Source organism: Xiphophorus couchianus, chromosome 13 (genome assembly GCF_001444195.1).
Source record: "Xiphophorus couchianus chromosome 13, X_couchianus-1.0, whole genome shotgun sequence".
Classification (NCBI taxonomy): domain Eukaryota; kingdom Metazoa; phylum Chordata; class Actinopteri; order Cyprinodontiformes; family Poeciliidae; genus Xiphophorus; species Xiphophorus couchianus.
The window spans coordinates 14853795-14955108 of NC_040240.1; the positions used below are offsets into that span (position 1 = coordinate 14853795).

A 101314-nucleotide genomic window follows, 5' to 3' on the forward strand; every position below is an offset into this window, starting at 1 on the left:
ATGTGTCCAGCCCATAAAGTCACAAAACAAGAAAAAAAAACTGCAGAGAAGAAAGTGACACAGGTAGAACAAGTTGCAGCTGTTTATGGCTGATGTCCACATACATTTAAGCTAATGCAAACTAAATTATTTCTGCTTCTCAATTTTTTTAGACATTTTTTTAGAGATTTTTTAGATCTCTTCTGCAGATCTAAAAAGACTGTTCTAAAGAAAAAAACTATAACTTTTTACTGTGTAGCGTATCAGAACTATTAAAGGATTCTCTGACGCAAATTGCCTAGTACAGGTATGACTAACGAATACACTGTGCTTTTATTTTGAAGTAGAGATGACCAAAGGCAGTCCAAATGAATCAAGGCACATAAACGTAACCTTTCAGTTTTGTGCTGAATTAAACTTTATAATGTCCGCTAACTTCAGCCTAATTATCCAGTAATTTTGTCATTTAGTCTCGGAAAACTTCTACAGCAACTGATCTTTTTATTTTGCACAGTAGGGTCTGGTGATAAATATTTTATGCTACTTTTCAAATTTAAAATCAATCTCATATTGAACATTTAGAAAAAAAATCACTTTAAAGATTTCTGAGTTTTAGACTTAATTTCTTGAATTTAATAGGCAACAGAATTACACATATATTGATTATATTCAGTGATTTACAAGGAATTTTCATCTTTATAACTTATGCTTGCTGTATCATTTATTTATACTCCTCTTTCTTCCCTTACAAAAAATCCCATGAAAATCACGATGAATATGAGGTCACATGTCAATCTCATATAATTTTCTAAGACATAACTGCATACTAAAGTAAACTTGTAGCTATGAACCAAGACTTCTTAGACAAGTATATATGTACACAAAACAACAATTTATTTACTTCTGTTTGAAACTGTTGAGAACCAGAAACAACTTTTAACATCTGAGTATGACACCATACAGATTTGCCCCAAATTAGGCCCAGACAATAAACGTGTCGAAACCAGATGTGTAGAAACGGGTTTAATACCATCGGTGCCAGTCCAGAGAGGGAAAACAGAACCTCAGGTAAAACCTCAGCGACTGGTCCTTCACGTTGTTTCAGAAGAGACTGTAGCATTCAACTGTGAAACCTCTGAGTCTCATTAATGTCTTCATAGAAGGTTAGAACACACACACACACATTGGTGGCTTGTATAGTGTATAGGGGTCTTCTTAAATGTGCCAGTAACCACAGGTGCAGGTGCTGTGGGTGCTGATGCTCAGGTGGAGAGTTTTCCTTCTCCAGTGCTGAAGGTGATGAGGTCTCTGGCTGTTCTGATGTGTTGCCCCAATCATTCCTCATCTGAGCTTCACTGGACCACTGGCCTCGTACGAAATGTAAAAATTTATAAAACAAAGCTCTTATGATCGTGACTACATTTTATGTACCACACACACGCCCCCACGCACACACAGCAGAGTCCTACTTTTTTTTAGTTAACTATATACTTTACATTATTATCAAATATTTCTACTAACACATAAATATGTGTCGTCTTGTCTTAAAGTTGAAGTTTATGCCTCTGGCATAACTTAACATTTATTTAAGTTATGCCAGAGGCACATAACCTAAGGCACATGTGAGAAATATGTGATCACATGTGATCCCATGTTGAATAAACTAAGAATCACATGAACAAAATACTTTATCACATGTGGAAAATGGGAACCACATGTGGAACATGGGAATCACATGATCATATGTGATTTTCATGGGATTTTTTTGTAAGGGTTGGACCGTTTGTCGTAAACCAGATAGAGATTTAGATCATATCATGACACAAGCAGACCGCATTGATTCAAATTTCATTTTATCCTCCTTCTGATGCTCAGTTTGAACTTCAGAAAGTCGCCAATTCCAAGCCCAGATGTCTCACTCCATTGAATTGCTCCCAGATTGGAGCAATTCCAATTGCATACATACATTTACAGATTGGAGCAATTCCAATTGCTCCAATCTGTAAATGTATGTTTACAGACGAAGAAAAATCATCACGGAAAAAAAAAAAACTTGTTAATAAAGCAGTATACAGTAGCTGTCTGATGCTTTGAAGAGCCTCTGTCGTGTCTTGAGGTGACTTTGAATGTGGGTGCACTGCAGCTCTCTTGGATCTCCACTGGGATGGATAGCTGACAAGTGAAATGAGGCTAAGTCTGTCTCCCCACTGGTCTACTCTGTTTTCTATTTCCCTCTGTCCCCCCTCGGCCTCAGCTTGTTCTCTCAGCTGTGTGACAGATAATTGACACATTATCATACAACGACCTTGGGTCGCAGGCAAGCCCACGCCAATTAAAACCAGTGCCACTTCCTTCACAACTCTCTGTAAAGGAAATATGTGCACTCCACTGTGTGAATGAGCAAACCATGGAACCACACATAATGCAAGCACACATGTCGTGTATATAGCTGCTTGCTCAAGAGGAAAGCATGTGAAAACAAGCATTTACAATAAATCAAGTCAAGTCTTTAAAAGTCTTTGAAAGATTGTAGATGGAGAGGTCAGTTTACGTGCATTTGTCATTAACCTTGGACAGCAGTGGAAGGGTATCTAACTAACTTTATAAGTCACTCAATCACAAAGAGATAGAGTGAGGGGTCGCTGAAGATGGGGAAAGATGGAGCAAGATAGACGTGGAGTGACAGAGACAGAGGATGGCACACAGAGATGGATTGGAACAGGGTTAAGATTCGGATCGACGGTGAGAGAAGAGGGCAGAGTGGAAGAGATGGAAGAAATTAAGCAGAGAGCTGGGGAACAGTGGGTGAGTGGGAGTTCTTCAAATGACATGAGAACAATTTTCTGAGTTTGTGTTGCTTAGTTACTGGGAAAATATCTATGAGTAGAAAAGACTGAGGAAATAAAGGAAGAGAGGTGAACTGGAGGATAAGGAGAGAAAGAGGGCCTCCCCTTTTTGGAGGAAAGGAGCAAAGAAGAAGTGCAAATAGGTGGCTTTAAAAGGGTAGCCATCAATCTATCAATCTAGGTACAGTGCCAAATTTCCCTCTTTACTGCCAACTTTTCCAACTCCCTGTAGGGGATTAGAAGGCACTCAGAGGCCTGAAGGGATGCATTATCTGTTCTCCATTTCCTGGGTCTTTGTCTGAGATTTAGCTTCAAGGTCCCCAGTAAGTGGGACTTGTCCAGAAAACTTGTGAACAAACATATTTTGAGATGTTCCGAAGAAAAAAGACAGAAAAGAAACCTGATCTGATGCTTGTGTTTTCTAAAAACTCATTAAGAGCAACAGCTGAGTGCTACAACATAACCCATCAGCCAAACCATAGAGAGCAATGACATCTTTTGAGAGTTTTATCAGTTATCTTGTGAAGATTTTAAACCAACTTAAACATTTCTTGACGATCCTTTGATCAAAGAGGTTTGCTGAACAACAGGGCCCATTAAAACAGTGCTGGTCAGTCATTTCCTTTGATCACTGACCCACTTTTGCACATTTGGCCATACCCAACCTTGTTCTGTACCAAACGATGCCACTTGCAGTAGGAGGTTTTTACATTCTTGTATCAATTCATACGTGTGGTGGGAATATCCCTGCCTGCTATAAAAATCAGTCATTTAAGGTACAACGTAATAAAGCCTTATGTCTTTTCTTTTGGGTAACATTTAAATATCTCAGATAACCAACAAGATTTTAATATCACACAAACAGCCGGTGCAAATACAAGATGCTGTTTCATATAATGCCTTTTTTATATAAGGCGACAAACTAACCAAACCAACCTGGTGCTTTGTCAAAAAGGAATTACCCCTTAAATCCTCCTACATAAATGGTTCTACCAATCCTGGCGGCAAAACGACCACCAAACGTTTGCAATACCTGACGATTTACATCGCTGTGGAGGAATTTCTTCTTAGCAGAATAGTTTGAATTTAGATCCGCTGGAGGATTATAAAGCACAAACAGTCTGGTTAATATTAGGCAGCAGAATCTCAATTGGCTTTAAATTCAGACTTTCACAATACCACCACAAAATCTGCATTTTCGTTTTACTGTTTCGTAAAATCGCAGTGTTAAAATAGTTAATTTTCATAAAAATGTCCAGTTCTCGTGAACCCAGTCGTCTTTGATCACAACATTTCGTCTTGTGAGCTGGATGCACCGATACACACTGAGTCATAATGTTATGATTGCGTGATGCCTACTGGTATATGCCCACCATAGGAAAAAAAGGAGCATGCATTTCTTTAAATGTTTATGGGGTAATGGTAAGTAGCTATTTTATTTGTTAACAGGGGTTAATGACGATGGGTGTAGTAACGGTGTTTCACCAGCAGGTGGCGCATGGAGACTCTGAGCAGCAGTGTGCTCATTTTCATGCTGTTTTTCAGGTGAGAATAATCTTCAAGTTTATTTTAACAAAGTACTTTTTTATTATTTGGTACTGTTCGAAAAATGTTTAGGGAAATGCGTCAATGTGTGAAAGATATTGGAAGAGTTTTGTTGTGTTTCGGAGCCAGCAGCGGCTAGAGGAAGTAGCTAACATGCCGTGATGCTAGTTGGTTAGCGCACTGTAGCGGCAGATAATAGCGGGTTACGTAGGTGCAACCACTGAATTACTAACAGTAACCGCTTGTAAAGGAAGTTGTGATATATATAATCCATGGTATGAGAGTAATATACTGTTATCAGGCTCCATGGTTTATTTGTGTTCTAAACACAGTGGTGGAAGGTTAAACTGTGATTTAATGCATACACTTAATTAAAGTAGTTTGAATTCTAAGATAGTTATGCATGTTTACAATAACTGTAAGATACATGCCCATGAAATATGTCACTGTGTGTGATTAAATATGCACATAAAGTGCAGTGAATTAAAGGTACATGTTACCTGAGGGAATTGTGACAAAATATGATGATGTGGGATTATTTCTGGTTTAAGGAAAGCTAATGTTGATGTTTATGTCAATGATGTAATATGTCTAATATGTACAGTAAATTGCTGAACTATAAATTGGGCTGTATTGACAGTTAAATGAGCTGATATGTTCAATAAATAGAGAAATTGGAGTAACACAGGCTGCATCTCCCGTGTGCTCATTTACATGCTGTTACATCTACTGCTGACGGGTCCGGAACCCTGGTACCCGTTACAGTTGCAATGTCAATCTCAGCTCCTTCTTACCTGCCAAAGTACACTACACAGAGACAATCCACCTATCCATTCTTACACACTGTTTTACCCTCCCCCATGAACAAGAAGCAAGCATCCTGTAACTTGTTTACTTCGGGTGACAGCTCACTCTCAAACAGAATGGAGCAAAGCAATCCTTCAGACAGATGATGACGGACTCTTGGGCAGAGATTTTGAAGCTCTGACTCTCATCCCAGCAGCTCCCTCATACTTAACTGCAAACCCCTCCTGATGCATTTTGTAAGTCAAGGTCTGACAGGTTTTGAAAAAAAAAAAAGAAGCAATTCAGAGCACACAACCTTCCCCTTGAATGCAATAAAAAATCATCTCCATGAAGGACACACACTTGTACACAGAAAGACCCTCATCAAGATCAACAGTAACCATGCATTTAATTTGACAGAGTCTACTAATATCAATTAAAATGTTTCAGTTTTTCACCTGTTACAACCCCAAGCTTTAACATAGTTTATTGGGAATTTAGATCAACTCAATTATCATGAAGTGAAAGGAGAATGACTCATGGTTTAAATTTAAATATTTTTTTATAAGTACAGTATGCAATTCTCTGCAGTCCGATTGAGTGTAAGTAATTTTGTCAAGAGGAATTTACAAAGATTTCAGTCTCTAGATGTGCAATGCTGGTAGAACCATAAGCCAAAAGACAGGTGGTTCCGTAAAGTACTGACAAAACGCTTTTTAGCTTCTCATTGATCAAAGATTTTCTGCCAGTTTCTTTCCATGTCACAACTTTGTGTTCATGTGTCTCATAATATCAAGATAAAATAACTTGATGTCTGGAGGCATAACATATCAAACTGTGGAAGTAACAAGGGGGATGACTACTTTTCCAAGCCAATATATGATTAGAAAGTATAAAAATACAGAAAGGTGTGGGAGGGGTCACCACTATCTGTGACAGAGAAGATATGACACAAAAAAGAAGCATCTATAATGATTTTCAGTCTCAGCGGTAGTTCGGATCATTGGTTCCTGTGTATTTATGCAGTACTGCTGGGCCACAAAAGATGCATGAAGAAATAAAAGATTTTTATGGCGAATCGTTGCTGGAAAACTGTCTTTGTGTCTGATCTATGAGCTCTCGCATAATGTATTCCACACTCTGCAAACCTGTTGCCATTGTGCTGAATCTTCTGCTGAAGACAAATTAGCATTTAAATGAGGCGAGTTATTTTCCTTTTACGCCGGCTCTAAATTTTTTACGCAATTGGTTTGATTGAGATGAGAGGAGACAAACTGGTGGGCCTTTTTTTTTTTTTTAGTGTTATTGACCAAGAAGAAGGTTGAGTGAACAAGTCTGCTTCAGCAACAACCCCTGCTTCAAATTCTCTGAGTTACACCCATTCAAAGATGAGATATGCAGCTCAGTAGCCTATAACCAGAACGACCCATGTTTGGCATCAAGCAGCTTGACTGATGCGAGCTGTCTTGCCTAAAGGACCACTCCAGTGATTTTAAACCTTATCTCTACAGTGTGCGTGTCAAAGAGAGATACGTTAATGCACCTTTCTCTTGGCAGGACCACTGTATCTTGCAGGAAGGCTCTGTTCATCTCTCCGCATCCACCACAGGATGACATGGGATGCTAGGGAGAAAAGCATCTTTCTTCTGACAGTTTTGCTTCGTCCTGGGAAACAAGATGTCAACATGCAACTCTGACAATTAAGATAGGATAGGGCTTTAAAAGTGGGGAGCAGGCATTAAGTACTTCTTCAAAGCATTATTTGAAGTTTGCACATTAAAAGGAGTTGCTGTCATTTCTCTAACCTGTAAACGAGGAAACCTGTTCCTTCAATTATTTATGCAGTTGTCATGATATAGCACTGACCTCAAAGGCTTGTCTGGCTGAAGAAATAGTAAGCAAACATAAACCTATAGATTAACACTGCACTATTCTTGCACTCTATAGTTGTTCTGCTCTTTAAAAAATACTTAAATTGGTAAAAGATATTTTCCTGAAACATAAAACCCACTCTTTAAAATGTAGAAATATCACTTGAGCTTGCTAATTTCAGTACTATTGTTAAACTCAGAATACTTCATCCATATGGAGTATTTTATAAAAGCCGAGGCCATCTTCATTTTACAAATGATTTTTTTAGCTTTGGAATTGCAAAAGAATCTGCAGAAAAGAACAAGGTAAAGAACTATGAGAAAAATGAAGACAATTATGGAATATTTGCATATTTGTTCTGTTCTGGGAGAAGCAATGCGCATTTTAAGGCATTAAATATACAGTAACAATTAAACCATGGGCATAATAAAGGGTCCTTCACTTGGAAATTATTTGTAAATGTTGAAATCTCTGATTACGCAGCTTATCTGCTAAACACAGAGCTGTTTCCTGAGAGGAGCTGAGTTTGATCCCAAACAAATAATCAATCTTGGCTAAATCAGATCATTTTTCAACTTCAAATGAATATATGAAAAAATATTTAAGATGTGCAAGAGCTTTGAATCTTAGATTAAACATATAGCAACTTAAGTTGGTACATCTTCTTAATGCAAAAATGTCTTAAATTAGAAGTAAATATGTTCCTACATAGTTGTTCTACATGTCTTTATGATGTGATGGAATGGCAAACTGTTCAGGATTTATCCTCTCTCTTGCCTAATGACTACTGGACATAGACACCATCATCCATGCCACCCTTCACAAATAATCAGCCCTATGATGTTCTCTCTTTCTTTCAGTTGTTGTTGTAATCTTTTTGAAATGTAGCTATAATGCTGCTCCACTTTGAAGATAACCAGAATGGTAAACATGGAGTGATCATAAAATGTTTGATCAACGCTCCATTGCAGGTTTGGAGAACAATCTAAACAGTCATTCAAGCCTTGCTGTAGTGAGGTGTGTGTAAGGTGAAAACGCGCTTATATGAGAAATAAGAGTTCAACATACATTTCTTGTTAGCAGACTCTTATTACAGAGCTGTAATATGTCTCTGCAGTTCTGTATTTGGATAAAGTCAGCTTGTTCAAGCAGGAGGAGCAGCTTGACTGCAGAGAAAAAGTGTCATTGTTAATACCCCAAGGCTTGGGACTGAGAATGTGCGGACAGGGATACATTATCTCCATTTGGTAGGTCATTTAGAAAAAGAGCGCTGTGCAACCTTCTTCCTGCCCCTGACTGAAAGGCTGTCTTTTTCTCTCTCAAGATATCTCTGCTCTGCGCCCCGACTGTGAAACTCCATAAAGAGTGATGGATGTTGATGGAGACACACGGAGAGGTGATTATAGATCATGGAGTATCGAGGAAGGACTCAGACAGACAGATAGAAACTGAGAAGGAGTCGATTGTGGTCGCAGAATTGTAAATGACAGAATAGATTCCTTTTGCCCGTTGTATGTGGAACAGCTATGCCACAGTGTGGCGAAAAGCTGAAGTACCACTACTGAGAGTGATTTAAACATGTAAGACACCACAGTAAATATTGAATAATAAACATTAGTTATAAGCTTCACGTATGTAATTAATGTTGTACTTAAAGTGGCAATCTCAAACAGGAATAGCGGGATAGTTTGCTCCTCTGCTGGCCAAACAAAAACTGAGATTTGAGATTTACAACTGTAAGCAATCAGAGAAAATGAACATCGAAAAGGACAGTAAGCAAGGACATTAGCTTAACACAAATATTTTACCGCATCTGACCCTAAGAGACAAATCCCCTGCCTCACCTTTTGCCCCGAACTAAGACTGAGAAAGATTTAGAAGAATCTGCCTAAGGATTACTGTCTCTTCTCTGGCTAAAAAGGAACAAGAACTGCTGCAGTTTAGCTAATGTATGTAACTCCAATTTCCTTAGGAAAGAGAGCAGCTAAATCACAGGTATTTGGTTGATTCAAATCTTTAATTATGTCTGACAAGTAAATGGAAAGAGAATACATTTGGAGAAGGTTTTGCCCTTTTGCCTGTCATATTTCTTGAAAGGTGACACTTTTCTTTGCTTTTCACACATCTCTAATGCTCTTAGAGGTAAAGTTTCAACCAAAACTTACACATACAGTCTGTTCTATTCGCTCAGTTTTGCAAACGTGGTCGTGCTGCAAATGTTCATTTTCTTGCTTTCTTATTCTCAATAATGTCAGCAGGTCAAAACTGTTAAAAGAAAGATAGAAATAAGCACCTTGCTAAGTATTAGCACTGTCCTCTGCTCTATTATTCTAACTTCTTATTGTCAGGCTATGAGTGGGAAGTAATAATACAACCTGATGCAATACACTGATAATGTTTCATTCTTCACTGTCTGTCCTTGTTAATGTAATATTTTCAAGACAATTTTCCAGATAGCCTTTTTTTTAAAGGGTGAAATGAGTACTGTTGCCACACATCAAGAACATATTGATTTGAAATGAAAGTCGTGGTTTTTCTGTTTGGGACTTCTTCTCTTTGCTCTGGTTTCCTCCCACATGAATATTGGGCTAATTAGCCAGTCTACATTTTCTTAGTTGCCTCTGCTTTTTGATACAGTGTTGGGTTTTCAAACTTTATCATCAATAAACTTTTTGGCTTACAGTTAAACTCAAAGAAAGTTAATGTTTTTGTAAGAGATTACATTTAATCCATAGCCATGATTATCCAAAGTCCTGTCTTTATCTGCAGTATTTAGCCTACCTTTGGTAAATTATGACCTTTTACAGGCGTTTTGAAACCCAGAGACACACACTTCATCTTCAAAGGCAAACCTTTTGACAGACAGTGAAAGATGCTGCCTTTACTGTATGGGGAGCTGAGTTAGACACTTGGGGTCACACAGGTTTAGAGAAAACTAATGATTTGCGGCTGCAGATTTATGAAGTGATATTCAGTTGGGAAATTTGCCCACAGAGCACTTTCAGGATGATGGTACTCAAATCTACTGTAAGCCCCATGTACAATATCCTGATGGCTGAGTCACTGAGGTTTTATGGATTTCTCACAGAAATTATAGGCCCGAGTTGACACAGAAGACACTTCAGTTTAGTGGTAAACTGCAGGATGTCAAGGAGTGAGGCTGCAAGAAAAACGGCGAGAGACTCAAGGACATCAGTAAGACTGAGGTTAAGATGCCACTTGTTTATGTAAGTGTGTGTGTGTGTGTGTGTGTTTGAAAGTGCATGTTTTGACCAGCTATTTTGTTCTCAGCCATAAAATAATGAAAAGGTTTGCTCCTCTGTAGATTTTAATGCAGTATGAAAGATGATCTCTTTCATTTTCAACCAGAAAAAGAAAGCCCCTGGATATATTTCTTGCGCAATTGTGTCTGACGGGACTTCTTGTGGCACGTTGTGACCTTTTGACCTGTAACAGGCAGGAGAGTTTTACTAAACTCAAACTTATGAAGTCTTTACCAGCTTACAATATACCCAAATGTGGCCAGGAAATTATTTACATTGCATTTCAAATCAGATCTGCAACTAAGTGACATACTCAAAATTGCACAGAGGTTTAGAAACCGCTTGAATCTGATCGGCTTAAATTTTACGTATTTATCTGGTGCTGTTGCTCGGTGCAGCTACTTCGGCTACTTCTGTCCCTTGGTCATTTGTTTTTGACACAACAATGAAAACTCTTACAGTTGTGCTTTGTTAGAGCAACCTGTGCTGAAATCCCCCAAAACATGGAGATGCATAGAACAGACAAAGCTGACAGCGAAAGCCTATCGCCTTCTGCAGAAAAAATAAAAGTGATTACCTTGACATCCCTGTGATAGAAAGTAAAAAGAAAGAAGAAATTACTTTTATATGCAGTCTTTCATTTTCAACCAGAGAAAGGAACAGAAACAGCTTATAAGATGTCAGTATCACACATGAAACTCTATCAATGTTTGTTAAAAAGTCATCGGTACAGCTGTGGCCGAAGGTTTGGAGATAATATATAATTAATTTTTTTTTTTACAAACTATACTTCTCTGGTTTTGTTGGAGCTATTTTGTCTGTTAGGGAAGCCGATGGAACCATATAAGTATTTCACCTCTGCAGGCCCGGCCATACTCTTGGAGGATATTCTGACACTTTTATGCACGACTGTGTTTTTTGGTAAAATATTGAGGAGCCCACTCTTTTTGACAAGACAAAACCAAACAGATAAATGAAAGCATTGCTGGAATGAGTCATCACCCCAGTATTCTGTGTTTCCAGTGTCTCAAACAGTCTGAAGGTTCATCTCGGAAGATAATTTCTTGCACCAGTCCTCCGCTGTCCAATCCTGATATTTTATAGAGAATATCCAACTGTATGTCATAGTATTCTTTGAAAGGATTGTCATTTTTGTGGCCGTCCTTGACACTGAGGTCATCATCCAAACTTCTCCAAACTCTTCCTGCCACTCCTACAGAAGCTCTTCCTTCACGGCAACCGGATCCTTTAGCTGAATACTGAAACTTGAGTGGGTAGCTTCTGTGGTAAGCTGAAGCTTTGATCACAGAAACTGAACCTCTTTCATACTAATTCTTAAATATTCAATAAATGAAAGTCCACTTTGTTACAGTCTGATTAAAAAAACAGAGTGATATACTGTAAATTGCTTTGCTGTGTCTTTGTAAATAGTCTCCTATGAACAAACAATTACATAAAAAATGCCGGCAGGCCATTCTGTGTCAGGAATAAAAGTGCAAATCAAGATTTTGTGATTCATCTTCATTTAATTACAATAACATTAAAGTCATTCATATTTCATGTGATTCTCTGTAACAGCCGAGATTTAATTAAGTTCTAACATAGATGGTGATCTTAGTAATAGAAGCTTTGTTAAAGTTATTCAAAACACAAGAATTTTTCATTAATATTGTACCCTCTTAAAATGATGGTCAATGTAATTTTTTTTTCCAAAAGTGATTTTGGCAAAAAAAAAAAAAGTCACCACCTTTTAGATATAGGCAAAAAAAATTAACTTTTGGCAAAAAACGACTTAGACCGTTATTTTTGGAAGGTAGAGATACGTAAATGCCATCTATATATACATATATTGCATATTGCATGTCAATGTAAATTAGGAAAAAAATTAATGAAAATTTTCCACATCAACAACTAAACCCATCATATCTATAGTGTGTTGGACGGTTCAATATAACAATTACTGTAGACAAATACTAGTAAAATAATCAAAATTTTGTATTTTTAATGCCACCATTATAGATCAGTTAACACACACCAATTCATCATTAATTCGTCATTAAGTTTAGATAATTTTTTAACTAATATTAGAAAATTATATACAGATAAAATCACCCTCTGTTTGAATTTAAATTTTAAAAAAATGGGGATTCCAGCTGCACAGGTAAAACAGATAAAAACTGCTTTTTGGGTAAGTATGACACATTGATTTTACTTGTTATGAACGTGCACTATTCTTGTCAATTAAATACTAATAAGATTTTTAAAAAACTTTTAAAAGCAAAATGGGGTATAGTTTGTTTATCTAAGTGGTGTATAAAAATATCAAAACACACTGAATTATTATTTCCTTTTACCAGTGTGTCATGGTTATGTTTACACTTGAGTAACGTTTTGTAATAGTAATTATACTTTTATTTGACTAAATTATTTTAGTAGCCAATTCTTCCCATAATGTAGTGATTAAAATGGAGGTCACATATTAATATATCTTAATATATTAATGTATTTAGCCAACTTTTGTGGTATTTCAAAGTCTGTTATATTATCTTTTTTTTAACTTTTAATTTACTTTTTTATTTAATACGTTTACGCACCCTCTGTTTATCTACTATCTGGATCAGCAACTCTTAAATTTGTCTGATTTCTCTGACTAATACCAGCTAGCGACCTTTACAGTCCTAAGAGCCATATTTGCCTCCAGTGTAGCACATTAGGACTTGTTTAGAACCGTAAATATAACTTTTTTTAATTTACTTTTTACATAATTTTAAAGATCCACATTTTAGTTCTGACTTTTGGTTTCAGAATACAGATATATAAATAAGAATTATATCTTTGTGTGGAAATTAATAAAATAAAAATAAAGCACATAATTTCCTACTTATTTACAAAATAAAATAGAACTTCAAATAATATCACTGATATTTTTTGTGTCATTTGCTCATGAAAAATCAACTTAATATATGAAAAACTGCTTAAACCGGCATTTGGTATTTATATTTAGAAACATTAGTTGATTCTTTATCATTTTTAGCAAGAGTTAAGAGCCATTGTGGATCATCCAAAGAGCCATTTGTGGCCCCGGTGCCGTGGGTTGCAGACCCCTCCTCTAACCAGATTTTTTCATTGCAGCGGACATTCAAAGCCAGACAACATCCATAAACAACGATCTGCATGTTGCCCCGCTGTATTCTTGAGGTTTCGGTCCGTGTCATACCTACTTATTCTAAGCCAGCCGTGCTCGTATAGTGGTTAGTACTCTGCGTTGTGGCCGCAGCAACCCCGGTTCGAATCCGGGTCATGGCAACTTTTGGACTCACGCATAATGTCGATAATTAGATAAAGTAAGACTTAAAATAGAAAAACACCAGGAGAAGTCAGCAAACATGCATTAAATTATTTATTGAGAAAACTGTTTTGTTTGTTGTCTTAACAGCAACCTCAATGTGTTGAGCAGAGATCGCGATGATTTGGCTTAGGCCACAAATTGGACAAGGCCAATACTAATACCAATCAGGTCTGCAGAGGTGATATTCGGAGCTGATCATTTCTGCAAAACTTGTACAGGTCAGGGCCTCAAACATCGCCACACAAACCCAGAACAAAAACTATTTAGACTTTACCGTCCATTTGGCGATAACTCCTCCAATCCACAAGAAAAATAACAAAAAGTCAGTACATATGTGAATAGATTAAATACATAAATAGAGAGGAAAAAAACATTTAAAAAAAGGAACAGAAAGAAGCGGTCAGACTTATAAGATAATCTGTTATTATTTTTAATATAAATACTTCATTTTTATCAAATTCACTGATATAGCCCTTTATTCAATTAATGAAACGAAGCATACCTTGGTATTGTTCAGACTTTCCGTCTTACCCTAAATAAGGTAAGTAAACATACGTTAGGACACGTCAGAGCTACCGTTTTTAAATTAAAAAGCGTGCCGCCATGACGCGCCTGTACGTTAAGTCTCGCGTTACTTCCACTCCAAATCTCGTTTAAGCAAACGAACCAGGAAACGAATGGCGGAAATACAGATCTATCTCACGCTTTCAGTCGGGATTTTGTGATATTTTGTTTTTGGAAATAGTGAGCAGCGAAACAGGCAGTTGATGCCTCCAGTAAAAACCAGAGGAAGGCTTCAGAAACACAATGCGGTCGCTGTGATCCGTCCGGAGGAATCTGCAGTGAATGGACCGATGGACAGGCAGTGACTGAGAGTGTCCTGTCTTTAAATTTGACACCGGTAATGTTAATGATTTTCCTTTTACTTTCATTTTAAAGTCCAGTCCTTGCAGAAAAATGTAATTTAATTAATAATTCTCGCTTCCGTCGATTTACAGCACTGTTTGTATTGATTGTGAATATTTAAACATCACACATCAAAACATATGGACATCTACCAATAAGACTTGGAATCAAAATCTTAAGAGTGCCTTATTATGAATATCGGCCTAATTGTGGTTAATAACAGCTCAAATGGGTCAGCCACTTTATTCTGAGTATTTTATTGCTGTTGTCTGCAAATTTACCAGCTTCACCAGTAAATCACCAAACTGGAAAAGCAAGTTGTAGCAAATGGTCTTCAGATTTAGTTTTGGAAAATGTCTATTTTATTAAATAATTAGTACAGGTGCTGCTCAATAAATGACAATATAATTGAAAAGTTGCATTCTTTCTGTAATTCGACTGAAGAAGTGAAACTTATGCATGTCAAATATTTTATGGATTTATTTGATGATTATGGCTTGTAGATGAAAATTCAGCTTGTCATCAATTTAATTCTAATTCCTCTAGACCAATTACCAAAATAGGATATTTAATACAGAAATGTCAGCTTGCTGAAAAGTATGTACAGTACTATACTGCACACGGTGTGTCTGAAATCATTTTGTATGCATGGTGTGGCATGTAGGTGATCAGTTTGTGTCTCTGCTATGGTGTTGCAGAGCCTTTAGCTCATCGTTTATTATCAGCTCTTGTGTCTCATTTTCCTCTTGACAATACCTCATAGACTCTCTCTGGGGTTTAGATTAGGTGAGTTTTCTGGCCAATCAAGCATACTACTGAAACCATTCTCAACAAAGCAAATGCTGGTACTTTTTGGGAGTCTGAGCAGGTGCCAAGTTTTGCTCGAAAATGAAATCAGCATCTCCATAAAGTTTGGTCAACAGAGGAAAACATGAAGGGCTCTACAATTTCCCCAAAGTCAACGATTCAGCTGGCTTGAGAGTTAATGAAGCACATAGGATGAAGCACATAGGATAAAATGTCTCTCTAACTCATCAAAAACTGCGAAACTTTACACTTAGACCTCAAGCAGCTTGGATTCTGTGCCTCTCTGCTGCGACCAAATGAAATGCAAAACATACTGTAAGAGGGAAACAATTCTTCCATTTTCTTCTTTACTTATATAAGGAACTTATCTAGACAAAGTTATCTGATTCAAACATTAATCAGTTGTGACGGACTCCATTTCTTGTGAATTTCTTGTTAGCTATTTGTCAGGCTTTATTTCACAATTTTCTGAAATCGGTGGTTTTCCTCGATACTTGTGCACCTTTTCTACCACACTTTTTCTTTCCACTTAAGTTTTCATTAATATGCTTGAAAACTAGGTCATTCGGAAATGATCACTTGTGACTTACCCTGCGCATCACATTGTTCGTCATTGCACTGACAAAAGATACGTTTTTGGTATTAGAAAAATCCCTTTTCCATTTGCTGTAAGCAATAATTATCAATTGACTGAAATCTATTATAAATCCATTATACAATCACCAATTTATTTATTAGGTACACCTTGCTTCTACTGTATTCAATCTCTGGTTACCTTCAGAACTGCCTGCTTCTAGATGGCACACATTGCTCTGAGATTTTTGTCCCTATTGATATGGTAACATCACACATGTTATAATGGATTCCTCGGCTGCATAGTGCATACCCATGATGCAAATTTCCTGTTCCACCACATCCTAAAGGTGCTCTGTTGCACTGAGATCTGGTGACTGTGGTGGAGCACAATGAGTGAACTCATTGTCATGCTAAGAAAAACCAGTTGGCGATTATGGAGCTTTGTGACATGCTGTGTTATCCCCTCTGGAAGTAGCCATCAGAAGAAGAGTACTCTGTGGTCATAAAGGGATGGAAATGGTCAGCAATCATACCCAGGAGTAGGCTGAGACTTTTTTACAGTATTAAGTTATTAAGAAATCCAAAAATATTCCAATAAAATATCGCCCACAATGATGCGCAACCACCTGCAGTCTGAACTCCTGATCTATCATCTGAACTGTGCAACTGAAGTAGAATTTTTTTGTTTTGTTTTGATGAGTCCTTGTGAATAAGTGCCTCTGTTTTCAGTGTTTAGCTGAAAGTAGTGCAGCCTGGTGTGGTTTTGTGCTGTTGTGGTTCTGTCGCTTCGATGTTTAACATGTCTTCAGAGGTGATATTCCTTATACCTTGGTTATAACAAGTAGTTATTTTAAGTTGCCTTTGTTATTTTTTAATTGGCCCAAACTCCTCTAAGCTCTGACACATGCAATGCATTTCTATCCTCATAATGGCGGGTCACTGGATGTTTTTTCTTTCTTTTTGTTCAAAGTCGCTTCAACTCTCTCCTCTCCATCGGGATATTCAGTTTGAGCCTCAGCAAGTTGTCTTTACCCACTTAATGCACTAAGAAATGCACTTTGCTTTTGGTTCTGGCAAGTGTACCTGATAAAGTCCATATCAGATAAAGTCCTGATAAAGGTTTACCTATAACAGGTAAACCTTTTATGGATGCAAACTTGACTAAAAACCCACCTGTTTAGGATTGTATTTGAAACGTAATCAATTACAAATTTATTGATGGAACCCGACTTAATGTCGTGTTTTGATTGTTGATTCTATGTTGCATTGTGTTTCTGTGTTTGTAATGATGTAAAGCACTTTGAAATGTCTTGCTGCTGAAATGTGCTATACAAATAAAATCTGATTGATAAAATTATTGAGTTTCCACTTTTGATCAGAATTACTGAAAACATTACCTAATTGTATGATGAATTAAAGTAAAACTTTACTTTAATTCTCACGTTCCTCCATGTTTAACCGAATCTTTCATTTATAACTCTTACTATGCAGACGTATGGCCCGCTGCTCAGCGAGCTGAGGCAGTCGTCGATCATGTTTCTGAAAACCTCCTTCACCACGCTGATTGTCGGCGTGTTCGTGGTGTATGTGCTCCACACTTGCTGGGTGATGTATGGGATAGTGTACACCAAACCCTGCGACAGCCCTAAAGCAGACAACTGCATCACGCCCTTCCTGGCATTGAACCCAAAACTACAGGTCAGTTGCCGTTAACGATTCAAACATGGCGCCGTGGTTGGCTTCAGTGATGTGTAACATCTCTTTCTGCTTGTTAGTTGAGTATCTACACATCGGTGAAGCCAAACGCAGATGGAGGCCATACGCTGATTCACAGAGAGGAGGACTTCGATGTCAACAGCAAGTTTGAGAGGTAAGTATGCGTTAATCAAAAGGAACAGCTGTCCATGTTTGTGATTTGGACACAAACTGATGAATTCATTTATTTCACGTGCTTCCCTGTAGGATCGTCAACGTCTCACTCCCCAAGAAAACACGTAATAATGGAACATTGTATGCGTTAATATTCGTCCATCGAGCTGGTCTCAGTCCGTGGCAGGACCCACAACAGGTCCACCTGGTGGCTCAGCTCACCGCCTACATGGTCCCAAAGCCTCCTGAGATCTCTCTGATATCTGGAGAAGATCAAACACAGGTACGTGACTTTCTGCTGTTCCCTCGTCCTCTCTGAGACTGCTTGATGTGCTACTTAGGCTAAGCGAAAGCAGGAATGCATTGATGCCTTATGGGAAAGTTGCAGTAAATGGCAACATGGTTGTTAAAATGTAAGTTAGTCTGTAATTACATAAAGTGGGACTCTGTGTACTAATTGGCTTTGTTCAAGCAATTTAGGTCCTAATCCCAAACTTTTCTTTGACCCATCTAGTCATATTATAGACACAGGTACTCAGTGACTATTAGGGACTGTAGCCAAGTGGTGACATAAATATTAAGTTGTGTCTCATCAGCAGAGGTACAGTTAAAGAGGTCATAATTCTCTATAATCTTGGTTTTGGGGCACATCCATGTAGATATTAAATGAAATGGGCCAAGAATGTAGCCTTGAGGAACCCCAGATGGAATTTTTTATTTTTTCAAATTACAAGCCTTAATTTGAAAAAAATTACTGCCAAATTAGCACAGTATCAGAAAGTCCCTCTTCTTTCCCAGTCTTTTCATCCCTATATTATGATTGGCTATGTCATCTGAAGCACTGAAATCCAGTGATATCAAGACAAAAGGTTTTGACAAACGTCTTTCTCTGAACATGTACATGAAAGCATTAAATAGAATGTCTATCTAAAAAGGAGGAAATTCATCAGCCAACTACCTCTGTCTTTGTCCAACAGGGTCAAAAACAGGAAGATCAGAAGAAGAAACAGCGTGATGGTAGCTCTGGAGCAGGAACTAGAGCTAAAGGTGGAGCCACTGCTTCAACGGATCACCCAGTTTCTCACTGGCGCTCCCGTCTAACTCTCAACATCGTTGGTGACCACTTTCTGTTTGACAGAGAATACCTGCCAAGCGACGTTCACCGATACCTCAGAGTGTAAGAGAGAGACTAGTTATATTCACAACAATGGCAGCTAAGCATAAAGTGTCAAAAGATGGAGATGATGCTGTGCTAAATATATCTAAAAAAGTTCAATAATATTGTTTTAATAAAGTACTCACTTTTTTAAAACTCATTCATCAAGTCTTATCACTTAAATTTATAGAAGAAAAATATAGTCACAAAAAACATCACAGTTGGTACTTTGGTGCATATGCTCTGGGCTTTATGACAAAACAGAAATGTTCAACAATAATGTTGCAGGTTGGATTTAAGCAACAAAAAAAATATCATTGTTAATAGTTTTATTTGTTGTCGTTTTAGATTCCAGAACGGGAAGAAAATGGTGTATCTACCTCTGCTGTTTGTTGACGAGCTTAGCAATAGGGTCAAAGACCTCGTGGTGAGTTTCAACCTTTAAACAAACATCATGCAACATACTGCTACTTTAGGAGCAGTAGTATTAGAAAATCAAAATGATGGCTTTTTGAAAAAAAATGATTTTCATGTTTAAAAATGTAGGAGATCAACAGCACTTCCACAGAGCTCCCTCTCACCGTCCTCTATGACTCCATCTCTCTGGGCAGACTTCGTTTTTGGATCCACATGCAGGATGCTGTGTACTCTCTGCAGCAGTTCGGTAGGCTGAACTTTCTGTGACTTGCTCTCATAGATATCTACGTGATATCCATAATATCTAGCTAAAATGTCTCTTTCTTTTTTTAATGTAGGATTCACAGAAAAGGATGCTGATGAGATTAAAGGCATTTTTGTGGACACCAACCTGTATTTCCTGGCTCTCACCTTTTTCGTCGCAGCCTTCCATGTGAGTTTTAAAAACGCAAAGAAGGTCCATGGTCGCTCTGGAGGAGCTGCAGAGATAAACTGACTCCACAAATCTGAACTTTGTTGGAAAGTGGCAAAAAGAAAGCTACTGATTTATTTGTAGCTTGTGACAAGAAATGTTGGGTTGGGGAACACAGGAAACCTGTGGAAGAAGATGCTGTGAGACCAAAGCTGAACTTTGTGATAGTGGCAACGTAATGCTGTGGAGATGTTTTATTTTGACATGAACTTCATTTTAACTGGTCCAAGTTAATATGAAGATGGGTGGAGCTAAATAGAGAAAAACCCTGCAAAAAAAATACACTGGAGTATGCAAAAGACTGTTTTAAATTTGTCTGTCACTTTTTTTAGCTTCTGTTTGACTTCCTGGCCTTCAAAAACGACATCAGCTTTTGGAAGCAGAAGAAAAGCATGGTGGGAATGTCCAGCAAGGCAGGTAGGAGACTTCACACCACTCACCTTTACTCTCATTAGTACGGCACTGGAGAACCCGGCACAGAGAACAGCTGGAAATGTGTTAATCCAATGGAAACTAGAGGATGTTTTTGATAAATCTGTGGAGAAATGTGTAAAACAAGGTAATATACAAGCAAGGCATCATCTGTGGATGCTCTGGACTGATAAGCAGCCATATGTTGCATTTTGTTTGCCTTTACAATTTTAGAGGAATGGAAACTTTTATCCTTGTTGTTGAACACATTTTCTCAGGAGCCATGTGAAAAACAGTGTCTGCACATAAATGACACGTTGAGAATAATTCAATTCCTTGATATTTTGTTTTATAGGGGAACAAAATTTCTCCATTAGTCTTGTGAATAATATGATGTCTAGATTTATTGACTTCAAATCTGAATTTTAGGATTTGGTTGCAGTCTTTGACTGAACCATTTCTGCACCTCCTGATGTTTTCATTGTTCCTTATTTCAGTGCTGTGGAGATGCTTCAGCACCATAGTGATTTTTCTCTATTTGTTTGACGAGCAAACGAGCCTCCTTGTACTCATACCTGCTGGGATCGGCTCTGTAATTGAAGTAAGGACACACATACACACACAGACATTACTGCAAGCATCGATTGATAGAAGAAAAGTGGAAGAAAAAATAAAAATGGTTTAGGCCCAATGGCAGATATTTTTGCCTTCAAGTGAAAGGCAAAATAACAAAACTAAAAATCAGTGGGTGATATAAATGAAGTTCCCTCTCAACTTTAAGAGCACAGTTTTCATTTCTTTCTTAAAATCTATTTATTGTAATTTTTGCAGGTGTGGAAAGTAAAGAAGGCCTTTAAAATCCAGATTTTCTGGAAGGGAGGCAAACCAACATTCCTGGTAGGTGTGAAAGTAACTTCAACACAACATTCTTAACATCCAGAAAACCATCTATACGTTTTCTTCTCTTGAGAAAATCATCTAATGTTTTATTTATTTCAGTAATTTAATTCAAATGGTGGATTCATGCAATAGACGATTCATTGCATTGTTTTTTATGTTAATTTTGACAATTATGGCTTGCATTACACTTTTTGCTTTCCTTGGAACAGTTTGGGAAACTAGACGAATCAGAGCGGAGAACAGAAGAATATGATACTCTGGTAAGAAGCAGCAGATCTGCATTTGGATGGAAAAATACAATGTAATAGTAGCAGCTCATTAGCGGACATATTTATTTCTTGTTTTTCTTTTCTTTAGGCCATGAAGTATCTCTCATACCTCCTTTATCCTCTGTGCATCGGAGGAGCAGTGTACGCACTAATATTCCTGCGATACAAGAGGTAACAGTGTACAAACTCAAAAATGAAACATTATTTCTTTGAAGAAGTCATGTGATGCTGATTGCACATTGTTCTCCTTCAGCTGGTACTCATGGCTAATCAACAGCTTGGTGAATGGTAAGCTACTTTCTAAACAAAATATAAAAAAATACCCTTATTAAACAATTATTTTAATTTAATACCAATATTGACATGCATCATAATTATCATCTTAAATGTATTTCTTTTGGCTCTGGAAATTTTAGGTGTGTATGCCTTTGGTTTCCTCTTCATGCTTCCTCAGCTCTTTGTCAACTATAAGGTCAGTATTCTCAGTCAAGATTTTTTATATATCATCAATTCACAACAAATATTAGTCCAAGGGTTTTTTTTACAGAACTTATATCCTGTGATGTAGATTCCAGTTTGGTCCTAATTCTCTTCATATGCATCAAATCTATGCCACTACAGTCCAGTCATACAGTAAAATTCAGATCCTGTTACTTATAGAAAGGAGGCAGAAGACAAATACAAATTAATGGCACCAATAGCTCTGTTCAGAGAAGGAATGCAGCTAAACAAAGATGCATATGGAGTTTCTTTTATGTTTACATGTTTAAAAAAAAACACAGAAAATGGCTTGGACTAGAGCAGAGTTGGAACAGAGAAAGCTCAGACGTGGTTTACTTCAAAGACGAGAAGATTTGTTAGATTAGAGTTGCCTGATCTAGATCAATAAACATTTCTTGCATGTTTGTTTTTCAGCTCTTACCTCATAGATAAACTCTTATTTGACTTATTCATTTACTCAACAGCTGAAGTCTGTGGCTCATCTGCCTTGGAAGGCTTTCATGTATAAGGTACAGTCCTTTACTGATTAATATATTTAATAAAACATACATTTGTAAGGTAATCTAGTTTCTTCCTACAGTCCAAACACATTTGCTTAGTTAGTTGACAACATTAAAAATGAATGGATGGATGTGACATGTCTATGATGGATAATTTTTTCATTAAATGTAAATACGTTCAAAAAAAATGTTTTTCTTCTTAAAGGTTTGAGAATCATATGTGACTTTGACTGTTCCCAGGCATTCAACACCTTCATTGATGATGTGTTCGCCTTCATCATCACCATGCCAACATCCCACAGACTTGCCTGTTTCAGGGACGACGTGGTTTTTCTCATTTACCTTTACCAGAGATGGTAAACACACAAATACACCTTTTATTACCAACTCACATTCATATTCCTAATATGCTAATAATAATAATCATGAATATATTTTCCATGTCACTCTATTTTGACAGGCTCTACCCAGTGGACAGAACAAGAGTAAATGAATATGGCATTTCGTATGATGAGAAGCCCAAAGGGAAGGCTCACAAGGACTAAAATGAAAATATAGGTTTTAGCAGATTTCTACAAGCTGGTACCTTCGGGTGTCATCTTTTCGTCCATCATATCCACTGACACTTTGGCAAAGTTTGAAGGTTTAATCGCTTGCACGTCATTCCTCACTAGCAGCAACTGCTAAAAACTTGAACATCGGTAGATGACCGGTATATAGCCAGTGTTTGGTTTGTCCATTCTGGGCTACTGTAGGAACACGCCAGGGCATATTGATGGCCTTGGTGGAAGGGAAACCGGGTCATGAGTTAGTAGAAATGTTAAAGATAAAAAAAATACTTTTATTCTAATTAAAACATTGATCAACTTTAATTTGAATTTCTTTCAGTCGAACATCCTGAGTTACAGACACTTGAACTTGTACTAACTTCAAACGAGCTGCGTCTAATGTGCCAGTCTGTTATAAATGGACCAGAACTGTTATCGTTCTTTCAATTTTAAAACTGTGATTTTACATGAAATCAGCTAGCTAAATCTGTGGAGCGAACATCAAAATAGATGCGAAAACCTTGTGTGAGTTTGGAGAATGGCCTGCATCTAAACAAACACTGTGGTGTGACCCAGTACACTAATGGCTGCAAGAACTTTACTACCATATCACTATACTGGCTTATATTCCACCGCAAACTTGTATAATTCAACGCAACAAATAGCTTTTTTTATTATTATTTCAACAGGTTTGGTGTTTAGAAGTACACCCAGCAGATTTTGAGCCACTCAGTTAAAAGGTATCATTCATCAAGAACTATACTGTACTGTTTCGCAGTACTTTTAAATAGAGTATGCCTATTAAATAAATAATACAAAGAGAAGAAGGTAACATTCAGAAGCTAAGTGCAGAGATTTCATTGTCGCATTGACTTATATCTAATCTGAGACCATTGTAAAGGGAGACCTTTTTAAACTAGCTTTTTATTGCTAGAGTAAAATTATCTAAATAAAAACTGGAATAAAGACCAAAAACATTTTTAAAGTGAGCTTTCACGTCATTTTCAAAAACTTCATGGTAGTTGGGGTATCGTGAAATAATCTCAAGCCTCTGTAAATGTTGATTGGAAGGTAAAGGTAAAAATGCCACGGAAAATGTAGGATTTCTTGAGAGTTTCTGAATATTAAAAGGATTATTCTGTTTATTTTGAAGTGGGGTTCTGGTAAAAGGCAGGTAACTTTCCTGACATCTCTACTTAATCTAAATCCATATTAGCTGTTCCGGATTCTGAAGCCAACAGATAATACTGGAGGGGTCAAGACCAAACACGACTTCTAGCATCCTAAGCAGCTACAGTCTTAAAAAGCATTATTGTGGTTTATGCAGTGCGGTTTTATTAACCTTTAAAAAAAACCATCAGGTTTCCATTGACCGACTATTTACACAGAAACCAATTTCTGTCTAAACAGGAAATAGTGATTGGAGGCAGTGCGCCATCAATGATCTTCCTGTGTGAAACGTATTGAGAACTCAACATGTAACGTGCTTGAGGTTCATATTAGCTGTCTAATATTAACAAAAGCTTTTTAAAAAGCTAATATATTGTTGCGGTTTTAAATAAAGCAATTTTCTGTTAGTTACTATGACTGGAAACCTCAGTATGTGTTTTACAAGAAAAATAACTGGAGGGGCACGACCTTCTAACTCCATTTGCTATTTAGTGTAATGAAAACATGACAATAGTTCAGTTTTGTAATATGTAACAGTTTATTCATATAAACTGCTGTAAATTTTAAAACTGATTTTGGTTTAAGATAGTAAAAATCCACTTTGGTCTTGGTCCGTCTCTGACCATCTATCAGCTCCTGTCCTTGAGGCCAACTAATGTGGATTTACACTAAATAAAGCTAACTAGGGGGTTATTTACTGCAGGTACGAAAACTGCTTGGAACCTTTTAACTGGACCACACTTCAACAAAACCGAACTGTCCCTTTAAGGGTAATAAATTCAGTAACGTGTGAAGTTGCGTTTGTATGTTTTTGTTCTCCAATGGGTACGTTTTATTTTGCTGTAAAACATGATGGTACACTGACATTCATTCCCCTTTCACCATCTTTTTTTGTCTTTTCTTTTCTTTTTGTACATGACAGGGCCAAGAAAATATTTGTGCCAAATGTGCGAGTGATTCTTGAGCTGTTTGTTAGCATTGAATGTGCAGCATAAGTGATCCATGCAATGTTTTAGTGGACACTGACATTTTGGAGGGAAAACATTGGTGGTAAAGCTCAAGGAAAGTATTACAAAATCTGGACCTAAACCATCATAATTTTACTTCTTTACTTATACCTATTGTAAATGTTCCTTTAAAGTGTAAAGACTCTTTCAGGAATCAAGTTATTAATTTTTCAGATGTCATGAGATTTGTACGGGAAAAAGGTGAAAAGAACTGCGTTCCAAGCAAAATGCGGTTAGATCAACTTTTGAGGAATTTTGCCTTGAATTTGTTTGAAATCATTGTAATGTTTGTGTTTTTCATTGAAATGTAATAAAAGGCTGACATCATTTACTGTATGCATGTTTCTTACATTCATCCTATTGTTGCAAACTCTAAGTGCTATCTTGTCAAACCATTGAGATATCAGTTTTTTATGCAATTACCTTTTGTTAATACATGTTTACCTAAATGACTTTATTCAAACATTTTGACGCTTTCCTGGTTATTTTCTTCCTTTTCAACAGACAGATTTTAGAATATATTGTGTGCTGTGGATCAGTACTTTAGATCAATCCACAGGAGTGTGAAACTATTTTGTGCAGGAATACAATAGAAGCATAAAGTATAACAAAAGAAAAAATTTAAAAACTGTTTTTACTCCATTCAGGAAGAAAAATCTAAAATGTTTCTAAATAAAAAACAAAAATTCTCATTTATAATATTGCAACTTTAAATAGTCAAAAACCAACACAAATAGGCCAAATAAGTGATGTCAGTGGAAAGTAGTAAATGTTTCTGAAACTTTAATTAAAAACTGAAAAAAAATTAAGGATACATATTTGCTAAAACCCCGTCCTCTCAGAAGCTAAGCCTCTATCCCAAACTTTTTCACAGCCTCTAATAGATTTTCTTCCAGGATTTCCCTGTAATTAGCTCCATCTATCCAAAATGAAAATAAACATTTTGAGGCATTAACAACCATTAGTAGTGATAGTTCCGATTATAACCACTACAAAATGTGAGTAGAATAAATTACAAATTTGATTTTAAACACCTTAAACAGATTCATTAGTAAAAATGTAAAAGCTAGAAAATCATTTCGAGTCCGACAGGAACGCGGATTTTACGTTATGTGCGTGATTGCGTCACCGCCACGCAAATCAGACGTTTGGTACATAAATTGAAAGCCCGCCCCTCTGCCTTTCCTTTTCCGCTGTAGGAACGTTAACGTGCCTAAGGTGCTCGGTTCTTCATCAGAAGCTAAGGCCCGCAATCCGGCGACTAGCACCATCAAACTTAGGCATCCGAACTCACTACTTTGAAATCCAACATCTACAATGGCCTCCGTGTCCGAGCTCGCCTGCATTTACTCCGCTCTGATCCTCCACGACGATGAAGTCACCGTCACTGTAAGTCTCCCGGTCAGAGTACTCCCGACAGCCGGGGCGCTATCTGCTAGTGGCCCATTAGTAACAGTGTGGTGGTTGTTGGGTTACATAATTAATATCATATGCAATTTAAGTTGGTGTTGACTTAGCGGTTCTTCAATACAAGAGGCCGATAACTACATGATGAACGTGGACCTAGAGGCGTGTAAACAGCCGCTTGTGCCGGCCAATATGGCGGCATGCTTGTAGCTATGATTAGAATAGAAATAGCCGTTATTGTCCCTCAAAGGGGAAATTCAGGAAATATACAGTAGGTTATTTTCGAATAAAAAGTTTGTTTTGACAGATACTGCAGGCGGTTTTTATGTATTTCACAGAGCTGACAGAGTTGAAAGTCCCAAATGTGTCTGGTGAAATCAGAAAATGTGGTGAATTTGCTTTCTTGGTTTCAATAAATGGAGCTAATACCTCAGCTAAAAAGATTTTGAATACCTTCTGAGCTGCTGTCATAATATTATGGCTGTGGGATCGGATGCTGTGTGTAACTACATGTGCATGCTGGTGAACTGAAGACAGGCGATTTACATGGTATCAATAATTTATTAAGACATTAGATTAGATTCTTGGTTTATATTGAACAGTTTGAATAGTACTGACCCAAAGCAAATATCAATGGTGGTACTTGGCATAATTTTATTTTATTCCACCCTTACATTTTCATCATATTTTCTGTTATGACTGTCTTGATGAGTAGAATATTATTAGTTGATTGACTTGTGAAAGCACTTTAGGCTTGGGTTTGTTTCTGCTATTAAAAACAGCAACTGAGAACACTACCTTGAAATAGTCATTCTAGTTGTACTCTGTGCTAAAATGAAACTTTAAATTGTTAAAATTTTATTTGGATAGATAAGACAGTTCAGGTGTTAGATAAGGTATACTTTTACTGCCTGTTATGATTAAAAAATGGACTCCTCTTAAAGTAAATTGAACATAATTTTGTTAAACTAAAGGTTTCACTGGCTGTTGATTGCAGGGATGAAGTAAGAATGGCTGTCTAGTTACCTTCTGTTTAGGAATTTAGGACTAAATCAGGTCGTAGGTCGTCAAGTGGTTTTATGTTGTTGATGTGTACAACCCCACATAAAGCTTGCTCAATAATAAAAATGGAAAATGTTTCTATTTTCTGTGTTCAGGAGGACAAGCTGAATGCTCTAATCAAGGCTGCCGGAGTCACTGTGGAGCCGTTCTGGCCAAGTCTGTTTGCCAAGGTAAGATCGCGGCACATTAAAAAACATGATCAACTCTTTTGGTAAATGATGAAATACCATTGGGATTTTTGTAAGATCATAACTTTCAGCAAACGGCATTTTATAGTTTAGCTTTTCATCATGTAATTGACTTGTAATAGTGCTTAATTCAGCTAAATGTTTTTATCCTCTCTAAAACTTGGCCGAATTTATACGTCTCATGAACTTTTCGTTGATCGTTGATGTGGCGGAATTTAATCTGAAAAATTTACAATCAAATGCACTGCCTGCCAAAAAGTAGATAGTGCTGGTATTTATTTTAAGAAAAACTGCGGAGACTTTTGATTGACAGAGAGCTGAATAAATGAAGTAACTTTGAATTCTGTCATTGTAGGCTTTGTCCAGCATCGACATCGGAAGTCTGATCTGCAACGTTGGAGCCGGAGGAAGCGCCCCCGCTGGCGCGCCTGCCGCTGGACCTGCTCCAGCTGGTGGCGACGCCCCAGGTAAATGACCTTAACATTTACTTATATATTATGGATGTGGTCACATTCGTGTACTTTTCCACAATCTGAATGTGATTTAATTCCAAAATGGTGTCTCTCCAAGTGTTATAAGCTATACTTTTGCATATGACTGAAAGATCTTTTTCAGTGTAGATTCTGTAATGTCATATTTGTGTCTCTAAACGTTTAATGTTCATCTCTGCAGCTAAAGAAGAGGAGAAGAAAGAGGAGAAGAAGGAAGAGTCTGAGGAGTCAGACGACGACATGGGCTTTGGTCTCTTTGATTAAAATGGCTGTTTTTTAAGAAAACACAATAAAAGTATAAAAAATCTGTATATTGTCTGCTTGCTTTCTGTGTTGGTTATTTATTTATTGGGTTCATTATTTTCTGCATTTATGAGGCGATGCATTATTAAGGTTCTGTAAGTGCCATGGTAATAATTGAAACGGTAAATGGATCTTTAGTGAGATAGTAAAAAAAAAAAGATGTGGACAGTGACAAAACCTGACACTGAATAAAATGCTTTGCAATAAATTGGTTCAAGATTGTGGGCTTTAATATTTTTCTGTTTTTCAGTGTAATTTGACATGTCAATTGGATGAGTTATGAAATATCTTTCCAGTCTAAATTTTACATAAATGCATCTTTGTAGACTGTATGAGTATCATAGTTCATTCCTGACAAATAAAGGAGGTGACTCAGCCGTAAACACTCTACTATGTTCATTGCCACACACAGTAGAGCCACAACCTTATAAGTCGTGTAAATTCAAATATGTAGGTAGGAAAATGTGGAGTTTCGCTGCACACAATTCGAATTGAAACCATGCAAAAAAAAAATGCTGTAATTCCAGTCCGCCACCAGATGTCACTGTTTCCCCCTGGTTTCTGTTCCAAGTACGGCCCAAATTATGAACGAGAATGTTACGCATTTAGTCTTAGTATAGACCCACTTGACGCGACTTGTTTGAGTAATTAACTGTACAGACTGGTTATCAACAAGTTGTAATGTTAATGCAAAGCGAAGTTGTTAGGAACTGCTGAAGTCCAATGAAGACAAACCGCGATGATTAGATGAGACAGCGCCCCCATCTCTCCCTAGTGGCCAAAAAGTGTGTTACATCCGTAGCAATAAGAACTGCCATAGAGAATGAATGTAAAAAGTTAAGAGATTAAAGACTTGGAGGTCCACGGGTTACAATCGAGTAAGACACTTTGATTTTTGTAAATGTACCGATCAAAACAACAGAAACACCAGGCATGCTGTCATACAGCTCGACCATTATCTATTTTTCCCAATTTGAACAATACATATATGTACATATATATATATACATATATATAATACATATATATGTGCTGTAATTTCGATGTTATTAACCGAAAGTACACAGAACAAACAAAGAAACATTTTTACCCACCTTCATCTGTAAAACAAAAATCGTAGGGAGTCGGTGTCTCTGTTGTGACACATCGTGGGTTTCCGTAGTGTAGTGGTTATCACGTTCGCCTCACACGCGAAAGGTCCCCGGTTCGAAACCGGGCGGAAACATGTTTTTTTTTACGTCTCAATTTTATTTAGTTTCATTCGCGGTTCGTAAGCAGAATCTCTTGTTTTCGTTGTATTTAGTAGGCATAATTAGCAAATTAATAAACAGACGGTAAGCTAATCATTTGGGTTAGCTTTGAATCCAAATAAAAACAAATACAAGTTTGGTTGTTCGAAACTTTTTGAGACACCATCCAGAACTTACCTTCAGCCTTGGAGGTGCTTTGCTAATGTTGAATGTACCAGAACGTGCAAAAAATAAAAACACGTTCAGTGTCAAAACGATAATGGAGTTTTACAAAAATAATTTCAAGTAAATTTAAAGCATTGCATAAGCCCATGCAGATATTAAATGGAGAATGCACCTGCTTGGCAACGTCTCAATCAGGGCGCTGCATTTTATCTCTATTCTTCCGAACCAAAAAGCTCAAACTGAGTCAGTCATAGTTATTTGAATGACTTGTGTTCCTGTCTTCATCTACAAGTCTTCAAAGACTGATGAGAATCAATTGTGGAGTATGAAGCCGCCAGCATCAGGCTTCACTGTAGAGATGGTGTGTTTGATTACCAAAAATGTTAATTTTGTCCCAAAACATCTTCTTAGAATCTCTCACCTTTGGGTGAATTGTAGATGAAGGCATTTAAGAGTTGTTTGATCAGAAATAATGAAATACTTTCATTTAAACAAACATTCTTTTCTATAAGATTATCTGCATCAGCAATACAGTAATCTTACTTAGCCCACAAGAACCTTCACAGAAGAAGAAGGAATGATCACCTGGGTTTGTTTGGCTGCCATGGGACAAGGTAAGGCATTTCTTTTCCAAGAATAAAATATTGCCATCTGCCAAGGTACATCTTCTAACAACAATTTGTAGCCACCTTGGGGTTGTTAATTTCTGCTTTTTGGGACAAAGTAAATTTTGATCATTTCCTCAGAGGGTGCTGTGAAGTCTTTGGGTTACATCATTCAAAAAAGCACTTACCTTCTCCCAGCTGGCAGAGAAAAAAAAGTTACCATTTCAGTTTGATTAGAGCCTTATTTCATAAGAGTCAGCTGATCCACACAGGCAGTGACAATAGGGAATAATAATGACTTTTCTCTCAATAATTTATGACAAAGCTGAACTACCAAGAAAACTAAAGCATGTGATTACAAAATAGTTCGTATTCTGGTACAAAATAGAAGTAAGAAGGTTTTATTGTTAGCTCGAAAAACAGGTATGAATTGGCAAAGGGTTGACTTAAACCAAAGCTGACTTGGACATTTTGTAGTTGCTGAGTCCAACTCAAACTGAGTTACGACCGACTACAACGATCCAAAATGCAGTAGCAAATGTGCAACAAAGTGGTGTAATGGCCCAGTCAAAGCTCAGACCTGACCTCAATTGAAATGCTTTGACAAGCGTTAAATGTGGTTTCAATAAATTAAACAAATTGTGTTCTGATGGTTGAGATGCAGAATGAAGACCACTGGCAATGCTTCTTGATAATAATAATAATAATAGTGTTTTATTTGCTTAGTTTAGCAACTATACAAGTGTCTCCTTCCTGAGAAAACTGCTCAGCACAGGGGAGAGGGAAGAAATGAGGAAGGAGAAACTAGAGAACTGGAAAGGTAACAGAGAAATAAAGATGCAAAACAAGAGAAAGAGACAAAAACAACTCCTGTGTGGAGAAGGAGAGAAACGGTACAACCATGAGGGGATTTCCTTTTTACATCGTATTTTTAGTTACGCTCTCTAGCCAGTTATAATAATAATGATTCACGTTGAGAAAACCAGTTTTTCCAAAGCTGGAAACATTTCTGCTACATAAAAAAAAAAGGTAATCATTGGTTTAACGATGCATACTTCATGTTAGTGAGAGGACTGTAGATCATTTTAGTCTGTTTGAAATTCTTAACATCATCAAGGCTTGAAAATGACGCGGCCCTAGTCAGTCAAATCGCAAACATGTGGCTCAGGAAGTCCTAAAGTCTCTTCTCTGTCTGTCCCCTCCGCTCCTCCCTCAGTCTTCTCTCTCCATGTTTCCTTACAGTTTATAACTCAGATTTATGTTAAATATAAACCTTTTTTTGTATATTAATATTTATGTTAAGTTAAACAGTGTAAGGTAGCAGTTTTCGATTTTTTCCGCTAAGAAAAAACAACAAAACTGTTGCTATAAAAAAAGAAAAACAAACCATCTGTCATGCCACCTGAGATAAAGCGATCTTTAGAGGCGGGGGAAATGAGATGTTATGACTTTAGTGGGCAGCTCTACTGTAAATAATTACTCATACATTGTTCAAAGGGAAGACTGGAGAGCTAACGGACATACTGCAATGATCAAGGCAGATGACAACAACAATATAGTTACAAAAAGCACATTTAAAATATTACAAAACATCTTCATTGTCCTTTTCAACATGGCTTCAGTTCCACTTTTTTTGTGACGTCCTTCAAATCCTTTGTTTTTGTCTGTTTTCGTAAGTTTTCCGATCGACGATGGTGCTTCTCTGTGTCACGTCAGAACAATGTAGAAAATACTAAAGTGGACCAAAACGCGAGTGTTTCCAGAAAGAAGGGAAGCGGTGGATGTTTTTCAGAGGAGAAAATCAGGGCTGATTGTTTCAGTCATGTCTGCTGTCCACACATCTGTCCCTTGTTTTCATCTATCCTTCGCAGATATCCAACAAACAGTCCGTGTACGGATCCGCTGGCCTCCACAGCGCTCTTTGGGGTGCCTGGATCCAGGACTACTGTGGGCGGATCTGGCTGATCATCTTGAGTCGTGATTGGTCGATGACGTCCAGCAGGTTCTTGGCGTCGACCGCCAGAGCGTGAGCTGCCATTAGCATCTGTTTCTTGTAGTCCTTTTGTAAACTGTGCAGAACAAACACAACTTGTATAATTTGACTCCACGTAAAATAATAAAAAACATCTTGAATGAGTGAAACATTTGCACCGCGCTGGTCCTCACCTCGTCATGACGTATTGTTGTGCTAGCTTCATCTTTGATATTAACTCGGCCAAGTCAGAATTCAGCAGCTTTTGGGCCATTTCAATCTGTCGGAGTGCAAAGTGCACAGACGTAAGTAGCAGGAATGGCCTGCCTGCTCAAACAGTCTTAAAATATTAATCCAATTTGAGCTTGTAAACATTTGGTGACATAACCAGAAACTTTGATATATTTCATTGGGATTTTCAGTAGAAGTCCTACTGAAAGCGGAACTTTTGCTCAAATCTTTAGCAACCTTACTTGAATTTTCTTTATGAACTGCCTGTATTTTAGCTCTCACACCTTTACTTAATTCCTTAATCTGATTGAAATGTATTCAGATTATCAATCGTAATAAACTTCCCCCTCTCATCTGGGTAACAATTTAATTCCAATTGAGCTAAATCCTATCAGAATATTCTGAATAGCGAATAGTTTTATTCCGATCGGTTGTATATTCCAATTATTTATGCCCATGTAAATGTGGAAGGTTAGTCTTCTGACACATGTAGTGATTTGCATGAAGGCCAACAATTTAATTTTTTTGTCATCTAGAAGTTTTGGACTTGTGTTTTTTTTAAGGTTCAGGATTTAGTTTTATAACTTAAACCTTCTTTAAACCTCTCCACAACTTTCTCCCTGAAATTGTGTTGGTCGGTCTTCATGATGCTGTTTGGTCAATTAGGTTCTCTGACAAACATCAGAAACGTGTACAGAACAGCTGGAATTATACTGAAATTAAACGACACATATCTGGACTCATTTACTAATAAAGTGACTTCTGAAAGTGCTGGATTTCATTTAGGAGCGTCAATGTAAATAGGGCTGAATTCACATACATTCCACGCTTTTTTTAAATTTATGGAACATTTCCAAATATCTTGAAGTGTGTGACTGAATGATGAGAAAGTGTAGAAAAAGCTCAAACACTTTTCAAAAGAGAAGGTTTTTCTAGTTAAGCTCACTCATGAATGATCTGAATATGGTTACAGGTTCTAATGGTAACTTGTGGGCGGATACCTCTCTGTGTGTGCTGGCTGGCAGCACAGGAATCGTTTCATCCACCGTTGCCAGGAGAGTCCTCAGAGCCAGACCGACATCCTGCCAAAGCAAACATCCGCATTCGATGGATTTCGCTTTCGAACGTTTTATTTAAGCTAAACGGACCGTGTCGATAGCCGGTCATTACCTTGACCATGGGGACGTACTCCTCTGGCGCAGCAGGCTGGATCCTGTTGGACATTTCAATCACGGCTTTAACCAGCCCCGTCACATTCTCGTACACTTTGTCGTTCGAGCGGTCCAAGTTGGCAGTGGGGGGTGGGCTGATCTCCTGGGGCTGGAGCTGGAACAGTTGGCCGCACCGTGAGCACGGATTCATCAACACGTTAGCAAATAGATTAAGTTAGTTTTTCTTGCAAATAACTTTCTGAAATGGGATCCTCTAAGAAAGAGCTAAATGTTTAAAACACCCGCAGCTTTCGACTGATATTGTCAGAGTACATGACTGCAGTACAGGAGACTCAACACTGGGTGGCAGTGCGTGCACATGCGTAATATATCTTTAACATGCTCTACATGTGATGACTAGATGGAATTTCTACAGAGTGAAAAGTACATGAGGTGTTAATCCGGACCAGATGACACAACCTGCAATTAAATGATTTTTACACTTACATTCTAAATATTATATTAAAAAGACAGAAAATCTGCAAATCTCAAAAGTAGGAAGCACCAATAATCAGCCAATACTTGAGTTTTCAGTGAAGATAAGTCAATATCAAAGCCACTTGTCAGACATAAAAAGATACGCTTCTCTAAAATAGTTACATATTATCAAAAGAAAACAGATAATATTGTTAAAAATAAACTTTTTTTTTTTTATGGAAATACATTGATTCGATAAGTGACCAGGACTGAAAATGACAGATTTAGCATTTTTCCTTTCCCTTAGTCTAAAAAATTAAGACAAAAAGAGTGAAATTTGTGAAAGTGAGAAGGTGAAAAAGAAGGATTTCCTCCACCTATCACAAAAAGGTCTCTTCTTTGGAAACATACCTCAGAAATGGGAAACAATTTGAATCTTGGCTTCACGGAAACCAGCAATCCAATGCTAATGGTGCTAAGATGATTAGCATCTCAGCAGTAGGATAACATACTGCTTCAAAAGTTTGAATGAAAATAGGATTAAATGTTTTCTGTCCTGCTCTTTTAATTTGCCTCTGGTGTAGAAATCACTAACAGTAACACATGTTAAGAATGGAGGTGATGGTAACTATCAGCTAACTAACTCTAGAATGGTAACACACACACACACACACACACACACACACACACACACACACAGATCTGCTTACCCTCCACGGCTATGGGCAGTTATGAAGGTGTGTTCGAGTGCAGAAACGTTGGAAGGGATTGTAGAGTGAATTGTGCGAAAAACAAAATAAGCAAGTAGTTGTGTGATTCAATGGGTGAAAGGATGCGGAGGAACATGTGACAAGAAAAAAAAGATGAGAAATGAGCAGAAAAAGGTTTGAAGAGAAGGAAAAGAGTTAAGAGGGAAAAAGGAAACGACATTAGAGCCAAAGGTAAGCATGACAAGGCAAAGCATAATGTCAAGTATTTACACAAAAATCTTCAATTAATTCAGATGAAGAAAAAAAAATCAAATGGATATTATTTTTTCCTCAAACGTCCAATTATTTTGCGTTCATGCGTACCTTGACTCCGTCGTTGTAGCTGTCCACTGGGCTCAGATTGGCCAGGTTGGTGAGGGGAGCTCCAGGGCGGGGCGGCTTCTTGGGAGGGGCTACATGCTCTGCAGAAACACAGCCTCAGTCTTACTTATCACATTTACATGTTTCAAAATATCCCACAGCTTAAACTGCCCGTCTTAACAAAGAAAGCTGCATATTGTGCAGCACAAGTACTTATTTGTAAAGGATTGTGGTAACACTTTATTTGCACAAGACTGACATGACACTGTTATAAACACGACATCACACCTGCAATGAAGATGAAGGCGTTTTCATGAATGCTTATGGATTTTGTCAAGAAGTGTCATTTGGTAAATAATGACACTTTTAACACTTTCCATTAAAACTTGCATTAAAAGTCCATTAATAGTGTCATTATTTTCTGGATAATTTTGCACTTTAAGAGATACTCAGGCTTTTTTACATATTTGTATTTCATATTGGTTTATGATGAATTTCTCTTTACGGTCCAGCTTAAGTGATTCAGTTCATTCGTGCACCCATCCGTGGGTGCATGAACTTAATTTTTATACATTTGTCCAATTTTTGATTCCAGCATTCATTCAGTCTTTCAATTTTGCAAAAATAAATTCATCCATGCATGCAAGTGACATCCAGTCATTCTTTAAAGTCTCAAACCATCTAGTAATTCCATCACTCCTTTATTTACCCATTCTTTCATTCGTTCGTTTGTTAATTCACTAATGTACTCATGCAGGTATAGACTCATTTATCCATGCACATATTCACTGGTTCATTCATTTATTCATTCTACAACACATTCATGTCGTTCTTCATGCAACATTCATTAAATCATTCCAGATGAATTCATCCACACATTTCTTGACTTGATTTGACATAGAGGATTTTGAGGAAACGATAATTAACAATAATGTACTCGGATGAAAAAGGGATCATGATTTAAAGATGATTTTTATAATAAAGGGTATATAAAAAGTAATAATGATAGCGCAGCAGTTAGTGCTTTATATCCAACAGATTTTATTTTACACTAAATTTAGAGCAGGTTTGACTGTATGCTCATGAATCAGAATGTTTCAGACTGGAATGAATCATTTTATGTACCTGGTTTCCCGACAGGCTGGTAGATATGATGACTTCCTCCCTGTTCAGACACACACACACATCCCAGCACGCACGCACGCACGCACGCACGCACGCACGCACGCACGCACACACACACACACACACACAGAGCTTAGTGTTAGGAAACAGTTTCATGTTTCTAACAGAGCCAGCTTTAATTTAGGCAGCTTATTGCTTTTCAAGTGAAAGAAGACATTCGAAGGGCATATTCAGAGTTATCATAAACACGCCTTCCTTCTGGATTTAACGTTCCCATGGTGCTCTGTGGTTAGGCGGCTGGTATGTAGGCAGTGCCCTTCGCAGCACACAGACAAAAATACTTTCTCTGCTTGCCCTGCTGTCTGTTTTCTCTGTTTCCCATGAATGAAAACATTCCCTTTTGTTTCCTCACTTCTCTCTTTCTCCTGCAAATCCACATCACCCGTTTGAGCTGTTGCTCTATTAATAACAGTGCAGACTTTCGTAGCTTTCATGCAGAAAATGTTTTTGACTGACCGGTGCCTGCAGAGTGCCGTCTTCTCTGTCGATGCTGCCTCTGCTGTTCCTGGACTCTGGTTTCTGCAGAGAGAAACACTCAAACTGAGCATGCACTTACTAAAACAGCAGAAATAAAGTATCACTTTATGAATTTCAACAATAAAAAAAAAAGCAAGCACACTGCTTTTATGCTTTTTAATGGTGCACACATTTAGATATTCTGATCAGTCATCTTGAAACAAGAAACAATTCAAACCAAGCAGCATATCTCAACAGGTAGCTGCAACCCGAGCGCAATGTCAGAGTTATGAGATCCAGTAACGACGGCGGCTACAGCATCTCTTATTTCCAAAATAAAATCTGTGGTCAGAGAGACAGGCTCCTTCCTCTTCTCTCTGCCTCAGTACCGTTTTGGTGAAGCACGCCTTGAAGAGATGCATCCTGACAGAACACAGCGTGAGGAAGACGGGCGACCGAACGAAGAGGCCATCGAAAGAAGAGTCGGGATGGGAACAAAAAGTGTCAGAGAAAGAAGGATGAAGAAAAAAAAAATTTAAAACACAAGAGGGGTTGGAAGACAGAGAAAATAAATGAAGAGAGAAAGAAAAACTGAGTCAGAGGGGAAAGAAGAAACGGAGAAAGTTTTTTTGTTTTTTTTTCCGGAGAACGAAAAGTTCCACTGAAACGCAGAGACAAAATCCTGGAAAAGAAACGATCCAACTGCATCACTCTCTTTCTCTCTCCTTCAGATGTTCCTCCCTCCCTTTTTCCCTCCCACTCTTTCCATCCCCCTGAATCTCCCTCATTCCTCCCTCTGCGCTGCTGCTGCCAATCCCACTTCCTTCCTCCCTCCCTCTGTCCTCCTCTCGCACTTTACGTGTCTCTTTGCGTTTCTGCTTTTCACTCTTTGTTCTTCCATGTGTCACTTTCGCCAGACATTCTTTACTTTTACGTCAAACATCGTTATTCCATAAGATCAAAAATCCACAGCCAGCATCCCAATCCATATGAACAATTATAAAACAATCACTCCATAGACACACCTGGTAAATTGAGATAAATGCCTTAAAATAAACATTTTCCAGACTTAAGAAAAAAAATCCAATCTTTAATTTCAGTAAATCTATTCTGTTTGGGAAAAATAACCTACTTCGAGGAATATTTTTTCAACATTAGCATAAATATTACTGAAGGATTTTATAGTTTCTACTTTAATCAACTAACAGTAGTTGAAAAGCATCATTTATCAGCCCAGCCTCCCTTTTTAATTAGGCTAGAAATTTGATGCAACACACTTAGACTCTGTTCAAAATGGGAAAAACAAGAGAACATGCCCCTCAAATAAGGCAGCACATTCCTACACAGGCTCAGATCTACAGTCAGGACAAAGAAGTAAGGAAAGAAGAACTCAACGAATGAATCTAGGACAGAAAACAAGGATGCAAGAAACACATTGGGATCTTTATGCAATGTTTTTATTTGTTTTAGCATGAATTACACGGCATCGGTAAGCTAATCCCATTTGTTTCTAAATAAATCATGCAAATGGAATGAGGTCCAAATTAAATTTCAGACTGGCCCAGTGAAAATAATCCAAAGTTAATGTACGTTAAAAAAAAAAGAGTCTGCTCTCTGCTGTTGGGTTTGTGGTTTAGTTATGAGGAGGTTAATGGTCGGTGTTTTCTGGATACGTTAAGACTTGAGACAGACGGAAGACGAGCCTTCCTTCCAACATGTGAAGTATAAAAACATGCTTTCCCAAAGTTTTGACCTGCTCTGAGTGACACAATAGATTTGATCGAGACATGAAGAGCAGGTCAAATACATGTGAAGTTAGAGTGAAATATGAAAGACACAAGCCTTCTGTCATTCAGGTCCACATCTGGCTGAAAACCCAAAGGACAGCCAATCAAATCAAGAGAAGAAATGAGGAGAGTAGAAAAACAGAGCTGTTAAAAGATCGATTTTTGGCTGCTTTTCGGATGGTTTTACTGTCTGACAAGATAAATCAAACCTGCACAGCAGAGCCAGGTTAGCGATCTGAAAAAGATATTTTGGAGCTCTACTGGCAAAAACAGCCGGCACAAATCTCTGCACATAAAACGGAGCCTTATTTTTTTGGTTTTGTTTTGCTTCTCAATCTTTCTGCTCGATTCTTTTGGCAACAAATATCACATTTTGTGATCACAACAAGCTTTTACTTCGTATGTAATAGGCCAACACAAGTGTCTGCAACTTTTGGATGAATTTCTTCTCCAACACACGCGAGTCCAGAGGCTGAGTTTCCTCCTTGGCATGTTGGTCTGGTTTTCAGCCCTTCATTTGATCCAGGTGTCAAGGACCGGAGTCTGATCTAGAGACCGAAACTTTCCTTCCTCTACTTTGCAAACTAGCTCATAAGGTTGGATGGAGTCTGTGGGTATTTTCACAGATTGAGGGTTTTAACTAGACCATTCTATGATTGATATCCTTTGACATAAAGCATCCCATCATAGTTAGATGAGCAGGACTCTCTTTTGACATTGTTGCCACTTCATAAAGAACAGATTCTCGGAGAGGTGATATCAGCAGAACTTGGTTATTTTCAAAGTTTGGGATGTTGTTTTATAACCCAACTCATTCATCTGGTGTTTCACATTGTTTTCTATTTTATTTCTCAACATCCCACTACGTGTGTGAACAAACAAAGTCTGGGACAATTTCTAATCTGAATAGCAAATGTGAAAATCAAAGCTCATGTGACTTATTTCCTTGTCTGGGTAATATTTTGTATTCTTGCTAATTGGCAGTGAAAACAAACGGTTATGATCACATACCCTCACTTTGGTTGACATAAAATCTGCTTTTTGTGTGAGTTTCATTACCATGTGGCTCTCCTCCTGCTCCAGCCACCGCTGGTCTTCCTCCATCTCCTGCTGCTGCTTTATCAGCGTCTCCTCCATCAGAGCCTGGTTCACATCCAGTCTCTCCTGGAGAACAAAAAGACAAGCAAATCAAAAAAAAAAAAAGCAAAAAGATATGGTCAGCTTTTATTTCACAGGTAGCTACTGAAAAGAGAAGGAGGCTGAATCGCATCTAAAATGAAAAAAGAGCAGCGTATACTGCAGTGTTTCAAACTGACATTTAATATTCCAAGATAATTACATAAATAAGACATGAAAGGGAGATTTAAGTTATGGTAAAACTATCTTCAGATTCAAGCAACTTTTATAGAATCAAATTATATGTAAATGTTCAATTAACGCTAATGCTAAAAGCAATACTGTAATGCAGCACTTAGAACTATGCAAGACCAAGATATATGCATGTTTCAGCAAGTCAGATTTAAGACTTTTAAAACGGATTTAAATCTTTTTGCCCAGATTTAAAGCCAATTTAATGCCACCTTGAATAAAATTTAAGGCCAAAGAAACTCTAAATACAGGGGACAGCTGGGGAATCCTGCTACAATCCAGCCTAATTTAATTAGCCTAATTAATTTAAATTAAATTAATTTAATTTCCCTTTGGGATTAATAAAGTATTTTTGAATTAAATAGAATAACAAAAAATGTGAAATTTCTGGGGTCTTTTTGTGACTATTGGCAGCGGCTTTTGTGTTTCTCACACTGCTTACCGATCTCTACAGCCTTAACCCTCATAGTACCAACCTTATTTCTTATTTATTTTAAATTTTTGTACAAAATGTGCATAGCCTCGTTTGGGTTGGCAACAGAAGTGAAAACGAATGTCGTTCAACCAACTCAACATAAATTTGCACTTATCCACGATAGACACAAGCTAGCAATCTAGAAGGGTATGTTAGCAGCTGGTTAGAGGTAGCTTTAAGTGCCTCAAGTCACAGAAAGCAACACAGATGTCTCCGAGCAACTCCACCGTTTGCCTGACAGAAAAGTCCCGCATTTAATATAAAACAAAATAGTTTGTCAAGACAAAATGTAAGATCTGGGATCAACGTATTACATTTTAAAAAATTAATTGAAAACATTTGAAGGCCTTAATTTTTAGACACGTTAATTTAAGACTTTTAAAGGATACTTTGAAGACTGAAAAATAAAAAAAATAATGGCTTCTGTCGGTACTAATAGAGGACATAAGCAACTCAATTTTACCTCCACATTTGGGTTCCACAGTGGTGCATGTTCAGGTCTGAGCTGATTCCACGAGTCAGAAGGGGAATAGCTGCCTCCTACTCCTCCAACACCACCAGGCGACGGCTGGAGGCAGGAAGAGACAAGCAATGTTTCGTTTTATTGTGTGAATAATGCTTTCTTTTAGGCATAAAGAAACTCAGCATTAGCAGTCATCTGCCCACTGCTGGCTCAGAAGGAGCGGTTGCTGTTAAGTTAATGGCTGGATGAAATCGGCTGAGGTTTCTGCACGTTTTTGTTCTTCCATTTCTAAAAAAAAAAAAAAAAAAACTTTTTTTTTTGTTTTTTACAATAAATTAATGTTTTTAGGTGACTGGAAAACAAGCCGTTTCTAAAACTAGCCCGTTACCTAGCAACCCTAGCTGAGCTCCAGCGTATTTGTCCAGCTGGTTTTACTGCTGTATTCGCTGTGTAATGGCTGCTGGACAAGACAAGTGTTTTGTTGTTGACATACCATTCCCGAAACCACTTGCTGCATTCATGTTGGTTGTGCAGGAGGCTCTATTAATGCTTTTCAAAGACGTATGGTTGTGTAATTGTGCATTTCTTTGCAGCCGTTTTCACGTGGGAGTGTTAACGTTGGGTTTGGGGGGCGTGGCCAGCCACAACTTATTTGGATTTAAAGTGACAAGACACCCTAAAACAGCTCAATTTGTAAGGAGCTCAATATAGGCAGAACTGAGCAGACTAAAATCTTATTATTTAAGAACGATTTAATTGGAGCAAAAAATGTAATGAACAAGGTTTGTGTAGCCCAAAGACCTATCTTAATCTGTTTAAGGAATTATAATAAGTCGCCTTTAAAACAATTGAAGACTCTGGACTTGTATGTACGGTAACTAAGTATATACTCAGATTCTTTATAAAAATAAGATTGAGAGTTGTGTTTTTGCCATAGAGACAAAACGGTGGTTTTGATTTGTGTCTGCGAGGCCATGTGTGAGCAGCTTTTAGCACAACAGGAAATGCCTTCCGTCTGCTCCGTTCACGAGGAGAGGATTGAGAGAACACATTGCTCTCTTCTGTCTCTCTTTGTTTTGACCCATGCAGCACAGAGTCACACTGATCTGTGTCAATCCAGGGGTAACAGCCCCTCAGCCAGACACCTACACACCTCAACAGCATGCATGCAAACTGATGTGCTTTTTTTCTCAGAAACTGTTGCAGGTAAATAAATCCCTGCATTTATTTATGTGCCTTTGATAACTGTCTTATGCTTAAATTTGATAATATACATAAGTGATTTATGTAGTGAAGGTTCAGAAAAAGTATTAATACGATTAAAATATTTCATAAAGTTTATTTGTAGTTCCAAACATATTTAAAGTACTTTTTGATCACTTTCAGACTTGCCAACATTGATATTCATTTCTTGTACTGTGTGGACGTGAACTTTTAGGGCAGTAAATAGCTTTTTTCCTGGCTCAGGTGAGGTTGATGTGAGTTTATCTTTATGTCAAGAAAAGACAAAACGATTAAAACAAGTCACAATGTAAAAAACAAATGTTCAAATCTCATGTTACGCTATTAAAGTGTAGCAAAGAACAGCTTCTTAGGGTCACCAAATTTCCATAACAACTGTTTTTTGAGGGCTTCGCACACATTTTAAGTTGCAAAACACAACAGAAGATAAACAGTAATAATATAAGAGATTTGTGTCCAATTCAAGCAGTATTGCATTACTTATTAAAATCGTTCTTTTTAGTTTGATCCTGGTTTGGTTTACCTGGAAGGGGATGTGTTGGGAGGTGGAAAAGAAGCTTCCACTGATGCGAGGACTGGGATAGCCTGGTCGACTGGGCTAAAGACAGAAAGATACCAGTAGGCTGGAGTTTGTCATCATGTTCAAACGCCTCATAGAAACAGAATGTAGCAGCAGTAGAAAGAAGAAAAAGATAAATGTGTCAGTGAAGTCTTACTTTAGGTGGAGCTTCATCTGAACCTCCAGAGTCCCAGGAAACGGTGACCTGCCTCCTCATCTCCTCCCTCAGTCTCTCCTCTTGTATACTCTTCTCCTCCTCCAGTATAGCGCTGCAAAAATCATAAGAACAATAACAGCACAAATATTTATTTATTTGCTTTATTCCTACAGTTCAAACCAACTCAGCCTGCTTACATTTATTTATTAATGAATTACACAAAACATACGGCTCAAGAGTGGTTCCAGATAAATACTAAAAGACTCGATCAAAGGCTAAAACATAAAAACTGCCCTCACCTCTAGTACTGTGGCTGCATTTTCTGAATGACTCACACACATTTGCAATGATGCATTTTTGTAGTTGATAAAAATGTAAGTTGTTGTTTAATAAAATTGAAATCTAGAGACCTGCTTGCAAAAGCAGGCAACAGCAGCAAAAAGTCAATTTTAAGACAAAGGCTGAAATTAAAGAACAATTAATTAATCACACCCAGACATTTAATAGTACAGGGAAAGTTGTTTATAATCTGGGTAATCTATTGAGAGATTATTGATTCCAGGTATTTTTGGAAAAGTACGTAATGATACAAAACCTCCATCCTGAACGTTCCCTAAATAAATCTGACATGCATCTAATTTATGGTCAAGAATGAAAGTGGTCTGGGTCAGAATTGAAGAAAAAAATCAGCTCTAGGTCTCATGGGACAAAAAGGTCAGATTTGGGCCTCTTTTAACTACACTGTGAACCAAACATAAGGCAGAAAAGTAAGTAAAAATAATGTAAACACCACACCACAGGGAGGCGCCATTTCCATCTGAACTGAGAGTCCAGAAGAAGAGAAGACATTATAAAAGTATAAAAGTAACAACTTTAAATAAAACTGGACTAAAAGTGAAAGAACGCATCTCAAAATAAATTGTTTGCCTCCTGAGTTTGTGAGGAACTTGATGGCGTCACCATCCTTGGTTGTTTCATCCTTGATTGTTAGAAACAAACTAGAAAGAACCAAATTGGTTAACATGAGGCACCTGAAAACTAGACTTCATTGGTCCAACTTAAACCTGCTATACTGGAAAAAGAGCATTATTCCCTGTAAGCTTCACACAAAAAAAGACATGTCACCTGAGTTGTGTTTTGAGTTCAGTGAAGCGTGGCCTCTTGCTGGGGTCGTACGACCAACATTTGGTCATCAGGCTGTAGAGGGTTGGTGGACACTGGGGAGGCATGGCCAGCCGCTCCCCGTTCTCTATCCTGCCAATCACGTCGTTGTTCTTCACCCCCTGGAAGGGCTTGATGCCGTACATTAAGATCTCCCACATACACACTCCTGCAGGGGAAAACACAGAGAGGGGGAGCAGTTTTTAGCATGTAACCTCATCTAAAATGTGTTTTTAGAGGTGCAATCATAATTGGAAGACATCACTAATGCAAGTAAACTTTAAAAATACAGGAACTACTCAAAATGTTGCTCCTATGTTCTGTTACATTCATTGTATGAACACTGCTGTAGATTTAAAGAAAAACTGCTACTTAAATTACAAAAAGTGAATAAAAAGAATAAAGGAAGGTAGAAAAGGAAGTATTATGGGAAAGAAATAGGAAAGAGAAAGGCAAATCTTTGAGCAAAATTGTCAGAGTAATATCAGACAAACCCACCAAACATCCAAACGTCACTAGCAGAGGTGAATCTCCTGAAGTTGATAGATTCTGGTGCCATCCATTTAATAGGAAGTTTACCTTTAGAAGCTGAGACACAAACATTCGATCATTAATATACTCAGTACGGCGCGAAGGTTTCAGAACCCCACATATACAGAGAATCAATGATAACGTCGGTTAAAGGAGGAACTGCAGTTCCCTAACGTCACCACTAGATGGTAGAAAAGTACAGGCACAAACTGATCTCAGCTCTTCTGTGCTCAGTGGAGCAACTAAACTTTCGTGTAAAGCCTGTATAGAAAACATGTAATGTGCATGTGATGGTACAATGAAAACTCTGATGAATTTTCCCCTCATTATGGTTGGACATGCCATTACCTTTGTAGTAAGAGCTGTCCTCCATGTATCGAGACAGACCAAAGTCTCCGAGCATCACGCAGTCCACAGACGAGACCAACACATTACGTGCTGCAATATCTCTATAACACACAACATCTGTGTTTAGCTTTGAATCCTCAAATTAGAAACAGTACACTCTTTAATATGATGCTTCTGCAAGGGAATTTTAAGATTTATTATAAATGAGATTGTGATTATAATTTAAGATCTGACTGAATAAGTAACTTAAGTTTTTAACTTTTTTTTGACTGGTGACTTTTTGTTATTTTAGGAAAAATTTTACATCTTACAATAGAAAATGTTAGGTAGAGCACAAAATTGTTTATTAGTAAGAAACTTTTTTTGCATTCTCTTTAATTTTATAGTGAATCGGAGGAACACATCTATCAAGTAACTTCTATACAAAAGCAAACTTTGATGAACACAAATCTCCTAGGCTGGCTGAAACAACTCTAAATCTGGTTCTTATTGCTAAAAATAGCATTTTTTTTAATTTGCTTTTTTTAAAAAGAAATCAAACCCAAAAGAACTTTCAAACTAGATGCCAGTCTTTTAAATGAGTCAAGATGCAAAACCCTTTTTAATTATGGACCTTCCATGATTTAAAAAATATATATCTGACTTTGTTTTCTTAGTTTAATGTTGGGGAAAAAAACAAAGAAAAAATAAGCCCACTGTCGTTTTATGTGATATTAGTTCATCAAGAAGTAAAATACTTTTTTTTACCAAAATACATTTTGGCAAAAACTTCTGCATTATATGTTAATGCAGAAGTTGATGGCTATACCTGTGCACAAAGCGTTTGCTCTCCAGGTAGGCCAGCGCTGTACTGAGCTGGTAGGAAAACAGAATGAGGGTGGACAAGTCCAGGCTGTACTTCTTCACCTGAAGGAACGACCGCAGCTACACACAAACAAGCGCAGAGAGAAGCAGAAACGCACGTTTATGTAAACCTCCATCCTAACGGGTGAAGGAGGAAAATGTGACAAAGCGCTCTTAAACACGCAGCCTGCGTCGCACCTCTCCGAGCGTGCAGAGCTCCATGATGATCCACACCGGGTTCTCTGTGATCACGCCGATCAGTTTAACGATGTGAGGGTGGTCGAACTGACGCATCGTTACTGGAAAACAAAGAGAGTGAGCACTTCTGAAAGGAAACAGGGAGGAAACAAAGAAACACAAAGAGGTGTTACAGGCTTCTTGAAGGAACTTCTCTCTGACGCTGTCTGTGGTGCAGTTTTTGCAGGTTTTGATGGCAACAGGTAGAGGCGGCTTGTCCTGAGGAACGCACAAAACACCAGATAGCAAATTGAAATACATGAGCGTCACTTAACAATTGTGTAGGCATTGATGGATTATGAAATACAATGCCTGACTAATTGAGGTTGTGGGAAATATTTTATATTTGAGAAAAGAGAACCCAAACCACACAATGATTGCAAAGAGCACATAAAAAGTAGAAATCTGCTTGTAAAACACAGCAGATCCTTTAAAGTTGTAAATGCAAATTGAGGTGAAGAGGAAGAAATTGTTTTAGCTTTACTTGTACATCAAAAATAAAGATGACTTTTTTGGCATTCGATACACAAGATAGAAAGGTTTTTGATGTTAAGCATGTGTATAATGAGCAGGAAGGACACACGGACAGACCCCTTATCGTCTTGAATATGGTATTAATTTGTGGCTGAAAGACTTTAACCTTTCACTTTTCAGGTGGAATAATCGCACAATAAACAGCTGATGTTTAGGTTTGAATTTATTATGGATTGTATCTAATAAGGGCTGCACAAGTTTAGGAAATCTATATGAGGTATGTGAAGATATCTCTGTTCCTTGCCAAATTGGAGAAAGTGAAACACTTTTTGCATCCATAAACAAAATCCTAGCATAATTGGGAAAAACAAACAAAATGGGTCAAAGTTTCAAACATTTGGCTGTTGATCTGAAATGATGTTGAAGAACTCAGAGGTAGTCCTTCATCTTTATTATTCCACCTCGTGGAATCAGAAACAGACTCTTTCCGGCATCTTCTATTTGATACAATTCCTCCTTAGTGGTTCCTGGATCATCACTCTAACTAAATCACCTAAGCGGGAATAGTTGTGTTTAAAGGGTCAACTCGAACACAGCAGGATGTTCCAAATAGCCCAAAAAACTCAAACTAGTTTTGAATTGGCTAAAGAAGACAAACATTAAGCTTCAACAATGTAGACGTTTATATTTGCTTCTCCCTCTTCGAACTATTGTTCATTTAATTCAAAGAAAGAGCGACGTGTTTTTAAAGATATTAGTGTTTATTCACCCCATTTCCGTTTGTGTGTGTCCATTTCAACATACCGGGCAGTTGTAGACTCCTTGGTGAACGTCGCCAAACTGACCCTCTCCGATGCAGCGACCCAAATCTATCCTGTCTCTCTGGATCTCATAATCCCGTGCTGAGAGGGGAACATGAGAAAAGAGTAAAGAAAGTTGTTTTTTTTAAAAAAAAAAAAAAGGTCAGACCTGAATAACCATTAAAAGGCTATCACATTTAAAATGAACAACTTTCCCAGTACTATAAAATGATGAAACCTTTCTGTTGCCCTTGGAGGTAAAACGTACCCACTGGTTATAATCAACAAACGATTTGCCACGTCTCCTGACTCTTTCACCATAAATGCAAACTTTGTTCGCATCACAGACTGAGGAAATCTCAAACAAATGTTCTAAAACATGCAAATCAAACCACCTTCATCATCATTAGAAATTCCTCATGCAGAGTAGATAAATACCCTTGGAGTGCTCTGAAGTGAAAGCATTTTGAAAACAAACTCAAATGTAATTTCTCTCTGACTGATAAACAACTGTGCTGTATTTAGTCTGGTCTTTGTCTTTTTACAAAACCACTAAAATTCAAAGGAAACTCTAAGGTTTGAGACTGAAATCAGAATCCTCGACATTCGAACTAAAGTAGACATTTCAGTTCTGCTTCTGTAAAGGTCAAGCTATCAGGGGGATAGCAGAAAACTTAACAATCAGGATGTTGTGAGGCAAATATTTCACAATGCACTGGCTCAGAAACGTGCTGCTTTTGTATCTTTAAAGACAAAACAGCACAGCTTGAAAAATGCCAAAATACATTCCTTAAAAGATTTACAGCAATTAATCCATATTGCTACTCGAAATGAATATTGCTTCAAACATGAAAGAAGCCACAGAGAACTGACACAACCACAATCGTAAATAAAGATATTTGACCAAACAATGGAGCAATGAGAACCAAACCACCAAACAACACAAACACAGTGCAATTACATCACTTCTGAAGTCTGAAGAGACTTGATGTACTCAAATTGTGATTCTGAAGCAGGACCTGAGCTGTTTTTCATGGAGTGGCTCTTATTGAGAAATCTAGCGATTAAATTCGGTCAGATCGCCTCCAAAAACACAAGAAACAAACTCAGTTTAAAACGTCACCTGGTCAGTTCGCTCCTTCCCCAATCAATACCACCATGTTACCCAAAAAGCCCACTTTGTACCCACATACCAACCAGTTCATACCCACGGACTGGAACTTAGAGTGTCTGTACATTTTGATATATTACGGGAATACACTGTACTTTTCAGGAGTCAAACTCAATGCAATAACTGACCGAATCTATTTTAAACATCAGTGAAATGTTTCAAATGAAATTACAGGAAACACAGATGTTTGTTTTTTTTGCAACGAGCCATGTCTGCAATTCGTACTGAGTGAGAGAGCAAGACTCCAAGCAGGTAACAGGAAGGCTGGGCAAAGAACAGAATCCTGATGCATTTAGCATCATAGCAGTTTTAGAAAATCTCAGAGTTAAGGGAAGAATCTATTTTCTCTAGTAAATGCATATGTGACAGGTTTTTTCTAACACTAACCAAACCAACTATTAACATAAGATAATAAAGCCAATTAATTGGCAAACAAGATTCCCGCAGTTATTTCGCTACAAATTTTCAGATTTTTGCTGACTCAATTTTTTATATTGGTTTCTGCGTTTTTTTAAAAACTTAGACATTTTGAGTACAATGTATTATCTCTAAATCAGCTTGAATCGTAGTCAGAAGGGTTCACAAATGATTAAACATACTATTTTTTGACGCTTAGATCTTATATCCGCTTCATTTAAAAATCTACAGCTCTTTGACTGGCAAAAAGAAAAGGAAAGGGATACCCTAGACTAGACCTTAAAGCGTGAAGATGAATTTTGGCATCTTTATTAAATCCCTTAAAATACAATTTTTAATGCTTTCTTTGGCCGTTTGGAGCCAGTTAAAGAACCACAGTCCAGTTTAACTTGACATTTATAGTTTGGAAAAGATATCAGCTAAAGATTGGTATTAGCCCATCAAAATTTGACAAAAACCAGAGAAGAGACCAGTCTGTTGAGGAGCATAAAATATGACAGATTAAGGCCACTGACCAAACCAAGGTAGTTTTTAGCAACCTCCTACTGGTGGATGTTATTATAATCAGACAACCTAATTTCCAGTCTATTGAAAAATGTTTTTAAAGCAGGTACAAAATGTACCCAAAGTGGGTCTGAACGGACACATGGCTGGTGCACATCCCATACCTGATAACTTCAGGTAGGAAACATGCAAAACCCAAACTGGCGAAGGGCCGAAATGACCAGAACCCGCATAAAACATATAAAATACTATTTTCCAGGCTCCAACTGTGGAAAAAGAAATATTGAGAGTGATTCCCAGACAAATGCACTATTGCAGCATCAATAAATTTTAGTGGCTTCAGTACACGATATGAAAATCTGAAAAAGCAGCACACGTTTAACACCCATTTGGTTTAAATGTATGATGAAGCTAATAGGGCCTGGAAAAAGAAAACACTACAAACACATTTCATTGGGATATTATGAGAGAGGCGGGTAGTTTTACCTTCAACTACTCCATAGCTCACTGTGTTGGCGGTGGGGAAAAAAAAGAGGAAGAAAGGCAGATGAAGAGACAGGGGGGAGAGCCAGACTGCTACATAAAGGTTAAAAAAAGCTCAGAAAACACACACACTTCTTATATCCGACATTTGGTCAATGAACATACAAAATACAGCTGCAGACTGGTTAAAAAAGCTGGACAGCTTTACACATATTGTAACTTTAGCCATTTTAGCCGACGGTTTGACATGAGAACGTATACAATCTCAGGAACGGAGTTGGAAAATATGCTACATGTCTAGAGAAATGCTGATTAGAGGAAGTAACTGAAAAAGAAACTAAAGAAGAAGAAAAAAAACAAAACAAAGGAAGATAAATATAGCAAGACAGAAGAACGCAGTCTAGTTTTAAAGATACCCATGCAATTAAATACATAAGTACTTGTACTGGCCAAGACGTCCACTTTAAAAGATATTTGAGCCTAGAGCTCCAGCAGCAGTTACAAACAGAAGTACAGCCAAGCACACCAACGTATTGAGGGTTTTTATGGACATCTGAATGGATCTGTCACATGTCTCCAGGAACCACATCTGTAGTCTATGATTTGTAACCTCCAACTAATGTCTTTGCTGTTAATAGAAATCGGAAAAACCAGCCTAAATTCTACAGCGGCGCTCTGACCGAATGTGGTTTATAGCAACTTATTATGTAGTTGTGAGCGTGCTTCATGGAAACGACTCACACAGCATTCTGATTATTAGGCTGCAAAACGAAATGCAAGGATTTGACAGATGCGCAAATGTAGCATTAGTTTGAAGACGAAACATTTCTTCAGCTGACAGACATCAAGCAAAGAAGATGGAAAAAGAAAAAACTTACTTGAGGGCATGGTGTACGTATCCTCTTCATCAACTATCTCTGCATAGTCGTCTGTCTCTGCAAGGTTAGAAATAGAAGAATATAAGAATACTACAACTGGCACACATTACGACTCACAAAACCAAAGAAAGCATAAAAGTGAAGCAAGTCCGGCTTAAAGTAACACCCTCGTTTCTCCTCTCCGTCCCTAACGCCCTCCCTTTCTCTCTCACACACACAAACGCTTGGCAGATCGCGTCAGCTGAGCATGTGTTGTGAATATCTGTCTGTTTGAGAGCAGCTGGATAGCAGGGAGTTACTGAGGTGGAGCAGGAGGAGGAGGAGTAGAGCGAAAGCAGGAAAAAAAAGAAAGAAATGAGGAAGAAACTGGAGCGAGAGCTAAAACAGTTGGGGGAAAAAATGAAGTAGGATGAAATCAGTGACAAGTGAGGCAGATAAGACAAGATAGAAAGAGGAAGGCAGAGGATAAGAGCAGAGCCAGTAGAGAAAAGGGAGGCAAAAGATGGGCCAAGTCAGTCTAACCAGATGGTGGTGTTTAAAATAAAATCAGCGTGCAGACTCAGCTGTTGGAAACTAGAGTCGAACATCTGCTGTCCTGAACGTTGTCACAGTTCTGCTTGGGATTTATCAGGCTCGGTGGGAGTCGGACTAATTTATGTGAAATAAGCTCGCTGTGGCTGATTTCTGTCTGGAGGAATCTCAGAAGAGGAAAATGTGAAATAACAACTAGTGGTCTGTTAAATGAGGCAGGCCAGGCAGAACAAGCAACACAATGAGGAATGGCTCATTTAGATGCAACACAAACTTCAGTAGGCATGTTTCTAAGCCACAGCTGCTGCACGTTAGATCAGGGCTTTATATTAATGATTAATTTACTTTTGACATATTTAGAGGAACTCCTGGTAAAACAAAAAGGGTAAAAAGCCTTTGGTGCCTCTGATGAATAGGTTGGAGTTTATGCTGCTACTGCAACAAGGGCTTATGGACTCACCTGAGCGACACAGCGGTTTCTATTTTAAACCGCTGTTGTTGCTGCAGTTTAAATCTGACCCTTAATCAGCAATTAGTAACAAAAAAAAGAGTCTAAAGATGAAGTGAATTACAAAAACGATTCAACATACAAATTCTAGCCTCATAAGTTTGTGTAGCTATGTTCCAGTGGCATGGACCACTACATTTCTTTCACCGTTTGTTAGGACATAATTGATGAGTATAAACAAAGCATAAGAAAGTACAACTAGATAAATTATTTATGTCAAATAGACACGTAAGCAAATTGATATTTGTCTATTACCTCCATCTGCTCATTCAAAATCCGCCTCAGTTTTCTTGCTGTCTTTCTAAGATGTCTGAAAGTCGAGTTGGTGAGCAGGTGTGATGTGGAGGAGGAGCTTATTTATCTAAGCTCACTATAGACAATATAAACTGATGAAAGTTAAATTAAAGCAACTAGCTTGTAAAAAGATATATAAACAATATTTAACCATGTTTTAGCAATGCTTTTTATTTATCTCAGTTTTTCCAAACTTTTTTCTTTCTAATCTATTGTCAAGCCAAAGATTGGTACTTTATTGCATGGTTTTCAACCTGAACTATACACGCTGACTGCTGTTTAGTCAGTTACTCAGTTGGAGATGCATTCTAAGTAGAGATGAACATTTCTCTTCAGTCCGTTTCAGCTTGGAGGAGAGAAAATTAACATGTTTCTCATTCTAAGTGTGTATGATTTAGCCAGCTCCTTATAGCCAGGAATCCACCAACGTTAGAATCCAGCAAACCTCTCCCTCCTCTGGTCCTTATGTATGCGCAAGTGTAAATGTTCAAGACTGCAAATTTTGCTTTCTGTGTGGCTGTTTGAATGTCTGTTTCTTGAGAGAAAGGGAAACCGTAAGAGAGCAATTGTGGGTTTCTTTGGTTTAAAGCAGACATGTTTATACTCTGTAGTATTGCATTTTCAAAAAGAAAAAAAAATCAGATATTAGAACTGATTATGCTACACAACAAGAAAATTTGATTATGCAGTAGGTGATAACTTAACTTTGAATTCTATTGTCTTTTTTGTCCTTACTTTGCTTAAACCACAGTAAATTTACATAAAAGCACACACAGCTTTTGTTAAAGATGTAGGAATGTAAGCATCACGTCAAGCCGCACACCAAAATACACAAGCTACCCTTTCCCTGGAGGGTGCAGCCAGTGTGCAGCCGGGGCAGGATGAGAAAGAAAGAACAGCACAGAGATTGATAAACAACAGTGTAACTTTACCGTCCCCGCTAAGGTCTTCTGCGAGGTCCAGGAGAGCATGCAGGAAATGGGACAGAAGAGGAGAGGTGGCAGCAGGACGGAAGACAGAGAAGCCGAGAGAAGAGAAGACAAGACAAAAAAAACAGAGAGGTTAGAGCATGACAAGTCAAAGACTGTACAAGCAGCTAGTTAGAACTGTTTTCTGGAAAATGAGAGCAGACTTTCAGTAATGCACTGCGGTTAGTAAGAAACACTCTCTAAAGCAGGGCAAAGGTCAGGGGAAAGCAGGACAAATCAGATTCCATTCAATGCAATATAAATATGTGGACACGGACAGTGTGTATCTTTCAGTTTTAGCTAATTATTATTCATTAGAAATATACAGTCACAATGGGTTTTCAGTAGAGTCTCTGCTTTAGCTAAGCACATTTCTCCTTCTTCTGCACTGATAACAGTTTATAGGTCAAGTCTTGACTGCAGTGACCCACTGTTACTTTCTCAGGGCTTTGAGTTTCTCACAAATTGTTTTTGTTCACTTGCTTTTTTAGGTTTTGGCCACACTTTCTTGATGGGTGTCAAGAAGCACGGCGTCACTGAAAGAAACCTTTATAGGAAGTTTTCCATCAGTGCTGTGTGTAATTTCTCCAAAATCCATGCAGGGCACGCAGTAAACATGTGGCAGAACATTTAACAACATTTAACTTTACGGCCTAAACTCAAGATGGTACACAGAGCGTAAATCTGACACTAAACCTAAACACACCATGCCCACACTGAGACTTGATGTTGGCAGCATGATGGTGTTGGGATGCTTATCCTTAGCAGGGATCAGAACAGATAAAATGAGCAAAATACAGGAAGAAAACTGGGTTTAGATGCATTTCTGTGTTAAAATGGCCCAGTGAAAGTCCAGATCTTTATAGAATTAAGAAGCTGTGCCAAGACTTGAAAAATTCTGATTTCTTCTATCCTAATCTGACTAACCTTGAACAAATTTTTCCAAGGCAATAAGTCTCCAGAAAATAGGTTTCTATAAGAGAAATACCACAAAAGATCCATCTGGAGCCGTGAAAGGTGTTTCTAACCACATAATAAAATACACTGACGCTCGTAGTTGTAAAGTAGCAAAGAAGGAAAAAATTCAATGGGCATAAACACAAACATTTGCAGAGAAAGTAAAAAACTTTAACCTCCAAAAATAGGTTAATCTTCCTGTATAAACCGTTCTGAAAAAGGTTTGACAGCTGCTGGTCAGATTCACCCTGAGCTGTCCTGGTGGCAGCTGCCAAAGCTACTGAGTCACATGCCGTCCCATTCACGGTGTCATCCAACCAGCTCATGAATACAACAGATGGGGACAATTATGCTTTAATCACAGCGTCTTAAAACAAAACATTTTCACAAGTATTTACTGGTAATGCCTTGACAATAAACACATGATGCAATAAAACAAAGATTGTATTAATAAAAAATGAAAGCTGAATTACTGAACTCCAACGCAAAAATCAGATCAGATGCACAGAGAAAACAGCTGGTGACCAAAATCTGATAATATTCTTTTCAATGGACACTGGGCCTTAGTGGGCCAGAAACACAAAAATCCTGTGTTTCTGCATTACTGGCAGCAACATGCCAGTAACATATTACTGGCATGTTCCTGCATGCCAGTAACATATTAGATATGTTGGATAAACTTCCACTGCCTTCACTCACACTTGATGTATATTTTGGTACTGAGATGCTAAAGCTCACAGAATACGACCCTTAATTATGATCAAAAAGTCATCGCAACATTCATGAAACTACATGTTTTGCTGATATTGTGTGAATCCAGTAAAAAAGTTATTTAAAAGGAAAAATAATTTTTACAGTTTTTAATCCATGTCTTCAGGTTTTTCAGGCATCAATCCACATAAATTATTGTGAGTCAAAGAACTATCATTAATGTGATTTTTTATGTTGTGTTAAGTTTTCTTGTCAGTAATGCAACGGCTTTATGCAATAACGTAAACTGTTACACTGATTAAATTCTGCAACAGAGCAAGCAGGCAAAACTAACACTGCTTTTTACTGAAGAGCTTGTAAAAGTTGGCCAATTGGGATGCAGTGGCTCAAACAGTTAAAGGCAAACCATTTCAACATTACATCAGAAAGAGACAAAATGTTCAAGGTTTTCCTGCCAAAAAACATTTCAACTGCCGTCTCTTTCTGGAGCAGTAAGGGGCTATAAAATAGGCAAAGAAGCCTTAGACTTTACGTATTTTCCAGAAGTAATGAGGGATTCTTTCTTTATAGGCTCTTAGTGCCTATTTTGTTTCTTCTGAAAGAACCATGATGGTCAGAAATTTCACTCCGCCACATCACAATTTTATGCACATGCTTTTCTACTCTAATAAGAGCCAGCGATACCATTGGGCGGCGAGTCTGAACAGAAGACAAAGGGGAGGAGGAAACGCCGAGCCTTGGTTGGCTTGGGGGACGTCGATGTCGCTAGATCTTTAGCCAATCAGGTGAGGGAAGAGGACGATGGAGTGAGAGGAAAAAACAAGAGTGAATGGATCTGACGAAAACAAGTAAGGACAGAAACAAAAGGCAGCAGGACAAGAGAGGGCAGGAAAACAGAGAGGGTGAGGAAGTGTGGAAAAAGCAGATGTTGGAGGAAATGGAAAGAAGATATCTCAAATCAGCTTGTGCATGGCTTTGCATCTTACCAGAAACAGAGATCGCTCTCACTCCGCTCCGGACTGCCTCTAACTTTTTCTCATTGTTGGAAACTCTGAATTCAAACAGAAAAAACAGGAAAAAAAAAACAATTCAGTCAACATGTAAATAACTAAAAATGTTCCTAGTCCAAGAATAACTGCGAAAAATCCCAAGTGATTCTAAAGTGAGCTTATGTAAACAGATTAAACAGCCACAACATGTTCACGTTCCCTCATGTAGCTCGCTGAAAGCAGAAAAAGGAAATCATGACTGTATCTCGCTGTAGACTAATCCTTACGGTTTCTCTTCCGTGGTCTGCTGTTCTGTGTCAGCTGAGCTCCACTAAGGTCATAACGTCACTAATTGAAGAGAGAATGAGAAAGGATATGTAGCGAGCAAAGTGAAAGAAAGGAGGAGACTAAGAGTGTTTAAATACCCAAAGTGGAAAATATTTGGCTTCCTTCTTTATCTCCTTATTTGACCAAGGAAACAGAGTGAGGAGGATAGGTTTAGGTTGAAAAGTAAGCAAAACTGTTCATGTTTGAACTTCAGCAAGAAACAGAGAAATGTGCGGCAATGCTGCAAATAACAACCTGATCTCCAGAGAGTTGGATCTTTGATTGAAATCTAGATAAACACAAACTTCAAATACTGGAAAAAATTTTTTTTATTATTGTAAGTGAGAGTGAATGAGTTATTAAGCAACAAACATCGCCACAGAAAATAGAGAGAGAGGTTGAGTGTTTCTGAAATAAAGATGCATGCAGGCTTAAAACAGGAATATACTTAGTGCAGGGAATTGTTGTTTAATGTAATTTTTTTCTATTCAGACAAATCAGTATTTACCATGATTTTTTCTTTTAACTAGAACATTTTGTTTTACTTGGCATTATCTTCGTTTAGCCACTGGTGGAAAAGAAATGTATAATAGATTTGGCTGTTTCTAGAAATTAAGAACGCCTGTCTTCTGGGGAAACACCCTCAGACAAACAGATTATCAAACAGATTAAGCTTTAAATGCCCAAACATGTACAAAGATTTTCTGGTCCAATGTTTTTAAAGAAAACAACAATGAAACAGATTTTGATGTTGATAGTAGCTCATCTTCCAAGACAATTTATATTATCAAATGACTAATTACCAATGTTTCTGTAGAAAAATGAGCAAGCACTTCATGTCAGTTGTACTGATTTAAAACTATATGTTCAATCAGCATGGTAAACCCACAAGAATGTTGCTCTTATTACCAATGTGAGGTCTTAAAGCTTTGAGAGGAGCCACATGTGAACATGACGGATTCAGGGACTTACTTTGGGATGGAAGGCAGAGCTCTCTCTCCCTCTAGAGGATAAAAGCAGACACTGCGGTCAAAATAAACTCAGGGGACACAAATCAAATTTGTTATATTTAGCTGTACAAGTCAAAACACTCAAAAAATATATAATTGGATTATGTGAAAAATGTCTGAGTAATCTAATGTTTTACAATGAAAGAAAATCATCTGAAAAGCCACGACAATAATATCAAGGATTTACAATAACAAATTCTCAATGTGCTTTGGTAGTTTAAATGTAAAAAAAATTATTAATCATCTCCACAATATAACTGACCTTAGCATCAGGAAAGGAGTTATTTACATTTTATGTAGAAATGTTACTGTTATAATACTTATTAATAAAAATAGGACATTTATATTACTAAAATATTTAAAGTTAATTATTGCTGATACACAGGATGAGATTAAAATCTCATATTAGATTTTTTTTGGTATATATTCTGATCAATAAAAACTCCAAAATAAGTTTTAAATTCATATTTGTGAATGAAAAGAATGTAGAGCAGCTTGAAAAGTAGCCAAAAACTTTAATACAGGAAAATTAATACATTTCCTTTGATTTCCATGTGAAAAATTATTTTAAAAAACTACCCAATGTTACAGGAGGTCTGAAAGGTGTGTATCTAGTGCCGATTTGCTCCTTGTAGATTAATATTTCTAAGTGATCCTTTGCACCCACCTTTCTGTACTCTGACGATGAACGACTGCGTTTCCATGGAGACGAGCCGACAGTAACCATCAATCAAATCAGCCAAGTTTTCCGCCGTGGTGAGCGACGCTGTTGTAACTGTGAGAGGCTGTACGAGTAAACACACACACACAGAGATGATCTCACACAAAGATACACACACACGCGCACGATCAATTAATAGACAGAAAGGTTAACCCATGTGGTTTCCAGCTGCCTCCGACACCAGGGAAAACTATTCCCCGACAAACAGCACCGACAATGTGTTTGTAAATCCAGTGCTTCCAACGCCAATAAACCAATACTGACCCAAGTTAATCAAAGCATTGCTTACATGTTAGACATGGAGCGACATGCTTTTTCTGTTTCCACTGTATTTAACCTCGAGACATCAAAATTGTAGCGTCAACCACGAGAAGGAAAAGGCAAATGATGTACAACTCCAGCCACATGTGTGAAAATCCTCAGTAATACAATATTTTTCTTACTGAAGAACAAAACCTTCAGTTTGGGTATTTTAATCCAGCAAGGACAACAATCTGTGGCAAAGTTTATTTTTTAAATCATTGAGGAAAAATCACAGTCCCCCCTTTGGTCAACAGGACAGAATTTTAAAATTGGGAATTTAAGTTCTGTAGAAATTCTACTGAAATTCTATGGAATTTAAGTTCTACAGAACTCTTGTGAGACCATGATGCCATGCACTAAACCAAGGTTTTGTGTACAGGCCCACACTAATACAGATCCTCCATTGTACTTAACAGCTGGTGTGATTTGTTGATGTAGAGAAACCCAATCTTTTTATCCCAACAAGTAAAGTCCCACCAGAGATTAACAAACTCCATGTTTACATTTGTGATGGTAGGAAACAAAAGTTTTTTTTCCCTGGGCTGCCTCCAAAACAACTGACTGCAATGTAGATTCCCTCAACAGACTGTATCCTCATTCACTTTACAACTAAAGTAATTAGAGATTATTATAGGTACTAATAAATCTGCCAGAGGATTTGTTTCCAACTAAATAAAGAGAGAATTTTTATAAAAGTTTCAGAGTGAGATTGGGCATCTGCAATAAAAATACATTTATTTTAATGCTTCTTAAACTTCTTATAATAATGATCGCAGTCAGTGTACATTAAAGTATTAATTTTTTTAAACAGTTTGTTGTAAAAACCTAAATAGCAGTCGTTAATTAAATCTTTGTGGATTTTACACGACAAATTAACTTCAATATATATATATATATTGATATAAATATATATAAAAGAAGAGAAAAAAAGTCTGATATTTGCATATCAGGATTGGTGGAGAACAATATTTACACCCAGGGTAGATGACCTGAGTTACGTCCAGAAGGTCAAAATGTGTCAGACAGACACACAGACAGCAGTACCTCAGCAGCTCCGGCTACATTCAGCTGTAGCATGCCTTTCCTGTCTTTCTCCTCCATAGCTGAGTACTGGATGGACTGGACCTGGTTAAAGTTTGCTAAATGTGTTGGCTGGAGACAGAGAAGCACAAGAAAGAATAAAATGGTTCAGCAATATGTTACAATAATTGCGATTGATCGATTTTGCTGAAATCCACAATACCAAAAGCACCTCAGTTTCTTTTTCATATTTTGTGACATTACAACCGCAAACTCAAGTGACGGAACACAATAAGAGAGTGTATAATTATGAAATAGAGTCTTTTTTGGTAAGTGTGCATCTGATAGTTACCGTTGATCCCTTATCAGTGAGGTAACTGATGCCTTCTTCAGGCCCGATGGCTAACTCTACCTGAATCACCCAGCTGGACTGTAAGAGACGAGAGGGAAAAAAGACTAAATGCAGGACCGGATGCCACCAACAGGGGTCAATCTAGTGCTTCTGCAGCACACAGAGGGACACCAATTCTTGCTTCTGAGGAATAACTTGGTAGACACCTACCCCCAGGGCACATTTAAAGAACTCTTTGTCGTAGCGGTAAATCGGTGCGAGTATCTCCAGGAACTTGAGGATGCACTGCTCGTCGTTGAGATTGGCCACCTGCTTGAATGTTTGCTGGATTAGCTTCCGGAGGGTTTTAGCCTGGAGAGAAGCAGGAACAGTGAGTACATTTTATTTATTTTTTTAAAACTCTTATGTAGTTGGTGGATCAAAAAATAGATGAATTAAAAAAAAACTGTGCCTGACAGGAAGATGCAGAGGCGGCTGTATTTTTATCTCCCTGCATGAATGTACAGCGACAGACATTGATTGACTAATAGTCCACTCTGTTTCCAATTAAACTGACCTCTGCACTTCATTCTCAGCTCGGATCAATAGCTAAACAAAGGCACTCTGACAATATTAGTTACAAAACTAAACATCAATGACTTGGCCTATTCAGGGACTCTCTAAATTACTTCACACATAATAAACTAATCTTTCTAGAGTAGATGGTAGAGCTGATCTAAAAAGGTTTTTTTTAAGTGTGCTCTACGTCACTGAAGAGCAGACAGATGGCTGTAAATCTATCTAGGAACAATAATACACGATTTACAAAACCTTACCTACTTATGATGAGAGTAAAAATAAAGACGATCAAAACACTTACACACAGTCATTCTTCACATGCATCCAAACGTAGATAAAAAAAATTGTAGCTTGCATGTAAAATTTGAACGTATGCATTTGAAAAAACAAAACTGAACAGAAATGTGCAACAGATTTTTTATTTTTATTTGTAAAAATTTTGGTAAAAACTGCAAATTATTCTCGCCTCATAATCATGAGCTATTTTGGGTTGGACTAATGTACTAAAACGTGCTGGTTTATGGTTGTAGCATCACAAAATTGCAGACAAGTCCATCGAAACATTTTCAAGGCACTGCAGTAAAAATGTATTATTCAATTGTAAATACTGTACAGTTCTGAGCATTACAGAGCGCTGCTGCCAGCTGTCCAGTTGCTAAGCTCAAGGGAATCAACAAATCAACACAATACACACTCATACACACACTTTTCTCAACAATATCCCAGTGTTCACACATCAACAATGACAGATTGAAAATACACTCAGGATTGCATATTTTAAGTGCTGTTCATGCTCCAGAAATGATTGCTGTTTTAATTCCTAGAATTCCACCACAAACACACAAACATGTCCACTGGAAGCACTGCAGCTGGCTATATTCAGCTGGTTAACATCACCATGCTAACCGTGGCTACACCAGCAAGCTCTCCAACTATCACTCAGTGCTGATTACCAACATTAAAATCCATCATGTGCATTTAGCATGGTTCCTACAATGTTTTCTATTTCCAAATAAAACACTTTTCTAGAGTAAACGTACTAGATTTCTGTCAGTTTTTATAATATTTTTTAATATTTATGTGAAGAAAACATTTAGCAAGCTGGGTTTTCGTTTCTACATGTTATAGAAACTGTACTTATTTCCTGCTTCTTTCTTCCCATCTCTACTACGTTAGAATAGGTAAGTTTCAGCATCTTCAGCAGTTTGCACACTTTCAGATTAGTCAAATCTGGGTTAACCTGGACAAATACAGATTCTTTAAATGGCAGATTTTAGCCCTTAATACCTTAAATTTTGTTTGCATAAATTGATCAAAAAAAAGAAAATGGAAATGTCAATGTTTTTTTTAATTTATCCCTCTAATTTTTAAGAGATTATCTAGGCTAAATATAGCAGAAACTGATATTTTTAAAATTATTTCAGTTCCCAATTTGAGTTTTTATCCAACAAATTTGACCATTTGAGTTACTGACAATCAGTCAAAGATAGATGAGAGGCTTTATTTTTCAGAAATTTAGATTTTTATCTTTTGATCATGAAAAAGTAATAAAGTGAAAGCTCTAATATTTTTGAGTTACATGTTACATGTTTCTTTTTTTCATAATGATCCACATACGGAAAACGAAGAAGTCAAATTCCAGAATTAAACTTGCCGGTGATCCCGAACTTCCAGGTTTCGTAGAAATTCTGAGATAAAGTTATAGCTGCAGTAATAAAGGGTGCGCTAACAATCACTTATTTTTTGTTTTTACATTTTCCAATTTGTATGTTTTTATAAGGAAACACAGACTTTTGAATAAAAATATTCAATCATATAGTGAATATGCACAAACTTAAAGCAAAAAATTCTCCGGATTTACTGTGATCAATTAGGTAATTCAATAGTTTTTAAACATTCTAGAAACATCTGTCATTTATTCACAAATATTTTCTGCAAAAACAAACAGCTGTTGTTAGATGTGTAGCTACAGAAATGTTCCCATTTGAAAAAGCTGCAAATGTCAACACAGTCTCTCTTTCCTTGTGGAAAAACTGATTCAGAAAGTTGCAGTGGGTTGTCAGCATATTCTAAATCCTCGCCACCTTATATCATCAAACTGCCCATCTCTTAGTTTACTTTAAAACATTACACAATAAGGCCGGTGTTTTATTATTAAGGCTCTATGACAATAAACGAACAATCTAATGAAGCCACTTTAACACCATGAGACGATATTTCAATATGCTATTCATCCGACGAAAGCGACAAGCTTATCAAATCAAGCTGCGGCTGCTTCAAACTTTGATCTCGAGAGGCCATTTTCACTAAACCTGCTGTCGATACCAATGAACAGACTCTGCTCTTTATAACAGCTAACATAAGTTACTGTTTACTACCGCAGCCATCTGCTCCGGGCTGAATGTGTGTGTTTGTGCGTGTGTGTGAGCAGAGTCTATTGAGGGAGAATAATCTCATTAAATGACCACGGTTCCCTTTCGGCAGAGTGAACGACAGAAACGTAAATGGCAGCTGCGCTCCCTCCCTGTTCTGACCCCCACACACATTCACGCATGTGAACATGTGTGAATTTTAAAAAGCAGCACAAATGTCACTTTAGTCTAAGTCTCCCAGAATCGGTTCATCTGCCTTACACTGATAATATGATCAAAAGTATTAGAAGCAACGATTAACAGGTCATTCGGTTTGTTGATTATATTGGATGCATACAAGATTTATTCATACATGTTGAATAATGCCATATTCATCAATTTACAAATTGATAAATTGACGCAACTTTATGATTTAAAGAAACAGACTTAATGGGAGGAATTGGAGGCCATTTTTAGAAAACAAGAAGACAAAGAAGTTAAAGAAGGAAGGCAGGTGATGAGAGGAGAGTCAGCCCTGCTGGACTGGCAGAAGAGGGAGAGAACAGGGGAGAAGCTGCACACAGCATCTCCCCCTTCCTCCTCATTGTTGGGATGAATGAGTGGGTTTAACCATGACCCATAGGTCACACACACACAACGTGCATACATACATGAGCGTGTACCATCACAGACTCCGTCTCCCTCTGCAGAGCATCTGTCTGCCCGCCTGCTGACATCAGGACCTTTTCGGGTCACTGAGACTTTAATACCGAGAGACACGCAGACGCACAAAGATCTCCCCATAAACACGTGCCGTAAATTTATCACTGACACCTTTCATCGTGCAAAAACACACACACATACACACACACACACATCTTCTATTCCATGATAACATCAGTTCACGCTCCTGAGTAATATACCATTTTGAAATATATTTCAATGAAAACTCTTTAATTGGTTACTGAATTTATTACTAAGTGAACATGACCACCGCCTACTTCAAAAGTAAAGAAACAAAAACACTTTTATCTCCTGTCCAAATTTCCATGCATTTAACGCTTGAAAGAAATTTTAATTTTAGTGATTTTTTTTTTATTTCTATATTTTTTTCCTTACAGGAGCAGCCAAGGTTTGACAACACATCAAATACCACATGTTACGATCTGGAAACTTTCTTTATTTAAGAGGGATCCTGTAGAAGCAGCGTCATGCGGTAGAAACTGACCTACTCTAATCGAACCGATGGAGAATTGTGACACCAGCTGCTGGGAGTCAAGAGTGAAGTAATTATGGTGCTTTTTAACTGCAGGAACTACCACAGTAGTTTTGTTGGGGTCATTAATAAGTCCCCTCTGTTTCAACTGATCATACTGGGGTAAAGGCAGATTATCCAGGTAGATATTTACCCCAGAAAACAGCCCTGGTAGTGAAGGGGCATTGCTGGTGCTACCCCGAACGTCCAGGGAGAAGCTTTGTGCCGGACAAGTTGTAAAACACTTTATTGTTTCAATTTGATCATCATTATCTTTCAGCTATCCAAGTTCAAACCTTCACTGTTATATTTTAAATTATGCATTCCTGCTGCAGGGACAAAGGGCGTAAATACTTGAGTTAAAGTCATATATTAGGGCTTTAAAAATATCTTTCATCCTGAACATTTTGTAATGCCGAGATAGATGCTTTGTTGATCTAATTTTACTGTTTTCTGCCTCTTTTGCTGAAGACAAGAGGGTGCTGTTGTTTCCCTGGCTGACTGAAGATGCAGGACAAATGAGTTTGGATATTGTGTTTGCAGGTATTCCTGTTATATGACTAAAAAATAATAGATTAACAAGACAAACTATTTCAGTGGCTCAAGTGGTGGAAATACACACAATAAACAGCTGAGATGCAATGCAAGAGACCAAGCTTAAAGATTTGGTCTGTTTCTTTCACAAACATTGTAAAGCAATACAAGAACACCCGTCTGCTTAAGCAGCTGTAAGCATATGAACTCCAGCTCTCCTTATATGGACATCTCACCTTGACAGAGTCCAGCAGATCTTTAGGGAAAAATCGCCGCAGACCGACATCTTTCCTGAAGAAAGAAGCAGAGATCAGAGCGCTGTAATCACACGAGGAATGTTAAATGGTTCACATTTCTCTCCTTATCTGATCTCAGCTGTCTAAATTTCCCCTGCTGCGACACTTTAAGACAGAGAGAGATACGGTAAGACAGGTATTAGAGTAAAAACAGGAAGGTTTCATTCAATCTAGCCTGAAAATGGATATAAAGTCCTGAAATTTGCAGGGAAAGTGAGTGATGTAGGCCAGAGTGGAGAAAGGGGAATCTTAGTGAAAAAGAAAGATGTGCAGTGTTACAGCAGGAAGCTAACTAATGACTCATATTCCTCAGAGGAAAATATGAGTACTCCAGAAGGAGGAAAGAAAGGAGCGAAGAGGGAGCGAGGAAAAGCCAGGGGAGGTTACATCATCTTTTCTCCGACAAAGGTCACTTCCGCAATCAATATTACACAACAGCATCATTACAGTACTTTGCTAAAAATGTGTGGAAATTATATGGCCAAAAAATTCAGAGACAAACATGACATTTCAACTAAAATGGATTCTACCCCAACTTTTCACTTATATGTAGCAATGCAACAGGAAGTCATCTGGGGTCCAGAAAGAGATGATATTATGTTTGACTCGCCCTGATAAGTGACTTGAACACTGACACCTAAAAATCCAATATTACTCCAGTCGATAAATGCACCATACATAGGCAATGCCAGATTGAAGGATGAGCTAGTTTCAGTACTAGTGAGGTGTTTGAAAATAAAGACAGATCAATTATTTGAAGTTAGTTTGGACAATTTTCACTGGATGTTTTTAAACTAATCAATCATTCAGATATAAACAGCTGCACTGATCAGACTTTTATAGCCAATTTCTGTTTCTTTACAAACAACCTTCAAAATATTTATTTCAAGACAAGAGAATCTAGAAGGCTCAGTGTTCATTAATTTTTTATGTTAATAACAGAAGTGATGTCATGCCTCTGTGTGAAAGAGCAGACTGAAAAATTGAGGCTTAGCGATTAGCATATTTAGCATATTAATACGGTTTACTTTTAAAGTTATTCTTATACCTTTTGTGCGTTCTGTGACTTCAACTTTGAGTCCTCCTTTACTCAGTAAAAACTTCAACATCAAAGAGTGGTGTTGTTGTTACCTACACCTGTTAATGTACTAAGACACAATGCTTTTATTGACTGTAAAAAAAAAGCCTCTTCTTCTAGACAACACTAAAACATCTTGCAAGGTGTTACCTTTCACGACTTTTCTCATTTAAACAAGAACATATTTTGGTTTTAAAGAGATATAAATCTTGTAATAACGACAAACTTTCTCTTTTTAATGTTACACTGCTGTTGTATTTCTCTGCCAGTTAAACTCTTTCATGTGAATCAATAGTGTGTCAACAACACTACAGACAACTTCACGGAGAATGAACTTAAAGTTGATACATTAGAAATGTAATTAACGGCAGTTTGTCGCAACGGTACATTTGGTTTCCATTTCATTTGATTGTCTAGAAAATACTGCATAAATATAGTGATAGTAAAGTTTGACAGACCGAAATTTGTACTTCAGTATCGACATGGTGAATCACAATGAACTATGATCTGAAAACTTGGTACACAGTTCATGATCGAATGAAGGACGATGTAGCTCAGGTCTTTTCCTGTTACTTAAAAGTGATGACTTTCAGAAACTACTTATTTGCTGGGACAAAGTATTTCTATGAATTATCTTTTTTTTTTTTTTTTACCACAGACTGCTTATGCAGCCACGATCAGATCCAAGGACCCACATCCAAGAACCCCACTTTAAATATTACAAGGTAGTCTGGTTCTTAGTAAGTGTTAGGTATGGTTTAAAATCATTATATGTCTAATGAGAATCAAGGAGGATAGCATTTTATGTAATCAACATAGAACACCTTTTTTCAAATTAATTTAAATGTGTGGATAAACACCGACTGAAGCAAGCAGCATCATAAAAACCCTAATATAAAAAGAAGATTTCTGTCCTCAACTATTAGACAAGGACCCAGAAGTCCCTTTTGGCCAACTGTCAGCCCTTCCTCTCTTCTGTCTTGCTTGTTTAAAATATGCATGACACTACATCTTTTTCCAATCGACAGAGAGACAGACAGCAAGGGACACAGAGGCGAAACTAAAGAGGAGCAGCTTGGGAGGAAAAAACAGGCAGAAGGACGGAGAGAACACAAAGTGACAACATGATCTGGTGAAGAAACAGCGGACATTCTTCTCTGTTAATTGGAAAGCTTGTTAGGCAGAGGTTCAAAGGGAAACTTTTCAATGCAAGTGAGCAGCTCATTAGAATTTGAACGCGTCAGAGTTGGACCTAATTTAGACCTCACTTTGTTAATTCTTCAATCACAGCCACCGACCAAAGAGCCCAAAGTGGGACAAAAGGAGACCCAAACATGAATTCAAAAATCTTCTGACAGCGTTCAGGAAGTTTTCTCTTCACCATCTGACTGCAGCTGATGTAAAGATTTAACACTTCCAGATTTATGTGCCATTTTTTAAACTAATAATGACCTTCAGTTCCAACAACTGAAGGTCGTTCAGTTCAAATTTGGACAAACGTTGAGTTGCTGGGGGAACCAAAGAGACATTTCTGGGTTCTACTTCTGTTATTTTGGCACAGAGATAAAGGAGAAAGACTTACTCCAGTAGTTCATAGTTGGACTTCTTGTCCAGAGCATTTCCTCTCATCTCTTTAAAGAACCTCCTGGAAGCGAAACAAGTGGGACACCAGAATAAGAACGGTCAGATAATTGACAACACTAGTTGGCAATAAAAAAATGATTTTACTTTAAATGAACATCTTAAAACTATATTCAGTCTGAAGAGAAGACAAACACAAAGCTTATCTGATGTCCTGAAAAAGAAACGTCTGCTGCTCTGAATAATGAATTACACACACTGACTAATGCTGGCATGAGTTAGTGCAGCTCAGAGGCAGACTGACTGACACGGAAACCACTCCAGCGAACCAAATTAAATCTTAGTGAAAAACACTGCTGCTTTTTAGTCATCAGGAATTGCTTTATAATGATTAGTTTTTTGTTGGTTTTTTTACCTGATTTCCAGACAGCCCAGTTTGAGCGCTACATCTTGTTCCGCCTGATCTCCAGACTGTGTCATGTAGTCATTTTTCACCTGAAAGAAACATAAATATCCAGCGCTTTTTATCTTAGAATCGAGTTTCTCCCACAAGTTTTACTGACCCAGATTATCTGAAACCAAACAAACATTCTTCCAGCACCACCATATGCCTCAGCGCTGGCAGCCAACAACCAAAAACTACATCGCCTTGCAAAAAATATTTACAAACCGTGAACTTTTTTCACATTTTGTCACATTACAAATGTAAACTTGAGTGAAATGCTTTGGGATTTTATGAAAATAGATCATTCTAACTAAAGAATCTACTTTGATTTCATATCATTATATATCTGGCTGAATATTTAGGGTGTTAATTTTGTCCTGCTGGAAGTAGAACACTTTTGCAGCTTTCAACAGACTTTCTTCCAGCTTGCCCTACATTAAACTCCATCCACCTTCCCTGACCCTGTTGAAGAAACTAATCCTCAAGGCATGATGGTGCCATCGCCAAGTTTTCAAATGAGGACTGCGTGTTTCTGGGCATCTGAAGTGTTAGTTTTTTTGCTGCACTTAGCATTTTGCATGCTCATTAGTTTTTTTTATCTGAGTACAGTACAATTTTCCTCATGTTTGCTGAGTCCTAGTGGCAAAATGTTAACAGATCTTTCTTACACATTTCTTCTCCCATAAAAACCATTTTTGCATCCAAACTAATAGCTGTCTTGTCAACAATCTCCCACCTGAGGTGTGGATTTCTGCAGTTCTTTCAGAGTTACAAACTGTCTTTTGGTTGCATCTCTGATTAATGTTGTCATTATCTGTCCTCTGGAATCAAATTGTTGAAAATGGCAGATTTTTATTTGTAAAAACATATGAAAATTATGCATTATCTACCCCTAGGTTCACAATTATGCATTACTTTGCACTGGTTTCATACATAAAATCCTGAGGTTTGTGGCTGTTGCGTGACAAAATGTGAAAAAGTTCAATGCACAATATGTATCTAGATGTTGTGGTTGGTTACCTGATGGTAGAAGTAGTTGAGTGTAGGTTTGTCTTCTGTAAACTGCTGGACGAAGCCTTTAGGGAGGTAGCGGATCCTTAGCTCATACCTACACAAGAAGAAGGCAAAACCTAAAACTTAAGCCTTTTTCACAGCAGAAAAGATGGATTGATTCACATAAATTATGAACCTCTATTTAATTATGCAAGCGTAAGATTGCCAGTAATAAATAATGTGCCAATACCCAGATGCTTGTTAGTTGGGAACAAGTAAAGGAAACTGTCACAAGTTTAAGAAAGAAATAATTATTCCTTAAATACAAATTAAAAAAGGCAGAAGAAGAACCAAAAAGGACTAAGGACAAATTGCATTAAAAAACATCACCACTCTGGGAAAGAATACAAATCAGGATTGTAAACCAGCATCATTGACAGAGATGCAAACAAAGAGAATGTTGTTGACTTAGCGAGACAAAGTAGGCATCTGGTTCTCGCTCTGTCTTTATGTTCACAAAGAAAAGGTCTCCTCCTCACAGCAGCATTAGCACCAAGACTGCCGCAATAAAGTGCCGCAATAAAGCCCCACACACAAGGTCGAAAAACACTCAGGTCACACCAATTTTTCTGATGCTGTTTGCAAATAAATCAGCCACTTTAGAGTGCTGCGTGACAGACTGCTGACGCTAAAATAGTGGGGTGACTTTGAATGCCCATAAAAGTCATGCCAACCCAAAGCAATTGGAAAGGTTAGTCTCAGGTTTCCTAAAAATGTGCTTTTTAAGATGCAAACAAAACCATCCTCTTCTGTAAAAAGAAATTCTCCAGAATTTTATGTAAAACTCTTAAATACAGGTATATTTTTACTTATCCATTATTACTGTAAATTAGATGTGAATAATAACAGATCTCTACAGCTACTGTACAAAATATAAGATAAAATGTGCCTCAGCAATATTTGCTGCTTTTTTTCTAAGGAAGGAACAAATAATTTTTGGCTGCAGGGTTCCTTCACACTTCTCATATGAAATTCGATTCCTTCTCAGTCTCAACAGACCCAACAATAAATACAGAATATTTTATGAACTCTGGTACTTTTATAAAAATTTATTAAAAAATGCAGTTTTAGTGGGTTGTTTGGCATCAGAACCAGTTATAGGCCCACATGTCCATTTAAATCTGAACGTGAGGTTGTCTAAAGTAGAAACGATTGTGAAATTATTTTGTTTTGATACTGGGATGAGGATGCATTTCATCAGTCAGTCGGACTCCAAAATACTGATAGGTAACGTTAAAATCAAGGTGTGACAATCAAAGGTAAAGTATGTAATTTAAATCTAAGTAAATGTAAAAAATAAATAAATAAATAAATAAAATCACTACATTTATTAAGCATGACCAGATTCTGAAAAAGCAAACATTTTTCCAAATTCTGTTTTCTTTTTTCATGCCAAGAAATGTTCACATTTTTCAATAATGGAGAGGAGCCCCCATGATATATATATTTTTAAGTATATCTGCTTTTAATGATGTGCATATGGTGCATTATAATATTTTTTAACATTAAAATGTTTAAAATATGTATATTTCAAAAAGAAAAATTGCAATGAATGTGAACAGAACCTGGACAACTCACTTGAGTTGCCAAAAAGATGGAAAGAAAAACTGTTCTCGCTGCTCAAGGCTAAAAAAAACCTAAAACTTTTTGTATTCAGTTATACTGCAAAACTTGCTTTGTATGCCTTTTGCGTTTTCTGTAATTCCCATGCTTGTCTAGCTGGACACAGGTGCCCCACACACCACATCATTACAGTTGAATAAACTAGCCTGATGTCACCCAAGCAGAAGAGAAGAGGCTGAATTTAATCACACAGTCCCCTGTCCTGTCCTACCTCCACTCCTCGTTGGGCCGTGCCTGTTCGTATTTCTCCCTGATGTGGGACACACCCATATCCGGGTGGAGCCAGTGCAATTGGTCTCTGGACTGGCTGTTGCTGAGTCGGAGGCCAAAACATGAGGTCCAACGGACCTTGTTGATGTCCAGAATCTTCTGGATGATCCCCTGCATTCATGAAGGAAAAGAAAATATAATTTAGAAGGTAGGAATGTCTACTAGGCTACACTAATCTATTTATCCATTTTTCTTCAGTCCACCTGCACATCTGTAGAGAATCAAACATTTATCTCTGCTCCACCAAACACTTCCAAGGGTGGTTATGTTCACATCTTACATTTTGTTTCGGGTCAAGAAGTGTGTGTGTTTGTGTACATTTTTGACTCCAAGCGTTTTAACATGATGCTCCCACCCAAACAACTTGGCAGAAATCATACGTCCATAATAATGCTCAGAGAACCATATGTGTTGCCATGAAAAGGGCTGGGGGCTCTGACCTAGATACCAAAGAAGATGGGGCTTAAAGAAGAAGAGTGGGGCGGATATTTGCAGTAACACATCCTGCATGACCACTAACAATTCACACTGAGTTAGGTACTTTCTATCATGGTTCAAATGAAAAGCGTGCTTCAATACAGCTTAAATAAACACAAAAATTGGCCCCTCAAGATGCATGCAAGCAGAAAAGCTGCTTGCATGTTGTTATCAGAGCTGACAGCTTGGACCGTACGCTGTAAAAACATCAGAAAATGTTCACTTTTAACTCTGCTGCAGAGTATGAACTTTTAATGTTATGCTGTAAATCCTTCTTTCAATAAACAATAATACAGGTGTACACCAAGGCTCAGTTCTTGGATCACTTCTTTTTAGTTTGTATATGACTGATGTGTTATTCTGGATTCCTGGTGCAGGTTTGTAGCTGGTAAGAATATTGTATTTGTCTTAAAACAACTGTTGTGATATTTGAATTCATGCCTCAAGCTGAATGTAAAAAAACTATTTACTTTTACTCAAGGGTTCCTCTCTTTGAATGACAAGAATAACTTCCAACAAGTCTTAGAAGTAAAATATCATGGGAGTCATTTTATGTCATTATTGTCAACAGTTTTCCTGCTGCAAATGTTTTCATGTATACAGTTACTTTTTGTTTTTGGTCAATTGCTGTAACTTCTAGGTCAAACCCAGCACCAACAACAAGAAAGCCACTGTGGATTATATGTAATAGGACGATTAACATCTTGGAAAGGAAACCTGTTGCATCACACCACCTACATGTAGTGACTGTAAGCTGAATTTCAAAACGTCCATGCAAGTTACAAACCTCAAACTTACTTTAAAGGTTCACTTGTAAGACTATTGGGTTGTGCTTGGTTCATGTTAGAAATACTGGTTCACTAATTTGTGGAGCATACACTGGGAAACTGTAACATGTCTTAACTTAAAGCATCTCTAGAACAAAAAGCCTTCTCTGTAGGAGTTAACAGGCGAAAACGTTTCTTACCCTGACATCAGTTGCATCTCCGTATCTGATGTTGGAAGACCAGAAGCTGTGTTCAGTGTTGGCCTCAAAGTAATGGAAGACTTTCAGAACCCTGTCCACGGATCCAGCCATGGTGCGGTCCGATCCTCCTGCGCTCAGCCGAGACTTGGTGCCTGCTAGGAAGGCATTGTTCAGGTTGGGGTCCATATAGGCTGTTGCCATGGTTTTCCCTGCTGAGACTGCCGCTGCTAGGTGTCTGTCATATTCTGCAGGGTTCAAAGAGAAAAAGCTGAAGTAAGTTAAAGGACAAAATAAAACTAAAGTTTTTAAATTTTGCATGTTTAATAATTTTCAAAAGTTAAACTCATAAAATAAATAACTTCTTAATTGATGTGAATTTTTCATTGGGGGTCATCTGAGTACGTCAGAACACAGGAAATTTGGATATTGATCTTTATTGTTTGGTGCGTTACTTAAAGAGTCACTATGGTCCACTAAATACAGTTTACAATCTCTTTAGAAATGTTTTGCAAACCATGTTCAGCGTACAAAATGTTAAAAACACAGTACACACTACAACACTTTCAGGTTTCTAAAAACCCTGCCAGAACAAAAACAAAGATGTTTAAATTCAACCTCAGGTATAAAACACAATAACTCTAATACAAATATAAAATCTGTTGAGGTGGAGTTATTTGTTATTCCTTTAAATATCTGAGTTGAACAATAAGGAAAATAGTATCCAGAAAAGGGCAAATGATAAGTCAGAACTTTAAGTCTGTAAAAGTTTAAGAATAAATGTGTTTTGCGGAAGGTGATTTCTGCCCCATGTTTGAAAACATATTTTCTGAGGTAGAAAAGTGAAAAATATTTGATGATCTGACACAAACAAAACGGAAAAAAACTAAACCACTAATCGTGTTTCGATGGAATGCAAAGGCATGGATCAGTTTGCAACATCACAGTACAACAAAATGTTAAAAGGCTCAGGCTATAAAACTGAGCGTTTATCCTACTCCAACCATTTAAAAGGAGACCAAAGACTCTCATAGTGACCGTTGTTTTTGCCATCTGTAATAAGTCTGACATATAATTATGATGGAACTGCCCCTCCCCGCTTGTTGCTGGACATAGTGTTCAGCTGGCTGAAATAAGCCCCCAGTGCTTTAACCTCACTTACAAGTCAAATTTTGCTGCTTGGAAAAACTTTGAGAGAAATATAGAGGTACATAGTACAATATTTTCACTAATATTACTATAGCAGCAGGGATATTTGCTGTCTTTGTTTTATATCAAAGAAACAAGATACATGGGGACAAAAGCATAAATTAAACAAATACTGAATGATCATCATAAATCAGTTGTTGGTTGAACGGTAAAATCTACTCCAGATTGTTCCAGCGCTAACGTTGGACATCTGAGTCCTCCTCGCTTCTCTTTTCCTACTCTGGCCTTCCTGTCATTTTTGGCGCAAACGCTGTTCAGCGAGTATCCATCCTTCAATAGAGTTGTTCTCTGGAAAGATTTAAAAAAACAATGAACAATAAGATACCAGAGAGAAATAAAGCGACGCAATCGCAGCCAGGGCCAAGTCTCTTACTGTAGCTATAAACCAGAGCAGACAATGCACCACAGGCTGCCATGTTATCCTGAATAAGAAGTTCTGACATTGACACACTTCCTGTAAACTTCATCTGGAAACATAAATGTGTTGCTCTGTCGTCAATATCAGAAAGCAGAGCTTCAGATCTGCCTCAAGTTTCATTGTTCTGCTTCCCTTCCTTCCTTCCTGTGCTTGTCCTCCATTAGAAGGAAATGGATACGTTTTGGAAGGTAATTGCACCTGGGAGGACTGGAGAGGGAGTGCACGCACACACACATACACACACACACCCTCGCAGACATATACAAACACACAGTCTGCTGCAAGAACTGGTAGCTTTCCCGGTATACCAACTCCAGTTCCCATGGAGTCAGATGTCACGCAGTGTGTGAGCGGTCTCGTGCTCCTTGTTGCATGTTTTTGAGCGTGTGCTTTGAGGAGACTTCATTCATACCTCGGTCCCAGCACAAGGGGAAAGGACTGCAGCCGCTCATCGCCATAGAAACGCATGTCTGCCCCTTCCTGTGCCTGTCTGCTCCGAGGACGGAGAGGCAGCTTGGCGCTTCACAGTCTCGCATCGCTACGCACCGAAGTCAAATAAACAAGCAGAGCAGGATCCTGAGACGCCTTTCAGAAGGCTCTTACATAATCCGAACGCTAATTTACACAAAAATACATCCTTGAAGGGGCAAAGTAGCTCTTACACAACAGTTTGCAAAATGTTACTTCCAACGGAGTAAAATCGACAGAAGGCCCATTTTTAAAGTGTTGAAAACAGCAGGAAAATCCTCCAGAGTGGCCAATCCGGGAGGAGTTTCAGCTTAACAAAACTTGTCCTCTTGATATTTTCCTTTCATCCAAAGTCACACAGTACAACAAGGTTCCCTGGAGACCCTCAAAACTTCAATGCTCTTTCTTTTCTGTCCACTCCATAGTTACTCCTTAGTGTCTTTTCTCTAATGAAAACACATTGTTGGTTTTCAGACTCAAACGACACTTTGTGCTTGACCTCCCTCGTCTTGGTCACTGTGAAAGTTTCAAGCAACTGTTGCTCAGGAGAGAGAATAAATCCGCCAGGTTGCTGGGTAAAATCCTCCTTTATCGAGAACACAAAGCCAAATCCAGCTCATACAGAACGCTGCTGATCCAGAGGAGCTTCAGTCTGATGGTGCTCAAAGAGAAGCAGCTGCAATTACTGCGCTCACAGAGAAACAAACACAGAGTTATCGTCTCTTGTCGGAAACAGAAAGTGAGAGGACAGATTGTGCCGGCTAAACAAAGGAAGCAGAGACAGAGATGGGGAGGAATACAGCGATTGTTTTCAAGTGAATGAGAGGAAAACGAGGACAGAGCAACACAACTGAAAGAAAGTTGAGGGAGAAATGGGAGCACTCCATCCAGAGGGGACTGATGGTGGAGGAGGAGGAGCTAAAAACTATTAATATGCTAATTCGATCCTCTCCATTTGACACAAAAACATTCCCAACCTTGCTCATGAGGCTTATCTCTAATCTTAAGCTTATAAAAGTGACTCAAGGAATGTAAAATACATATTTTCTATGCAGAAAAGTTTATTTTATTTAGCAAAGGACAGAAGTGAACACATCTGAGTTCAGGTTGCTTAGAAACCCATCTCAATTCAAATTAAAACTTAAGATTTTCTTCAGACCTTTTGATTTAAATTCACACTTTACAAAAAACAGAAAGTTGATAACTGAAATGAAATATAACTTTGTCAACTTAAATTAATCATGCTTTTCTCTAGCATGTGACCTAATCTACTCAACTTCAACCCTTTCCTACAGCATATGATATTCTTATAACAAGTAATGACGTTGAGTTTTAGTCAATAATTAAAAATCAAACTTTAACTGTTCCATGATGCTGATAGTGGCTATCAAATAATTTTCTTATTTTAATTCCCTAAATATGCAATAACCCATTTTGAGGAGCTGTTTTGCAGAAAAGTCTGACTGTCCCGGGAAAAATTCCTCCCAGCAATTATTGCTTCACTGCCTTCATGGGTAGAGATGGTCTGATTAGATTACACTTCCTGACCGGTTATCAAGTCTTATGGCTTTCCTTGAGGACTGGCCTGAGAATTTAGATTTTGGCCAATTAAAATGTTTTTTGTTATTTAAAAGCATTTTTTGTCATCTAAAAGCTTTAGCACATAAAGGTCGTTATGCAGAATTATCGATAGAGGGTTTTTTTATCCAACAAAAACATTTTTTTCCTATTTAAGTATTCCAGCATGTCCCTATTTTTTTTTTTTAAACGCAAAAAAAAAGAGCATCAAAACTATTGGTTGATGTATTTATATTCTTAGTTCTTATGCATTTAATAAAAAGGGGGAAATGTTTGATTTTAGCATTTGAAAACAAGTCAATGGAAAAACAGGTCATTGCTTAACTCTGCACAATTGATGGCACCTCTAATTAAGGGTTTTGTAGTTTTGTTACCTCATAATAACTTTTAAAAGTTTACAATTAAGATGAATAAATGCAAGATGTTACAGAAACACAGTCAACTTCTCTCCACTTCTTTGCAAACCAGCAACAAATGATTAACATAAAAAAACAATAAGACTGTCATGTCATAAATCTGAATGACCACAGTTAAATATTTCAATTAATATGTTTACTTGAATTATAATAATGATTCTGTTCCGTCAATGCCATGTTGGATATCACAAAATCCAGTCTGTTCTTTCTTTCAAATTTATTTTATTCTCATTTTTCTAATTTTCTCTTTATGTTTATACCGGGGTTACATCATAAATCACAGAATTTATGATAGAGTGAACAAAATGTTGGGACAAAGCATTTTTTTAAAAATGAAAAGAGTAATTTTCTTACAATTAGCATCCTTGAACATGCAATTAAGCCCAGATAAAGAACTTGATCAGCTTCAATTGATCGCTAAGCAATCATTGACAAACCTGTAAAATCCTAAATCAGGATTGTCTCCAGACAGCCTAACTGAGCAGCCATTTAGCTGTGCCTTTTCATGCGCGTGTGCACGTGCAGCTCTCCTATAATTTGTGGTCCATCTCGGGCTTTAGTCCATTGTTATGAAAATCTTCTGGGGAGCTGGGGGTTTGCGTGTTCTGGTGGGGGCTATTAAAAGCCTTTTGTCAGAGGGGCCGGATGTTGCCATGAATGGGAAGATCTCCACTGGGACTGAGCCAAAACTATTTTTTTAAAATTATTATTATTATTCTCTTAGCACAAGTGAGAACATTATTAATCTGGTACATAATTTAAACAGAGCACATAAGAGCTGTACTTTTGTCTGTAATTATTACTTCCCAGTGAAAAAATCTATATTCCTTACAAAAGCTTTCAAATTAAAGACAAGCGCTTCCTAAAATAAGAAAAAGATTTACATTTTCTGCTTAGATTTTATACTTTAAACATATTAAATAAAGGTATTTAACATAAAAGAATATTATAGTTTTATTCTTTGATTCAGAAGCTTGAAAGTTTGGGAACCACTGGTTTAGACTGATTGTTTTAACATTATCAGGTGTTTCTAGTATTATCATTATTATGCTTAGAAACTTGGAGTTATACTGTTATTTATAATTATATATTATATTTAACTGCATTTCTGTATTACAATTACTTGATAATCTTTAGCAAATTGCCTAAAATGTGCAGAGCATCAATAACCAGCATATTGACCAGTATATTGCTTTTATTTATTTTCAAGCCTTATTTTTAACTTTTACAGCATTCATAAAAGGCATGTTTTTGGTATTTTCCCAAATACTGGCCTGAGCCATACCTTTTCTTCTGTTTGTTAAGTTCTAAATTCATTACCTAGCTGATAAACTTCGTGTTGATTCCATAAGGATGTTCTATAAATATAAGTGTTAGGGAGTAATGATGTAATATAAATACATTTTTAACTAATTGCATGAGCTGACAGTTTAAGGGAAACCGTCTGCTGGATAACCGAAGTGATCGCAACTACAATAACAAACTTTGCTCAGGGCCACATGCTGCTCTCCCAGCTCCCTGCAAGCTGCAAAACTTCGTATGTGTCAAGTACACCGACAGAAAAACAGGAACGGATGGTTCCGTGTTCCCAAAATAAATAATCTCTTACAGTGTGGGCCGTGAACCCCTGATGTGTGGGAAGGTGGTGCTTTGATCGCATAAAACCAAAATGAAAACTTTTGGCCAGAATATGTAGAGCACTGTATGCGGGAGAAAACACTGAACGCAGAAATGACTCTGTGGGGATGCCTTTCTTCACCAGGAAGAAGGAAACAGGTCAGAGAAAAATGGAGAAGATGAGTGCTAAATGTAGAACAATCCTGGAAGAAACGGCTACAATCGTGTGGTATAAATCAAAGTATGTCCATGTGCTATAATGTCCCAGTCAACATTCAGACCTAAATCCATTTGAGAACATCTATGTTTACAAAATCTTTACCTTATATCCTTCAAAATACTTACAAATGTTTCCAATACATTTTCTTTCCATCATATGGAGTCCAAGCTGCCATGTTTATGTTTATTCTTTAAGATTCTTTTCATTTTCTTTACACTTTATTCACATGGACTATTGACAGGTAGCATAAATACATAAAGCACTAATGTAAATGTAGCAAATCTCAAGTTCTACCAAGAAACAAGTAAATCTGTTTCCACAACAACTGAGGCTGTGGATGTTGTTTTTTATGTTATGTATGAGTGAATGAAGCAGCTGAATGATCTCACAGATTGTGTCTGAGGGCCAGTTGCTCACCTGTGTAGTAGGCGATCCTGGAAATATCTGAAAGAAAAACAGAAAAATATCCTGTCAGCTGGGGGGTTTTTTTGGCCCCAAACAAACAAATAAACAGCAGGTGTCCCCAACCCTGTTCAATTGTATGACCTCTAAAACAAATATCCTGGCTTGCTCAGCAATTTACGTCACCATAACTGAATTAAAAATCAACCCATTGTCTTCTTGTCACACACACACACACACACACATTTCACTTGGTTATTGATTGACCTTTCAAATCAATGTCCAATCGGTTCCTTATTCACCTCCAATTCCCATGTTGAGTCCTCAGTATTTAAAAGTAATCAAAGGTTAAAGTGGGAAACTATGGAGAATAGCCCTATTGTTTTGTGTTAAAGGTCCAGCAGCTGTGAGATGAGGATGTGGTTTAACCTCTAGCCTTTTGTTTGGATGTTTAAACTTCACAGGAAGATGGAATATACTTCTGTTGCTTGACACAAGTAGAAGTTAATGCTTTGCGTAGTTTTAATTCCAGTTTACCACCCTGCATCTAGATGAAGATGGATTAAATGGATCAAATAATCAGGCTACTCGCCAGCAAGACTTGAAGTCTTAGAAGGAAACCATAAGCTGCTGTAAGATCTTACATTTCCAACAAAGATTTAAACATTTTCTTGCATCTTCTCGGAAGAACAATTTGAAAACTTAATCTTTGGCCTCAGGAACAGTTAAGCAGACAAATACAAACATGTCAGTGCCTTGCAAAAACTGTTATACCCCTTCAACTTGCTAGCGTCAGGTAACAACCACAATCTTGAGTGGGTTTTAATGAAAGAACACAAAATAGCACATAGATGGAAACATAATACTTTACATTTTTACAAATGCTTTGTAGCTCCATCATTCAAAACCCAAACCACTGCTGGTCTTTTGGAGTATGCCTCTACTAGCTTTGAACATCTTGAAACTAAAATGGTTGCATACTCTTTTAAATGTTAAACTGGATAGAGAGCATCTGTAAACATCAGTACTTTACTTAAGCCAACAAAACTAAAACTGTAGTTTTGTTGGAAGGTGAACCTCAGCCTCAGTTAAATAATGCTCTCTTACAAACCTTTGAGGTCAGTCTTCTCAGATTTTTATTTGTCAAAGGTTTTATGAGGCATTCATCTTTATCCTACCTTCCACTTCACCATCACACACTACTTTGTGTAAATCATAACATAAAATCCCACTAAATTACATAGAAGTTTATGGCTGTAAAATGACAAAAATGGGAAATGAATACTTTTCCAAGTCACTATAAATACTCTGAGTGACTGCTGCAGTGAGCTTTGATGACAGAGCAGATCTGTAGCTCTGACAGGAAGTTCAGGAGAAGCTTTATGGGAACTTGACACCTACTTATGGGACTGACTGGGCTGTGTCAGAGAGGGTTATAAAGGATAAACGTCTGAGTGCTTTAGAAGCAAATACTGCATATGGAAGTCCAAAGACACAGAGGGTTTAAGGCATGGCCGTCAACTGAGACGACGTAATGGCGGAAAGAAAAACAGAAAAAGATACAGATGTGACTCATAGCGGGTGCATTATTAATATTTTAACACCTCCTTGTACTTTTTATACTTGTATTGTAGTTTCCTTTATTTGTACTTACCATTTTGTATTGATTGTATTTATTGTATTTGACAAAATTTACATGGTTAACTCATCATATTATTGTTTTGTATAACTTTTATTTTCTCTTAGCAAGACAAATTTCTCATTGTCTGGAAACAACAGATGATAAATATCCATTTGGCTAATTCTGGCAAATTTACAGAAGATGTTAACTGACGTGCATTGTACCTGTCAAATAAACTAATCTTTCTAATTTAATTATTGTTAAATGGCACTAATAATGCAGCTATATAAAGTTAGCAGTAATGAAATTTAACTAGGATGTTCAAGGTTTCCCCACTCAGGTAAACATTCATCCGAGTGGGCAGCGGCGCGCAGCGTTTTTGAGTTAAAACTGTTCACAATTGACAGGATATTTGAAAATATCACTTGATAATTATGTGTTATTGGAAGATTGGACGATTAATATCTAAAAACCAACTATAAAGTCTTAAGAAATGCAAACATTTTTTAAAAACTTGGATAAATAAACGATGCTTAACCTGGCGGGGGTGCAAGTAAAGCCTGGTGGCCCGCCAGGCCTGTAATACACCTGGGGAAACCTGATTTACATTCCATAGTATATGTTAAAAATGGTTACAAATTTACCAATATTAGCATTTGAAAAGAAAATGTATACTTGTATGAAATATCCTGTCAGTGAATCTACAGCTTTTGTCAAAACACAATAAAAATCTTAGACAAGTTTTACTAATAAGGCCAAATATCACATCGGCAGGTTTCTATATTGCATGCATTTTTTGACTTGATTAGAAGATGCAACAGGGTTCCTAAATGTTTTTATGCCCAAATTCCACAGCTTGAGAATCAAATTTTCCATGTTAAGTGTACTTTTCAGTCCATTTAACAATGTAACTTCAAAACTTTATGCTCACTTCAATTCTAAGGCATATAGTTCAACAGTTGACAGACAGCAGCTGGATGGATTAATGGATTTTATGTATAGTAAATGTCCATCAGCTTCATCATTCACTTATCTTTTAATCCTTTCAAAATGTACAGACATACTAAATAAAATGAAATGTTTAACCTCCAATATATGTGAGTAAATTGGAGTAGTGAACTGATTAGGGGAAGTTAGCACTGACAGAATCTGTCTGTGAAAGATCTTTAATGACAATTTAATGGAACTGAAATCTGTGTGTAGCATCTGCTGTCTGGCCTGTAGACTGTCTGAGCTCTTTTGCATCTCTGTTTTTCTTTCCCAGTCTCTCTCTGTTAACAATGCAGAGTAGTCTAAGTGCTGCGTAGTCTAAATTTTGCAGCCACATTGGCAATGCTGCAGCCCTGGGTTGAAAGCAGCAGCGACAGCAGTCTTTTCATGGTTGACAAATAAGACTGAATTTTGGATGAAGAGCTTCATACAAACAAAACAAAAAAAGTAGCAATGCAGAAGCTTTCAACTCAAATAAAATACAAAAATGTCATTCAACATAATCCAAACTCAACTCTCTCACTCTTCGAGGAAAAATCTTTGGTTTTTGGATTAGGTTATCCTTTATAATGTCATAATTCTTCAAAACTCTTTGAATTCATGTAAATATTACTGAAGGGTATTTTATTGAGCAATCATAAAACAGCTACATTCTGTGGCCTCTTGGTAAATGTAATGTAACTTTTCTTTGAATTGATACACTGAAACAATGATGCTCTCCAAGAAATATTTCATGTTTCTAAATCTATCACCTTCGTCAGAGATTCAAGATGAACCAATCAATCACCAAGAGGTCGGGATTAGGCAATTGTTACTTGATCAGAAGGTCAAATGATGAAAAGTCAAACTTTTTCATATTTATTTAATCATTTCAGGAATAAATGCATCAATCAACAGCATGTACAAATGTTCTGAGTTTAATTAGGCTAGGGACATATGTTTTGATGAATAAAGGAGATAACTGTAATCCTTTCAAAACACTTTCTCCTTTCTATGTTATAATCCTTAAAAAGGAAGGAAGGAAGACAGCAAGGACATGGAGATCTATTGAAACAACATTTAGAAAGAAGGAGTTGAAGGAGTTGAAGGAAATACACAATTCTTCCATATTATTTGCCTTTCTATTATTTTTGGACATATTGGCACATTATTCTACACTATTCCAATATTTCAATTACCCAAAATGACACAACTTAATTCTGTGGCACTTAGTGGACAATTGTAGCCAAAGATAGAGGAGAGTTGTGTGTAATTTAGATAGAAATGTGACTCTCCATTAGAAAGTGAAAGCCTTGAATTTAAATTTTGTCTTTTCTTTCCTTACTGAGCAGAGAAATGTCTGGCTCTTCTTGGCCTGATTTTGAGGGAATGAAACAAAGTAAAATTCTTTTAATCAGAGCCACAAATTCTTCGTAGTTCTAAAGATTTTCCAAATGTCTCCCATGTCTGAGCACAGACACACTGCACAGCACATTTGCACGCAAGCTCTGACTTTTTGAGGGTGAGCTAAGAAGTTTGAAGAAGAGCAAGGCAATAATCTGTGTGGGAAAACAAAGAATGCTGTTATAAAGTGGAAAACCTGCCTCCTGGTAAGAACAGTATGTGTATATAATTGGAATCTATAATTTGCGATTCCCGATTTAAACTTTAACCCTGATGCATGCTCCATGATAGAGAAATTTTGAAAGCTAAAAAATATAAGATGGAAGCAACTTACTGGAAAATGAACATATTCCAGTAAACAGAAATTTGGGCACCATTTTCATCGTAGTTTGTACGTCTGCTCTTCATTAAATGTTGACACAATGGCTCCAAGATGATGGTCCTTCAAATTACTTACTGCTTTATTACTCATTTGATATGGTCTTGTGTCATAGATAAAGAAAAGTATTCAGATTCACCTACTTGGCTGAAAGTAAAAGGTCGAGAGCAGACCGAGGTAAAACTCCCGTCCCACTCAGACAGATATAAGTACCCAGATGTACACAAACACTGTCTCTTCAAGCTGAGGATAATTGCACGTTACCCCCGTTTTCTTTGCTAACTGTAATTATACAGAGCAATTACCAGAGACTGCAAAGTAAGCATCTGAACTCCTGGTGTTACATCTGAAGTTAGATTAGTTTGTAAAAGATCAGAAAGTTAGAAAAGATTAGAGAATAAAATTATTGCACATTGAATCAAAAAATATTCAAAAAGACATTAGTTTTTTGTTGGTTTTTTTTGCATGTTTCACAGACTTCCTACACTGCTGATTGAATTAGTTGACAGTTTATGCTGAAAGGTTAATGTTGAAGCTTAGCTGACATGTATTCACACATGCCAGTCTGTAAGGGTGTTAGTCGAGCATACAGTCTAGCAATGCAACAACACAATGCTTGGGGCAGCAAACACACCTGCCAATCACATTTCACCATTTTGAAATTGACCTTTAGCGTGATTTGCACAAGTTGCTGCTCTCAGTTAAGAGCAAGCTATGAAACATTGATATGACTAAGCTGTGTTTCTTCTGTTTATCTATTTATGCAATGAGTTTGACGGAAGTCGGGCTCTGATAAATATCAAATAATTATCCAACAGCTGCCCCTTGCTAATATAAACGTGTTTGCCTACATACAGGCTGCAGATGATGCACACCCTGCAGATAAATCCTACAAGCACTCGCAACATAATAAGGTCATGGAGACGCATGAGTGCTCGCACCTTTATCTGCTCAAAGCAGACAGTGTGCATCGTTCAGGTGCTACGATAAACCCCACCAGCTCACTGAAGATCCTCGCATGTTAATGCATCACACTCAGAGCAGATACATCATGTTTAATTCAATACTGCAGATTATGGACGAATGAGCTGAAGATATAGTCCTTCAAATAATTTAAAAATTTTACCAGGTATATTTATGTGTTGGTTAAAATCTTTGAAAAGGGATCAGTTAAAGTGCAGTTCTTAATTGAATTACAGATTTACCTTTGTTTGCGAGAATAAAAAATGTTTATGTGGAAGGAATGTGATATTAATTATTGAATCCTGCTTTCATTGTACATGAGAGGAAACACTTTGGAGCTGCTGGGCGAGACAAAAGTGACTCCTCAGTTTTGATTGGTCGATAGTAGCATATTCTTTATTTGCTCTGCTTAACTTTGTTGAATTGTATAAACTAGTTCAGCTTAACAGACCATGTTAATGTTTTCTTATCAATTGTAGCAATATGCAATCTGAAGGGTGTGAGGATATGATTTTTAATAGGTTATATATTTAGCAGATTATTGGGCATGTAATATGGATTGAGGAGATTTTACTTAAGTTTTCTTCTACGGCAAAATTCTTTGCGATTTTCAGATTTATCGATCCATATTGAAGTAAAATGGTTAATTATTACTACAGTTCAGATTTCCTTCAGAGGTTTTGCTGAAATGTAAATTATATTCATTTTAATTTATTTTTAAAGCACTTTGAAAACATGAACATAATTAGAAGTTACATTAAATACAGAATGAGCACAAAATTGCAAATAAATAAACTCTAAGGCTGTCTTTCTATCTATTACAGATAAATAGCTAACTGACTGACTGACTGACTGACTGACTGACTGGCTGGCTGGCTGGATGGATGGATGGATGGATGGATGGATGGATGGATGGATGGATGGATGGATGGATGGATGGCTGGATGGATGGATGGATGGATGGATGGATGGATGGATGGATGGATGGATGGATGGATGGATGGATGGATGGATGGATGGATGTGTACTCTGTCTGGAGAGTTTACAGTAGAATCTCATTGGAACTTAGTGTACCAATGAGGCAGCCATTACCTAATAACACTAATGGCTGCCGTCTAAGCGTCTGTTTTCCTATGCTGTTAAAAGCTCGACTTCATGTTGAGCAAATTTCCCTCCATCATGAGTCAAGATCAAAATAGTTGAACTTACTGAAAAATAGATGACATAACCCAGAAACAAAACACCACCGGGAGCTTGTTGGCTTAAGGCAAAGTTCACACACAGCGTACACACAGGCTTTTAAACACAACTAGAAACACATTGACAGCTACATAAAGAGCCATGTGGGCAACATGCTGCATGACAAAGCATGCCTGTATTCAGACACAGCCCTCCAAATTGAAACAGTTCTGCCTACACTCAAACAAACACACACACGCCAAGAAACCCAGTATTAACCTCTTCTCATGGGTGTGCTCAGATAAAAGGTGACTGTAGGCGACTGTGGCTGTATGGTAGAGTAGTCGTCTTGCGATTGGAAGGTTATAAGTTCGATTCCAGCTTCGTCCTGCCACATGTCGATGTGCCTCTGGGCAAGGATTAACCCCAAATTGCCTACCGATACCATACCATACCAACTTTATTTATAAAGCACTTTAAAACAACCACAGCTGATACAAAGTGCTGTACATCAAAACACAACATAACAATAAAAAAGCATAAAATAAAAACTTACAGTTTAAAAACAAAAACATACAATTTAAAACTAGATCCCGCTAGAGTTGAAAGCCAAATAAAATAGATGGGTTTTAAGGCGAGCTTTAAAAGTGGACAGTGAAGGGGCCTCCCTGACCTGCAAAGGCAAGTTGTTCCATAATTTGGGGCCCATGACAGAGAAAGCCCTGTCCCCTCTGAGCTTCGTTCTTGATCTCGGTACCTCCAAAAGCAGCTGATCTGCGGACCTAAGAGACCGATAAGGTATGTATGGGTGAAGAAGCTCAGAGAGGTAAGCCGGGGCAAGATTATGTAGTGATTTAAAAACAAACATAAGAATTTTAAAATGAATCCTAAAATATACAGGCAGCCAGTGAAGTGAGGCCAGGACAAGGGTCACATGTTCCCTTTTTCCCTCTTTTATACACCGATCTCCGTATCGGTGTATAAATGTGTGTGCATTTGTGGGTGTGGATGGGTGAATGTGACTCTAGCGCTTTGAGTGGTAAAAATGAATGGAAAAGCACTATATAAGTTCATTCCATTTACCATTTATAAAGTTGAAACCACGTCGCTTGTTTCAGCACTTTCATCTTTTGGCCATAAAAAAGCAGACAAATATATCTGTTAAATAGATAAAGATAATCTAATTTATTTAATCAAATGAAAGCTGAATCAGGTTAGGCAGAAAATAGTTAGCTTTCACTACTTATAAGAGAGTCTGTTATTATAATAACAAATTATCAAATTAATTTCTCAGGAGACCAAGATAATCCAATCCAATATCCTAAATAAGTTAACTCCATACATCAACCCCTTGAACGTTTTGAATTACATAATAATGATGAAACATTCATATCTCTATTGCATTTGGTTAACATGTGACCATAAATCATTCAGATTATTCAAACTGATAAAAAAGTAATACATTATTCAGTTGTGATGGCTTTTATGGGCAGATACTGGTTTCCTGCTTCCTATCCAGATTCCAACATAAAACTGAATTATAGGCCATGCACATTCTTGATAAAATAATAATAATAATTACAATAATGAACACAATAAAGTTCACAATCAAAGAGAAACAGAATTGACTGATGCAGCTTTCTCTCTGTTAGTCTTCAATAATCAACAATTTTAGGTTTAGGGGCAGGTTGTGCAAAGTGCAGCTGAAACACTAGACGTTAAATTTTATGATGTTAAAACCATTGTGCTTAGCTCATAAACCAGGATAACTTTTTTCCTCTAAGTTTTGCCTGCACAGCATTAAATGGAAGTGGATAAAAATGTGTTATAAGCCAAATTTGAAATGGCTTATACATCAACTAACAGCTCCGCCAGAAAAAAATATCAGTAGGAGCAAGACTGAGAGTTTTAAAAAAGGACTAACTTTAAGTGTAGAGTCAGACACATACAAGTCTTTATACACAAAAGCATATCCTGCAGAAACTCCTTTTGGAGCTAAATATCTGAAAGAAAAACGGTCAAAAATACTGGTGAAATGTTTAAATGTGCCTCAAAGATACTCGTCGAATAGGATATACAAAAAATAAATAAATAAATAACTGACATACATAACTCGGATACCCACAAGCTAATTTGTGTAATTTATTCATCTATCCATCATCTTCTGCTTAATCTGGGGTTGGGTCATAAAGGCAGCCGCCTAAGCACAGAAGTCCAGACTTCTCTCTCCTCATCCAGTTAGCTGAGAAACTTTCACACCTGAAAGTTCAGTTCAATTGGGTACCAATGTTGAAATGTTTGCTACATTTACAGCTGGTGCAATTGGCTTTCACACTGCACTGTGTCAAACAATCCAAACCATTTGAAAAGCCTTTTCCCTCCCTTGCCTCTGGTGGCACTGTACTAAAACTTTCTGAAGAAAACGACAATACCTCACAACTTCCTCCTTTGCAAAGTGTAAACAAAATGGGAGTAGTATCAGATTTTAGTGGTTGTTGGATTTCTCTTATCGGTAGAATACCACAAGCCTTTTCTCCTGCTAGCGTTAGACCTTGTATTTACCCAGAATGCCTTGTGTTATAGATGCTTCCTGCTGTTGGAGCTGTCTCCGGTCCACTGGCATCCACATATGAATTCAAACTGTATTAGAGTTCACACAGACCTAGGTTTGTAGGCGGACAAGTGTTCGGTTTTTGGTCCACCTCAGAGTTTGATTGCACATTCAAATCTCCCCAAACAAACCAGACTTTCTGGGTAAACGAACTAAAGTTGGATTAAAGCGGACTAAACAAGGCTGGTGTGAGAGCACCCTTAGTCCTTCCAGTGTGTCCTGGATCTTTCTCTGCATCTCTTCCTCATGGGACGTGTCGGTTTCACCTCACCAGGGAGGCGTCCAGAGGACATCCTAACCAGATGCCCCATTCTACTCTTGATGTGAAGGAGCAGCGGCTCTACTCTGGGTCACTCCAGTTTTAATTTAAAAACATTTTTAGGTAACAGATTGAAACAATGTACAGCAGGTTATTTGATAGATGCATCATTTCAATTCAACAGAAAAGGAAGGAATTACACAATTATCTGCATTGATGACGAAAAAAAAATCATCCATGTATGACCCGCACATCTTTGCTTACAGCTGGTCAAGAGAAATTTATGATTTTAATCGCTAGGGTGACAGATGGCAGCTTCTCCCTATAACAAAACTGCTTTATTACTCATGAGGACTCAGAAAATCATAAAACAATTGCAGATAAACTAAACACACACAGAAATATAAGAATTGGAAGTCTCACAAATATGATAAATGGTAATGTATGATAAACTCTCACCATGATAAAGTCCCTCCATTTACAGGCAAATGTGAGGAGAAGTCAAGAAGCGAACAGTAATCCTCTTCTACCGCTAAATTGGAAAAAGCCAAAATCCCAGCCTTCAGTGCTCTGGTGCCTCGGGTTTTGCTTCCCAGTTCATTCAATAAAAACGCCAATGTCGACTTAAGATCACAGCTCAGCTCGTTCCGCCTCCTCTCTGTACACCAACTACTACTTTACTACAAACCAACACAGAGCAGCATGAGTGCACCCGTGAAAGAAGAGGAGGAAGGAAAATAGGAGCAGTACACAGGCTGTAAGCATGAAAGGGGGAGGGAGATGAAAGAGGGAAAAGGAAAGAGGGAGAGGGAAATGGGGGAGTGGCTTTGATCCCTCAGGAGAGTGATGGAGGTGGGGGGGAGCAGATGTACAGGAGACAGAGGAGAAGCAAGTGAAAAAGGAAACACATGGGAACATTTTATGCAATAACTGCGAGAAGAAAAAGATGGATAAAGAAACCAAAACAAGGTCAACAAAGGTAAACAATGAAAAAGTCACACATCGCAATAAATAAACAGATAATGACAACCAGAAGGAAATGTTGCCTCTAACTACTCTATCTCTGACACACAAACGTACCCCTGAGGAGCCACTCAATTAGTCATAATGTAATGTTCTATACTCAGCGCTCTGCAACAGAAATCATCCATCTTTACAGCAACAAAGAGAAGTGAGGCATGGGGAAAAGCAGTCAGTTGTTCCACTGACTTTACACATTTGATCCAATTATACTTTAATCTAATTCCATGCGCCGTGGATAGTAAATTCCATTCATCTAGCGTTTTACACACGCCATATGGGTGAAACTTTACAAGTAGGCACGGGCTGGTATGAGATTCTAACAGTGTGAAAACCCTACGTAAAAATACCATGGTTTTTACTATATTTACAGTACAATATACAATAGTAAAACTGCATCATCTTAATATAAGGGACTCCCTTAATTTCCACATCCTTATTTTCTGTGTTATTTGAGACCAGAACCTAGGACTCAGTGAATTGTGTTAGCTCTACTTACAATATATAACAGTGTTTTCCAAGGATCTGTTTTAGCCCCTGTTTTATTATCTAATTTTATAAATGAGTAGGGTCAATGTCAATTCATAAGAATACTTAGAAATGTAGCTAGAAGACAAATCTATCCTTTGATGATGATAATTTCCTAATGAAAAAAAGCTTACACCTCAACTGGTTGTTTTTATTTAGGTTGAAAATTATATTTAACATGAACATATCACTCACTTTTGTAAAGACTGGACATAGCATAATAATTGGAGGTCTCACAATCATCTGTACCTTTAAGCTTATCAATATTAATTCATCACATCTTGCTGTCTAAAATCCAAAGTTCAACGGTTATTTTTTTCAATTCTTGCAGAGTGATGGTGAACTATATCACTTTTTAATAAAAAAATAAAAACCATCCCATATAATGAAATACTCAGCAATGCGTGACTGCTACTGCTGGTCCGACTCAACATTCGAGCAACGGTTGAAATATGTTTCTTCATCGTCTACACATAAAAAAAAAAAAGAAAAAGGGAAAGCAGCAATCCAACAGACAAGATGAGAAATACTCAGAAGGAGATTAATGGCCACTGGATTAGTAGGTCAAGATGTCACACACACACTACTGTGGCTCTCATGCAGAAGGTCGATCTAAGCTCTGCCCCGCTGTCTCTCTCAGTGTGAGAATCCCAGGTTCATGATGCTGGTGCACTAACATCACCCTCTAGTGGGGTAGATTTTAATGTGGTATGTTGTTTTCATCTTCATCTGAGCACCCAAAACATTTTAGAATATGTAGAAATTTTTTTTTAAAAACAATTTAAAAAAACACATTTACAAGTACATAATGTGTTACAAGTATAGCACATATACAGAGGTTGTACAAAAAAAAGACTAAAGCCCAAACTAATTTTTACCAGTTTAATGTGGCTCATTAGCAGTTGCACAATCATCGAGAAGGAGCAACTTAACCTTTATGTTTTACGTTATTCTGCACAACAAAGAGTTGAGAGACACTGCTGCAAACAAACAGCCATAGTGCAATTCATCAATGAACCTTTGTTACAAGAGTGAGCCTACTTGTGACTAATGACAAAGGCAGACATGTATGCACTGACTCAAGGACAGACACTGCTGGATTATCCCCACATCTGACCTCAGACTCGGTTTGAGTTGGAACTCCAGCATTAGTGAGAGTGACATCACCTACATGGCATGAATCCAGGTGTTTCACCGCCAATCTTTGTCGCTCTCCTTGCAGGTTATTATGGCTCTGACCGACTGCATGATGGTGGCTGAGGATTGCGCCACAGAAGACATGAAGTCACAGATTTGGCTGAGCGGACAGGTGTGATTGTGTCATTTTTATTTTCTCCCTGGCTCTGAGTGAAGTAAAGACAAAATCCTCAATAGTATTTTATTAAGCAGTTAAATGTAGATGAATGTTGGAATAATCAGCCAATTTACCTGACAAATGTATATTATCTAAAGATGTTAAAGATTGTGGTTCTGATCCACAGTTAACCAAGAAGAGTCTTATGAAAATGACAGATTATGGCAATTAATCAAAACCAGCATAATTCTCAAGTAATAAATACTTTTTAACCAGGCTTTTATAGAATCATTGGTTGGATTTCTGAGGAATCTCTTGTTTTCCATCCATCCATCTTCTAACACCCTTGTCCCTAGTGGTGTTGGGAGGTGCTGGAGATAGGTGCTGGTGCCTATCTCCAGCTAACGTTCCAGGCGAGAGGCGGGGCAAACTCTGGACAGGTCACCAGTCTGTCGCAGGGCAACACAGAGACAGACAGGACACACAACCATGCACACACACACACACTCACACCTAGAAGAATTTAGAGACCAATTAACCTAACCGTCATGTTTTTGAGAGGAAGCCGGAGAACCCGGAGAGAATCCGCACATGCACAGGAAGAACATGCAAACTCCGTGCAGAAAGACCCTGGGCCGGGAATCGAACCCAGGATCTTCTTGCTGCAAGGCAAAAATGCTACCAACTGCGCCACTGTGCAGCCTATCTCTTATTTTGTTCAAAGTCAAATATTTATAAAAACTGTAACTCTAAAACAAATAGATATAAAGCTAAGTAAGCTTGAACACGTTGGTTATTGCTCCAACTCTGCCAAATTAATGTCCAATCCTCAAAACTGTCCATTAAGATTAAACCCTGATGCCTTCAGATGGTTTAGTTATCACTGCCTCATTTGCATACAAGAATGTATGAATATGTTAATTAGACCCGCCTTACCTCTAACCCATTCGCCTTCAGCCATCCCCTGCTTTCACAGATGGGGAAAATAAGCCTGACTTCATGGCTCTATTTATTAAGTGGTTTATTATGAACACTTGAGATAAATTACCATTTATATAACTTCTGTATTTAATTTCTGTCATTATGATCCCTCCAAGACCCTCCATGTACTTAAGCATGTCAAGAGCACCATCCTAAGTCAATGGTGAGCATCAAAACTAGGTTAAGAATCAAGGGCAGAGAGCTTTTCCGCCTGGTCAGATTTGATATCAGTGTTAGGAACATGAACCTAAGGCAACCCATACTTAACAGTCTAACATTTCCTACAATCTGTCTCAATGCTGATATTGCATACAATGATATGACATGACGACACATTTTCAATATTCACTGCAATTGTAGTGAGAACCATCCATTGGAAAATCATTATTACTCTGCTGGTTTCACAATGACAGTTTATGCTATATGACACCCTGTTTAGTGATTAAAATAAAACAGCAATTTGGCAAAAATCTCTTTTTTTGCATCAATGTTTATAAATGCTGATTTGAAACCTTTGGGATAAAATGCCATGCATGTCAAAAGCCCTCCAGAACCGACCCTTACATCTTAGCCCTTAGATTCTTTAGCAGCTCCCTTTAATTTCAGCATTTGCGTTTATGCAAACATAAAATGTTTCAAGATGTTTTGTGAAGTCTGTCAAAGGCGCTGGACAAAGAATAGACAGAGTGTAGTGCTACAGAAATACAAAACACTTTAATATAAAGTTGGAAAAACCAATTTAGCTGTTCATATGCATCTAACAACACTTATGGTGAGTTATTCCAATCTGTAATTAAATAGAATTGGTTATTCTGGTTAGCCTGGTAAAAACCAGCCCTTTGTACTTTGCTTTGTACAGAAGGTCTGGGCTCTTTGCTGTTGAGAAATGATTGCATCCTGGAGGCACGGACTGTGTTGAGGTATGCAATGCACCAGTTCGACGCTATGAAGCTTACCGAAAATTGCCTGTGTTCTAAGCAACCATCCTCCATTGTAAAGAGAGAAGTGCTGATCCAAACCAGATGGATGTTAATGTTAATTAATGTAGAAGCGTGACCAAAACTGAACGTCTTTTTCACTTCTTCCGCTGTCATTGCTAAAACTACAGTCAGACTACAATTCTAAAACAGTGCAGAAAATCAACGTCATCGTTCACAACTTCTCCTTCTGTTCACTGATTGGCCCAGGCAAAAATCCACCGGGGTGTATCTGAGTCAAGGGGAGACTATTTTATCACTCTGATGAACGGTGGTGACTCGAAAGTACATTAAGGCCTGTCACGATAAACAATAAAGCAATTAATCGCACGATAAATTAAAACTATCGACCTCATTTGAATTATCCGCTTTATCGTTTCTTCCGGCCTTTTTCTCTTTCTGTTGATGACACTGAATGAAAAAAGGCTCAACTCCGGTGCTCTCCACTGACCTCTCCCTTCCTCATTTCCTTAGTGTAAAGCCCAGCACACACTACACGATCTTAGAGCTGTCAGCCGATTGTCGACCCATTTTCAAAACCTGAGCCGACAGGTTTCAGCCGACAGAAACCACACGACAACCACACATTAGCCGACAGAAATCCTAGGTATAACGGGTTCGATTGTGCCTGTGGTGTCCAACAATGGCCGCAAAATAATGGCTACAAGTCCAGTTAACTAATTTTAAAACCAGGCATTAATCAATGCTTTACTGCAATCTACCTGCATTGCATGTGGCTAGTGTCAGTCCTGTCTGAATGAATATCATTATAACCTATTTATGTCACGTTAACGAAGAACAGCTGAAAAGTTACCGGGTTTATCAACTGCGGTAGCAATTTCGCTCCAACTACTCCCCGTGTCATTTCTATATTCTTTGCACGAAATGCTGAATAAACATTAATGTTGTTTCCACATATCATCTCCAATGTCCACTGGACTTGCACCGTGTCAGCTGTTTGGGATTCCCCTCCGTAATTTCCCTTTAGAAAGCACGGAGGGGAATCCGTGCTTTCTGATTGGCTACCTGTCACATTCAACCCCTGATTTAGATCAGAGCTGTCATGAAGTGGGGGTGAAGATGGTGAGGATAAAAGCGGTAGACCCAGGTTGACTTGAAGGCAATGATGACTTAATGATGAAAATCTCAACAATCCAGACAGCACAGATGAGCAGAGGCAACGACTCACACTAGTAGTAACTGGACTCGACTTGAAGACAACAGACAGAGTAGACAAGGACATGACAGAGAACAAGAAACACAGGTGGGTATAAATACACAGGGGGTAATCAAGGGAACTAGATACAGCTGGGATGAATCAAGGGGGAGACAGGACAACACAGAGACTCAACTGACACAGAATCCTAAATAAACACACAGAAAAACTCAAATCCTTACATGAGTGGCCACGACAATCTACCGTAACGCACCACACACTACAGGACGATCAGTTACGAAATCGCATTTCATAACCGAAATAACCATAAGGGGAAAATCGGGGCAAAAAATCGTGTAGTGTGAACTATTTCATCAGGTAGTCGGATGTGCCCATCTTCTCTATTTAAATCTAATGATTACTGAAGCGCAACATAGTATACAGACTTCATAATCTGCACTCTTTTGGTTGAATGCAGTATTTATTTCCACTTTGGCTTTATGTTTAGTTCTTATTCAAGTACATTTTTTGTTAATGGAGACTCCATTTTATTTTTGTTTTTGGATGCTTTGTTTGTTTTGTTTATCAGTTCCAGTGTTAAGTGTTCTTTGAAAATAAAGTGCATCCATCTTTGGCAGGAAATTGCATGCATTATTACGTCACTTCCATTAAATCAGTGTAAAAAGGTCTTCAAACAATATTATCGTTTATCGCAATAATTTTGAGACAATTAATCGCTCTGCAAATTTGTTATAGTGACAGGCCTAGGTACATTATAATTATCAATTGGTTTGTAATTTTTTTTAACAATATCTTATCAATATATTTTATAGAAACACAAAATACTGTTAATTGGACATCTATAAGAGTAACCATAATAGTACAGGTTCAGATTTAAAAAGCATGTGAGAACAGATTTGATCTATCATCCAAATAAAAAAGCAGAAAAATCTCTACACTCTCATTAGTTAATGGCTAGTAGCAGAATGTACCGCATTTTTTAATGACTTTAATAAATTAGTAATGTCTGAGAGCACATTCTGAGATTTTGTGACAAGGAGAATGGTAAACTAAGGCTCTGCTCAACAGGAGGTAAGATAAATCATATCAAAAGAGGGGTTTTTTTGTTTAAAAGCAACTGTGAAACATCAACATGTTGCAGGTGAAGCTGAACACAGATAGTTTTATATTGAGGAGAAAATATGAGTGGAAAATACAGAAAAAGTATCCTTCCCTTCAACATCTGCTCCTCTCATATTACTCCTGTCTTTCCATTTAACAATGACCAACAATTACTTCTTTCTCCCAGTCTTCTGACTCACTCCAATGCAATTACACTGATTGTTCACTCAAACATGACATCCGTGCATGGCCACACACACACATAAACACACTCAAAGGATGAGAGGCAATTCATTGGAACATCTAATCTGTTTATTTCTCGTAACTATAGTTTAATCACAGTTCTGTGAAAATTCTGCAACAATCATTGGCTTGTTCAGACACTTCTGAGGAAGCTGCATTGCTTCTCATGTTGACACAGTGCCAACTGTGTTAAACAGTTATTATACCGGTGACACTCTGCAGTGACCCGCTTGACCGAAGGTAGCTTGCGCCAAGTGAGAACAACTTCGTCTGTCCTTGACTGTACATGCCCCAAGCAGGGATAAGTCATCACTGCTGATGTCATTTCCTGGCATTGTAGCAACCTTCAGTTCATACAGCTAGCAAACCGCATTGCACATTCATCTATCAAAGTGCATGAATGCGCACACTGATTCTCTAAACAGCTCTGTTTTAGCTGCGTCAGGCTGCTGAAATCCAATCGCACAACTAAGCAGACCTGTAATTACTTAACCAATAAACTTGTGTAGTAAACTTCAGTCTCTGCGGCTGAAAATATTTTTGATAAGCATTACTCTAAAGTTATAACAGATTACTACACAAAGTTTAAATCAATGCTGAACAATTTGCAAAGATCATACATTAACTTAAATGGAGTATAGGGTTGAATCTGTTCAAATGTCCTTCAAAGTGTAATTCATATATTATTATGAAGTTAAGCTAATTTCTTAGGTCCAGAACCATTTACAAGTAATTTTAATGGCAAATAAACATCAAGCAAAAAGGCTATTAATTAAACAGAGTCAACATGTCCCGTCTTTTGCATCAAACTGTTCTACTTTTGCTTGTTTTTCCATTATGACTTCTGCAATAACAACAGCAACATCAGGTTAAACTTGCTGCTCTTGGCTTAAATAAAACACATTTGTTGTATTTTACGTTTTGTTGAGCTGCACTGGGTGGGATCTTAGCTGCATTTTTCAGCAATAGAAAACAAAAGTCAGTGTTTAAGCTGATGTTAGGGATTTCAGCTGTGATTTCTGGAGTCCACATTTTAAAAAGACTGGACAATGTGAACTGCACATAATACACATACAAGTACGGTAACCAGACATTTATAGTCAAAAACAATACTGTAAACTAGTTTTTTCCAGCTGTATTATCACATTACGTAACTGAACCACAACAGTCAAACGCAACCGCATGAGTTTGCAGTGAAAGCACTAATCCTAACTTTAAGAAGTGAAAGACTGACTGACAAGACAAGGATGACGCTTATGCAAGTTATCTGTGGTAAACAACATCCTGATTCCAGTACAAGAACAACAAGCAAGCAATCATCCAGACAGATATATAACTCACCCATAAATACTAGCAAAAGCATGAGCAGTGTAGCTGCTTTTGAGAGGAAGAAGGCGTTTTCCTTTTAGGCTCCTGAGGGACACAGCATGTTTTAGGATGTACAATAAGTGCTCTGAAAATGTGTGTGTGTGCTCAGGGGTGTGGGGGTCTGCTTCCTGAATGCATCCCAAAAGCAAAAGGAATGGATGTACAATTTGCTTCTTATCTCCAAACACACAAACATGCATTAATTCTGCTTTTCCTACAAAGTTAAAACCACCTCCGGGATTGTGAGATGCAGGGCTGCAAAGTTTATTACAGACAGATGCTGAATATTTAGCTTCAATGCACATGTAGCGTTTAGCATAAAACAGTGTATTTGCAGCAGGGACAAAATGTATTGAGCACATCAACATTTATTTTTCAGTATATATATATTTAAACATGCTGCTGGCAAAATATTTGTACCATATTTTAGCAACCAACCAAGTAATTCATAGTTACATAGAGATTAAGACAATGAAATTCAATAATGATCACTGACTTAAATCTTTCTCTGAAACCATTATAGAGTTTTCTTAGGTGTTATTTTCCCTGCAGTAGTATCAGTCTAAAATGTGGAGTATTTGAGAGTGAACAGATGCATGTGTTGAGATTTTCAATCTGGTACTCTACATAAATATAAATAAACAAACACACTGCATTTGTCAAACTTCCAAAACAAACAGAAGCGATTCCTTGGTTCAACTGTTCATTCATGTATCTCTTTTCCCACCTTTGCAATCTGGATGTGCCAAAAGCAATCTTAAATTTGGCAAGGACTGAAAAAACAGCTGAGGTAGGTTCGGGGCTGCCAACCACTTGGGGAAAAAAAAAACACACACACACGCAGCCACCCTGCTTGCCTGGAAAACACTCAAACTGCAAAGAAACAAGTGCAGAGTTGTGCATCTCTCCAAAGTCAAATTACTTCATGAAATCCTCATGACACACACATACTGTGTGTCAGGATGTCTACATGCCTCCGCAGATAGCGACTGCAGTGAGTGCTATCACTTGTTAGACTCATTATGAGTCACGATCTACTGCAATCTAGCAACACAACACTGCTGGCTGTGTTACAGTCTTGCCTTTTTCTAGAATGTTTTCCCATTTGTTCTCTTCTTTAAACAAAACTCGAACAGAGACTAAGTACGGAAGACCTTTAAAACACATAAAGAGACAGGACAGATAGAAACACAGCACACATCTCTGCAGGGTAGTGGACTGCCCCTGCAGAACTGAGTGTAGCCAAGTGTTTCTATAAATACAGGCCTCCTGCACTGCTCTGCACTTTATACACACATATGCAGAGAGATATAAGCATGCACACAGGCTACCACGCCTGTGTTGGCCTGCTGTGGATCTGCCACAGGAAGGATTGAATTAGGAAGGTGAAGAGGTGCACACAACTGCATGCTAAGCAATTTCTTTAACTCGTACAGTTTGGAAAGCCTTTTTACAAACACAGCAATATGAAAATCGAAAAGACATCTGACTAATTAGTACACATTACTGCACTCTGCTGCAGTGGTTGCAGAATGCATGGACTATAATAATTTTTAAGCCAATTTCTTCCATAAGTTAGACATCATTGAATACTATCTTCAAATTCCAGGAAAAAAGATTTTATTAATAGCAGAAAGGATTTCCTTTTGAAGCCGACAGCACTAAAGAGAGAGACAAGTGTTTTCAACAAGCCACACATCAAAGAGAGCATTTCACCTCTGGCTTATTGTAGTGAAGGAAGTGGCTCCTGCAGGACACCTTCCTGACAAGCACATCTACTTTTCAGATCACAGGAGTTTGTCATTAGCCACCACAACCAGCTGAATTGGTTTAAATAACTTTAATAATGCGCTGTCAAACATATAATTAGTTTTTTTAAAAATGAGAGTGGACCAAATCATTTGTATCTAGCATCCTGGATCACATCAATATACAAAGCAGCACTTCAGATATGGAAATGTAGAACCCCGCTCTAATTTGTGCACTGTTAAATCAGAAGCTCCGGTGGCCTCAGGATACATTTTCTTGCATGTAGAATTTGAAGCAGAGGCAAACAGAGAACCTCTTTCACACTTGCGCGTATGCGGAGCAGAGCACACCGTTTCTGCCGATTGCATTGAGCGTTTTAGCGTCTATAATCCAAGACAAGATCTTAAGATATTCAATATAGAACTAAGTGTGAATAACCTCCAGGCTTGTTATTGTATCCTGGAGATTAAGATGTTGCTTTGCATAAATTCAAAGAACTGTTTATCTGTAAAGATCAAGCCAGAGAGTGTTCTGATTTCCTGATTCAATGTCTTTCAATAATTTGATTTACCTCACATTACAGCTTAACAGGAAAGGGAAATAAATGTTAAGGTTTTATCAATCTCTCTATCTGGATTATAATGAACTAATTTGATTGTACATATCATTCCTTCTAGTTTTAAGCCATTTTTAAATCTTGACAGAGGGCGACTACATTTTCCCCTTACTTACAAGAATAAGAAGTTTGACAACAAGAAAACATTATTATTAGAAAAAGACTCATCACTCTGTCACTTTTATTGTGGTAACATGTTTGTAACGCAAGTGACTACTGGCTAGTAATCGGCGCAGATAGCCCTACTAATTAACCAGCTAGTTACGGGTTGTTACATTTCCATATGAAGAGCAGAACATCAAAAAGGTCAAATATTGTGTGAAATTAGGGTCTGAACACTGCAAAAGCTCATATCTTATTTAAGCCTACAGAATACAAGTAAATACCTTTGTAGAGGTAATTTTATTACAAATAGAAAAAGGCACTTGAGGGGAAATAGCCAAGCTTTGAAACAGATCTTTTAAGAAGCTGTTTTATGTGAGCATCAGGGTTGTGTGCCACATAGAAGATTATTTGGGGGGAGGGTAGAGTTTATCTTGATTGAATGAGGATTTACAACAAAATTGTAAAATCAATTGAAAATCTGATGGCATGTACTGTGGGAGAAAACAGAAAATGTATTTAGCAGAAAAGTATCATATGGCATCGAGAAAAAAGAAAAACTAGAGAATACCAACTGAAGAGCTGGAGTAATAACTTGCCAATGTATTTGGAGAAACTCCCGAACCCGCAGTTAAAATATCCCTAACACTGCAAAAAAAGGACGTGAAGGCAACAAAAACAGCTAATTATTCCAGTGTAATTATGACATAGCAAGAAATAAAACGTGCATGAAGGAATCACACCGAAAAGCTCCTTTACGTTAGAAAGTTCACCAAGTTCAGTTTGTTCAGGAAGAGTTTCAAGGTAACCCGACTGGTAAGAAAGACACAGACTGAGCACAAGTTGAGGGAGGTTTTCAAGCTAAATGTAGGTTAATCCGCAGCTCTTATTTACCATGAAGTTACCACAACACTGGCAACCAGTTTGGTGGCGACGGAGGGGGTCACCTTTCCAACTCTTTTTAACTTACAAAATGAGAAAAAGAGATGTACAGCACGACCAGGCTACCGTGTCCACTATTTTCCAAATAAAAGGGAGTGGGTGAAATAGTGAATTTCACCCAGCTTTTCAAACAGAGGAAACGACAGCGGCAGCCAGGACGACCCGCATCCCGTCATACGTTTTAGCAGTTGAAAACAGTCCCGCAAACGTAACATCACTTACGCTGACTTCTTCCAGGTCTCCTCCCAGAGGTTTGTGAGCGTTTCACCGGCGGGAAGAGACGGTTTACACTCGGTTAGTAGTCCGTTATTTCAGGTTGAAGAGCTGAGAGTTGTTTGAGAGTTACACAGCTCCTGTCTGTCTCCGCTTCTTTCCCCCACACTCTCTCTCTCTCGGTCGCAGCCTGTTCCTGCTTCCCCCTCCTCTCCACATCCAGCATTCCAACATGGCTGCTGCCCGGAGCAACACACACACACACACACACACACACACACACACACACACACACACACACACAGAGGGAGGGAAAGAGGAAAAGCCTGGGCTGAGGCACAGAATACAGCAGCATGAATGAATGGATGTGTTCATACCTCAACCATTTAAAATCCTACAACTGCTTTCTTAACCCAGACGCAAGGCAGTTTAGAAAAACTTTCCACTAGATCCGAACAATAAAACGATTTAACAGGGCAACAACAAAAAGTAAAAATGTACTCCTTTCACTTTGAATTTCTCAGGTTTAAAACGTAGCCCTTTTTGTCAAAATCAGAAACGCAGCATTAGCAAATATCAGTATTTTAAATTGTTAAAATATAAATAAACCTATAAAACTATATTTTGTCAATAAATTCGGGGGTAGTTTTCAGGCAATATGGCTCTCCACTAAGGGTGTCACGTTTTTAAAGGCAGCAAAAAGTAAGTGTGGAACAATTTTATAAGGTAGGAAGGCACTGTGAAGAAATATTTGTGTATACAGTACATTGGATAGCTAATGATAGCTGAAATTGGTCTCTAATTTGTGTCTTCTAATAAATTAAACAGTATTTCACAGTCTTTTAAGACGTTTGTGTTGCATTTGATCAAATTTAAAATATTTTAATTGGTCAAACTAACAAAATTGCTTCACTGAGCAGAGATTTTTTTAAGCACAGTATGATATTCATAAAACCAATATTATATTACTGAAAATACAAAGTAGTGCAATTCCAAATACAGAAATTTTCAGGGGGTCGATATGACTGCCTTAAGTCCAAACAAGTTTGTTTTC

General features: G+C 37.7%; 3 protein-coding genes, 1 long non-coding RNA gene and 2 other non-coding genes across 14 annotated transcripts; 5 read left to right on the forward strand and 1 right to left on the reverse strand.

The window, feature by feature from the left end:
• The first annotated feature begins 13525 nt into the window (after positions 1-13525).
• Positions 13526-13597, forward strand: trnah-gug (transfer RNA histidin (anticodon GUG)). Its single transcript has one exon. It is a non-coding gene; the product is annotated as a tRNA-His (tRNA).
• Positions 13598-14277: 680 nt separating this feature from the next.
• On the forward strand, positions 14278-25476 carry clptm1l (CLPTM1 like). The gene is made up of 18 exons (XM_028036667.1): positions 14278-14541; positions 17421-17627; positions 17705-17799; positions 17892-18081; positions 18776-18975; positions 19303-19381; positions 19501-19618; positions 19710-19804; positions 20176-20260; positions 20752-20855; positions 21086-21151; positions 21364-21414; positions 21512-21594; positions 21677-21711; positions 21840-21895; positions 22389-22433; positions 22665-22780; positions 22885-25476. Exons 2-18 carry the CDS (start codon positions 17463-17465, stop codon positions 22967-22969), a joined length of 1668 nt encoding a protein of 555 aa, XP_027892468.1. The 5' UTR covers positions 14278-14541; positions 17421-17462; the 3' UTR covers positions 22970-25476.
• An 832-nt stretch (positions 25477-26308) lies between these two features.
• Positions 26309-28608, forward strand: rplp1 (ribosomal protein lateral stalk subunit P1). The gene is made up of 4 exons (XM_028037191.1): positions 26309-26538; positions 27714-27788; positions 28162-28273; positions 28479-28608. The coding sequence occupies exons 1-4, from the start codon at positions 26467-26469 to the stop codon at positions 28559-28561; spliced, it is 342 nt and encodes a 113-aa protein (XP_027892992.1). The 5' UTR covers positions 26309-26466; the 3' UTR covers positions 28562-28608.
• Positions 28609-29752: 1144 nt separating this feature from the next.
• Positions 29753-29825, forward strand: trnav-cac (transfer RNA valine (anticodon CAC)). The gene has a single exon. It is a non-coding gene; the product is annotated as a tRNA-Val (tRNA).
• Positions 29826-31311: 1486 nt separating this feature from the next.
• On the reverse strand, positions 31312-100457 carry ptk2aa (protein tyrosine kinase 2aa). Of its 9 annotated transcripts, none has more exons than XM_028035782.1 (36): positions 100270-100457; positions 78580-78606; positions 72240-72484; positions 70737-70906; positions 68870-68957; positions 67820-67899; positions 67406-67468; positions 64686-64740; positions 59962-60102; positions 59752-59829; positions 59424-59531; positions 58023-58140; positions 57318-57348; positions 56016-56080; positions 53326-53343; positions 51061-51117; positions 50186-50206; positions 47612-47709; positions 46468-46552; positions 46295-46395; positions 46062-46177; positions 45254-45354; positions 44873-44962; positions 44339-44543; positions 43214-43325; positions 43021-43095; positions 41256-41360; positions 40009-40113; positions 37163-37225; positions 36647-36686; positions 35525-35622; positions 35162-35170; positions 33994-34149; positions 33825-33905; positions 32787-32872; positions 32524-32689 (listed from the first exon to the last, which is right to left on the reverse strand). In XM_028035782.1, the coding sequence occupies exons 3-36, from the start codon at positions 72438-72440 to the stop codon at positions 32563-32565; spliced, it is 3147 nt and encodes a 1048-aa protein (XP_027891583.1). In that variant the 5' UTR covers positions 72441-72484; positions 78580-78606; positions 100270-100457; the 3' UTR covers positions 32524-32562. The 9 variants fall into 9 exon arrangements, with proteins under 9 accessions (XP_027891577.1, XP_027891585.1, XP_027891584.1 ...); XM_028035781.1 differs by lacking the exon at positions 100270-100457 and adding an exon at positions 88409-88590; XM_028035776.1 differs by lacking the exons at positions 78580-78606; positions 100270-100457 and adding an exon at positions 74276-75180 and having other exon boundaries at positions 31312-32689.
• Positions 59985-64659, forward strand: LOC114155742 (uncharacterized). Its single transcript, XR_003597821.1, has 3 exons — positions 59985-60121; positions 63782-63946; positions 64387-64659. It is a non-coding gene; the product is annotated as an uncharacterized LOC114155742 (long non-coding RNA).
• Positions 100458-101314: the final 857 nt, after the last annotated feature.

Excerpts from the sequence above, each read along its gene's own strand:
- clptm1l (XM_028036667.1), top strand. The coding sequence starts at position 17,463 with ATGTTTCTGAAAACCTCCTTCACCACGCTGATTGTCGGCGTGTTCGTG. Across the intron at positions 21,896-22,388 it reads AGCTCTTTGTCAACTATAAG|CTGAAGTCTGTGGCTCATCT; the intron begins GTCAGTATTCTC and ends TTTACTCAACAG. Across the intron at positions 22,781-22,884 it reads ATTTACCTTTACCAGAGATG|GCTCTACCCAGTGGACAGAA; the intron begins GTAAACACACAA and ends CTATTTTGACAG.
- rplp1 (XM_028037191.1), top strand. The coding sequence starts at position 26,467 with ATGGCCTCCGTGTCCGAGCTCGCCTGCATTTACTCCGCTCTGATCCTC. Across the intron at positions 27,789-28,161 it reads GGCCAAGTCTGTTTGCCAAG|GCTTTGTCCAGCATCGACAT; the intron begins GTAAGATCGCGG and ends CTGTCATTGTAG. Across the intron at positions 28,274-28,478 it reads AGCTGGTGGCGACGCCCCAG|CTAAAGAAGAGGAGAAGAAA; the intron begins GTAAATGACCTT and ends TCATCTCTGCAG.
- ptk2aa (XM_028035776.1), bottom strand. The coding sequence starts at position 74,399 with ATGCGAGACTGTGAAGCGCCAAGCTGCCTCTCCGTCCTCGGAGCAGAC. Across the intron at positions 67,469-67,819 it reads CTGGGCTGTCTGGAAATCAG|GAGGTTCTTTAAAGAGATGA; the intron begins GTAAAAAAACCA and ends TTTCGCTTCCAG. Across the intron at positions 43,096-43,213 it reads CAGATGAAGCTCCACCTAAA|CCCAGTCGACCAGGCTATCC; the intron begins GTAAGACTTCAC and ends TTCTGTCTTTAG.